General features: G+C 46.1%; 1 long non-coding RNA gene across 3 annotated transcripts; it reads left to right on the forward strand.

Moving 5' to 3' along the window:
* The first annotated feature begins 344 nt into the window (after positions 1-344).
* LOC148532260 (uncharacterized) lies at positions 345-99,115 on the forward strand. Of its 3 annotated transcripts, none has more exons than XR_015877754.1 (4): positions 345-745; positions 54,711-54,761; positions 64,084-64,736; positions 96,400-99,115. It is a non-coding gene; the product is annotated as an uncharacterized LOC148532260 (long non-coding RNA). The 3 variants fall into 3 exon arrangements; XR_015877755.1 differs by lacking the exon at positions 345-745 and adding an exon at positions 43,261-43,298; XR_015877756.1 differs by lacking the exon at positions 345-745 and adding an exon at positions 49,628-49,708.
* Positions 99,116-144,179: the final 45,064 nt, after the last annotated feature.

Consider the following 144,179-nt stretch of genomic DNA (forward strand, 5'->3'; position numbering starts at 1 on the left):
ACTCCTTACATTTGAAGTCTACAATTATACTACTGTATATTCTTAAACGAGTGTTCTTGTTTGCATATACCTAATTCCCAGAGGTTAGTTCTGTATTAATCTGTCTTCTCCAGCCCCGCCTACTTCTACGTTCACGTTGCAAGCATCTACGTTGCATTCTTCTGTCTAGCCCGCCTCCCCCCTCCCCTAACTCGTCTGTCAATCAATTACTTGTGTTTAAGGGGAACCCAAAGAAATAGCTGTCACTCATCGTGCCGGCCAATCACAGCGTAGAGAGGGCGTGTACGCTCGCTGCTTTTCAAAGCATCCTACAAGGATTAAGTTCACTTCTGCCAGTAACAAAATGTAGAAGAAGGATCTTTGAGGTCTGCAAGGGAGATCCATTGTTCCAGCCAAAGTATATACAATTACTAAGGAAAAGGTGATTGCTGCGGACATCTCTGTACAAAGCGATATTTATCCCTCTTTCCTGGATTCTTACATCGATCTGGACCCCAACATTCTACAGGCAGCTCTGGAGCTGCGGCCGCCCGATCCATCAACAGCAGTATTCCTGGAGTCATTTACTAATGACCGCTGGATTTGTTGCATATTTTAAAACATCTTGCCAGCAGCAGCTGATCCTATCTATGGAGGAAGAAGCGGACGGACTCAGCTAATTTGGGATTTACAAGTTACTCTATTGGAAGTGGTCAGAAGAACTCTGGAATTTACAACGTTACTATTGAAAGCCTTGAGCTATCCGGTAAATTTACTGACCCTGCAGATCACATTTCTACCCTGGGAGTTTATGCTGTTTACATTTCACCGATATATTTAGTTCACTAGTTTAGGTTTAACAAATCACCCTTTGTTCCCAATGCTGGGTAAGTCCTACTTGTATCCATGACATGTTGTGTTCTAGGGGAGGGCTATTGTAAATGACACTATAGGAATGTGGGAGCTGTTTGGGGGTTATACATTGTGCCGCTGCACAGATTGTTCATTAGAACTGTGAGTTTGTTCTTAAATTCTGTGTTATCCTGTATTCAGTTTTTATTTCATGACACTAAAATTCGCCACAAGGGGGTATTTGCAATGTGCATGCTGTATACAGTCCATTTAATAATATGTACAAAGAATTATCGTATATTTTTTGTGTATGTTATTGCTATAATATTTTGTAAAAAAAATATTTGTTAACATGAAAACAGTCTTTTCCAAATATCAAAAATGTGTTTTTAAGCTTGACCCGTGTTTATTTTTTGAGATACAAAACTAATGTATCCAAAGATAATATGCATAGGGGTTCATGCATAGTTACTATAATATAAATTTTTTGTATGTGTCGGTACATGCATTTCAAAAACTGTGTGCACATTGCACATTTGGGGATCTGTCTACCAGTGTTGTGTACACAGAATATAATACTGCTGGAAAACCTGCAAGTAAGTAAACATTTACAGTTGCAAAAAGCGATCACTACAATTTGTACAGTATATCTAAAAATAACATAATATACAATTCTTGATTAGTTATTTCAGGTAAATTTAGTGTAAAAAAAAGTTGAATCCAATTATTTGTAGTAAAATGTAAATTATACAAATAACAAACATTTCAACTACTTTCATTACATTTCAACAACTATATATATATATATATATATATAAATAAATATAAATACAAATGAATGAAATTATATATAGACTAAATGATTTTGTACAGGACAGTAATACAGAAATAGTAAAGTAGTCCATGCCTATTAGGCCTCACTTGATAAAGTGGTGGAGTAACTTTCCTAAGCGAAGATGCATTTCCAGTATTATATTGTACTGTAGAGCCCTATTACTAAGCTTAATGAAACATATTGGATATGTGTAATACAAAATAATTGTGTGGCTTCATTGAATATTTTTAATGGACATAAGGTCTGCAGCAGTGCTTATCTCGTACTTATTTGGGTATAGGCTATATCTTTCATATATTTTTTATTATATTAAAAAATTACAAACATAACATTTTAAATAAAAAGATAAAAGATAAAAATTCTGTTAACCAGCATTTGTTTAATCTGCATAGTGTACATGTTTTATGCTTGTAACATTTTTATAAAAAATTTAGCATACTATTGATTATACTATTGATTATTCCCTAGGCAACTGATTCCAAAGAAGGAAATTGGCATTGCTGTCAAAGTAATATCCTCATTAAGGGGCCTATGCTCAGTTCCCTTAAAGAGGATATTACTTATTGCATTGTCTGCCAGCTAAGGGTCACTATTGTGCTTGCCTGGCCTGACCTGGCATTGCTTGGCCACATATTTTTTATTTTGTAGCACAGGGCAGGATTAAGGATTGCGGGGGCCCCAGGGCAACTAATTTGTGGGGGCCCCTACCAATAAAATTACATTATGCTACACAGTCCCCCCATTATGCTCATTATGCCACACTGCCTAATATAAACATTATGCAACACAGTGCATCCAGTATGTCACACAGTGCCCACAGTTTGCCACACAATGCCCCCAGTATTAATATTATGCCAAACAATAACCCCCAGGATACCACATAATGCCCCCAGTATTAATATTATAACCCACAGTTCCCCCAGTATGTCACACAATTCCCCCAGTATTAATATTATCCCGCACAGTGCCCCATTATTAAATATTATGCCTCACAGTGCCCCCACCAGCATAAATATTATGTCCCCCAGTGTCACCAGTATTAGGCCCCACAAATGTTCAAATATATCATGGGTTTTAACAAGGTGCAGGAAGGAGACTTTCTTCAAAAGAAGCGAAGTACTAGAGCACGAGGGCATGCACTGAGACTGGAGGGAGGTAAGTTCAAAGAAAATTTGAGGAAAAATTATTTCACGGAAAGGGTAGTGGATAACGGGAATAGCCTCCCATCAGAAGTGGTAGAGCAATTTAAACATGCTTGAGATAGGCATGAGACTATCCATACAAAGAATTGAGGATGACATAGAGTTGAGGTTGCCAAAGGGTAAAAAAAATCGGCCAAGTGGTTCTTATCAGTTTCTATGTTTCAAATTATATGTCCCCAGTATTAATATTATGCCCACAGTGCCTTCACTAGTATTAATATTATGACCCAGTATTAAATAACATGCCCCTGAATGCCCAAACAATGACCCCAGTATTAATATTATGCCCCCCCAAGTGTCCCCAGTATTTATTTTATGCACCACAGTGCCCCTACTATGCCACATAATACTGAAGTATTAATATTATGGCCCCAAGTACCCCCAGTATTAATATTATGCCCTCAGTATAAATATTATGCCCACAGCGCCTTCTCTACTATTAAAATTATGCCTCAGTATTAAAAACGTGAAGCCAAAATTAAAGGACTTAAGAGCCGCTCTGTATGAACTTGCATTCAGGAGCAGCACCTGGTCTCAGCAATCGTCAGACCGACCCTGTGTGGGGGCCACCTGTGTGTGGGGGCACCAGGATGACCTCCCCTGTCGCCCAGCCGTTAATCCGGCCCTATTGTAGTTAATGTATTACTGGAATCCAGGCTTGCAGTCCACCAGCCTGGATTCCAGTAGCAGATTCCCTGCTAAATAAAAGATAGAAGAAAATAAATACATTTGTAAACATAATTTTTTTTTATTTGTTAACAATGGAAAAATGCTTTATTTTACCCCTAGCTATGCAGTATACATATATTCAATTGATGTTGGCTTGCTGGTCAGTTTGCTAACCTTCAAAAAAGCCGCACATTACCCTTTTAGTACAAAATGTTAAAACAATACACTGATCAAAGTAATGCTGCATACACACGGGACGATTTTCCTCAACGATAACGATATCGTTCAACAATAAATCGTTCATATCGTCCATTTTTATGCAGTGAACGATCGACCAACGATGCGGGTTCCCCCATGAATGATAACAATATCTATGGTCAACCGTACATGCAGGCCAACTTGGACAATTTTGACAAGCTTTGCCTGTAAAGACATGACTTCAATGAAATATCTATCATAGATATCTATCAGTGTGTACACCCAAACATCGGCAAGCATTTTAAACAAGTATAACAAACAAAACTGACAATACAGATTTGAGGGCCTCAAGTAAATGTTTGGATGGCCGCATCAGGCCCTTACTGTCTGCTATCCTCACTGGGGTAGACCCTCGCTATTAAAATTGAGCGTTGCAAATATGACCTTGTTAAAAGTTACAGTGATCTAAGGTTGGGATTTTGTTATTTAATCCGATGAATTTGGGGAGAGTCACAGCTGTTTATTGTAAAATCCTTCAACAAAAATTGCCGTGTATGTTAATGGTACTGGAGTAAGGGTATGTGATTTAATAATAACAATGTAAACTCACAAATTAAATTAACTTAAGTAACATAAGTACAGGAAAGCCTGTAATGTGGGCAGGGGCGCCGAGAGGGAAGGGGAGCGGGTACTAATTACCCTGGCCCAGGCTTGCTGGAGGGGCCCGGAACCGGTGCCGCCCTCCCTCTTCACACTGATCGCGCCCCCTCCTCTGGCTTTGCGCCGGGCTGAAGGGCTCACAGCGCCCCCCTCCCAACGCAAGGCAAAAATATTTTTTTTTATCCTGTTACGGCTCACTACTCTCCTGAGTGTGGAAGCTCAAAACTTGAGCACTGCCTAGGGCTAATGAGAGGTTAAGTCGGACACTGCACTCTGTTACTTCTTATATAGTTATTGCTTCTAATTAAGATGTTCTGTAAGGGATGCAGTCAGGAAACCGACTGACGTGATCCCGACAGCTGGTTTCCCGACTGCTTTATCCCGGCGTGGGTTAAATGACAGGCGTCTATATCTAGACGCCTGTCATTTCCCTGATGCCGGGCGCCGCGAGCGGGCAGCCGCGCGGGGGGGGTTAGGTTTAGTGCACCCGGGGGGGACTTCGTGTTAGGCACCCCCCCGGGAGGGTTAGGGTTAGGCTAGGGGGAGGGAAGGTTAGGGTTAGGCACCCCCGGGGGGAGGTTAGGGTTAGGCACCCCTCTGCGGGACTTAGGTTTAGGCAGCGGGGAAGGGGGGGTTAGAGTTAGGCACTTACAGGGGGGATTAGGGTTAGGCACTTGGGGGGGAGGTTAGGGTTAGGCACCCCTCTGGGGGACTTAGGTTTAGGCAGCGGGGAAGGGGGGGGTTAGAGTTAGGCACTTACAGGAGGGATTAGGGTTAGGCACTTGGGGGGGAGGTTAGGGTTAGGCACCCCTAAGGAGGGTTAGGGGGTTAGGTTAGTTATTACCTGAGGACGATCGGGATTTCCAGCGCTGTCAGGCTGCTGTTGCCGGGATCTGTTCATCTGTTGGCCATGCGGCCGGCGGTATTTCATACCGATTCCTTCTGTAACTATGGCCTGTATTCAATTAGTCTCGCGTACGCGATAACGTTTCACATGCCGGACTTTTCGCCTACATCGCATATTTTAGCTGCAGAAATTTGTCGTGCGCGTACCCGCGATTTGCCATATTCAATTCCAAAAGACGCAAAAACGGAGACACGCGAAGTCAGAACAGGCGAAAAGTTGTGTCAGAATCAGGGAAATCAGCCTAAACCCCCCCCATGCAGAAACATCGGGGATCAATGTAGTAGTGCCCAATTTGCCCTAATTAAACTCTTTTGGGGTACGTAAGTTGGTACAATTACCTCTAATTAGTGTCTTTGCACAAGTAGTGAAGAATAGCATTAAGCTGTTTTTTTTGTGAAAATAAGTAGTCCAGTCAAATTTGTGGTACTTGAAATGGGTGCTAGCATATTTAAAAGTCACTAAAGTGAAGTTATAAGAAATTTAAAAAACGCACCTTCAGCAAACACCTGCAATCCAAAAAACACCTTACCCATACTTGCAGACCCTCCAAAAGTCTATTTCGCTAGTTTTTAGGTTTGTACCCCCACTTTGCACTTTTTCGCCCCCATTTTCAAAGTGCATTTTTGGGGTGTTCCTCACTTTTTTAATTATTTTTTTTGACGCAGTTATCCTTTGGGGGGCTGTCTCAAGGGTGCTGAGTGGTTTCCCCACCTTTGCACCCCAAAATAGCGATTTTGCACTTTTTTTCTCCAACTATTCAGAGGCGAATCTTTTTTGCCTATTACATTGCATTGCGTTTTCACGTACGCGAAAAGTGTTTGCAATTGAATACAGAGATAAGTTTCCACCTGGCAAAAAGTCACAATCGGCGATACTTTTTCGCGGTACTCAGCTTTTCGCTTCTAATTGAATACGGGCCTATGTGTGAGACTACATGGTGATCTGAATTGTATTTATTTTTTTCTGTCTTACTAATATGTGTTCTCTAATGGTAAAGAGGAGCGGAATATTCTGTTAAAACATTGGTTCTTACCATTGTAGTTTCCTAAAAATAAGTATAACTGAAACGTAAGTATCCGTCTTTTTACACATTATAATCTTTATTGGATGATTTTAAGATATTAATTGACATATGAAGATGGCATCAATTCCAGCTGTCAGATTCTAAAAATGTAGTATTTTTGGATCTTGATGAATTTAGCTCCCCATCCTATTGTATGGGGACAGCATGCCAGATTGGCACTGAAAGGTAAACAGGAGATATTAATGATAACTCCTCCATAACCTTCGTAATGAATGGCCTCATTACAAAAGTAAGTAAAAGGATCCCTAAGTGTTTTTAACTAAATATTAATTTGTGTCATTTATCTGATATTAGTTGTGATACTTGATGACCACTGAAAAATGTTTATGCTAAAATTATTTGTCTGCCTTATGACATCATAAGCAAATAATTTCACAACTGCATCTGTTTATACAGTCATGCACTGAGTAGTGAGACTATGGCATCAGTTGCAGTATTAGCTCATTATTCTGGAATTCCAAATGACATATTTGTATACAGTACTATTTAGTAGGAAATTGCAGAGCAGTTTTAGTTAAAGAAAATGGTTCTGTATACCTCCTTGTAAGTACTAACTTACCATCATTTTTCCACTATTAAGGCAAAAAACAGACATTTCACACCTTTTAAGGGGATCTAGTCGGCATCCCGGCTTGCTGGATGTTGACGGCCTTAATACCGGTGCCGAAATCCCAACAGGATGGGATCCCGGCACCAATATCCTGGCAGTCGGCATCCCAAAGATAAGTATCGGGATGCAGAGGGAGGGTAGCTTTAGCTAGCGCGGTTAGGGTGAGGCACTAGGGGGAGGGTTAGGGTGCGGGGAGGGGGAGGTTAGGTTTAGCCACTAGGGGGGGAGGCTAGGTTTAGGCACCGGGGAGGGGGTGTTAGATTTAGGGTGCGGGGATGGGGAGGTTAGGTTTATGCACTAGGGAGGGAGGGTTAGGTTTAGGCACAGGAGATGGGGTGTTAGGTTTAGGGTGCGGGGAGGGGTTAGGTTTAGGCACTAGGGGGGAGGGTTAGGCACCAGGAAGGGTGGGTTAGGGTAGGGGTTAGAAAACTACTCACCATGGAGACCAATGGGTGTAGGGATTCTGGCTGTCGGGATGCCGCTGTCGGTATTCAGAGTAGCGGCATCCCGACAGCTGGGATATCATACCCAACCCCATTTAAGAACCTTCAGTACTTTGCTTCTGACCACTAACAACCTTCTAAATGGTCCTGCTAGTTGCATTTTTTTTGTGGTCCAGGATGGTTTCCTCATATTTTCATATCGTATACCTCTCCCAGGTCACTTTTTGTAGAAAAGTATCCCAACCTCGGCAATTCTAATTGAATCTTGCATTTCTTGGTTGTGAGCATTCACGCAATGTATGCAAGTTTTATGATGTGAATTCGCTTTTGCAAACTTGCTCCTAAGTAACTTTACCCCCAGGTCAGAGAAGCCTGCAAGTGTCATGTCTCGGAAGGGTGACATGAGGTCATTAGAAAGTAATGTCTTCTCAACCTTTTTTTTTTTTTTTTTTTAAACATATTTTATTGTAAGACTGCAATGAACAATACAACATATTGGTCAAAAAGTAACAAGACATCAATAGGTATACAGCAGTAAGTTATAACATGATCCATGAAGAACGCAGAATTGCAGGACCTAAAATGGGGTCTACCTGAGGACAAGGTTTCTTCATTATACCAGGCTGTAAGTTGGACTGCAGCACGAAGCATATCTTTGACCTGAGGCGTTAATGTGTGAATATACGGAAGCCAAATGTCAAAGAATTTCTCTGCACCTTTATTTTTATTAAGGGATAGGTCTAGCCAATCCATACTAAATAGATACGATAGGCTGTAGGAGATTGAGTGTTAAAGTGTCAGCAGAAATCCATTGGGATACGATTGTTTTCTTTGCAGCTGCTGCAATCTTTGCTAATAGTAGATGGGCACCGCCAGGGGGACAGGATGACCCGGATGATGGTATAATATCCCACATGGCCTACTCAGGTGCTAATTCAAAACTAATTCCCAACGTGGTGGATATATATGTGTGTACTAGGGACCAGAACCTCTGCACAATGCCACATACAATGCATTAAATCCGCATCAGGTTGTCTACACTTAAAACAATTTGAGTCTGTAGAAGCGCCTGTAATAAATCTTAGTTTGGGGGTGAAATAGACGCGATGCAGTCATTTATATAGCATTTCCGCGCAGGATGCCGAGATTGATTGCTTGTTAAGTCTAACAAAAGATTTGAAAATGGTGGAAAAGGGTATGTTAGGGAGTGTAGAATGCCATTTGGCAATTTCAGCTGTCTCCACCTCCAAATTTATTTCCCGGCGTATATAAGTATATAATATGGAAGTTGAAAATGACATAGAAGGGCAGCGAGACAACACATCATCCAAACCACTTTTCCCAGATGCAATGGGAATTCTAGGGAGTAAGGCAGAGATATAGCTGCGTACTTGGAGGTAGACGAATAATGGGACTTGAAGACAAGGGAATCTTTCCTGTAGTTGGTTGTGGGAATAAATAGTCATGGTGGATAGATCTAATAATTGATATATGTAACGGAGTCCCTGAGCACTCCAGGTGCTAAAAATCTGTGTTAAAAAACCAGCAGCAAACCCCGGGTTATGACCAATGGGAAGGAATAAGGAGACGTTAGGAGGGACCTTCATTTGAGCTCTGGCACGTCGCCATGCCATGCACATAGTATGAAGTAGTAGATTTTGTATTACATGAGTTGGGAAAGACGAGGGATGTGTGTGTAATAGACTAACTAATGGGACATCAACGTTAAAAGATTGCTCTACCAGAGTGTCAGCAAATCCATTTTTTCCTTTGATTTAATCAATTGCGTAGCGATAATTTGACGCTATGGCATAGGATCTTAGGCAAGGGAGATTGATTCCTCCTAAAGTGGGTGGTTGGCTAAGTTTGAATAATGAAATCCTGGGTTTTTTGTCCGCCCAAATTAATTTGCTGATCTCTCTGTTAATCAATTTTAGGTCAGATTCCAAAGGAAACAGAGGAAGCATCTGAAAGAAATATAACAAGGATATAATTTTGATTAACTGACATCTACCGAGATATGACAGTGGGAGGTGTTTCCTTTTTTTAAAATCTAAAAGTGTGCGTTGTATTAGAGCAGGGAAATTGACTGAGTATAGGGTTGAGGGATGTGCCGGAATGTTAAGACCAAAATATTTCAAAGTTGTCCTAGCCCATTTAAAGGGAAAAGAGTCCTTCCAATCTTTAGTGGCATTTGAGTGTAAGGCCAAGGCCTCCGTTTTGTTGTAATGTATCAGAAAGCCGGAGATTACATGGAAATCCTTCAACATATGAAGAAGTTTAGGTATGGCAGAATGTGGGTTCTTAAAATACAACAATAAGTCGTCTGCGTATGCGGAGACTTTCAAGGTGTTATTTCCGATGGTTACTCCCTGCCAGTGTTGACATAACAAAAAGGTGCGAATAAGAGGGTCTATAGCCAAATTAAATAATAAAGGGGACAGGGGGCAGCCCTGGCGAGTGCCCCTATGTAGGCTAAGGGATGGAGTATTCAGACCATTTATTGTTAGGAACGCTATAGGGGTGTGGTATAATATCTTGAATAACGCAATGAACTCAGCACCAAAATTTTGTAACTGAAAAAAACGCAAAAGGTGAGACCACAACACCCGATCAAAAGCATTGTCAGCATCACAGCTGACAAGGAGCGTCTGATTATTTCTCATTTGATGAGTTTTGATTAGCACTGCAATCAAGTGTCGTACATTGATCACTGAGTGTCTTCCTGTCATTAATCCAGTTTGTGCAGTGTGTATAAGGTGTGGCAATACTAATTGTAGGCGCTGAGCAATAATACCAGTGAAGATTTTAAAGTCCTGGTTGAGTAGGGATATTGGCCTATATGATTGGGTCAATGTAGGCTCTTTCTCAGATTTCAAGAGAAGGATGATTCGGGCCTGATTAAAATCTGGTAGTGTTGTGTCCCCCTTCGATATCAAGTTAAATAAAGAATCTAAGTGAGGAGTCACAGGGGGGTTTAGCATTTTGTAATATTTGGCACTAAGGCCATCCGGGCCAGGTGTCTTTCCACTGGCTAAAGATTTAATAGCTAGGGAACCTCCAATTCCGAGACAGGGGTTGTTAGGGAATTACGGGCTTCCTCAGAGAGGGATGGTAAAGCAGGGTTGTCATCTTGTGCTGAGTATAAGTCTGTGTACTATTGTAAGAATGAGGCTGCAATATCTTCAGTTTTATGCAGTGGTCCTAGGGGGCTTTTAAGTGAAATAATGGGATGGGATGTTTTCTGACTTTGTACTATATTAGCCAGAAGCTTGCCTGCTTTATTCCCACAGCAAAAGTAACGAAAGTCAAGATGATATTGGGCTCTCTCAGTGCACAATGTGTCGTACAGGTTCTTGTTATTCAGGTAGCACTGTCATGTCTCCACAGTGTTAGACTGCAGCATAGTGGCATATGATTGTGATAAAGCTTTACTCAATTCTGTGAAACGTGAATTAAGTTTACGGCGTTTATGAGAAACATCCCAAAATATGCCCTCTCACCACCGGTTTAGATGCGGCCCAGAACAAGGATATATTATCAATATGAGAAGCATTATCATTACTATAATTGAGGAATTGTTGTTCTAAGTATTTTTTGAAATCTGGAGAAGTAAATAAGTGTGATGGGAATCTCCAATTAAAGGAAGATATTTTGGGGGTAAATAATTGTAATGAAAACCATGTAGGCGCATGGTCGGAAATAACTATGTTTTCGATATGTGAAGTCTGAATCCTAGAGATTAAGGAGCTTGAGACCAGCCAGAAGTCTAATCGAGCTGAGGAATAATGGGGGATGTGAGTAAAATGTATAATCACGTGCTAAGGGGTGGAGATGCCTCCACGGATCGACTATGGTGAGGGAATCAATTAGAAGCTGTAGTGTTGGAGATGTTGCATCGATACTCACCGTATGCTCCTGTTCTGTCTAGACTAGGAGAAAGAGTGGCGTTGAAGTCCCCTCCTAAAATAAGGGCGCCCTCCGCCCAACTCTGAAGTCGGGCGTAGAGGTCCGAGCAGAATGCATTGTTGTGACCTGTGAGAGCATACAAAGTAACAAGCGTAATTAGTTCACCTTCTAGAGTCAATTTAAGAAATAAGAATCTGCCCTCGGTGTCTAGAATGGAGTCTATAATTGTGTATCTGAAAGATTTATGGAATATTACTAACACACCTCTTTTCTTGGATGTGAAGGATGCAGCTGTATAATCCTTTATCCAAGAATCTCTAAGAGTATTGGGGTCACCCTGTTTCCAATGAGTTTCCTGTAGTACTGCTATATCAGGTTTAAATTTTTTAAGTTGTTGTAAGATTTTACAGCGTTTAATTGGGGTGTTTAAGCCCTCTACGTTCCATGTTAAGAATTTTATATCTTTGTGTATCTTAGTGGAGTCAGTTATAGAATGAGACATACTGTATTATGCTATGCCTGTCCTGTGAAATAAAGGGGTGACCCAAGCTAGAGAAACCAGTCCCAGTGCGCAGAGAGCGTCTGCAGTAAATCAATGAAAGTACTACCGTAGATATATGCATAACACAGAAACATGACCTGCAGTAATATATGGAGAACAACAAACATTGGCCCTCATTCAGAGCCGTACGCTCTGAGCAGAGCGCACGCTCTGAATGAGGGCCAGGCTCCATTTTCATGGAGCGTCCTCCTGGACGCTCGTATAGCTGTGGGTCACCACCCACAGGCTATACGAGCGTGCATTGTGATGGTCGCGATGGTCGAGACCATCGCGACCATCGAATTTGCGAGCCGGAGCCTGCGGGTGAGGTTTTCAACCGCAAGCTCCGGAGTGATTTTGGCTCTATCAGAGCCAAAATCACTCCCGCTGACATCACTAGTGATGTCAGTGGGCCGGCTTCTGACGGGAGGCGTTCCCGTGGGAACGCCCCCGTCAGGGAGGCACGCCCCCGGCACGCCCACCAAAGGGGGCGTGCTGTCAATCAACATTGACAGCACGCCCCCTTTGATCGGACACAACGAGCGAAGGACTTTCCTTCGCTCGTCGCGTCTGGCGCATGCGCACGACGGAGCTCCCTCCGTCGTGCGCATGCTCAGTCCATAACATCGACCCACTTGCGAGCGGACAGCCGCTCGCGAGTGGGTCTGAATCAGGCCCATAGTGCAGACTTACAATTTTTAAACATTTTAAGAACCAAAAAATAAGGCCCGTCAGGCCTATTTAAACCCTTTGAGATATAAAAGTATCGAAAAATGGAGAAGGGAAGTAGAAAATCAAAAAAGGGATGGGGAAGAGGAGGAGGGGTGGATGGGGAGAAGGGAATGAGAAGAGTAATAAACCAGGGGTTATCCTGAAATTTCTGCCGTTGGTGTCCAACAATTATCAAGAAAAATAACAAACTTGAGAACAAACAAAGTATATACTTCTAGTAGCAGACTCTCCATGTTTATGCTATAATATGGATATGAGCAACAGGATATAGCTTCTTAATCAGCGTCGTCAGTGTGAGGGATAGTATTGTCAGCTAAAGAGTCTAGGAAGACCTTTGCAGATGTTGGAGAATCAAAAAAGTGCTGTTCGCCGTTATACAGGACCTTCAGTTTTGCAGGATACATTAATGCAAATCTAAGACCCAGGTCAAATAATGCTTTGCAGTTGGTGGAAAACTCTCTTCTTCTCATTACTACTTGATGTGATAAATCTTGGAACAACAACAATTTGTGCCCCTGTTATACAAGGCCTTCAGCATTTTCATTATGACCGGTCGAGTTCATCTCTGATCAGAGGCGCGGTCAGGGCCTATACGGTGAACTCGTTCTATGATGAGAGTGCTGGAGGGGGTTGAGCAGTTCAGTTCAGAGGGTAACTACCTAGAAACTAAGTCCATGAGATCTTTTTGTTTTACAGATTCCGGCAGGCCTATTAGCCGTAGATTGTTGCGGCGGTTTCTATTCTCTAAGTCTTCTAGTTTCTCTTGCATAGCAGAGATCGCTGATTCCTGTGTGCCGATTACATTTTGTGCCTCTGCTAGCTCGTCTTCAACATTGGAGATTCGTTGTTCTGCCTCTGTGAAGCATTGGCCGTGTTCTCTAAGTTGCGAGACTGCAGATTCTATAGCTTCTTTGAGGCCAGCCAATTTTTTGTCTAGCAGGGGGGAGAGGAGTTCGGATATTTCCTGAGCTTTAGCAACCGAAGCAGTGCTAAATTGAGTCGAGTTAGAAACTCCGTCCAGGATGTTATCAGTGGGAGAGCTAGGGGATGAAGCTGAGATTGTAGTTTTGTCTTTCCCTTTAGCCGATTGACCTTTGCTCACACGTTGCGGTCTGGCCACAAACTTTTCCATGGTATAGTGATGTGATGTGTTTTTGGGTCAGGAGCCACTAGAGGGAGCTCCAGGTATCTCTATTATAAGTGATGTAGAATCTGTGAATCAGAGCCTGTATTGTGGAATGTGATTGCAGTCCTTAAACCCTGGGAATGGGCAAGGTGAGCCCTGAGTGTGGAGAAGTAGCTTTACCACGTTACAAGGTGGGCAATAAGGAGAGGAGACCGTGGAGGGAGGCAAGCGCAGGGTATATCATCCTATCCAGGCCTCAAGATGGCGGCCACGGGGTGTGTAGAGTAAGAAGGGAGCTGTGCAGCGGGGAGTCAACCCCGAGGTGATGGCCGGATGTCCCGCTGGCTTCTTAGGTCTGGTGAGTACTTAGACTGGCGCTGATGAAAGTGGGGAGAGGTAGGGATGTGCCCGACCGCGATCTAAGATGGCATGCGCCGGCAGCGCCGCTAATTCTTAGCGGCTGTACTTCGGTGCTAGGGCAGTGCGGGGGCCGGGGCGTGTGCCTCTCTTACCAGCTGTATCCCGGGGGCTTCAGAGTGGACTCGGGATGTCCAGCAAGCCCCTTCGGCAGCGAAATGGTGTGGCTTGGTGTAGCCATTGCGGGAGCCCTGTAAAAGCGCGGCCAGGTCGTTTGGTCCGCCCACTAGAAGTCCGTCTTCTCAACTTTTTGAAGTTTACCTACAACTTGTACTGCCTGACGTTTATGGTGCTGCACTAATTTTCTGATGTGATCTGATGCTGCTATGCAGAAGTAATACGCTACCCTTTGTATGTACTTATCTACTTTCTACTGGAGACTTGAAGGCGTATATCAAGGTAGGAGGTACAATGGTGCGGTGCCGAACTTTGTGTCATTGCTGCCCTACTCCCATGGCACAATGCCTCAAAATGTGACATCACTCAGCAAACGAAGACTACGCATTACACAGCGAACCGCATAATCACGACTCTTCCCCGCCCTCTTCACTGTAGAAGTGAGCGTGTTCTTTCAGGAGAGTAGGCAAATATTCCCTTGTGTGACCAAGAAGACTTAGACCCCCATTTATTAACAAGTTTTATCACCAAAACGAGTAAATTTCGCTGTGTATGATAAATGGTGCTCCAGCCAATCAGCTCCCAACTGTAATTTTTCTAACAGTTGACAGTTGGGAGCTGATTGGCTGGAGCACCATTTATCATACACAGTGACATTTATCACTAGTTTTGGTGATGAAACTTGTTTATAAATGAGGCCCTTCACCACTTGCCTGGCGTTGTCGCATCAGATGCAACCACACCAAGCTAGGCTTTCCCTGACATGGTCGCATCTGATGCGACCGTGTCAGGCCTGCTGACTGCTGCTGCAAGAAAATCTTCCAGCAGCTGCCGGGCTGTGGCCACACAGCCGGTCCCTCGGTTTCCATGGCAACCTTCCCGCTACCTCCTCCTGCCGGCAGGACTACTGAGGGGGTTGTAAACCTTCACTATTTTAATTAGTGTTAGTCAAATGATTCTATGACAATCTGTAAATATACTGTGATAGTCAATTTTGTTTAAAGGTATAAAAATGCAATTTATTGGTGCATATAAGTGATGCATACTTGCTAACTCTCCCTGATTGTCAGGGAGACTCCCTGAAATAGTAGCAATCTCCCTGTCTCCCTGAAGAGTCCAGCAATCTCCCTGATTGCACCTTACTCTCATTATGTATATGTTATTATGTATTCAAATTGGGATAATTAGTATCATTTCTGGTTATAAGGCCCAATGATCCCTACGTCTACATGCATTTTCTGAAAAGTATCAGTGTGTTTCATCAACAAGTAGCTCTTACTAACTGCTTTGGGGCTCATTTACATTTGGATTTAAATCAATTTTATGACACGCCTCTCAGCCGCGTTCATAGGTGCTGCTTTCACAATCTCCCTGAAATGCATTTTCAAAAGTAGGAGAGTATGAAGTGATGTCAACAAAGACAGCATACAATTGAATACTCAGCTTTTAAATGTGAAGATCTTTAAATAAGAGATGTTTGTGGATCCCCGGGGGTTTACTTTAGCTAAAACCACCCTCAAAGGTTTTGGTTTTGGCAAAATCGCCCACAAGTGTTTTGATTTTGGATCTGGATTTCTTAAAAATTTATAAAATAGCTAAAATCATGTAATTTGGGTCTATTTCTGTTCTTACAGTATTTTTAACCTCAATAATATTAATTTCCAATCAATTCCGACCACCTCACAGCTCACAATATTGTTTTCATAATATTGGCCGAATGCTGCAGCAAGCTGGCTGGCTAAACTAAGCAACAGAGCAGCAGCAGAAACATATGGCAGTTTTAAAAAAATATATAGCACATCTAGGAAACATTGTGGCACTGCGGTGGCAGACAGGATGGCAGTTTAATATAAACTTTATGATGCTATAGAATGTTTAGAAAACACACTACTGTATGCAAATATTTTCAAAATTCCTTTATACAAACACTGGTAATTGTTTTCATGCACCAGAAGGAACAGACCTCCTTTTCGAGAATTGTTTTGGGGTACAGATGATGAGGGGGAGGGGGAATCCCACCGCACACACTGTCACTTACACTGGTAGGAGAACTCACTATGCAATATTTCTCTCTAATTGATATGTTGTCACACAAACGCTGGCAATTGTTTTCACGCACTAGGAGGAACAGGTCTCCTTTGCGAGAACTGTTTTGGGTTGCAGATGATGGGCTGATACAGGTTGAGTCTCCCATATCCAAAATGCTTGGGACCAGGGGTATTTTGGATAACGGAATATTCCGTATTTTGGAATAATTGCATATCATAATGAAATATCTTGGGAATGGGACCCCAATATACACACAGAATGCATATATGTGTTATATGCACCTTATACACATAGCCTGCAGCTCATTTTATACAATATTTTCAATAATTTTGTGGCTCAAGCAAAGTTTGTGTACATACATGAAATAAATTTGTTTCATTTACACCCTATACACACAGCCTGAAGGTAATTTTATACCATATTTTTAATAATTTGTGCCTTAGACAAAGTTTGTGTACATTGAACCATCAAAAATCAAAGGTTTTATTATCTCAGTCATGCCAAAATTATTCCGTAATTCGGAATATTCTGTATTTCGGAATATTTGGATATGGAAGACTCAACCTGTACCACCATACACAGAAAAGTAAAATACGCTGCATCACTCATCTCAACACACACTTGTTGAAAGACACAATATTTATAAATTGAATTAGAAAGGACTGCAGGTTTTTTTTAGACAACAGGAATAAAAAAAATTGTTTTGCGATTTTTTTTATAACAGGAAAAAAAGACTCAGAGCAAAGAGGTCCTTTTGTGGTTCTGCAGCCTCAGCCTCAGACACAGTAGAGTATTTTTTGGACAGATAAACAATATACTGCAGTGATAGATATCATTAAGAAAAAGAAATGTGCAGGTTCACTTTAACAAACAAAAAACAATAAACGGCACCACACACAGTAGCCTGTTTGTTTGTACTGCAGTGTGTGAGAGTGCAGTCTGTGTGCGTGGCAGATACACATACACTGACAATGATGCCCTCAGTAACCCTTCTCAGGCACCTACTCAATCTACCTACTACTACAGTATTTGTCCTAGCCCTACACAGCCTCCTACTCAAGTCCTAATAGCGCCCTTATTGCACCCTGATGGCGTGCTAATGGCATTTTTTATAACACAGTGCTTCAGCCTACAGTCCAACACCCTCTCCCTCCAATCTCCTGTGTGAAATGACGCCCAGTCACGAAGTAAAGACTTTTATATGCAATCCAAAACACGCAAGATCCGACTCCGGGAAGATGACGTTTTGCTTAATTTTGGAATCCGAACTTGGCGGGAAGACCTGGACTCGTTGGGAACCACTATGTTCGGGAGTGTTCGGTTTTCCCTCATCTCTACAATACCATTGTTCCCGGGCTGGGTCTTGGATCTGTTTGGTTAAACTCTCTGGAGAAGACTGGGTCTGATGAAGTTCCTGCGCATGAAGGAACACATACACAGGAGGATCCTACGAGTGGAACTTGAGGGACGAGTGGTATTCTGGTTAGGACGTGGAGGTACTGAACTAAAGGTATAATGGAGGGCGGCTGGTATTCCGGCTAGGACCGGAGAGTAACTGGACTCCAGGTGTAATGGAGGACAGCTGGATACTGTTGAATTGTAAATAAACCTTTAGTACATTCCTGCCCATAAACCTCTAAGATTCACCTGCCTAGAACCTCTACGACAAAACCTGCCTATACCTTCTAAAACCACAAGTTGTCGCTAATTAGCGCTGTGTTTAATTATACCATTAATAAAACTCTTAAGACAGTTGAATAGCGGTCCAACGTGCTAAAGATTATTATTCAGGTAAAAGTACAGATGTTACCACGCTATGATCTAACAATGAGCGCAAAATAAATTGTACAAACATTAATTCATAAGGTACAGTCTATACATAAGCGTGCGCTCTGGGACCAGTTACCGGCATCAATAATGAGATCTCCGTCGAACAGCATAACAGGAACACTGCAGACCGGCATCTTGTTTCAGAGCACTCACATATATACCCGTACTGGGATAAGCAATACAATAGAATACGTTGGCAGGTTATCAACATTTCAAGAAGTTATTCTCTCTAACATTCATATTTCATAGCCGCATGTTCTGATCTTCTCACCGATGCCACCGGAACGCTGTTGAAACAGAGTAGATCAGTATGGCACCAAACACAGTCCAATTGTCATTTACTAAGCCATAGTTACAGAAAACATTCATTTCTTTATATACTGACATTGCGTTTAAATCAAGTAATAATTATCCTTTTTGCGTTACGGGACCATTGCTTTTAAATGTATGTATGCGGGGAGAAACACCACTGAATTGCGTTGTGCGTCTGAGGGTCGGTGGGGCACTCAGCGAGCAGCACTAAGCTGGAAGGGCATCTGTGTGTGTGACCATGCCAGTATGATTTTGGGAAGGATCACTAAAAAGCTGACTGTGTTCTGTTTAACATTGTGTGTATGAGTTGCAGGGAATTTTGCTACTTTTCAAATATAAGTCTGTGTGTGATATTATACACGTAAGTCCATGCATGATGGGCCACATGTACACACATACATATATATATATATATATATATATATACACAAACACAAGCACACATGTATTTTTCTGATGTTTTTAAACTGCAATTGCAAAATGTGTTTATACAGTGAATTTAGTTTTCATACAGGGTGGAGGCTCCAGCAGTGCAGCCGGAGCCTCACTCTTTATCCTGCTTGTTTTGGTTGTGGGGATGGACTCAATTGTGTAGCTCCATAGCTAGGCTACATTACAATTGCCACAGCTCATATATTCTTACGTAAAAATGCTCATAGCACCACGGTATATTGTGTCGTGTTATGGTATAGGGATTTTCTCCAGGATGGGCTTTGTATAGGATTCCAAATGCTAATAAGTTAGTGTTTATGTGCTAAACACTGCCTGCCTGTGTTTGAGGAAGGCTGACTATGGCCCTGATTCAGAGCCGGACGCTCTGACCAGAGCGCTCTCTCTGAATCAGGGCCCACCTCCATAATTATGGAGCGTCCTCCTGGACGCTCGTATAGCTGTGGGTCACCACCCACAGCATATACGAGCGTGCAGGTTGATGGTCGCGATGGTCTTGACCATCGCGACCATCGCCACTGCGAGCCGAAGCCTGCGGTTGAGTTTCTCAACTGCAAGGCCCGGAGTGATTTTGGCGCTATCAGAGCCAAAATCACTCCCACTGACATCACTAGTGATGTCAGTGGGGCCGGCCTCTGACGGTAGGCGTTCCCTTGGGAACGCCCCCGTCTGGGAGGCACGCCCCCGGCACGCCCACCAAAGGGGGCGTGCTGTCAATCAACATCGACAGCACGCCCCCTTTGATCAGACACAACGAGCGAAGGAAAGTCCTTCGCTCGTCGCATCTCGCGCATGCGCACGACGGAGCTCCCTCCGTCGTGCGCATGCGCAGTGCACACCATCGACCCACTTGCGAGCGGACAGCCGCTCGCGAGTGGGTCTGAATCAGGCCCTATGTACCTTTTTTTCAAAACAGTGTTGTGAGATTTTATTTCTAAGTTGGAGTCTTATCGCCCTTTACAAGATAGCATTGCGCAGATTCCAATTGCAAACAGATTCTGTCTTCGCCAATTATCCGGTTTCGACAGTCCACCCTTTGATAGCCAATCAAGCGCCAAACAACCTATTCTGAATCTGTTTAGCCATGCATGAAAATATACCATTCAATGTTATTATGGTATGACACAGTGTGGTCATTTGAACCATTCAGATAATGCGTCTCCGGGAGGGACATAAAACTGCCCTTATACGCACACCGCGGATCCTTAAGGGATCATGGGAAAGATGTGGAGATGCACCTATCCTATAAGGAGAGTCTTGAAGGGGAATTGAGACTGCATTACCTAAGATGACTTAAAACAACATAAACGTTATATCCATGCACGACCACTCAAACTCAGGCTACATTGTTATACACTACATCATAACTCAGGATTGTAATACAGTTCTTCCTTAGTATTGTTATTCATATTTTCACAACAATTTACTGTACTGAAATTGGACCGGCACTCCCCTGGTTTGGTATAGCACTCCTCCTCTCGATTTCACTCCATTACACCAGCATCAGCTCCCGCTTCCTCCATCTATCCTCCGTCACAAGAACCAGGAATCTCCAGATAAACCAATCATGATGGAAATTCTGAAAGAAGAGTACACACATGAACACAGCAGAACGGTTCTTTTGCTGTGACACTGATCTACAATTTTCTTTTAGCTCAGGTTTCTCACTGTCACCTTTTAATTTTCCCAAAACAGGTTCGCAATTGCCAGATCCTCATTATCTTCTTCAACTCTGCCCTGCTTCTCCACCGGTTGATTAACCTTTCTGCAGTGAGTGGCATGGACCCAGGTATCTCTCTCGGGCACCTTCAAGGATGTGGCACTCGTCAACAGCACCTGGTACGGCCCCTCCCATCAATCTATTAGGCAACCTGAGCGTAAAAAATTTCGGATCATAACATATTCTCCAGGTTTTACATCATGACAGTTTATCTCTGGCATATCGGGTGACAACAATTTCAATTTCTGCTGTTGTTGCTGCAACTGTTTGCTCATTGTTATAAGATACTTAACAGTGACCTCGCTGTTACTCTTCAGGTCTTCCTGTGGGCTTATAATTAAATGAGGTTGTCTACCAAACAGTATTTCAAATTCGGACAGATTAAGTGGAGGCCTAGGAGTGGTCCTTATGCTATGTAGGACCAAAGGTAGTGCTTCTGGCCATGCTAGTCCACTCAGCCATGATCTTACTTAATTTGTTTTTAATAGTGCCGTTCACTCTCTCCACCTTGGCACTGGCTTGGGGTCGATATGGGGTGTGGAGTTTGCTATCAATACCCATCAATTACACATTATCTGGAAGACGTCCCCGGTGAAATGGGTACCCCTATCACTTTCAATCATTCTAGGGATACCATACCTGCATACAAATTCCTTTTAGCAGTGAATACAGCAGTATTAGTGGCCGCTGGGTATGCCTCTACCCAATTAGAAAATACATCGGTACAAACTAACACATACTTGAGATTCCTGCAGGGTGGTAATTGGATGAAATCAATTTGTATTACCTGGAAAGGACCGTCAGTCGGGGGAATGTGGGATGTTTCGGTAGGGATCGTTTTCCCAATGTTCTTCCTCAAACAGGTCAGACAGGATATTGCTCTCTTTTCTGCTTGTGAAGAAAAGCCCGGTGCGCACCAATATGCCTTCACTAACTTACACATACCTTGTTTTCCCAAGTGTGTCAGTCCTGCCTCTGCCAGGCTTGGGTAATACACGTTAGGTGCCACCGGCTTACCTTGTCCGTCCCTCCAGAGTCCAGAGGGCTCTTGCCCACATCCCTTAGACTTCCAGGTTGCTTTCTCTTGGGTAGAACACAAATTTTGCATCTCAATTTCTGCATGTCAACTGTTTGGAAAACCATTACTTGTTCTATGGGTACATTTGTTTTTAAACCTGCTGCCCACTTGGCAGCTTCATCCGCCCTGTTGTTGCCCAATGATACCGGATCTTCCTCATATGTGTGGGCTTTACACTTTATTACTGCTACCATTTTGGGCAACTGAATTGCTTTTAATAATACTTTTATGTGTCTGGAATGTGCGACTGGTGTGCCTGCTGCTGTCATAAAATTTCTCAGACGCCATAGAGCTCCGAAATCGTGAACCACCCCGAACGCATACCTAGAGTCAGTGTAAATGTTGGCAGATTTGCCTGCTGCCAATTCACACGCTCTTCTCAGTGCTACTAACTCCGCCACTTGGGCTGAGTAAGGAGGACCAAGAGGTTCAGCTTCTATGATGTCTGTGTCATCTACAACAGCATAACCTGTACATAACTCACCTGTGTCCGTTTGTCTATGGCAACTCCCATCCATGTAAAATGTCACATCTGCATTCTCTAAAGGTATGTCACGTATTTCAGGTCTAGCGGTAAAGGTCTGGTTACGATAATCCATAAAATCATGCGTATCAATACCTTTGCAAAACTCACTTTCTACCAGAGACTCATCCTCCACCCTTTGTGCATTCTTATGCACATACGGTAAGTACGTTGCTGGATTTAACGTATTACACCGCTTTATAGTGATGTTTGAGGGTGCTATTAGAGCTAGTTCCCATTTGGTGAATCTAGCTGAGGATACGTGTCTGGTTTGGGCAGAGTTCAACAGGGCAGACACAGCATGTGGGGTATAGACAATCTTATCATGGCCCAATACCACATCCTCACTTTTGCTGACCAATAGAGCCGTTGCTGCTACACTTCTCAAACAGGTTGGGAGTGATCTCGCCACAGTGTCCAATTGTGCACTGTAATATGCTACGGGCCTACTGGCATCCCCATGTTTTTGTGTAAGGACACCTGCAGCACAACCATCAGCTTCCGTACAATACAAATCAAAAGGTTTTTCATAATCAGGTATTCCCAATGCAGGAGCTCTTGTCAGACTATCCTTAAGATTAAGGAAAGCCTGTTCTGATTCCTCTGTGTGTATGACACGATCGGGCTTTGAGGAAGAGACTAATTCCTGTAAAGGTAAGCCCAAAATAGAAAAACCTGGGATCCACATTCTACAATATCCACACATTCCCAAGAAGGTACGGATTTGCTGTTGGTTACGTGGCAGTGTCATGTTTTGTATAGCCTGGATTCTATCTGTAGTGAGATGTCGCAGCCCCTGGGTTAGGCAGTGTCCCAAGTATTTAACTCTGGATTGGCACGGCTGTAGTTTGTCCTTAGCAACCTTGTGTCCTGTTTGTGAGAGATGAAGCAACAAAAGTTTAGTATCATTCAAACATGACATAAACGAGTCAGAACATAGCAATAAATTGTCTACATATTGAATTAGAACAGCTCCATTGGCGGGTTGAAAAGACTGTAAACAAACGTGTAATGCCTGGGAAAAGATACTGGGGCTGTCTGTGAAACCCTGGGGTAATCGTGTCCATGTGTATTATACACCCCTGTATGTGAATGCAAATAGGTACTGACAGTCAGGATGAAGAGGTACAGAGAAGAAAGCAGAACAAAGGTCAATGACAGTGAAATGGGTTGCATTTGGTGGAATTTGCATAAGGATGACAGCTGGATTCGGCACTACGGGAAATTGGCTCTCTACCACCTTATTAACCCCTCTAAAATCTTGTACCAGCCTATAACCCCTCCCACCAGCCTTCTTCACTGGAAAAATGGGACTGTTGGCTACACTTGCTGTACGGACTAAAATTCCCTGCTGCAATAACCGCTCAATTATGGGATACACCCCTAACTCTACCTCCTGTTTTAGTGGGTATTGGGGAATTTTTGGGACTTGCCTTCCGCTTTTTAAATTTACCATTACAGGGCTTACGTTTGCCATTAATCCAGTGTCCTGTCCATCTTTAGTCCAAAGGGAATCTGGAATTAGGGACAACATTTCATCTACCTGTGATGGAGTTTCATTTAAAACTGTAGAGTGATACATTATCCTTTGAGGAGTGTCTAACATATCCCGCACCTCGTATTCCATTCTCTCTGGGATATCTAAAAATACACCATCAGGGGTGCAATATATAACACATCCCATCTTACATAACAAGTCTCTGCCCAGTAGGTTAGTAGGAGCCGCAGCAGCCAGGAGAAAAGAATACCTGGTATGCAACGGCCCAATAGTAACCTCTGTGGACTTTGTTAAAGGATAATGTTCCACTTTACCTGTTACACCCATGGTTGGTACTGTCTCGTTGGTCACCTGCAAATTAACGGGAGATTTTAGCACCGACCTGGTCGCCCCTGTGTCTACAAGAAAAGGATATTCAGTACCAGCTACATCAACCATCATGACCGGTTCTTCCCTAGTACTTCCCGTTAACCTGACCATCTGTAGACTACAGGTATGACCTGACCCCTAGCGTTGGCTACCATTCTCCAATAATGCATTTACGGCTACACTTGGAGCTGGTGCCTGCTGAACATTTGCTGGCATCTGTGCATATCCCTTATGGGGTTATCTAGGTCTTCCCTGATGTGGGATCCCTACTCCTTTTACTGTACAGTTTCTACTTAAGTGTCCTGTTTGTTTACAGTTAAAACAGGTTCGTGTTTCGGGTGAAGACATGTGGTGTTGTGAGGTTTGCGCAGAGGGTAAAGGTGGTGGATATGGGTAAGGATAGGGAGGGTAAGGGTATTGTGGGGGATAAGAAGTTGGTGGATAGCTTGGGACCTGTGGTTGCATCGGGTTAGTGGGATAGAGTTGTGTTTGTTGTTGAGTGGGGTTAGTGAGAGCACATACTTGTTAAGCGAGTGTGTGTGCAAGTGCAAGTGTGTCTGTTGGCTGTGATGTTACCGTCATTCCCTCCAGAGCTTGTATACTGACAGCCATTAGTTTCTCGCTCTGGGCTTCTCTCTTTTTGGAGATGTTCTTATCATGTTCAATGGCGGTTTCTATGAGGGTATCTATTGTAAGTCCCCGCCAGCCAGGCTGTGAGGTCTGAACCCGAGTTTTTAAAGTCTCTTTCAGACCGTCCACAAGTACCGTAACTATCATCCCCCTGTGGTGAGTGCTCTCTTTAATATCCTCTATCCCAGTGTACTGGGTGATACCCTGCAGAGCCTGATCGCAGTAATCTTCTGCAGTCTCACTCTCTTTTTGTTTAATGGTGAAAATTTTGTTCCAGTTAACTACTACTGGAAAATATATACCCAATTGAGTTACAATGCGGGAAATGTTACCTTGGTTTACTTGATCTGTTAAGGGGACGTCACCATCCAATACACAATCCGTGATAAATTTTGTCACGTCGGTATTGCGTGGCAGACAGGCCCTTAACACCACACGCCAATCTTTATTAGTGGGTTCATGTGAACTACCCAAATTTCTCAAAAATCTTTGACATTTGGCTAATTCCTTTTTGGGATCGGGGAAATCATTTATGATGGAATTTAGTTCTGCTCTTGTCCAAGGACAATGCATTACTACTTCCCTCGTGGGCACTATACCGTTTGCGTCTGCATCCATTCGGAACAGTTATTGTCCGAATGGGATGCAGACCGGTAGCGCTGCTACCTTTGACCTGGTTACCTGGCTGGGGGTTTAATCTGCTGCTGCTACGTATGGTATTAACAACTTCCTCTACAGAGTGTGTTAACACTTCCCTTGCTGTTACCGATGGAGATGGCGGCACCACCCGTGATTGTGGTGATGCAGCATCTATCATTTGCACAGCATGGGAAATGGCAGACATTACAATAGGCTCATCATCCATATCATAAACATTTTCTTTATAATTGCTTAAGAGAGGGTACAAGTTGCTTGTTACATTTTTATGGGTTTTTTTTTCATTGACTGCACCTACACCCCAATCCGCATAGGGCGGCGGTGGTGCGCGTGAACCATCTGTACTACCTTCTGCGATGCTACCTTGCAGTGCGTGCGCACTATCAAGCGATGCATCCGTGGCGCTATTTAGCGTCACCGGCGCATTGCCTGAGACTGTGCCCGCGACGCCTGTTTGCGTCGCGGGTACATTCTTCAGCCACATTTCCCCCTCGTGCTGCCACAGTTTTAAACATTCAAAATATTTAACCTTATTCTCTCGGGAGCGCATCAAACTGATGTGATCCCGGACATTGTCTAACACATTTTTATCAAAACTACCAATTCTGGGAAACGGTCTAACACTCTTCCTCGTCATATTAAACCATAAATACCTTATTGCATAAGTACCGTACTTAGTATGCATAATACGACGGGCCGATCCAATCGGAGCCTCCATTAGCAGCACATCATTGCCTAACATCGCTACTGTTTGCGTGGCTCCCATTCTGAGACAACTCCTACGCTTTTCAATAAAGATTTATGCCAGTGAAAGACAATCAAGACACTTTCACTTACCTGTGGACGATTTAAGTCGGCGGCGCCCACACACCTGGATAAGATTTAGTAAGGCAACTTCCACACCTGGATAAGATTTGAAAAAGGCAACTTCCACACCCGGATAAGATTTAGTAAGGCAACTTCCAAACCTATGAGAGTTTATATGTCGGCTACTCTCAAGCACCTCTATACAACAAAGACAACATGTACACCTGCTACTGTGTATAGAACGGTAAAGCTGCTTACCGAGCGGCTAGGCTAACCCTTGCACCTAGCCCTTAAGGATCATACGATAACTTTAACTTTGTTCAACAAGTATTCACTGTTACACACTTTTTTTCCTGCGCAGAAAAATACATGTTTAACCCAGATATTGGTAATAGAAAAAAATGTAAACCTCAATGGCTTTGTTCAAACACGTGGCAGCACAACCGGAAGTACGTATACGCTGTTGTGCAATCAGTCGCATACACAATAATGCGACTACCACACAACCGTATAATGACTTTTTAACTGCGTACGCAAAAATGCGTCTCAGCCGCGTACTCAATACTGCGGCACCCCTCTAAAAGTAAGGTTCCATCAACAGAGGAAAAAAACTTTTTACCTCTCTTGTCCCTGGATTCTGATCAGCGCTTCCTCTACACAATAACCGGCAGTACGCTCTCAGCAACACTGTGGTAATGAAAGACTAATGCGCCTCTCAAAAGGCGCCTCCACCCTTTTGCTGAGAGAGAACTGACCGAGTGTTACCGTGTATCAGATAACGTGATAAACCTACAAGCCCCCAACTGTTAAACTGTAAATAAACCTTTAGTACATTCCTGCCTATAAACCTCTAAGGTTCTCCTGCCTAGAACCTCTAAGACAAAACCTGCCTATACCTTCTAAAACCACAAGATGTCGCTAATTAGCGCTGTGTTTAATTATACCATTAATAAAACTCTAAGACAGTTGAATAGTGGTCCAACGCGCTAAAGATTATTATTCAGGTAAAAGTACAGATGTTACCACGCTATGATCTAAAAATGAGCACAAAATAAATTGTACAAACATTAGGTCATAAGGTACAGTCTATACATACGCGTGCGCTCTGGGACCATTTACCGGCATCAATAATGAGACCTCCGTCGAACAGCATAACAGGAACACTGCAGACCGGCATCTTGTTTCAGAGCACTCACATATATACCCGTACTGGGATAAGCAATACAATAGAATACGTTGGCAGGTTATCATTGGTTCCTCTTCTTGCTTCTTCCGTTACGGTACAATTCATAGGTCAGTGCAAAGACACAACCCAGCCTCCAACAACTTGATTGTGTCCACTTTCCCGCTGCATAATAAATCTAGTCTAAACTATGGCATACAACATTTCAAGAAGTTATTCTCTCTAACATTCATATTTCATAGCCGCATGTTCTGATCTTCTCACCGATGCCACCGGAACGCTGTTGAAACAGAGTAGATCAGTATGGCACCAAACACAGTCCAATTGTCATTTACTAAGCCATAGTTACAGAAAACATTCATTTCTTTATATACTGACATTGCGTTTAAATCAAGTAATAATTATCCTTTTTGCGTTACGGGACCATTGCTTTTAAATGTATGTATGCGGGGAGAAACAGCACTGAATTGCGTTGTGCGTCTGAGGGTCGGTGGGGCACTCAGCGAGCAGCACTAAGCTGGAAGGGCATCTATGTGTGTGTGTGGCCATGCCAGTAGGATTTTGGGAAGGATCACTAAAAAGCTGACTGTGTTCTATTTAACATTGTGTGTATGAGTTGCAGGGAATTTTGCTACTTTTCAAATATAAGTCTGTGTGTGATATTATACATGTAAGTCCATGCATGATGGGCCACATGTACACACATATATATATATATATATATATATATATATATATATATATATATACATACAGTCAGGTCCATAAATATTGGGATATTGACCGAATTTTCAGATTTTGGCCTCTATTCACCACCACAATGGTTTTGAAATGAAACAAACAAGATGTGCTTTAACTGCAGACTTTCAGATTTAATTTGAGGGTAATTACATCCAAATCGGGTGAACGGTGTAGGAATTACAACAGTTTCTATATGTGCCTCCCACTTTTTAAGGGACCAAAAGTAATGGGACTATCAACTCAAAAGCTATTTCTTGGACAGGTGTGAGCTATTCCCTCGTTATTTCATTATCAATTAAGCAGGTAAAAGGTCTGGAGTTGATTCTAGGTGTGACATTTGCATTTGGAATCAGTTGCTGTCGACTCTCAATATGAGATCCAAAGAGCTGTCACTATCAGTGAAGCAAGCCATCATTAGGCTGAAAAATCAAAACAAACCCATCAGAGAGATAGCAAAAACATTAGGTGTGGCCAAATCAACTGTTTGGAACATTCTTAAAAAGAACGCACTGGAGAGCTCAGCAACACCAAAAAACACGGAAGACCACGGAAAACAACTGTGGTGGATGACAAAAGAATTATTTCCTTGGTGAAGAAAAACCCCTTCACAACAGTTGGCCAAATCAAGAACACTCTCCAGGAGGTAGATGTATATGTGTCAAAGTCAACAATCAAAAGAAGACTTCACAAGAGTGAATATAGAGGGTTCACCACAAGATGCAAACCATTGGTGAGCCACAAAAACAGGAAGACCAGATTAGAGTTTGCCAAACAACATCTAAAAAAGCCATTACAGTTCTGGAACAACATCCTATGGACAGATGAGACAAAGATCAACTTGTACCAGAGTGATGGGAAGAGAAGAGAAGGAAAGGAACTGCTCATGATCCAAAACATACCACCTTATCATTGAAGCATGGTGGTGGTAGTGTCATGGCGTGGGCATTTTTATGGTTGCCAATGGAACTGGTTCCCTTGTATTTATTGATGATGTGACTGCTGACAAAAGCAGCAGAATGAATTCTGAAGTGTTTCGAGCAATATTATATGCTCATATTCAGTCAAATACTTCAGAACTCATTGGACGGCGCTTCACAGTGCAGAATGACAATGACCCGAAGCATACTGCAAAAGCAAAGAGTTTTTTAAGGCTAAAAAGTGGAATGTTATGCAATGGCGAAGTCAATCCCCTGACCTGAATCCGATTGAACATGCATTTCACTTGATGAAGACAAAACTGAAGGGAAAATGCCCCAAGAACACATTTGCAGTAGAGGCCTGGCAGAGCATCACCAGGGATGAAACCCAGCGTCTGGTGATGTCTATGCGTTCCAGACTTCAGGCTGTAATTGCCTGCAAAGGATTTGCAACAAAGTATTAAAAAGTGAAAGTTAGATTTAGGATTGTTTAGTTTGTCCCATTAATTTTGGCCCCTTAAAAAGGTTGAAGCACATATAGAAACCGTTGTAATTTCTACACCGTTCACCTGATTTGGATGTAATTACCCTCAAATTAAATCTGAAAGTCTGCAGTTAAATCACATCTTGTTTGTTTCATTTCAAAGCCATTGTGGTGGTGAATAGAGGCCAAAATATGAAGATTCTGTCAATGTCCCAATATTTATGGACCTGACTGACTATATATATATATATACACACACACACACACACACACAAGCACACATGTATTTTTCTGATGTTTTTAAACTGCAATTGCAAAATGTGTTTATACAGTGAATTTAGTTCTCATACAGGGTGGAGGCTCCAGCAGTGCAGTCGGAGCCTCACTCTTTATTCTGCTTGTTTTGGTTGTGGGGATGGACTCAATTGTGTAGCTCCATAGCTAGGCTACATTACAATTGCCACAGCTCATATATTCTTATGTAAAAATGCTCATAGCACCACGGTATATTGTGTCGTGTTATGGTATAGGGATTTTCTCCAGGATGGGCTTTGTATAGGATTCCAAATGCTAATAAGTTAGTGTTTATGTGCTAAACACTGCCTGCCTATGTTTGAGGAAGGCTGACTATGTACCTTTTTTTCAAAACAGTGTTGTGAGATTTTATTTCTAAGATGGAGTCTTGTCGCCCTTTACAAGATAGCATTGCGCAGATTCCAATTGCAAACAGATTCTGTCTTCGCCAATTATCCGGTTTTGACAATACATACAGCAATATAGTACTTGAAAAGTCAGCTGGAACGCTATATGGAGCACAGTAAGGGAGCGGGTGCAGGAGAGAGGATTCTGACAGAGCCAGCCGGAGAGGAGGGACCTGCTGCCGCACTATGTGAGTGCTGAAGACGCCGCAGGTGAGCGCCCGCAAAGGTAAGTAACGGGGTCTGGTTCTGGGGTCTCTGCGGGGACGTGTGACAGTACACCCTTTTTGATGAGTGGCCTCTGGACACTTTTTGAGTTTTAGAGGAAACTTCGTATGAAACACTTTGATTAGACGAGGAGCATGGACATCAGAGAAATTAATCCAGATCCTCTCCTCCGGACCGTACCCTTTCCAATCAATGAGGTATTGGAGACGATTAAAACGATAACAGGAATCTAGGATTCTTTCAACTTCAAACTCTTCACCTCGTTGAGTTTGAATACCAGAAGTTTTGGGAAGGACTTTCTGAAATCTGTTTAGAATCAGCGGCTTTAGAAAGGAGATGTGGAAGGAATTAGGAATACAAAGGAATTGTGTCAGTCTCAACTTGTAGGCAACTGGATTTAGGACTCTGATTATCGGAAATGGACTGATGTAACGTGGAGCCAGTTTCATTGAGGGAACTCGGGAGTGGAGAGCCAAACCATATCTCCAGGTTGAAAACTTGGAACTGCCCGTCTTTTGCGATCAGCGAACCTCTTGTATCGGGCCGAGGCTTTGGTCATAGCGGAATGAACCTTTCTCCAAATGTCAGAGAACTGTTGGAGAGATATCTTGGCAGCGGACACATCAAAAACTGGGAGTAGAGGAAACTCTGGAACTCGGGGATGTTGACCAAATACCATGAAAAAAGGAGTTCATTTAGTAGAGGTATGATAATGATTGTTATGAGCGAATTCAGCCCATGGGAGAAGCTCAATTCAGTCATCTTGAGAGGAAGAGATGAAGGTGCGAAGAAACTGTTCCAGGTACTGGTTGACCCTTTCGGTTTGCCCGTTGGTTTGGGGATGGTATGTGGTGAAGTACTTTAGTTTCACCCGTAGGGCGGAGCAGAGTGATCTCCAAAACTTTGCCATGAACTGCACCCCTCTGTCAGAGATGATTTCTTGGGGTTGGCCATGTAATCTGAAAATCTCCCGTATGAAGGATTGAGCAAGTAAAGGTGCAGACGGTAGTCGAGTAAGGGGTACAAAATGGGCCATTTTAGAGAACCTGTCCATGATAACCAAAAACAGATATTGCCATGCAATGGAGGGAGGTCAGTGATGAAATCCATTGATAAGTGCGTCCAAGGCTGCAACTGAATGGCAAGTGGTTGGAGTTGTCCAGGCGGAGCCCGTCTGGGCACTTTGTGCTGAGCACACATGACACATGAAGACACATCTGCTTTCATTGAAGGCCACCATAAGATCGCTGGATGAACTCAAGTGTTTTGTCCATTCCTAAATGTCCAGAGAAATAGGAAGCATGTGCCCACTGTAGTAATTTCTTGCAGAGATTAGGACTAACAAAAGTTTTTCCAACAGGAGGCATCGTGGACAAATTGGTAGTAGCGAAAGTATTTGGGTTCATAATCGGATGAGACTGTTCTGTGGATGGATAAGAACCACTCTCCATGGAACGAGAAAGAACGTTGGATTTGCAATTTTGTGATCCAGGACAATGGGAGAGTTTAAAGTTGAATCTAGAAAAGAACATTGCCCATCTAGCTTGTCGAGGGTTCAAACAATTTGCCGACTTTAGATACAACAAATTCTTGTGGTCTGTGTAAACGGTGATTGGATATTGAGCCCCCTCTAAGAGATATCGCCATTCTTCAAGCGCCAGTTTTATGGCGAGCAATTCCTGGTCTCCAATTGAAAAGTTTCTCTCTGCTGGCAGGAATTTATGAGAGTAAAACCCGCATGGATGAAGTTTCTCATCTTCGAATCGTTGGGAGAGAATAGCTCCAATACCTTCAGAGGATGCATCCACTTCCAGGGTGAATGGTCGTGTTAAATCCGGCTGCTTCAGGACAGGGGCAGAAATGAACGCCTGTTTAAGAATTTGAAAGGCAGAGGTAACCTCTACGGACCATTGAGTTGGATCTGCTCCCTTGCGGGTGAGGGCTGTGATAGGTGCTACCAATGTGGAAAATCCCTTCACGAACTTGCGGTAATAGTTGTCGAAACCTAAGAACCGTTGTATAAATTTTAGAGAAGAAGGAGGTGGCCAGTCAAGAATGGCTTGTAACTTTGAGGGATCCATTTGAAGGCATGTTCCTGAGATTATGTACCCTAGGAATGGTACGTTAGAAACTTCAAACAGACATTTCTCCAGTTTACAAAACAGCTGATTGGAGCGCAGCCTCAGAAGGACTTCTTTTACCTGAACTCGATGACTCTCCATATCCCAAGAAAAATCAAAATGTCATCCAAGTAAACGACCACACAGTTGTAAAGGAGGTCTCGAAAAATTACATTTACGAAGAATTGGAACACGGCCGGGGCATTGCAAAGACCAAAGGGCATGACAAGGTATTCGTAATGCCCATCCCTAGTGTTGAAGGCTGTTTTCCATTCATCTCCAGCACGTATACGAATCAGATTATAAGCTCCTCTTAAATCAAGCTTGGTAAAGATGGAGGCTCCCTTGACTCTGTCAAAAAGTTTGATTATAAGAGGAAGTGGGTAACGATTATTAACTTATGTCATTAAGTCCTCGATAATCTATACATGGCCGAAGACCAGCATATTTTTTTTATGAAGAAAAATCCAGCTCCAGCTGGAGACGTAGAAGGTCAAATGAAGCCTTTGCTTAATTGTTCCTTGATGTACTTAGACATGGTTTGGGTTTCGGGTAAGGATAATGGGTATGTTTGACCTCTGTGGGGGGTTTGCCCTGGAATCAGGTCTATGGGACAATCCCAATCTCGATGTGGAGGCAGTGTTTCTGCGTTCTGTTTGCTGAAAACATTTTGGAAGTCCAAATAGGGTTTGGGCAGACCCTCAGGAATTTGTAGAGCAGAAGATCGAACGGGAACTACTCACTGAAGGCAGTTTTCAAAACAGAAAGAACTCCAGGAGGTTATCTGTATAGTTGACAAATCAATTTGTGGGGAATGTTTTTGTAGCCAGGATAGGCCAAGAACTAGAGAATGAGAAGCTTTGGGAATCACTGTGAAGGACAATTCCTCGGAATGGAACACCCCCTATGGTGAGTTTAAGTGGCATAGTACGATGGGTGATGGTTCCACTTGTAATGTGACTACCATCGATGGCAGTTAAGGTGATGACACGAGGCAAAGCTTCAATAGAAATTCGATGTTTATGGACAAAGGCCCTGATTCAGAGCCGGACGCTCTGACCAGAGCGCTCGCTCTGAATCAGGGCCCACCTCCATTAAAATGGAGCGTCCTCCTGGACACTCGTATAGCTGTGGGTCACCACCCACAGCATATACGAGCGTGCAAAAAGATGGTCGTGATGGCAGTGGGGAACATCGACCCACTTGCGAGCGTACTGCCGCTCGCGAGTGGGTCTGAATGACCCCCGAAGTTCGAAGTCACAAAATTTCCCGCAGCTCCGAAATCCAAAAGAGCTAGTACAGCTCTGGAACCTTGGGAAAGCTTCAACTGAGCCTGGATGGTGAAATCCGACTTCCTAGGTGAATCAATGGCAACTCCTAACTTAACCTTTCATAAATTAAGAGGAGGCATTTCCCGGACAAATGAGACAGGATCTAATTAAATGTTGGGATGATCCACAATACATACAAAGATTCTCCTTCCGAAAATTCTGCAAAATGTGGAAACGATCTCAGGATAGTTAGAGAGTAAAGGATCCGATTTCTCCCAGAGGGGCGAGGCCCCATCGAGTGCTTGACCAGAGAGCAGAGAGATGATGTAGGCTACTCGGGTTCTGGCCATCGGGAAGTTGGCAGGTTGAAGCTTGAAATTAATCTCGCATTGATTTAGAAAACCTCTGCATAATCTGGGGTTGCCATCGAACTTGAAGGCAACCCCAGAAGATGAGCAGAAGGTGGTGTTGGAGGAGCAGATGACACACCTGAAGAAGAAGCTGCTTGAGCACTAACTGGAGCAGGGTGTAACAGCATGGCCTGAATGCTGTCCAAACGAGACGACATATCCTGAATAAATTGAATCAATTGTATCTGAGAGGTCTCTTGTCTTTCCAGACGAGATAGCACATCTTGAGAGGAATCCACTCCAGATCCCTGACCACTGGCCGAGTCCATCGGACCAGTGCAAACTGTCACAGGCGAAGGGGATTGATTCAGACCCGCTCGCGAGCGCTGAGTGCTCGCAAGTGAGTCGATGTTGCCCAAGTGCGCATGCGCACGGCGGAGGCGGCTCCGTCGTGCGCATGCGCGAGACCCGAATAACGACGGCCAAGCCGTGGTTATGGGTCTCGCACCAAAGGGGGCGTGCTGTTGATGGTGATTGACAGCACGCCCCCTTTGGTGGGCGTGCCGGGGCGTGGCTGCCCAGACGGAGGCGTTCCCATGGGAACGCCTACCATCTGGGGCCGGCCCCACTGACATATCTAGTGATGTCAGTGGGAGTGCTTTTGGCTCTGGTAGAGCCAAAAGCACTCCAGGGCTTGCGGCAGACGAGACCCTACCACAAGGGTCTCTTCGCAAGCCCGATGGTCGCGATCGTCTTGACCATCGCGACCATCATTTTGGCCGCTCGCTATAGCTGTGGGTGGTCACCCACAGCTATGAGAGCGGCCAGGAGGCCGCTCCAAAAAGTAAGAGGGACGGCCTTGATTCAGAGTGTTCCCGGGCTGGGTCTTGGATCTGTTTGGTTAGACTCGGGTGCTCTCTGGAGAAGACTGGGTCTGATGAAGTTCCTGCGCATGAAGGAACAAATACACAGGAGGATCCTACGAGTGGAACTTGAGAGACGACTGGTACTCCGGTTAGGACCGGGAGGTACTGAACTCCAGGTATAATGGAGGACGGCTGGTATTCCAGCTAGGACCGAAGGGTAACTTGACTCCAGGTATAATGGAGGACGGCTGGTATTCTGGCTTGGACCGGAGAGTAACTGGACTCCAGGTATAATGGAGGACGGCTGGAACTCGGTTTGCGCCGGAGCGTAACTAGACTCCAGGTACAATGGAGGACGGCTGGTATTCCGGCTAGGACCGGAGAGTAACTGGACTCCAGGTATAATGGAGGACGGCTGGATACACACAGCAATGTAGTACTTGAAAAGTCAGCTGGAACGCTATATGGAGCACAGTAAGGGAGCTCACTAGACTAGCTAAGAGTTCTATTGCACTGGCAACTAGTTACTGCAGCAGAAATCCATTTATTGAGGTTGCTGTATGCTGATTGGCGGATGCGGAGTCACATGGGCAAATCCAACATGTCCGCGCCCATGGACCGGAGTGCTGCAGTCCAACCCCACAGACGCCGGAGCAGACTGCGGGTGCAGGAGAGAGGATTCCGACTGAGCCAGCCGGAGAGGAGGGAGCTGCTGCCGCACTATGTGAGTGCCGTAGACGCCGTGGGTATGCCCCCGCAAAGGCAAGTAACGGGGTCTGGTTCTGGTTTCTAGGGCTTGCGGCAATGGTCTTGTCGCAAGAGCAATGGTCGCGATGGTCTTGACCATTGCGACCATCTTCCTGGCCGCTCGCTATAGCTGTGGGTGGTCACCCACAGCTATACAAGCAGCCTGGAGGCCGCTCTAAAAATCAAGGAGGACGGCCCTGATTCAGAGCGAGCGCTCTGTCAGAGCGTCCGGCTCTGATTCAGGGCCACTGTCACTTCTCCGGTGGGAGGTATCCGGCAACAATAGTGGATGTTGCTAGTGATAACCGCTCAAGCTGGACATAGGTACATGTGAGGGAGGCAATATCTCCAATGGGAGGATCAGGGGCCGCGACTACCTTGCATATGTGAAGAGTCCTGTAGATCGCGTCTGCATCCCCGCCTCGACCTCAGTGCTGAGTGAGCGTCCAATTAAGCTGTGTGGTATAAGTCTCTCCAGATCTCCTGGGGTAATGGCAGGTGACTGCAGATAACAAATATGGGTCCAGTGTCCCAGCTCTGACTAGTTATCGCACCGCTATTTCAAATAAAGTTTGTGTACATTGAACCATCAAAAAGCAAAGGTCCCACTATCTCAGTCATGCTAAAAATATTCCGTATTTCTGAATATTTGGATTTGGGAGACTCAACCTGTAGTAGCAATCTCTCTGATTCCCTGTAGAGTCTAGCAATCGCCTTGATTGCACCTTACCCCCATTATGAAGCTTTTATATACTTGGGGGAGGGGATCAGAGATATATACATTTACATGGTATAATCAGTGCCATTTCCCTGCATTGGTTATAGGGGACAGAGGCCCTGATTCAGAGCCGGACGCTGTTTCAGAGTGCTCGCTCTGAATCAGGGCGTTTTTTTTTTCATGACCACCCACAGCTTTTGCGAGCGGCCAGGTGATGGTCGCCACAAGGGTCTCGTTCCCGCAAGCCCCAGTGAGCTTCCTGCTCAAAATAGAGCAGGAAGCTCACCACTGGCATCACTGGTGATGTCAGTGGTGCCTTCCACAAACGGCAGGCGTTCCCTCGGGAACACCTCCATTTGTGTAGCCACCTCCCCTGCCCGCCTCCAAAACGGAGTAAGCTGTCAATCACAATGGACAGCCACCCCGTTTTGGTGGGAGACCCGTAGCGACGGAGCGCCCGTCGCTGGCCGGGTCTCGCGCATGTGCACGCCGGAGGCGGCGCAGGGAGCAAACATCAACCCGCTTGCGAGCGCATAGCGCTTGCAAGCGGGTCTGTATCAGCCCCAGTGATCCCTATGGCTACATGCATTTTCATATAAGGTTTATCTTGGACACCTATATGGAACCACTTGTAAAATACAATGCATGAGTAAGCCCTGAAAAGTATCAGTGTGTTTTCATCAACAAATAGATCTTACTAAAGCTGCATACACATGGGACGATTTTCCTGAACGATAATAATATTGTTTAACCATAAATCGTTCATATCGTTCATTTTTATGCAGTGAACAATCAACCAACAACCAACGATGCGCGTTCCCGCATGAACGATAACAATATCTATGGTCTTTCATGCATGCAGGCCAACTTGGACGATTTTGTAAAGATTTGCCTGTATAAAGATAGCTTCACTGAAATATCTATCATAGATATCTATCAGTGTGTACAACCAAAATCGTTTGACCTGCACTACAGAAAGTTGGAGGGAAATCTATCAACGATATCTATGCTGCACGGGACAATTTTCCTGAACGACATGAACGATACCGATATCGTTAAACGATATATCGTTCATATTGTTAATTTTTAGGCAGTGAATGATCAACCAACAACCAACGATGCGCGTTCCCTAATGGACGATAAAGATATCTATGATCATCCATGCATGCAGGTCAACTTGGATGATATCATCAATTTTCCCTGTTCAGAGATGTGGCAGGATGACTCACTGGGCGCAATTCAATTGTTTTCGCGGCCCGCATCTCCCGTCTAAAGTGACAGGAGTTCGCGGGCCGCCATGCAATTGTTCCAGATTTTCGTGCTGATCGCACCCAAAGTGGTCGGGTTTAGGCGCATAAAGCAGCTAAACCCGACCGAAGTGCTGGGCGCGATCGCGAAAACTGATGTTTGGGCGCCCAAACATGTCACTTTTCGCACATTTCTTCTCTCAGCCCCCCGGGGCTGCGAGCTGAAATGTAGCGCTGTCAGCTGATCGTGCCCGACAGGAGCAAGAATTGAATAGCTCCGTCGGGCGCGATGGGGGCAGGAATCAATTGAATTCCGCCCACTGAAAGATATCTTTGAACGATATCTATGAACAATATCTTTGAAAGATATCTTTCAAGTCGTTGGTGGTACAGATCATACCGTGTGTATGCACCTTAACTGCTTTGGGGCTCGTTTACAATTTGAATGCACGCCTCTCATATGTAGCAGGACACGTCCACTTTACCGCAGCGCTCATAGGTGTTACTTTCACAATCTCCCTGAAATTATTTTTCAAAAATAGGCAACTATGCTCCTATGTCTGCAGCTGTGTGTGTTTGAATGCAGCTGCTTGCAATGACAAGCCCGTGACAATGCCATAGCACGCCCACTGAACTGACCAATTTACGTGCCTGCACTACTAACCGCTTCCTAGTCACGGCCCAGGAATACCCATCACTTTTCTGCAACAATTCTGATATTGCCTGTTCTGATCGCTATAGCATCTTGTGTAACGCATTCATGTTAGATATCAAGTTGGAGACAACTGGATACATTGTTATACAACTACGATACCTGCATAGATAACGTAGCAAAGCTATATAGGTGCAAATCAAATCTCTGTTTAAATCTTCTGCTAAACAATCTGATTGTTAACATCTGCACCTTTAAGATTAAATATAGTATAATATTAACCCCTGCCAATGGGGGATAGGAGAGCGCAGATGTGAATAATTTGCAGCTAGTGAACTACTAGAATCATATAAGCTCATAATAATAATATACCAGTGCAATTGGACATCTTGTATCCACAATATCGATCTCATTTAATTTTAAGGATAATGGATACAAATGAGATGGTTACAACTAGGGATACATGATATTAAGTCACTGGATGATCTTATTGGACATAAAACTGCACCATATATTTTCATGGTAGCTTATTATAAGATATGTCTAATAACTGAGCACAGGATTATGATCTAGTAATAGCTGCAGCAGGAGATATACAATGCACTAATAACAATACTTATCTACAAGCAGGGAGTAATAAGTAATATTAGCCTACAATGGTATGTTAGCAATACTGAGTGCATCATATCCATATGGTATCCAGTATGTAGCAGTAGATTGTTTAATCCCTTCTCTGCATTTGCCGTATTTTAGAATAAAACAGTGAAGGCAACATTATTGGTTCTCCACTAATAGAGATATAGCATACACTGATATTATATATGTCCATTGTCTACAGACGCCCATAACAGACGTTAAACTACACTCAATTTGATGTAGTTAGTCCGCATAATTAAATATTAATTAAACATTTCAAGGTGGCACTATTATTTTAATGGTTTTATATATAGATAAAAAAATAATAAAAATATACTGAGAATTTATTTCGCTGTATCCAATCCAAGGATTGATTAAAAGTTAAGTTTTAAATTTATTCCATGGGTCATTATTGTTGTTATATCTGGTGATTAGGTGAAAATAACAACATTTTATGTATTTGTGCCCCATGATAGGTATACTTTTTTCTCTTTTTTCTTTTGTGGATATTTACTTTATTCCTGGGTGCACCCCCCTTTTTGTGAGATACGCAACAATTGCTAATTCTTTATAAGGGATAGGACAATATCACAATATTATGATGGAGTATTAGGAGTCTGTGCGGATCTTGTTTACTCCTCGTTGTAACGCATACAGTGTAGGGGTTTTCAGAAATTTTTGCACATGCGCAATTGCAAAAATCGCTCAATTACATGAACAACGGCATTGCGTGTGGATTGTGTGCTACTAAGAACCAGTCCTATTGACTGTTATGAGCCATTTAAGACATGTGGGTTATGTAGTGTGGGCCTGATTCAGAGCCGAACGCTCTGACCAGAGCGCTCGCTCTGAATCAGGGCCCTCCTCCATGAAAATGGAGCGGCCTCCTGGCCGCTCGCATAGCTGTGGGTGACCACCCACAGCATATGCGAGCGTCCATGATGATGGTCGCGATGGTCTTGACCATCGCGACCATCGGGCTTGCTACGGAGACCCTGCGGTAGGGTCTCGCTGCCGCAAGCCCTGGAGTGATTTTGGCTCTATCAGAGCCAAAATCACTCCCACTGACATCACTAGTGATGTCAGTGGGGCCGGCTTCAGACGGTAGGCGTTCCCATGGGAACGCCTCCGTCTGGCATGCACGCCCACCAAAGGGGGCGTGCTGTCAATCAACATCGACAGCATGCCCCCTTTGGTGCGAGACCCGGAGCGATGGAGAGCCCGTCGCTCGCCGGGTCTCGCGCATGCGCACGACGGAGCTCTCTCCGTTGTGCGCATGCGCAGTGGGGGAACATCGACCCGCTTGCGAGCGTTCTGCGCTCGCGAGCGGGTCTGAATGACCCCCTAAGTACCAAGATGAAAAAATAACCTTACACTTAGTACTAAAGGTGCATACACACACAACGATTTTTTCAACGATTATCGTTAAAGATATCGTTTATCGTTCAATCATTGAAAAAAATCGTTCACTTTCTAAGTGAAACGATGAACGATTATCGATCATGTGCGTTCACGTTTGTAGTTTGTAGTTCAGTCAGACTGTCCAACTCAACGATTTTCATTAAGGGAATATGCAAAAACCGTTTGTAGTTCAAAAAAATTGTTCATTACATTTAGTAAATGAACGATTTTAGTAAACGATTTTTGTTAAGTTTTCCCTTGAAAAAATTAACGAAAATCGTTTGCTAAAATCGTTCATTTACAAAATTATGTGTGTATGCAGCTTTAGACATACTTGACAAAATCATGCTGTTTCCTAGGAATCCCAGTGTTCTATTAAGCAGTATTTAGCTTTGCAGACTTGGACATTTAAATCCATGGCCAAACATTCCAAATGTAGCAAACAGTGCCTTGTGAGATATACCTTAAAAATGTAGAATGGGGCAAATATCATATACACTGTAGGCCAAGTCTGTAGCTGTTACTTTCTGATTTGTAAATGATTCTCCCTGTAGAACTGCTGCAGTATACTGTAATTCTATGCACTATAGCAGTGATTCTCAAACTCGGTCCTCAGGACCCTACACAGTTCACTTTTTCCAAGTCATGCAGCAGATGCACAGGTGTATTCATTACTTACTGACACATTGTAAAAGATCCACAGGTGGAGCTAATTGTTTCACTTAGCACAGGTTCTCAAACTCGGTCCTCAGGACCCCAAACAGTGCATATTTTCCAGGTCTCACAGAATCACAAGATAAATAACACAGGTCTGCGATGAAAAAGCTATTTTAACGAATTTATGTGATACTTATAGATTTTTTGCTTCTGAACACGAAAATGATTCCCCATTTTGCGTATCACATCACGTTTTTCTGCAAAACGTGTATTTATGAATGTCATTTTTTTCATATTCTTCAAAGTAATAAATGTATTCTGCCTACATTAATTACAAAACATTGTCTTAAATTAATTCAGTCAGTAGTATAGAACGTGGCAATTCAGTTCTCGTCATAAAACTTCCCCCTGTCCAGTGCCAGATTAAGGTCCACATGTTCCTGGAGCTGAAATTTACAAAGGGCCTAAACCCCATACTGTCTAAAGGAACATTGCACACACAACAACAACTACAAGGTGAGCTGGTGAAGGTGGAATCAAATACAACAGATGCAACATAGTTTTGCCCTGTGCCAGCTCATTTTAACCCCTGCCTACCACCACATACACACACACAGTACACACTACACACACACAGTACACATTACACACACACAGTACACATTACACACATACAGTACAAGTGATTTCCACATTTTTAGGCAATGTCAAGGATCCAAACTACAAAGAAATTGTCAGGGAAATGCTTAATAGTTACAGAAACCTTGGCTGTAATATGAGTTTAAACTAACGGTACATTATTTGAATTCCCATATTGAGCATTTCCCGAATAATCTCGGAGACTACACTGAAGAACAGGGTGAACGGTTCCACCAAGATGTTAAAGATGTAGAAAGAAGATACCAGGGTAGTTGGGACGTCAGCATGATGGCTGACTACTGCTGGATGATACACAGAGACGACACAGAAAAAGCTTATAAGCGAAAAGCGACAAAACGAAGTTTGAAGACAAAAAAAACAAGATATTAACGATTTTTTAATAATAATGATGGTTTTGTTTCTATTATTGTTTGATTTTATTGTTATTTTATTATGTAATTAAGACAAAAACACAGTGATATCATCTACACTTCTTTGTATTTCACAATAAATATGTCAAAAACAAGTAAACTTCTTGTTTTTTCTTAAAAATGTATGTAACTCCCTTATAGGTAAATGTGATGTGGTCATTTTTTAATATACTATTTCTTTATGTACACAGGAGTATAATTAAGAATATAAAAGTATTATAAAAAAGCTTTCAATACCTTAAGGTGCCCATACATCTGCGATGGATCGCCGCGATGCAGGGCTGCGATCAGAAATTTCCGATCACCATCGATGTTCTGCGATCCATCGCCGGATCGCAGACATTTCACATGTTAAATGTCTGCTATTTGACAATTGTGATCATTTTTTGATTGCGATCGTTGAATCCTCGAAATCCGACATGTTGGATTTCTGCGATCCTGCGATGCCGGGTTGCAGCATCATGGAATCGCGGCAATCCATCTCCGATGTATTGGGCCCATTACATTTCGCAATCCTGTGTAATTAGCTCCACCTGTGGATCTTTCAAAATGTGTCCGCGAGTAATGACTTCACCTGTAAACCTGCTGGATGACTTGGAAAATGTGAACCGTGTGGGGTCCTGAGGACGGAGTTTGAGAACCATTGCACTATAGCGCAGGTTCTCAAACTCGGTCCTCAGGACCCCAAATAGTGCATGTTTTCCAGGTCTCCCCACAGAATCACAAGTGAAATAATTATCTCCACCTGTCAATGTCAAAGTAATGAATACACCTGTGCACCTGCTGGGTGACCTGGAAAATGTGACCTGTGTAGGGTCCTGAAGACCGAGTTTGAGAACCACTGCACTATAGTATATAGTCAGTTTCACTTAATTCACAGGTTCTCAAACTCGGTCCTCAGGAACCCAAACAGTGCATGTTTTGCAGGTCTCCTCACATAATTACTAGTGAAATAGTCAGCTGCACCCGTAGATCTTTTAAAATGTGTCAGTGAGTAATGAATACACCTGTGCACCTGCTGGGTGACCTGCAAAAAGTGAACTGTGTGGGGTCCTGAGGACCGAGTTTGAGAACCACTGACTTAATTGTTTGTCACATAAGGCTCATGGTAAGTGGGAAAAGGGGAAAATGTAGTGTATATTGATTTAAAAACAAATGCATGAAACTATATCTATATGTGTCTTATAACATTAATGCAGAGACATATCTCTGTTTGAAAGTTAGGCCAAACAACTGGATTGTAGTATACTTTCCGGCTGGCTCATGACCCTGTACATAGGTCTGATATTAACCAAAAGAAAAATCAAATTGAGGGAATTTAGCCAGCGAGTTTAACATAACCCTCCAAACTGCTGGATTTATTATGCAGAGGTCTGGAGAATTAAAACTAAAATGGACTGTGATGCATGGTGATTTTAAACCCCTAATTTACATGCTGCTTAAGCCATTCTACATGTGGTTTATGGAAAACTGTCGCCACCTAGGGTTAAGTGGTTTGAATCCCTCCTGCTGCCTCAGCTGATGGATTCCAGAGTAGAAATAAAAAAGGGTGTGCCCCAGTGGCGTCAGTTTATCCTAGACGCCCAAAGGAAAATATATAGGGGTCTATTTACTAAGCAGTGTTAGGCATACATGCCTACTCTCCCGGGAATCGCGGGAGGCTCCCGATTTTTCGGGTAACCCCCCTCGATCCCGGAAGAGTAGGCATATCTCCCGCATCCCGCCCACTTCCTAGTGAAGTGGGCAGGATGGGGAGATTTTACCTGAAATTATCGGGTCCGTCGGGAAGGGGCGGGGCTAAATTAGGCAAATCGCGTCATTTAGCCCCACCCCCTCCTCACGGACCCGCGAATCACGGGGGTTTTCTGTAAAGGGGCGGGGCCATGCCGTCTATCGTCTGGCCCCGCCCCCCGAAGAGGAGAGCAGCAGGTCCCCTCCTGCTGCTCCCAGAAAGCTGCCCAGCAAAGTAGATAAGTATGGTGTTAGGAGACAGAGTAGAAAGTGATAAGGTGCCAGCCAATCAGCTCCCAACTGCCATCTCACAGGCTGTGTTTGAAAAATGACAGTTGGGAGCTGATTGGCTGGCACCTTATTACTTTCTTATCACTTTTCACTCTGTCTCCTAACACTGCTTAGTAAATAGACCCCATAATTTGGTGCTCCCCGTCACAGCCGCCGACACTGTAGCATTCTGCATGCAGATACAGCCTCAGTCACACACAGAATATAGGCATGCCGCAGATCATTTTAATCAGCAGAAGCTGCTGTACTCCCTATTTGCATCGCTGTGCGAATAAGACGAATGTGAAGGTAAAAATTTGCATGAAAAGTTGCTCGTTGCTACCGAGCCACTCTGCGCTCACGCATTATGTGTCACACGGAGGATAGATGTATGTGGACACATCTGAATGCATTAGTCAGAGATACGATTGTGACCTGTATGGTGCAATTGGCATGGGGCTCAGATTCCTCCTCCTGGGGAGCCCTCCTGATACCCCTGATGGAGGGGAAACCCACCTATTGTGGAGTTTAAATCAAGATACTGTTAAACTGCCTATGTGGCGGGACTACAAATCACAAAATGCCCAGTCTGCTGCCGACTGCATCATATGCCGGGAAGTTGCTCTACCAAAGATCTACCCCCAGACTCAATCGCTGGTGCAAGATAGTGTAAATATAGTGTAATAATGTCTTTATGATAGATTAAATACACCTCCAGTGCAATGGAAATAAGAAAATACAATTCATTTTATATACTGTAGATATAGCGATAAAAAAAAATGTTCTTTAAATATATCACTTTATTTAGAACCTACCCCACCCCCATGGGGCTTGCTCTTACTATAATGTTTTTCAGTAACAGTAGCCACTGCTCAGCCTCTCCCAACTCCCGTCCGCTTCCCTTATTCCCTCACGGCTCCACAGTCGGGCAGACTCAGGGAGAGTCGCTGTCACATGTTATATGACGTCTGCGACCAGTGCAGTCCAGGGCAGGCCACGGAGGAGGAGCGCTGCTGATGCTGATCGGGGCTCAGTCAGCGCGGCGGCTCCTCTGTCCACAGCATTGCAGGTACAGCACGGAAAGGTTGACAATGGAGGAGTTGCTCCCTTCAGGGCTGGCGCCCGGCGGCAACTGACTTCATTGTCTCTGGCTGTTCCGCCACTGGTGTGCCCCCTTTATAATATATTATATGAACTACCCTCCAACATGACCCGTTCCATCAGGTACAAAATGCTCTGCTCCTGGACTTCCAATGTAATTTATGACTGCAGTCACCTGTGTTGAACTAGGTAATTGATAAGACAGGTGTTTCAGCACAGGTGTCCGCAATCATAAATTAAGAGGGAAGTCCAGGAGCAGAGCATTTTGTACCTAATGGAACGGGACATGTTGGAGGGTCTACTTTATAACAAATAAAATGTGCCCCTTTATTATTGCAATGCACAAACTCTGGTGCCCTGTTTATTGTAATAAATAAAATCTGGTGGGCCCTTACACCATTACTGTTGTAATATATAATATTTGGTGCAGGGTTGCCTACCTTTAATATTCTCTTCCCGGGAGAAGCCCGGGTAAGAGAAGCAGCAGGGGGCCGACGGGGATGGGGCTTGACGATTCGCGTCATTAAGCCCCGCCCCCTCGCGGTAAAATTGCCGCGATTGGGCACAATTTACATAGGGGGTGGGGCCAAATGCTGTGATTCATGCAGAATCACAGCTTAAGCCCCGCCCCCTTTACGGAGACCAGCGATTGCCGCGGGTATTCTCCTAATTCTGCCCACTTCACTAGGAAGTGGGCAGAATGCGGGAGAAATGCCTACCCTTCCGGGGGTGCGGGGGGTTACCCGAAAAATCGGGAGCCTCCCGCGAAAACCGGGAGGGTAGGCATGTATGATTTGGTGTCTTTGTCTTATTTTAACCAATTCATCTTTTCCATACATGCCAATTCTCCCTGATTGTCAGAGAGACTGCCTGAATTAGTAGCAATCTCCCTGGCTCCCTGAAGAGTCTATCAATCTCCCCGATTGCACCTTATTCCCATTATGTAGAGATTTATATATTCAAATCGGTCATTAGGTTCATTTCCCTGCATTGGTTATAAGGCCCAATGATCCCTATGGCTACATGCAATTCTGAAAAGTAACAGTGTGTTTTTATCAACATATAGAACTTACTAACTGCTTTGGGGATCATTTACATTTGGATGAAAATTAATTGTATGGCACGTCTCTTAGATGTAGTAGTACACATCCACTTTACCGCTGCGCTCATAGGTGTTTCTTTCACAATCTCCCTGAAATGCTATTTCAAAAATAGGCAAGTGTGGTCTTTTCTCACCTCTGTGCTGTGGCTATTTTGGCTTTTTACGCACTGGTCACATTCCAATATCAATATAAGTAATGTTTTTATGCAGTACCGACGCAAATTATTTTTTTTTTCAGAAGACTGAATTTCCAGAAAAGTGTTAGTTTGCTTATTCCTACCGATATAGCAAATAAAATCTACCAAACATTTTATCAAATCACCAGACAATAACCATTTGAAAGAGTGGACACCGCTAATTCAAATGAGGGCTCCGCTGAGTTTATTGAAGCCAGGATGGGGGATATCGTCCCACATCCCTGTACTTCATAATGATATATGTAGTGTACGGGGTTATTGCCTGGTGACCACATTTATCACCAGATAATAACTAATAACTACTCTTTGAAACAAGAGTTTCTTGGTGCCCTGATGGGGGAGATAGGGCACTTGACTCCTCCTCAGCACATTTGATGGGACGGCCTTAGAACTGAAGGAGTTAAAAATAAAATCTTTATGTGTGATAATATTATTTCTGCCGTTATGATACTAATATGTTTTGTTGACTTCATATTTACTTTAGTGTACTGTGTAGGGGGGGGTGCTGTGTGCCCCTAAACCAAGAGCAAATCCAGGGGGGAGGGGTGATCAGTCAGACGTTCCCTGTACAGGTAGAGGAGACTGATGCTCAGCGGCAGCAGCCTCCCTGGCCCTACTGTAGCCCAGCACACAGCAGCATGGGGAGAGAGGATGCTGACAGGTAAGGGGGGGTCGTGGCGTCTTACAAAGGCAGCGAAGGGTATGTATCATTTTCAAGGGTTTTTTGTATGGTGTTAAATGTAGAACACCTAGGTTATTCATCATCATGGAGAACTGAATACTTTCTAAGGCAGTGATGGACATCTGGCAGCTTAGAGTCTCATGTGGCCCTCCTTGCTTTCATCTGCATCCCCATCTATTTCCTTCTGAATTACCTTTTCTCAGCTTTATGTTTCATCACATTCAAATTACAGATTTGTTTGTTATAATTTGTAATGTTTTATTGTCTTACATTACTATGCTTGCTGATATATTATTAGAGTGGTAATAACTAAAAATATCTTGCATGAATCCACACTGCGAATGCCCAGAAGTGTGTGGTCACACATACGTGCCCATGCAGATTTCTGTGTATTCTGTCATTTGCACATGGACTTGTCGAATGGGGCAGGAGATGGCGTTGTAGGCCAAATATGAATATATGCACATGAAGTCCTGTGCCACAACTCTTGGGTGGATAATGTGGATGCTGACTGTACACTTGGGCACCAAACACCCCATAAAAGTTTTATGGGGAAATTTTCTGCGAAATAGGCAAAGGAGCTAAGGGGCATGGACATCAAAGGCTTTTACCCAGCACCTCTCTTCAGGGCCGAAGCCCTTCCAAACCACCAAATGCTGAATGGATCCTCTGGAAAATGATGGAATCCAGGATTTTTTTCACCTCGTACTCTTTCTGGTTGTCTACTGGAATGGCAGAAGGAGGACTACTGGATGTCGAGTATCGGTTAAGAACCACGGGTTTAAGGAGGGAAGCATGGAACACGTTAGGTATTCTGAGTGTGGCTGGAAGCTTCAGTCGGAATGCCACTGGGTTAATTGCCTAAAGAATCTAATAAGGTTCAAGGTGGTAACCTTTAGCCACAGATGCCAAGTTGAGATCCAACTCTATCACCAGGCCTCAACAAGCGAGTCTTTCTTCTATTCTTATTGGAAAATAACTTGTACCGTATAGAAGCTTTGCCCAGGTTCTTCCTCACCTCACTCCAGATCTTGATAAAATGTTTTGACTGTATTACAGTGCAGTTCGGGTAAGACAGGATGGTATCCATTTTTTTTTAAATGGACAATTCCCTGAGGCTTCGCGGAAGAGGTTATCATGGGCAAACTCAGCCCATGATAACTAGGAATTTTGACTTTATTGATCACTGTAACGAAGGAAGTCGGATTCAGAATGGGTTTGCTTTCGCAGGTAATCCTTGAGATTTTTGTTTCCAGGCCAGTACATGATAACTAAGTTAAATCGATCAAAGAACAATGACCACCTGGCCTGACGATAATTCAGACAGTGAGCTGTTTAGAGATATAGCAAATTCTAATGATGTGTGAAGCCCTTCAGAGGAAATTTATCTCCTTCCCATCAAGTGACTTCCTGCAAAGCAAGTTTAATTGTCAGCAACTCCTTATTCCCCACTGCATAATAATTCTCAGGGGCTGAAAACTTTTGGGAAAAGAAGCCACAGAAGTACCACTTCCCAGCTTTGTTTTTTTTGTGAGGGAACACCTCCGACTCCAACAGAGGAGGCATCCACTTCTAAAAAGAAGTGCTGTTCAGGATCTGGTTGTCCCAGAATGGGCACTGATGTGAGGAACTGTTTTAAATGGGAGAACGCCTTCTCAGCATCAGGAGTCCGATCATTAGTATTTTGTGACTTCCTAGTGAGTGTTGTGATAGGAGCCACTACAGAAGAATAATTATTGATAAACTGCCTGTAGAAATGACAGAATCCCAGGACTTGCTGATTTGCTTTCAATCCAGAGGGACGAGGCCAGTTGGCAATGGCAGAGAGTTTTCAAGGTCCATTTGAAGAATGTAACCAGAGATAATATACCCCAAGAATGCATTTTCCTCCTGCTCAAAAATACATTTCTCCAGCTTAGCTGATTTGCCCAAAGATGGGTCAGGACTTTGTTCACATGATTGCAGTGAGATCTTATTTAATTTGAAAAACTCAGATTGTTAGCCATGATATAACACAACATATTTATATAGAAGGTCCCAGAAAATGCTTTTCCTATATTTGTGGAACACAGCTGGTGTATTACTCAACCCGAACAGCATGACCAAGTATTAGTGATGCCCATCTTTGGTGTTAAAGGCCATTATCCATTCATTCCCAGATCTGATTATAATTAAATTGTAGGCCCCGTGAAGGTCTAATTTAGAAAAAACTGTAGCCCTCATGATACGATCTAAATGATTGGAGATCAGTTGTAGGGGGTATCGATCTTTGGTCATGGCATTTAGGTCTCGGTAGTCTATACAGGGTCTAAGACTCCCATCCTTCTTCTTAACAGAAAAGAGCAGGAACGCAGCAGCTCCAGGAGACCAGTGCTGCTGGACCCAGTAATTGAGCTCCGGGCCTGGCACATTCCAAACTCTGCTGAAACTTAGTGGTATTGTATACTACATTCTGCCTGCAAATCAGCTAAAAGCTTTTCCTGTGAACCTGTCAGAGCTTCATATTGTTGATAATCATTTTTCTTTTTTCTGCTGGTATGAATCTAGTGAATACAGTAAATGACTTGATAAAACTTAAGGTGCCCACACACATAGCGACATTTTACATGATTTGGCCGATTTCGACGAATCGTGACGACGAATCGGGGAAAAAAAGTACAAATCGTGAATTTATACTCACGAGCACGATGCCGATGCGCGTCCCCGCTCGTCGTATATCGCATCTTCTGATCTGCCGTGCTGTAGGGCAGATTAGCCAACCATGAACCCGATCGACGCCGATCGTGAGGGTTTTTTTCCTCACGATGAATCGTACGATTCATCACACAATGCAGAATTTGACTGGCAGAAGCCTGGACACGCCCCATCGCCATCTTGTGCAGCATCGTGTATGGAGCAAGTCAGTCACACTTTGGGAGCCTGCACACTGGATATTTGTTTTGTTGGATATTTGGTGAGTATTTGTACAGTTTGCAACCACACTGACCACCAATATGTGCTCCCCACTGCCCACCAATGTATGCCCCCAGGCAATAAATGCATGACCCAGCCACCGCCCGCCGTATTGAGGCGGGCGGTGGCTGGGTCATGCATTAAGCTCCCCCACTGCCCACCAATGTGTGCCCCCAGGCAATAAATGCATGACCCAGCCACCGCCCGCCGTATTGAGGCGGGCGGTGGCTGATTCATGCATTAAGCTCCCCCACTGCCCACCAATGTGTGTAATACCTCAAATAAATAAATAAACACGTTTTTTCCAAAAAAACACCATACATTACATTTAAAAACACACATTATTTCAAGCTGGGGGTCTTCTACCTTTCGGTCTCCAGCTGTTGTGGAACTACAGATCCCAGGATGACCTGCCACCCACCTTTGAAACTATTTTTAGGGCATTCTACCACAACGACAGGCCCAAAGGTGGAAAACCCATACTGTCAAAGAAATATTACCAAGCAATAAACACATAACATTCCTGTAAAAGAAAACATGCTTAGAATACCATAACAAACTTTTAAAAACCTGTAAAAAAGAAAATATTAAAACATTAAAAATGTGAACTATTACATTTTACAAAACTATATACACAAATATTTAAATGTCCTTTTTTTTCTTATTCATAGATAATGTCCATGGATTCTGAACGTGAATTCGTTACAGGATTCATTGAAATCCTGCACTCGAAAGACTGTCTGTGGAAGATCAGTTCTCGGAAGTACCACAATAAGTCGCAGAAGTTGGCCGCACTCGAGGAACTGTTGGTGTATACAAAAAAATACATATCTGATGCAGACCTGAAAACTGTACGGCAAAAGATACAAAATCTCAGGACAGTATACATCAAAGAAAAAAAGAAGGTGGATGACTCCAAAAAATCAGGAGCGGCTACAGATGAAATATATACTCCTGCGCTGTGGTACTACCAAATGATGTCATTCATCAGTGAACAAGAGCCTCAAAGGGAATCAATCATCTTGATGTCTGAGCGTGAGGGAGATGAGGAGGTTGCAGAAGTCTTGGTAAGTAGTGACACAGTTTAAACCAAAATCCTTAAAGTTTTTGTTGTTAAATCCCAAATGTCTAATTTAGTCAGTAGTTCACAGATAGTCCTCTTGCCATGGTACAGCACCTGGTCCATTGAAATAGGTCATGTACTCCTCCCTCACTTCTTTGGCACGTGCGGTGGATGTTGTTGTAGTTGTTGGTGCAGACACAGATGTCAAATGTTCAATGTCCTCCAGGGGTCCTACATCTTCTGGTCTAGCTGGGACTGGTCCTCGTTGAGTAGATTTTCTTCGCAGAAAGTTGTACAGCACACAGCACGCCATCACGACCCAGTCTATCTTCTCCACATGTAGATTGATGGTGGTATGGAAAATGCGGAAGCGGTTGCTCATTATTCCAAACGCATTTTCCACAATGCGCCGTGCCCGGGATAGACGGTAGTTGTATATCCTTTTCTCTCTGGTCAGGCCCCTGTGTGCAAATGGCTTCATCACATGTTCATGTAATGCAAAAGCCTCGTCTGCAACGAAAACGTAATTTAGGCCGTGCTTTGTCTGGTCCAGTGAGGGCAGGTTGAGGGTTTTGTTGGTGAGTCTCTGGTAGAAAGCCGTCTTTTTGAAGGATCCACCATCTGAAGCACGCCCATTCTTGCCGACATCCACAAACAGAAATTCGTAGTTGGCATTCACCACTGCCATGAGAACGATGCTGAAGAATCCTTTGTAGTTGTAGTAATATGATCCGGTGTTGGCAGGTGGGTTGATGCGGATGTGTTTCCCATCGATGGCTCCTCCGCAGTTAGGGAAATTCCAACGTTGTTCAAAATCTTCCGCGATGCTAGTCCACTCCTCCACGGTGTTAGGAAACTGTAAAAATAGGAAAAAAGATGTTAAAACATGACTATAATATTTTTTATATCTTTTTTCCCTATATAGACTCCCACCCAAGACCCTGATTTAACATCCACACCGGACCTCAGTCTGCTCGGTGGCGACAGTGATCCGGAGAATAGCACACAAGTGGAAACTCCACTTCCACCTGGACCCTCATCTTCGCAACAACCCCAAAAAAAGAAAAAAAAAGGCAGAAAGGAGAATTTTACAGAACGAGAGGACCATTTTTTACAAAACGCAGAATGGCTGCTGCAGAAACCCCCAGATGCAATTGATGATTTCACAGCTCAGGTGAACAGCACATTGAGAAATCTGGATGCAGATATCCCAAAAAAATTTTTACGGTTAAACTACGACCTCTTGAGTCGCTGTATGAGCAAAAATATCTCAAATTCGACATACATTGCAGATCCAATGCTATTTTCCCCTGCCCCAAATAGTTATGTCCGCCCCCCCCCTGCCCAGTTAGATATTACTCCCCCACCAAGCACCCCAAGCACCAGCACCACCTTGTATAATGCTCTGCTGGATGCAGCAGATGAGTCGCCCCAATATACAGAGATGTAAATTTGTTCTATATTGTAATATCACCAAATTTTATGAATTCCAATCGGTGCTGCTGCATGGGATAGGGTGGTGATGACGCCATTTGAACAAGGTCACTACGCACATGGCACAAGTACACATAGCTGGAAGCCGGGGCCACAATGTGTACTTGTGCCATGTGTGTATTGGCCTGTTCAAACTGGCGTCTGACCCACCCTATCACATACAGCCGGCTACCTATTGGGATTCATTAAATTTGGTGATATTTAATTTGGTTGTTTTTTTGTCTTGATTTTAATGTCACCAAATTTTATGAATTCCAATCGGTGCTTGCTGCACGGGATAAGGTGGTGATGACGCCATTTGAACAAGGTCACTACGCACATGGCACAAGTACACATAGCTGGAAGCCGGGGCCACAATGTGTACTTGTGCCATGTGTGTATTGGCCTGTTCAAACTGGCGTCTGACCCACCCTATCACATACAGCCGGCTACCTATTGGGATTCATTAAATTTGGTGATATTTAATTTGGTTGTTTTTTTGTCTTGATTTAATGTCACCAAATTTTATGAATTCCAATCGGTGCTTGCTGCATGGGATAGGGTGGTGATGACGCCATTTGAACAAGGTCACTACGCACATGGCACAAGTACACATAGCTGGAAGCCGGGGCCACAATGTGTACTTGTGCCATGTGTGTATTGGCCTGTTCAAACTGGCGTCTGACCCACCCTATCACATACAGCCGGCTACCTATTGGGATTCATAAAATTTGGTGATAATGTTCTTTTGTAAAGTTGTAATAAAAAAGTATTTTGCACACAGTTTAGTGCACACTTTCAGTTGCCTGCAGGTCAGTGCACATTGTATTAAAAGAAGGCAATTTCTTGCTTTATATGTTGAGTAAAAAATAAATATAAAAATTTTTCTCTGCACAAGAAACCAATGTGTGGTGTTTTTTTTTTAACTTACCTTGCAATACTGGTACTGTAGCACTTTTATGATGGCTTTGCAGGTCTCTGGAATGATGACGCCCAAAGACTGAGGTGAGATGAGTGTCCCAAACTTTAGGTCTTCCAGTGACCTTCCTGTAGCCAGGTATCTCAGGGTAGCCACCAGTCTGTCTTCAGCAGGGATTGCCCTCCGCCACCTTGTGTCCTGTCTCTTGATGTGGGGGGTCACCAGATGCAGCAATTCTTGGAAGCTGGCGTCATCCATGCGCAGGTAGTTCCGATAGTCCTCCGGGTTGTTCTCCTTGATCTCTATCAGCAGGGACATGTGAGAGCGGGTATCCCTTTGTAGCAGCCACTCCTTGGTCCAGCATGCTCTCGTCCTTCTTCGCTGGGCCCTCTTCCTAATCTCCCGGACCCCGGCTTCAGCGACCAACACTTTATACTGATAGGGACGCATCAGAACAGAATTCAGGAACAGGATAGAATGCAGGTAGGTAGCACACACTTGCAGGTAGAATAAACTTTGTATAAGGCAAGCCAAATACAAAGAGCACAGTAGCAATGTACAGGATTCAGCAGGAATACACCTAGCCTCATCTAGTAGCAGAGCAGAATGTATACAGAGTTTAAAGGGTTCCTGCTGTTTATACTCCCTAGATAGCCCCTCCCATTGTTATGGCTATTTAAATTTCCCACCAATAGTCAAGAGCCTGTTTTATTTATTTTTTAAACTCACGATTTGTTATGTCCAATCTCACGATGCGTACGATCCGATAGATCGTGAGATCGTAAGACAGATTGGGTGTCTTTTTTTCCCAAATCGTGATCACGACGGCAAGGGAGCTCCCGTGAAAGTTCATGAGGAAATTGGCCATAAAATCGTATCGTGAGCACATCGGTATATGTGTGGGCACCTTTACTTTTGAATGCATTATGGAATGTGCCAATTTTGTTGTTGTTTTTCCAGACATTTTCTAACCCGTGAGGTTTTTCCCTAGAAATGTTAATAATTGTAATTGTTCTACTTTCATTTGTAGATGAACACCTAAAGGAACAGGCACATATTGGACCTCTTGTTAGTAACACAGGTGAGATTGCTGTCTAATAAATTTTTCTTGTTTTATATTGTTAATAAAAGACACTCACTGACATTTGATGACAGCATGCTGTCCATTACTTCCTATAATTTCCTACATGTATAAAACAATGTTTCATATAGAAAAGGAGAACAAGTCCTGTGAGAAGGGTTATCAAAACATTAGACATGTCTGCATTTGAATACAATTCCACTCAAACTCCCTCCCTCCACAAGTGACTCTTCTGTGGCGGTCCCTATCTGAGACAACACCCTTACCACTTCTGGGCATCCACTGCACACCATGTAACAGCATGGAGGGCAGAATATTGTCAGTGTTGGCAGGTACCAAAATCACATCTCCAGTCTCAGCATTCTGTGTCTCCAACTCAGCTGTGGTTTTGTACTGGTAACAATGGGAGTTTGTGGGAATAGGGGTCTTACCAGCTAAATTGGAAAGTTGGGAAAGAGGGCTTGTTGTCCAAATGTGGGCAAAAAACTCCTAACATGTAACACTAGTCATCTTAGCACATTCAGCACCTACAGGTTCTCTAGGCACAAAGGGTCCAAAGGATGGATTGAATTATCCTACGTTTATTGCAAGTGGAGGCATCAATAATGTGTCAGAACTCACTACATCAATAAATTCGATATGTCCAGGTAAAGTTGGACTTTTCACACAATCAAAAGTCTCTCACGAGAACAATGGACCTACTGCTTGTCAGACATTTCTTCAACCTCAGATTAACTGGGACACTGAACATGTTAGGCAACTCAAGCTGGGTGCACACCTATACAATCATCGGACCGTTCATCCAATATCGAGAGAATGGCCGTTGGATCGCATAGGTGTGTACGCCCGATGCTGGAGCGTTAGCCAATAAACGACTTTTAACTCTCCTGCAATGGTCGGGATTGGGAGATCGCATCTTATGTACGGTTTAATATTTGTCGGTTCGACCTCCCGATCCCATATAGCCCGTACACACCGTGCTATGTCTGCACAGCATGTACGCGGCTCACAGGCTGCTGACAGGGGGTCACGTGTGGTGACAGACTGCACGGCTGATCGGGACAGTATTACCCGATCAGCCTGCAATCGAAAAAGCGTGTTCCCAGCTTAACATAGACCTGCACTATATCACACGCTCCCCCTGCACCTGTGGTATATTTAGTCTGGGCTGTGGGCCTGATTCAGACCCGCTCGCAAAGCGCACAGCGCTCGCAAGTGCATGCGGCACCTCCAGCGTGCGTATGCGCAAGACCCGTCCAGTGACGGCAGCTCCGTCGCTACGGGTCTCGCTACAAGACGGGGTGGCTGTCGATGTTGATTGACAGCTCGCCCTGTTTTGTAGGCGGGGAGGGGGGGTGGCTGTACAAACGCAGGCATTCCCTTAGGAAAGCCTGGCATTTGTGGGCGGCCCTACTGACATCACTCGTGATGTCAGTAGTGGACTTCCTGCTCTATTAGAGCAGGGAGTCCACTCAGGCTTGCGAGAGCTGAGACCCTCTTCGAAAGCCCGATGGTCGCGATAATCGCGACGGGCTCCAGGCCGCTCGCAAAAGCTGTGGGTGGTCACCTACAGCTTATCGAGCGGCCTGGTAAAAAAAAAAATCCCCGCCCTGATTCAGAGCGAGCGCTTGCCAGCAGCGGGCGGCTCTGAATCAGGCCCCATGTCCATACTGGTTGAATGTAGCCCACCAGCACTGCAAGTAAAGTTCACTGAAAACTACTACTAGTTTACCCAAAAACTATTTATACAGAATATCAGCCATTAAAACAAAATGAAAAAAAACATACAGACCTATATTATTCTGAACAGAATAACACATTGTATGAACTAATATTAGTAGGAAATCCTATATTGACAACTGTGCATAGATAAAATAAGTTACATAGGGGCCCATTTATCAACGAGTTTTATCATATGCAACAAGTTTTAAAACTCATTGCATATGATAATGATGCTCCAGCCAATCAGCTCCCACCTGTCATCTGTTTGAAAAATGACTATTGGGAGGCGATTGGCTTGAGCACCATTTATCATATGCAACAAGTTTTAAAAGTCGTTGCTTATGATAAAATACGTTGATAAATGAGGCCCATAGAATCCACATTATCCGTTCCACAAGCTGGGCCATTTACCAAAATGTTTTAGACTTCTTGGTAATCGACCCAACTTGTGGAACCTGTTCATAGCCACAGCTTCTTACGGGGTATATTTACTAAAGATGGATTTTGATCAATTTAAAATAGAACAAAATGAATAAACATTGATGTTGTGTTTCTGTGGCTAAATCACACATTTACTAACAGACATTTCTACTTCAGGGTCCATAGGGGTCCACAGGGTGACCTTGGGGTATAGGTGATGCTGAGTCATCCGGGAACCTTACGCTGTAAATTTTTCTCCCAGGATGCACTTGGGTCTCCCTTGGATATCAGCCTATTGAATGCTAGGATTTCCACTGTGGCTATTGCGGCTCGACACTCTCTGTGGCTATGCTCATGCTCTTGGAGGGCAAATGTGGACTCCAAGAAGGGCTTAGAGTGTTTACCTTATAACGGTAAAGTTTTGTTTGGCCCTGATTTGGATAAAATTGTGGATATGTTGGCACCGGCAAAGTCGGCTTGTCTGCCTTCTGCCCCTGCTCCCTCTGGGTCTCAGACCTCGTCCTTTCGTACCTATCGAGCCCCAGGTAAGGTTCAAGCTCAGTCCTTCCCTAGGCACTCAGTCCCCAAGAAGACTGCCAAATCCAAGAAGCAAGCTTGGAGTGTGAGACTTCCGGCTGCCAAGCCTGACGACAAACCCTCACCTTGACTGGACGGGCCTCTCCTTGGGGGATCCCAGAGTGGGAATCCGACTTCTTCAGTTCGCCTAATACTGGTGTCAGACTACCACAGACACCTGGGTAAGAGAAGTGGTCTCTCACGGATATGCCCTCTCCTTCCGCAGAAGACCTCCCCATCAATTTTTCTGCACAGGCCTTCTGTTAAACAAGGACAAGGCCTTACAAATACAGAAGGCCATACAATCCTTGCTCCAGGCAGGGGTCATTGTACCGGTCCCATTGCCCCAAAGGGGAATGGGTTATTATTCCAATCTCTTTCTGGTTCAGAAACCAAACGGATCCTATCGGCCTAGCCTCAATCTCAAGTCCCTGAAAAAATTCATCAGGGTACCTCGGTTCAGGATGAAAACCATACACTCGATTATACAGGCTATGGAACCTGGGGATTTTATGATGTTGCTGTATATTCAGGATGCATACCTGCATATTCCGATTGTTTCGGCTCACCAGGTTTGCTGTACTGCAACAACATTTCCAGTTTCGGGCTCTGCCGTTTGGCCTCTCTACTGCACCTCGGGTGTTTACCAAATGATGGCGGTAATGGTGGCCCATCTGCGGCTGCAGGGGGTTCGCCTGTTACCATACCTGGATGACCTCTTACTGTTGTCAGGGTCTCCAGAGGTACTTCAACACCACCTGGTTGATCAATTGGAAGAAGTCCTCCCTGATCCCTTCTCAAAGGATGCTCCATCTGGGAGCTCTGTTGGATTCACAACAGCAGAAGATTTTTCTGCTGTGGAAAAGATCTCCACTTTGCAGATGCGAGTACGCAGATGCCTCCACAGTTGCCGAGTGTCCATTCACTCAGCGATGCAGTTGCTGGGCTCCATGGTGTCGGCTTTCAGCATGGTGGAATATGCCCAGTTTCATTCCCGGCCCTACAGAAATGAATCCTCTCCAGGTGGGACGGATTACCCCATCGAATAAAGGCACAAATGATGGTGCTCTCTCTGGAGGTGCGTCTGTCTCTTGTTTGGTGGCTGCAGACGGGCCTCTTTTGGATTCCGGACTGGGTCCTCCTGACAACGGACTCCAGTCTCCGGGGTTGGGGCACAGTGACAGGTCCACACTCCTTTCAGGGATGGTGGACAGCAGAGAAGTATGTCCTGCCAATCAACATATTGGAACTTCGGGCAGTCTTCAGGGCCCTGCAACAAGCCAGACTCATACTTCACAGAAAGCCCGTGCAAGTTCAGTCAGACAACGCCACGACAGTGGCATACATCAACCATCAAGGAGGAACTCGAAGTCAGACGGCAATGACAGAGGTATCACGCATTCTGACATGGGTCATCTTCCAGCCATATTGGTAGTGTTCATTCCAGGAGTTCTCAATTGGAAAGCGGACTTCCTCAGTCGTCACGACGTGCATCCTGGGGAATGGTCTCTTCACCAAGACATGTTTCAGCTGGGGCCTTTTGGACGTAGACCTCATGGACTCCTGACACAATCACAAACTGCCAGTGTACGGGTCCAGGACAAGAGACGCCAAGGCTCTCTTGGCAGAAGCTCTGTCAGTCAAGTGGACCTTCCAATTTGCATACCTGTTTCCTCCAATCTCCCATCTTCCACGAGTACTTCGGAAGTTCAAACAAGAAGGAGGCACTGTCCTGCTGGTGGCTCCAGCGTGGCCCAGACATCACTGGTACTCAGATCTTCAGAGTCTCTCCGTAGACACTCCAGTGCTGTTGCCTCAACATCCAGACCTGTTGTCTCAAGGTCTTTGCCTTTACCCGGACCTGGGTCGTCTGTCTTTGACGTTGTGGCTCTTGAGACATCCCTCCTAAGGTCCAAGGGTTTTTCTGGCTCTGTGGTTAACACCATGCACAGATCGCGTAAACCAGCCTCTGCTAGGATTTACCACAGGGTGTGGCACACTTATTTTCAATGGTGTCATCCTAAAGGATACGACCCCCAGGTGTTACGGATCTCCAGAGTTTTGGCTTTCCTGCAGGCGGGTTTGGATCTTGGTCTCCGCCTTGCCTCACTGAAGGTGCATGTCTCTGCTCTTTCAGCATGGTTCAAGCGACAGATTGCTTCTCTTACTGATATCCGCACTTTCCTACAAGGTGTCCTTTGCATTCAGCCTCCCTTTGTACCTCCTGTGGCGCCTTGGGATTTTGCTGTTGTCCTTAGGGCTCTCCAGTGCCCTTCATTTGAACCCCTGGACTCAGTAAATATCAAATGGCTTACAGCTAAGACTGTTACTTTTGGCTATTGCTTCCGCCAGAAGAGTGTCAGACTTGGGGTCTCTCTCTTGTCATTCCTCATTTCTTGTCTTTCACCAGGACAGGGCGGTGCTTCGGACTTGCCCTGGGTTCCTTCCTAAGGTGGTTTCTAGTTTCCACATAAATGAGGAAATTATTGTACCGGCCTTTATTTCTCCAGACTTTTCGGCGGGTGAGGCCTCATTGGATGTGGTACGTGCCCTCAGGATTTATGTGGACCATACCAGTTCCTTCGGAAGTCAGACTCCTTGTTTGTCCTCTATGGCTTTTACAAAAAGGGATGGCGGGCCAATAAACAAACTTTGGCTAGATGGCTTTGCATGGCTATCTCTGAGGCTTACATTCATGAGGGCCTTCCAGTGCCGCCCTCTGTTACTGCTCATTCTACTTGGTCTGTGGGTCCTTCTTGGGTAGCTCGCTGTGGCACCTTGGCTGTTCAGCTTTGTAAGGCGGCCACATGGTCTTCCATCCAGACCTTTCTGAGGTAGTATGCATTCGTTACCTTTGCCTCTCAGAATGCTTCCTTCGGGCAGTGGATTCTCCTCTCTGCACAGGAGCCTGTGGACCCCTATGGACACTGATGTAGAAAATTAGAGATATGGTAAGAACTTACTTTTGTTATCTCTCTTTCTACGAAGTCCATAGGGTCCACAGGGCACCCACCCTGACGCACCTGTGCTTCAGTTGGGCTTCACTCTGGTCACCGGTTTTCCATCTCCTTCTTTGTGAGAATGTGATTCTTGAGTGTTCCAGACTTTCTTCTCTCTCTTTTGTCCTCCTCCGGCCTTTGGCTTGCTTCGAAACTGAGGTACCTCTGGCCCGGGGGTGGGGTATAGAGGGAGACACAAGTGCATCCTGGAAGAAAAATTTACTGTGTAAGGTGCCCGTATGACTCAGCATCACCTATACCCCAAGATCACCCTGTGGACCCAATGGACTTCGTAGAAAGGGAGATAACAAAGGTAAGTTCTTACCATATCTCTAATTTTTTTTAAATAGTTTTTTCAGTGTTCGGAAATGTGTGATTTATCACCAGAAACACAACATCTATTGATCGATTTTCATAGAATTTTAAATCAATCAAAATCAATAAAAAAAAACCTAAATATACCCCTTAGTGCTTAGTCATGTCCAGCTCCTGACCAGTTTTCATTTCATTGCCAAGAAAGTAAACAAATTATTTGTTTTGATATGTTGATAATTTTTAAATCAATTCTTTGTTGGATCTCCTTTATTACTCTTGCAATATTTCAAGAGCGTGCATACAGCTCTGCCTTCTGTAAATAACCTAATAAGTAACAGTTTTGTTTAATGCAAAGATTGTAACCTTTTATGCTTTGACCCGAAGATACCGTGGGCCAGCTTTTGCAATACTACTGAAGCATAATGTTAAACAAAATTATCTGAAAAATGTTTTTAGTAACAGGCACACTTGTTAATATAATACAGTATGCAAATATAGCATCATGATTGAACCATCAAATGTGCATGTTTAGCCATGTTTTGTGTCCCAATCCACAGGTTTAGATGTAGGCGCACAATATTAAAAAAATTATAAAAAATAAGCCTGAATTAAACATATCATTTAAGTAAAACCCTATTGGAACATGTTTTACAGTGAGCTAAAGACACACTACCATTGATTTTATCTTTAACAACCAAGAGAGTCCATATCCATAAGAGCCACAATAAACACTTTTCTTCTGTCAATAAACCTTTCAAAGTAATGTTTATTACTGGAACCATACAGATTCCAGGAATATTTTTATGGTCAGGTTTCCCTGAATTCTTGTTTCTTATCTATTTTATAAGTATAGCTCCAATAACTTGTAGTAGCAGTAGCTCATTCTCCTACCCCTGACAAAGTGAAATACTCTCTTGCTATTTTTAAAAGCAATTTATAACGGTTACAAAAATACAAGTCAAAACAGTACAAGAAATAAAAATCTCCTCTCAAATGCAAAGTCTACTATTAACTTGACTAATAAGGCTACATACATACACACTGGTGTTTTCATTTTATTAATGGCTCCTGAAAGAAAGATCTTCCCATAAGAGTACTGAATTATAAAGTAATGCTGAGCACAGTTGCATGGTTTTAAGCACTTTTTGTTATTTTTTAACTACTTTAGCCATGGGTAAGAGAATGGATAATGAGGCTGTCAACAAAAACACAGTAATGCATTCTTGGGTTGCTTTAATAAAAAAAATTCTATATTAAAAAAAAATAGAAAAGTGTGGATATCTGCGCTAATATAAATATGTTTCCAAGAGGCTCAATGTGAATGAATCACCACTAACACAAAAATTGAATTTCTAAATATTTTTACTACTATTTTTAATTCAATTGACCGGTCAATATAAATAAACAATAAATAAAACAATCACATAAATTAAATCATTTTAAATTTAATAAGCATATTATACCAATATAGTATTATATTTATATATTAAAAAGGATCGCTGGAGGAGGTGGATCCAAAAAATGTTGTTGTATGGACAATTGTTGTCATCCAATATGAAAATGTAGGTTATTTCATATATATCCACACCTGCAATAGGTGATCGTTGATCTCACCAGGAATTAAATATACTATTGTTCAATCGTGACACGCTCCGTAGAGCTGCATGTCCTGGGAGACAATATCATAGGAAGTTAACTTACGAATTGTTTAGTCCACATCCAGGTAAGTATGAAACCGTGCAGTTGTAGGAGGAGGCTGATGCACCCAGAGAGACAGAGGTAAAGCGGCTCCCTTGCAATTAGGTGATGTTGATCCAGCCACGTCTCGATCCTAACCTCTACTCCAACTGCCAGCAAGTGTCCACCGGGATAGCGGGTCTCGTGTCTCGGATTGCAGATAATGTGGCAAGTGCTCAAATGGATATAAGTGTTCCAACGAACAAAGAGTACTTTCTTTGGACCCGTTGGAACACTTAAATCCATTTGAGCACTTTACCTCTGTCTCTCCGGGTGCATCAGCCTCCTCATACACCTGCACGGTTTCATACTTACCTGGATGTGGACTAAACAATTCGAAAGTTAACTTCCTATGATATTGTCTCCCAGGACATGCAGCTCTACGGAGCGTGTCACGATTGAACAATAGTTTATTTAATCCCTGGTGAGATCAACGATTACCAATTGCAGGTGTGGATATATACGAAATAACCTACGTTTTCATATTGGATGACAACAATTGTCCATACAACAAAATGTTTGGATCCACCTCCTCCAGCGATCCTTTTTAATATATAAATATATTGGTATAATATGCTTATAAATTTTCTAATAATTTAATTTCTGTGATTGTTTTATTTAGTGTTTATTTATATTGACTAATCAATTGAATTAAAAATAGTAGGAAAAATATTTATAAATTAAAATTTTTGTGTTAGTGGTGATTCATTCACATTGAGCCTCTTGGAGACATATTTATGTTAGCGCAGATATCCACACTCTTCTATATTTTTAGATACACCTGGTATCCAGGTATATACACGTGCTTCCACAAGCACATCAAGTTCTTCTGCTGCTCATTTATATGATCATTGTGATGACCTTTATTTTCTTTGCATTTGGATAAACATTTTATATATAATTATATCTAATTATCGCTGGATTTTGTTCTCTTGTATAATAAAAAGAAAAAAAAAATTATTATATTTGTAATGAGAAAAAAATGCCTTATTTGAATAATAAAACATTTTTTCTTATTTCTCATATCTGTTATCACCATCATGGGATTGAAATAGTGTAGGACAGTGTTTCCAAAACCCGATTTTCGCGGCCCACTCACTGTCCAGGTATTAAGAATATCCATGTATGAGACAGTTTTATTAACCCCCCCTGTACTGAAGCAGGAATAGCCCTAATGCCTGGACTGTGAGTGGGCCAAGAGACCGGGTTTGGGAAACACTGGTATAGGAGGACAACCAGTGGTACAGGTAACACCACTGTCCTTCTTAATCATGTGGTAATAAGCACCAGAACTGGCCATCGCTGGCTGTGGGGATTGATAAATAGACCATTTCTACAGGAATTATTGCTAACTGCTTTTGATAAATAGACCCTTTAATAATAGGTAATAAGAAGTAACATACTGTGCAGTAACAGTTCTGAATTGTTGCTATTGGTTTTAAATATATTTCTGTTTCTGCACAGGAAGGTTAGTGTGATTGTCTGAGCTAACAATTGTTTTATTTAAAACTTTACATAACATCATAAAATAACTCTGGGATTTGTGTTCATAGGATGGTCACACAGTTTTTCTGGAAGTTGAAGATGTCCTTTCACGCATGGAGCCTTTGAAATGGTTGGAGGGGGGACTTGCCCCCAGCAAGAGTCAGAGAAAATTATCTATCCTCCGCCTTCTCTTCTTGTGCCCCAATCTCGTTACCGTCTGTTCCGGGACAGCGAGAGACAACTTGTCGAGCAGTCTGTGGTTACACTTCAGGCCAGTGGTTTCTATTGGGGACCACTTCCTACAGTTCAGGCCCACTGCATGCTGCAGAGAGAGACAGCCGGCACCTTCCTTGTGCGTGACAGCTCTCAAGGCAACCACCTGTTTAGTGTCAGCATCAAGATGGAATCTGGCCCGATCAGTGTTCGGGTTCTATTTATCAAAGGAAGGTTTTGGTTGAGAGAACTCTACTCAGATTGCCCGGTGAAACTTCTGGAGCAAGTGATGGATAGGAGCAGACATAATCCTCTGTGTTGCCAAAATGGTATTAAATTAGTACTGTCAAAGCCATTGCGTAGGACACGTGTTCTCAGTTTGCAGCAGCTCTGCCGTAGATGCATTGTGAATCAATATGGGAGGGAAGGACTGCCTAGTCTCTCTATCCAACCTGCACTCCGTAGGTTTATTGAGGAGTTCCCCTTCAAGATATGACAATCCAAATAGGTGAGGCAGACATTTCAAAGAAAAATGTTGGTCCGTCTTCTATAAAACCATTTTTAAACAACCCTTTTAAGCCTAAAATACATCTTGGTGACTCAGATGCGCCGAGAGCACTAGCATTCTGTCCTTTTCTTTAAATGATTCATCTTATTCACATAGCAGGTGCAGCGAAACACCACTCACAGTGTACTAGAGACACTGGACTGCGACTTTAACTGCACAGGGATTTAAACACATACAAAGTCGTAGATGAAGCACAAGGGAACTTGGCATGAGAAAAAGCAGCAGCCGATGCATCACAGCACTTCATGCACAGATGCAGACTCAGTCGCACACAGATGTACAAATGACCATATTGATCAGTGTAATCTAGCGAAATCCTTCTCTCGCTCCCAGTTGTTTTATTTATGCGACTAAGAAGCACATTTTAAGCGAGAAAGAAGCTCCACGGGCCTGACGCACTGTGAGGGCTAATTGGCGCGACTGAAACCGTAGTGTATGACAACACATCCATATAGGAAGGAGCGACTAGTAACATGCATAACTATATATATTGGGATTCATGGGGTAGTTATTTTTTTTCAGACTAATTGGCTTCATCCTAATTGAAAAAAATGGAACAATCTCAGGGGCTGTAATGGCTGACAGACACTTGATACCAAAGCTAGCATACATTTCAAACAACTTGCAATATATTGAGATACCTTTTTGCTATATAGTTGTGTATGTTCTAAGATATCCTTTCATATACAGTTAATGATAATACATTTTGTGGTTGTGGCACAACATGCTGTATGGAACCTATTAATATCATTACCGAGCGCGCTCTCGCTTCTCCACAATGCCGCCCATGTTCCCTGACAGACAGCTGACTAGCACAATGCCGTCCATGTTCAGTGACAGACAGCTGACTAGCACAATGCCGCCCATGTTCAGTGACAGACAGCTGACTAGCACAATGCCGCCCATGTTCAGTGACAGACAGCTGACTAGCACAATGCCGCCCATGTTCAGTGACAGACAGCTGACTAGCACAATGCCGCCCATGTTCCTTGACAGACAGCTGACTAGCACAATGCCGCCCATGTTCCTTGACAGACAGCTGACTAGCACAATGCCGCCCATGTTCAGTGACAGACAGCTGACTAGCACAATGCCGCCCATGTTCCTTGACAGACAGCTGACTAGCACAATGCCGCCCATGTTCCTTGACAGACAGCTGACTAGCACAATGCCGCCCATGTTCAGTGACAGACAGCTGACTAGCACAATGCCGCCCATGTTCAGTGACAGACAGCTGCCGCCCATGTTCAGTGACAGACAGCTGACTAGCACAATGCCGCCCATGTTCAGTGACAGACAGCTGACTAGCACAATGCCGCCCATGTTCAGTGACAGACAGCTGCCGCCCATGTTCAGTGACAGACAGCTGACTAGCACAATGCCGCCCATGTTCCCTGACAGACAGCTGACTAGCACAATGCCGCCCATGTTCAGTGACAGACAGCTGACTAGCACAATGCCGCCCATGTTCAGTGACAGACAGCTGCCGCCCATGTTCAGTGACAGACAGCTGACTAGCACAATGCCACCCATGTTCCCTGACAGACAGCTGACTAGCACAATGCCGCCCATGTTCAGTGACAGACAGCTGACTAGCACAATGCCGCCCATGTTCAGTGACAGACAGCTGCCGCCCATGTTCAGTGACAGACAGCTGACTAGCACAATGCCGCCCATGTTCCCTGACAGACAGCTGACTAGCACAATGCCGCCCATGTTCAGTGACAGACAGCTGACTAGCACAATGCCGCCCATGTTCAGTGACAGACAGCTGACAAGCACAATGCCGCCCATGTTCCCTGACAGACAGCTGACTAGCACAATCCCGCCCATGTTCAGTGACAGACAGCTGACTAGCACAATGCCGCCCATGTTCCCTGACAGACAGCTGACTAGCACAATGCCGCCCATGTTCCCTGACAGACAGCTGACTAGCACAATTCTGCCCATTTTCAGTGACAGACAGCTGACTAGCACAATGCCGCCCATGTTCAGTGACAGACAGCTGACTAGCACAATGCCGCCCATGTTCAGTGACAGACAGCTGACTAGCACAATGCCGCCCATGTTCAGTGACAGACAGCTGACTAGCACAATGCCGCCCATGTTCAGTGACAGACAGCTGACTAGCACAATGCCGCCCATGTTCCCTGACAGACAGCTGACTAGCACAATTCCGCCCATGTTCAGTGACAGACAGCTGACTAGCACAATGCCGCCCATGTTCAGTGACAGACAGCCGACTAGCACAATGCTGCCCCTGTTCCCTGACAGACAGCTGACTAGCACAATGCCGCCCATGTTCAGTGACAGACAGCTGCCGCCCATGTTCCCTGACAGACAGCTGACTAGCACAATGCCGCCCATGTTCAGTGACAGACAGCTGACTAGCACAATGCCGCCCATGTTCCCTGACAGACAGCTGACTAGCACAATGCGCCAATGTTCAGTGACAAACAGCTGACTAGCACAATGCCGCCCATGTTCAGTGACAGACAGCCGACTAGCACAATGCTGCCCCTGTTCCCTGACAGACAGCTGACTAGCACAATGCCGCCCATGTTCAGTGACAGACAGCTGCCGCCCATGTTCCCTGACAGACAGCTGACTAGCACAATGCCGCCCATGTTCAGTGACAGACAGCTGACTAGCACAATGCCGCCCATGTTCCCTGACAGACAGCTGACTAGCACAATGCGCCCATGTTCAGTGACAAACAGCTGACTAGCACAATGCCGCCCATGTTCAGTGACAGACAGCTGCCGCCCATGTTCAGTGACAGACAGCTGACTAGCACAATGCCGCCCATGTTCAGTGACAGACAGCTGTCGCCCATGTTCAGTGACAGACAGCTGACTAGCACAATGCCGCCCATGTTCAGTGACAGACAGCTGACTAGCACAATGCCGCCCATGTTCAGTGACAGACAGCTGACTAGCACAATGCCGCCCATGTTCCCTGACAGACAGCTGACTAGCACAATGCCGCCCATGTTCCCTGACAGACAGCTGACTAGCACAATGCCGCCCATGTTCAGTGACAGACAGCTGACTAGCACAATGCCACCCATGTTCAGTGACAGACAGCTGACTAGCACAATGCCGCCCATGTTCCCTGACAGACAGCTGACTAGCACAATGCCGCCCATGTTCAGTGACAGACAGCTGACTAGCACAATGCCGCCCATGTTCCCTGACAGACAGCTGACTAGCACAATGCCGCCCATGTTCAGTGACAGACAGCTGACTAGCACAATGCCGCCCATGTTCAGTGACAGACAGCTGACTAGCACAAAAATCCTGCCCATGTTCCGTGACAGACAGCTGACTAGCACAATGCCGCCCATGTTCCCTGACAGACAGCTGACTAGCACAATGCCGCCCATGTTCCGTGACAGACAGCTGACTAGCACAATGCCGCCCATGTTCCCTGACAGACAGCTGACTAGCACAATGCCGCCCATGTTCAGTGACAGACAGCTGACTAGCACAATGCCACCCATGTTCAGTGACAGACAGCTGACTAGCACAATGCCGCCCATGTTCCCTGACAGACAGCTGACTAGCACAATGCCGCCCATGTTCAGTGACAGACAGCTGACTAGCACAATGCCGCCCATGTTCAGTGACAGACAGCTGACTAGCACAATGCCGCCCATGTTCAGTGACAGACAGCTGACTAGCACAATGCCGCCCATGTTCAGTGACAGACAGCTGACTAGCACAAAAATCCTGCCCATGTTCCGTGACAGACAGCTGACTAGCACAATGCCGCCCATGTTCAGTGACAGACAGCTGACTAGCACAATGCCGCCCATGTTCCGTGACAGACAGCTGACTAGCACAATGCCGCCCATGTTCCCTGACAGACAGCTGACTAGCACAATGCCGCCCATGTTCAGTGACAGACAGCTGACTAGCACAATGCCGCCCATGTTCAGTGACAGACAGCTGCCGCCCATGTTCAGTGACAGACAGCTGACTAGCACAATGCCGCCCATGTTCAGTGACAGACAGCTGACTAGCACAATGCCGCCCATGTTCCTTGACAGACAGCTGACTAGCACAATGCCGCCCATGTTCAGTGACAGACAGCTGACTAGCACAATGCTGCCCATGTTCAGTGACAGACAGCTGCCGCCCATGTTCAGTGACAGACAGCTGACTAGCACAATGCCGCCCATGTTCAGTGACAGACAGCTGACTAGCACAATGCCGCCCATGTTCAGTGACAGACAGCTGCCGCCCATGTTCAGTGACAGACAGCTGACTAGCACAATGCCGCCCATGTTCCCTGACAGACAGCTGACTAGCACAATGCCGCCCATGTTCAGTGACAGACAGCTGACTAGCACAATGCCGCCCATGTTCAGTGACAGACAGCTGCCGCCCATGTTCAGTGACAGACAACTGACTAGCACAATGCCGCCCATGTTCCCTGACAGACAGCTGACTAGCACAATGCCGCCCATGTTCAGTGACAGACAGCTGACTAGCACAATGCCGCCCATGTTCAGTGACAGACAGCTGCCGCCCATGTTCAGTGACAGACAGCTGACTAGCACAATGCCGCCCATGTTCCCTGACAGACAGCTGACTAGCACAATGCCGCCCATGTTCAGTGACAGACAGCTGACTAGCACAATGCCGCCCATGTTCAGTGACAGACAGCTGACAAGCACAATGCCGCCCATGTTCCCTGACAGACAGCTGACTAGCACAATCCCGCCCATGTTCAGTGACAGACAGCTGACTAGCATAATGCCGCCCATGTTCCCTGACAGACAGCTGACTAGCACAATGCCGCCCATGTTCCCTGACAGACAGCTGACTAGCACAATTCCGCCCATTTTCAGTGACAGACAGCTGACTAGCACAATGCCGCCCATGTTCAGTGACAGACAGCTGACTAGCACAATGCCGCCCATGTTCAGTGACAGACAGCTGACTAGCACAATGCCGCCCATGTTCAGTGACAGACAGCTGACTAGCACAATGCCGCCCATGTTCAGTGACAGACAGCTGACTAGCACAATGCCGCCCATGTTCCCTGACAGACAGCTGACTAGCACAATTCCGCCCATGTTCAGTGACAGACAGCTGACTAGCACAATGCCGCCCATGTTCAGTGACAGACAGCCGACTAGCACAATGCTGCCCCTGTTCCCTGACAGACAGCTGACTAGCACAATGCCGCCCATGTTCAGTGACAGACAGCTGCCGCCCATGTTCCCTGACAGACAGCTGACTAGCACAATGCCGCCCATGTTCAGTGACAGACAGCTGACTAGCACAATGCCGCCCATGTTCCCTGACAGACAGCTGACTAGCACAATGCGCCAATGTTCAGTGACAAACAGCTGACTAGCACAATGCCGCCCATGTTCAGTGACAGACAGCCGACTAGCACAATGCTGCCCCTGTTCCCTGACAGACAGCTGACTAGCACAATGCCGCCCATGTTCAGTGACAGACAGCTGCCGCCCATGTTCCCTGACAGACAGCTGACTAGCACAATGCCGCCCATGTTCAGTGACAGACAGCTGACTAGCACAATGCCGCCCATGTTCCCTGACAGACAGCTGACTAGCACAATGCGCCCATGTTCAGTGACAAACAGCTGACTAGCACAATGCCGCCCATGTTCAGTGACAGACAGCTGCCGCCCATGTTCAGTGACAGACAGCTGACTAGCACAATGCCGCCCATGTTCAGTGACAGACAGCTGCCGCCCATGTTCAGTGACAGACAGCTGACTAGCACAATGCCGCCCATGTTCAGTGACAGACAGCTGACTAGCACAATGCCGCCCATGTTCAGTGACAGACAGCTGACTAGCACAATGCCGCCCATGTTCCCTGACAGACAGCTGACTAGCACAATGCCGCCCATGTTCCCTGACAGACAGCTGACTAGCACAATGCCGCCCATGTTCAGTGACAGACAGCTGACTAGCACAATGCCACCCATGTTCAGTGACAGACAGCTGACTAGCACAATGCCGCCCATGTTCCCTGACAGACAGCTGACTAGCACAATGCCGCCCATGTTCAGTGACAGACAGCTGACTAGCACAATGCCGCCCATGTTCAGTGACAGACAGCTGACTAGCACAATGCCGCCCATGTTCAGTGACAGACAGCTGACTAGCACAATGCCGCCCATGTTCAGTGACAGACAGCTGACTAGCACAAAAATCCTGCCCATGTTCCGTGACAGACAGCTGACTAGCACAATGCCGCCCATGTTCAGTGACAGACAGCTGACTAGCACAATGCCGCCCATGTTCCGTGACAGACAGCTGACTAGCACAATGCCGCCCATGTTCCCTGACAGACAGCTGACTAGCACAATGCCGCCCATGTTCAGTGACAGACAGCTGACTAGCACAATGCCGCCCATGTTCAGTGACAGACAGCTGCCGCCCATGTTCAGTGACAGACAGCTGACTAGCACAATGCCGCCCATGTTCAGTGACAGACAGCTGACTAGCACAATGCCGCCCATGTTCCTTGACAGACAGCTGACTAGCACAATGCCGCCCATGTTCAGTGACAGACAGCTGACTAGCACAATGCTGCCCATGTTCAGTGACAGACAGCTGCCGCCCATGTTCAGTGACAGACAGCTGACTAGCACAATGCCGCCCATGTTCAGTGACAGACAGCTGACTAGCACAATGCCGCCCATGTTCAGTGACAGACAGCTGCCGCCCATGTTCAGTGACAGACAGCTGACTAGCACAATGCCGCCCATGTTCCCTGACAGACAGCTGACTAGCACAATGCCGCCCATGTTCAGTGACAGACAGCTGACTAGCACAATGCCGCCCATGTTCAGTGACAGACAGCTGCCGCCCATGTTCAGTGACAGACAACTGACTAGCACAATGCCGCCCATGTTCCCTGACAGACAGCTGACTAGCACAATGCCGCCCATGTTCAGTGACAGACAGCTGACTAGCACAATGCCGCCCATGTTCAGTGACAGACAGCTGCCGCCCATGTTCAGTGACAGACAGCTGACTAGCACAATGCCGCCCATGTTCCCTGACAGACAGCTGACTAGCACAATGCCGCCCATGTTCAGTGACAGACAGCTGACTAGCACAATGCCGCCCATGTTCAGTGACAGACAGCTGACAAGCACAATGCCGCCCATGTTCCCTGACAGACAGCTGACTAGCACAATCCCGCCCATGTTCAGTGACAGACAGCTGACTAGCATAATGCCGCCCATGTTCCCTGACAGACAGCTGACTAGCACAATGCCGCCCATGTTCCCTGACAGACAGCTGACTAGCACAATTCCGCCCATTTTCAGTGACAGACAGCTGACTAGCACAATGCCGCCCATGTTCAGTGACAGACAGCTGACTAGCACAATGCCGCCCATGTTCAGTGACAGACAGCTGACTAGCACAATGCCGCCCATGTTCAGTGACAGACAGCTGACTAGCACAATGCCGCCCATGTTCAGTGACAGACAGCTGACTAGCACAATGCCGCCCATGTTCCCTGACAGACAGCTGACTAGCACAATTCCGCCCATGTTCAGTGACAGACAGCTGACTAGCACAATGCCGCCCATGTTCAGTGACAGACAGCCGACTAGCACAATGCTGCCCCTGTTCCCTGACAGACAGCTGACTAGCACAATGCCGCCCATGTTCAGTGACAGACAGCTGCCGCCCATGTTCCCTGACAGACAGCTGACTAGCACAATGCCGCCCATGTTCAGTGACAGACAGCTGACTAGCACAATGCCGCCCATGTTCCCTGACAGACAGCTGACTAGCACAATGCGCCAATGTTCAGTGACAAACAGCTGACTAGCACAATGCCGCCCATGTTCAGTGACAGACAGCCGACTAGCACAATGCTGCCCCTGTTCCCTGACAGACAGCTGACTAGCACAATGCCGCCCATGTTCAGTGACAGACAGCTGCCGCCCATGTTCCCTGACAGACAGCTGACTAGCACAATGCCGCCCATGTTCAGTGACAGACAGCTGACTAGCACAATGCCGCCCATGTTCCCTGACAGACAGCTGACTAGCACAATGCGCCCATGTTCAGTGACAAACAGCTGACTAGCACAATGCCGCCCATGTTCAGTGACAGACAGCTGCCGCCCATGTTCAGTGACAGACAGCTGACTAGCACAATGCCGCCCATGTTCAGTGACAGACAGCTGCCGCCCATGTTCAGTGACAGACAGCTGACTAGCACAATGCCGCCCATGTTCAGTGACAGACAGCTGACTAGCACAATGCCGCCCATGTTCAGTGACAGACAGCTGACTAGCACAATGCCGCCCATGTTCCCTGACAGACAGCTGACTAGCACAATGCCGCCCATGTTCCCTGACAGACAGCTGACTAGCACAATGCCGCCCATGTTCAGTGACAGACAGCTGACTAGCACAATGCCACCCATGTTCAGTGACAGGCAGCTGACTAGCACAATGCCGCCCATGTTCCCTGACAGACAGCTGACTAGCACAATGCCGCCCATGTTCAGTGACAGACAGCTGACTAGCACAATGCCGCCCATGTTCCCTGACAGACAGCTGACTAGCACAATGCCGCCCATGTTCAGTGACAGACAGCTGACTAGCACAATGCCGCCCATGTTCAGTGACAGACAGCTGACTAGCACAAAAATCCTGCCCATGTTCCGTGACAGACAGCTGACTAGCACAATGCCGCCCATGTTCAGTGACAGACAGCTGACTAGCACAAAAATCCTGCCCATGTTCAGTGACAGACAGCTGACTAGCACAATGCCGCCCATGTTCAGTGACAGACAGCTGACTGGCACAATGCCGCCCATGTTCCGTGACAGACAGCTGACTAGCACAATGCCGCCCATGTTCCCTGACAGACAGCTGACTAGCACAATGCCGCCCATGTTCAGTGACAGACAGCTGACTAGCACAATGCCGCCCATGTTCAGTGACAGACAGCTGCCGCCCATGTTCAGTGACAGACAGCTGACTAGCACAATGCCGCCCATGTTCAGTGACAGACAGCTGACTAGCACAATGCCGCCCATGTTCAGTGACAGACAGCTGCCGCCCATGTTCAGTGACAGACAGCTGACTAGCACAATGCCGCCCATGTTCAGTGACAGACAGCTGCCGCCCATGTTCAGTGACAGACAGCTGACTAGCACAATGCCGCCCATGTTCAGTGACAGACAGCTGACTAGCACAATGCCGCCCATGTTCAGTGACAGACAGCTGACTAGCACAATGCCGCACATGTTCCCTGACAGACAGCTGACTAGCACAATGCCGCCCATGTTCAGTGACAGACAGCTGACTAGCACAATGCCGCCCATGTTCCCTGACAGACAGCTGACTAGTACAATGCTGCCCATGTTCAGTGACAGCTGACTAGCACAATGCCGCCCATGTTCAGTGACAGACAGCTGACTAGCACAATGCCGCCCATGTTCAGTGACAGACAGCTGACTAGCACAATGCCGCCCATGTTCAGTGACAGACAGCCGACTAGCAAAATGCTGCCCCTGTTCAGTGACAGACAGCCGACTAGCACAATGCTGCCCCTGTTCCCTGACAGACAGCTGACTAGCACAATGCCGCCCATGTTCAGTGACAGACAGCTGCCGCCCATGTTCCCTGACAGACAGCTGACTAGCACAATGCCGCCCATGTTCAGTGACAGACAGCTGACTAGCACAATGCCGCCCATGTTCAGTGACAGACAGCTGACTAGCACAATGCCGCCCATGTTCCCTGACAGACAGCTGACTAGCACAATGCTGCCCATGTTCAGTGACAGACAGCTTACTAGCACAATGCCGCCCATGTTCAGTGACAGACATCTGACTAGCACAATGCCGCCCATGTTCCCTGACAGACAGCTGACTAGCACAATGCCGCCCATGTTCAGTGACAGACAGCTGACTAGCACAATGCCGCCCATGTTCAGTGACAGACAGCTGCCGCCCATGTTCAGTGACAGACAGCTGACTAGCACAATGCCGCCCATGTTCAGTGACAGACAGCTGCCGCCCATGTTCAGTGACAGACAGCTGACTAGCACAATGCCGCCCATGTTCAGTGACAGACAGCTGACTAGCACAATGCCGCCCATGTTCAGTGACAGACAGCTGCCGCCCATGTTCCCTGACAGACAGCTGACTAGCACAATGCCGCCCATGTTCAGTGACAGACAGCTGACTAGCACAATGCCGCCCATGTTCCGTGACAGACAGCTGACTAGCACAATGCCGCCCATGTTCAGGGACAGACAGCTGACTAGCACAATGCCGCCCATGTTCCCTGACAGACAGCTGACTAGCACAATGCCGCCCATGTTCCGTGACAGACAGCTGACTAGCACAATGCCGCCCATGTTCCCTGACAGACAGCTGACTAGCACAATGCCGCCCATGTTCAGTGACAGACAGCTGACTAGCACAATGCCGCCCATGTTCAGTGACAGACAGCTGACTAGCACAATGCCGCCCATGTTCAGTGACAGACAGCTGACTAGCACAATGCCGCCCATGTTCCCTGACAGACAGCTGACTAGCACAATGCCGCCCATGTTCAGTGACAGACAGCTGCCGCCCATGTTCCCTGACAGACAGCTGACTAGCACAATGCCGCCCATGTTCAGTGACAGACAGCTGACTAGCACAATGCCGCCCATGTTCAGTGACAGACAGCTGACTAGCACAATGCCGCCCATGTTCCCTGACAGACAGCTGACTAGCACAATGCTGCCCATGTTCAGTGACAGACAGCTTACTAGCACAATGCCGCCCATGTTCAGTGACAGACAGCTGACTAGCACAATGCCGCCCATGTTCCCTGACAGACAGCTGACTAGCACAATGCCGCCCATGTTCAGTGACAGACAGCTGACTAGCACAATGCCGCCCATGTTCAGTGACAGACAGCTGCCGCCCATGTTCAGTGACAGACAGCTGACTAGCACAATGCCGCCCATGTTCAGTGACAGACAGCTGCCGCCCATGTTCAGTGACAGACAGCTGACTAGCACAATGCCGCCCATGTTCAGTGACAGACAGCTGCCGCCCATGTTCAGTGACAGACAGCTGACTAGCACAATGCCGCCCATGTTCAGTGACAGACAGCTGACTAGCACAATGCCGCCCATGTTCCGTGACAGACAGCTGACTAGCACAATGCCGCCCATGTTCAGGGACAGACAGCTGGCTAGCACAATGCCGCCCATGTTCCCTGACAGACAGCTGACTAGCACAATGCCGCCCATGTTCCGTGACAGACAGCTGACTAGCACAATGCCGCCCATGTTCCCTGACAGACAGCTGACTAGCACAATGCCGCCCATGTTCAGTGACAGACAGCTGACTAGCACAATGCCGCCCATGTTCAGTGACAGACAGCTGACTAGCACAATGCCGCCCATGTTCCCTGACAGACAGCTGACTAGCACAATGCCGCCCATGTTCAGTGACAGACAGCTGACTAGCACAATGCCGCCCATGTTCAGTGACAGACAGCTGACTAGCACAATGCCGCCCATGTTCCCTGACAGACAGCTGACTAGCACAATGCCGCCCATGTTCAGTGACAGACAGCTGACTAGCACAATGCCGCCCATGTTCAGTGACAGACAGCTGACTAGCACAATGCCGCCCATGTTCCCTGACAGACAGCTGACTAGCACAATGCCGCCCATGTTCAGTGACAGACAGCTGACTAGCACAATGCCGCCCATGTTCAGTGACAGACAGCTGACTAGCACAATGCCGCCCATGTTCCCTGACAGACAGCTGACTAGCACAATGCCGCCCATGTTCAGTGACAGACAGCTGACTAGCACAATGCCGCCCATGTTCAGTGACAGACAGCTGACTAGCACAATGCCGCCCATGTTCCCTGACAAACAGCTGACTAGCACAATGCCGCCCATGTTCAGTGACAGACAGCTGACTAGCACAATGCCGCCCATGTTCAGTGACAGACAGCTGACTAGCAGAATGCCGCCCATGTTCCCTGACAGACAGCTGACTAGCACAATGCCGCCCATGTTCAGTGACAGACAGCTGACTAGCACAATGCCGCCCATGTTCAGTGACAGACAGCTGCCACCCATGTTCAGTGACAGACAGCTGACTAGCACAATGCCGCCCATGTTCAGTGACAGACAGCTGACTAGCACAATGCCGCCCATGTTCAGTGACAGACAGCTGCCGCCCATGTTCAGTGACAGACAGCTGACTAGCACAATGCCGCCCATGTTCAGTGACAGACAGCTGCCGCCCATGTTCAGTGACAGACAGCTGACTAGCACAATGCCGCCCATGTTCAGTGACAGACAGCTGACTAGCACAATGCCGCCCATGTTCAGTGACAGACAGCTGACTAGCACAATGCCGCACATGTTCCCTGACAGACAGCTGACTAGCACAATGCCGCCCATGTTCAGTGACAGACAGCTGACTAGCACAATGCCGCCCATGTTCCCTGACAGACAGCTGACTAGTACAATGCTGCCCATGTTCAGTGACAGCTGACTAGCACAATGCCGCCCATGTTCAGTGACAGACAGCTGACTAGCACAATGCCGCCCATGTTCAGTGACAGACAGCTGACTAGCACAATGCCGCCCATGTTCAGTGACAGACAGCCGACTAGCACAATGCTGCCCCTGTTCAGTGACAGACAGCCGACTAGCACAATGCTGCCCCTGTTCCCTGACAGACAGCTGACTAGCACAATGCCGCCCATGTTCAGTGACAGACAGCTGCCGCCCATGTTCCCTGACAGACAGCTGACTAGCACAATGCCGCCCATGTTCAGTGACAGACAGCTGACTAGCACAATGCCGCCCATGTTCAGTGACAGACAGCTGACTAGCACAATGCCGCCCATGTTCCCTGACAGACAGCTGACTAGCACAATGCTGCCCATGTTCAGTGACAGACAGCTTACTAGCACAATGCCGCCCATGTTCAGTGACAGACAGCTGACTAGCACAATGCCGCCCATGTTCCCTGACAGACAGCTGACTAGCACAATGCCGCCCATGTTCAGTGACAGACAGCTGACTAGCACAATGCCGCCCATGTTCAGTGAGAGACAGCTTCCGCCCATGTTCAGTGACAGACAGCTGACTAGCACAATGCCGCCCATGTTCAGTGACAGACAGCTTCCGCCCATGTTCAGTGACAGACAGCTGACTAGCACAATGCCGCCCATGTTCAGTGACAGACAGCTGCCGCCCATGTTCAGTGACAGACAGCTGCCGCCCATGTTCAGTGACAGACAGCTGACTAGCACAATGCCGCCCATGTTCAGTGACAGACAGCTGCCGCCCATGTTCCCTGACAGACAGCTGACTAGCACAATGCCGCCCATGTTCCGTGACAGACAGCTGACTAGCACAATGCCGCCCATGTTCCGTGACAGACAGCTGACTAGCACAATGCCGCCCATGTTCAGGGACAGACAGCTGACTAGCACAATGCCGCCCATGTTCCCTGACAGACAGCTGACTAGCACAATGCCGCCCATGTTCCGTGACAGACAGCTGACTAGCACAATGCCGCCCATGTTCCCTGACAGACAGCTGACTAGCACAATGCCGCCCATGTTCAGTGACAGACAGCTGACTAGCACAATGCCGCCCATGTTCAGTGACAGACAGCTGACTAGCACAATGCCGCCCATGTTCAGTGACAGACAGCTGACTAGCACAATGCCGCCCATGTTCCCTGACAGACAGCTGACTAGCACAATGCCGCCCATGTTCAGTGACAGACAGCTGCCGCCCATGTTCCCTGACAGACAGCTGACTAGCACAATGCCGCCCATGTTCAGTGACAGACAGCTGACTAGCACAATGCCGCCCATGTTCCCTGACAGACAGCTGACTAGCACAATGCCGCCCATGTTCAGTGACAGACAGCTGACTAGCACAATGCCGCCCATGTTCAGTGACAGACAGCTGACTAGCACAATGCCGCCCATGTTCCCTGACAGACAGCTGACTAGCACAATGCCGCCCATGTTCAGTGACAGACAGCTGACTAGCACAATGCCGCCCATGTTCAGTGACAGACAGCTGACTAGCACAATGCCGCCCATGTTCCCTGACAGACAGCTGACTAGCACAATGCCGCCCATGTTCAGTGACAGACAGCTGACTAGCACAATGCCGCCCATGTTCAGTGACAGACAGCTGACTAGCACAATGCCGCCCATGTTCCCTGACAAACAGCTGACTAGCACAATGCCGCCCATGTTCAGTGACAGACAGCTGACTAGCACAATGCCGCCCATGTTCAGTGACAGACAGCTGACTAGCAGAATGCCGCCCATGTTCCCTGACAGACAGCTGACTAGCACAATGCCGCCCATGTTCAGTGACAGACAGCTGACTAGCACAATGCCGCCCATGTTCAGTGACAGACAGCTGCCACCCATGTTCAGTGACAGACAGCTGACTAGCACAATGCCGCCCATGTTCAGTGACAGACAGCTGACTAGCACAATGCCGCCCATGTTCCCTGACAGACAGCTGACTAGCACAATGCCGCCCATGTTCAGTGACAGACAGCTGACTAGCACAATGCCGCCCATGTTCAGTGACAGACAGCTGACTAGCACAATGCCGCCCATGTTCAGTGACAGACAGCTGACTAGCACAATGCCGCCCATGTTCCCTGACAGACAGCTGACTAGCACAATGCCGCCCATGTTCAGTGACAGACAGCTGCCGCCCATGTTCCCTGACAGACAGCTGACTAGCACAATGCCGCCCATGTTCAGTGACAGACAGCTGACTAGCACAATGCCGCCCATGTTCCCTGACAGACAGCTGACTAGCACAATGCCGCCCATGTTCAGTGACAGACAGCTGACTAGCACAATGCCGCCCATGTTCAGTGACAGACAGCTGACTAGCACAATGCCGCCCATGTTCCCTGACAGACAGCTGACTAGCACAATGCCGCCCATGTTCAGTGACAGACAGCTGACTAGCACAATGCCGCCCATGTTCAGTGACAGACAGCTGACTAGCACAATGCCGCCCATGTTCCCTGACAGACAGCTGACTAGCACAATGCCGCCCATGTTCAGTGACAGACAGCTGACTAGCACAATGCCGCCCATGTTCAGTGACAGACAGCTGACTAGCACAATGCCGCCCATGTTCCCTGACAAACAGCTGACTAGCACAATGCCGCCCATGTTCAGTGACAGACAGCTGACTAGCACAATGCCGCCCATGTTCAGTGACAGACAGCTGACTAGCAGAATGCCGCCCATGTTCCCTGACAGACAGCTGACTAGCACAATGCCGCCCATGTTCAGTGACAGACAGCTGACTAGCACAATGCCGCCCATGTTCAGTGACAGACAGCTGCCACCCATGTTCAGTGACAGACAGCTGACTAGCACAATGCCGCCCATGTTCAGTGACAGACAGCTGACTAGCACAATGCCGCCCATGTTCAGTGACAGACAGCTGCCGCCCATGTTCAGTGACAGACAGCTGACTAGCACAATGCCGCCCATGTTCAGTGACAGACAGCTGCCGCCCATGTTCAGTGACAGACAGCTGACTAGCACAATGCCGCCCATGTTCAGTGACAGACAGCTGACTAGCACAATGCCGCCCATGTTCAGTGACAGACAGCTGACTAGCACAATGCCGCACATGTTCCCTGACAGACAGCTGACTAGCACAATGCCGCCCATGTTCAGTGACAGACAGCTGACTAGCACAATGCCGCCCATGTTCCCTGACAGACAGCTGACTAGTACAATGCTGCCCATGTTCAGTGACAGCTGACTAGCACAATGCCGCCCATGTTCAGTGACAGACAGCTGACTAGCACAATGCCGCCCATGTTCAGTGACAGACAGCTGACTAGCACAATGCCGCCCATGTTCAGTGACAGACAGCCGACTAGCACAATGCTGCCCCTGTTCAGTGACAGACAGCCGACTAGCACAATGCTGCCCCTGTTCCCTGACAGACAGCTGACTAGCACAATGCCGCCCATGTTCAGTGACAGACAGCTGCCGCCCATGTTCCCTGACAGACAGCTGACTAGCACAATGCCGCCCATGTTCAGTGACAGACAGCTGACTAGCACAATGCCGCCCATGTTCAGTGACAGACAGCTGACTAGCACAATGCCGCCCATGTTCCCTGACAGACAGCTGACTAGCACAATGCTGCCCATGTTCAGTGACAGACAGCTTACTAGCACAATGCCGCCCATGTTCAGTGACAGACAGCTGACTAGCACAATGCCGCCCATGTTCCCTGACAGACAGCTGACTAGCACAATGCCGCCCATGTTCAGTGACAGACAGCTGACTAGCACAATGCCGCCCATGTTCAGTGAGAGACAGCTTCCGCCCATGTTCAGTGACAGACAGCTGACTAGCACAATGCCGCCCATGTTCAGTGACAGACAGCTTCCGCCCATGTTCAGTGACAGACAGCTGACTAGCACAATGCCGCCCATGTTCAGTGACAGACAGCTGCCGCCCATGTTCAGTGACAGACAGCTGCCGCCCATGTTCAGTGACAGACAGCTGACTAGCACAATGCCGCCCATGTTCAGTGACAGACAGCTGCCGCCCATGTTCCCTGACAGACAGCTGACTAGCACAATGCCGCCCATGTTCCGTGACAGACAGCTGACTAGCACAATGCCGCCCATGTTCCGTGACAGACAGCTGACTAGCACAATGCCGCCCATGTTCAGGGACAGACAGCTGACTAGCACAATGCCGCCCATGTTCCCTGACAGACAGCTGACTAGCACAATGCCGCCCATGTTCCGTGACAGACAGCTGACTAGCACAATGCCGCCCATGTTCCCTGACAGACAGCTGACTAGCACAATGCCGCCCATGTTCAGTGACAGACAGCTGACTAGCACAATGCCGCCCATGTTCAGTGACAGACAGCTGACTAGCACAATGCCGCCCATGTTCAGTGACAGACAGCTGACTAGCACAATGCCGCCCATGTTCCCTGACAGACAGCTGACTAGCACAATGCCGCCCATGTTCAGTGACAGACAGCTGCCGCCCATGTTCCCTGACAGACAGCTGACTAGCACAATGCCGCCCATGTTCAGTGACAGACAGCTGACTAGCACAATGCCGCCCATGTTCAGTGACAGACAGCTGACTAGCACAATGCCGCCCATGTTCCCTGACAGACAGCTGACTAGCACAATGCTGCCCATGTTCAGTGACAGACAGCTTACTAGCACAATGCCGCCCATGTTCAGTGACAGACAGCTGACTAGCACAATGCCGCCCATGTTCCCTGACAGACAGCTGACTAGCACAATGCCGCCCATGTTCAGTGACAGACAGCTGACTAGCACAATGCCGCCCATGTTCAGTGACAGACAGCTGCCGCCCATGTTCAGTGACAGACAGCTGACTAGCACAATGCCGCCCATGTTCAGTGACAGACAGCTGCCGCCCATGTTCAGTGACAGACAGCTGACTAGCACAATGCCGCCCATGTTCAGTGACAGACAGCTGCCGCCCATGTTCAGTGACAGACAGCTGACTAGCACAATGCCGCCCATGTTCAGTGACAGACAGCTGCCGCCCATGTTCCCTGACAGACAGCTGACTAGCACAATGCCGCCCATGTTCCGTGACAGACAGCTGACTAGCACAATTCCGCCCATGTTCAGGGACAGACAGCTGACTAACACAATGCCGCCCATGTTCCCTGACAGACAGCTGACTAGCACAATGCCGCCCATGTTCCGTGACAGACAGCTGACTAGCACAATGCCGCCCATGTTCCCTGACAGACAGCTGACTAGCACAATGCCGCCCATGTTCAGTGACAGACAGCTGACTAGCACAATGCCGCCCATGTTCAGTGACAGACAGCTGACTAGCACAATGCCGCCCATGTTCCCTGACAGACAGCTGACTAGCACAATGCCACCCATGTTCAGTGACAGACAGCTGACTAGCACAATGCCGCCCATGTTCAGTGACAGACAGCTGACTAGCACAATGCCGCCCATGTTCCCTGACAGACAGCTGACTAGCACAATGCCGCCCATGTTCAGTGACAGACAGCTGACTAGCACAATGCCGCCCATGTTCAGTGACAGACAGCTGCCGCCCATGTTCAGTGACAGACAGCTGACTAGCACAATGCCGCCCATGTTCAGTGACAGACAGCTGCCGCCCATGTTCAGTGACAGACAGCTGACTAGCACAATGCCGCCCATGTTCAGTGACAGACAGCTGACTAGCACAATGCCGCCCATGTTCCGTGACAGACAGCTGACTAGCACAATGCCGCCCATGTTCCGTGACAGACAGCTGACTAACACAATGCCGCCCATGTTCCCTGACAGACAGCTGACTAGCACAATGCCGCCCATGTTCAGTGACAGACAGCTGACTAGCACAATGCCGCCCATGTTCAGTGACAGACAGCTGACTAGCACAATGCCGCCCATGTTTCCTGACAGACAGCTGACTAGCACAATGCCGCCCATGTTCAGTGACAGACAGCTGACTAGCACAATGCCGCCCATGTTCCGTGACAGACAGCTGACTAGCACAATGCCGCCCATGTTCAGTGACAGACAGCTGACTAGCACAATGCCGCCCATGTTCCCTGACAGACAGCTGACTAGCACAATGCCGCCCATGTTCAGTGACAAACAGCTGACTAGCACAATGCCGCCCATGTTCCCTGACAGACAGCTGACTAGCACAATGCCGCCCATGTTCAGTGACAGACAGCTGACTAGCACAATGCCGCCCATGTTCAGTGACAGACAGCTGACTAGCACAATGCCGCCCATGTTCAGGGACAGACAGCTGACTAGCACAATGCCGCCCATGTTCCCTGACAGACAGCTGACTAGCACAATGCCGCCCATGTTCCGTGACAGACAGCTGACTAGCACAATGCCGCCCATGTTCCCTGACAGACAGCTGACTAGCACAATGCCGCCCATGTTCAGTGACAGACAGCTGACTAGCACAATGCCGCCCATGTTCAGTGACAGACAGCTGACTAGCACAATGCCGCCCATGTTCCCTGACAGACAGCTGACTAGCACAATGCCGCCCATGTTCAGTGACAGACAGCTGACTAGCACAATGCCGCCCATGTTCAGTGACAGACAGCTGACTAGCACAATGCCGCCCATGTTCAGTGACAGACAGCTGACTAGCACAATGCCGCCCATGTTCCCTGACAGACAGCTGACTAGCACAATGCCGCCCATGTTCAGTGACAGACAGCTGACTAGCACAATGCCGCCCATGTTCAGTGACAGACAGCTGCCGCCCATGTTCAGTGACAGACAGCTGACTAGCACAATGCCGCCCATGTTCAGTGACAGACAGCTGACTAGCACAATGCCGCCCATGTTCAGTGACAGACAGCTGCCGCCCATGTTCAGTGACAGACAGCTGACTAGCACAATGCCGCCCATGTTCAGTGACAGACAGCTGCCGCCCATGTTCAGTGACAGACAGCTGACTAGCACAATGCCGCCCATGTTCAGTGACAGACAGCTGACTAGCACAATGCCGCCCATGTTCAGTGACAGACAGCTGACTAGCACAATGCCGCCCATGTTCCCTGACAGACAGCTGACTAGCACAATGCCGCCCATGTTCCCTGACAGACAGCTGACTAGCACAATGCCGCCCATGTTCCCTGACAGACAGCTGACTAGCACAATGCCGCCCATGTTCCCTGACAGACAGCTGACTAGCACAATGCCGCCCATGTTCAGTGACAGACAGCTGACTAGCACAATGCCGCCCATGTTCCCTGACAGACAGCTGACTAGCACAATGCCGCCCATGTTCAGTGACAGACAGCTGACTAGCACAATGCCGCCCATGTTCAGTGACAGACAGCTGACTAGCACAATGCCGCCCATGTTCCCTGACAGACAGCTGACTAGCACAATGCCGCCCATGTTCAGTGACAGACAGCTGACTAGCACAATGCCGCCCATGTTCAGTGACAGACAGCTGACTAGCACAATGCCGCCCATGTTCCCTGACAGACAGCTGACTAGCACAATGCCGCCCATGTTCCCTGACAGACAGCTGACTAGCACAATGCCGCCCATGTTCAGTGACAGACAGCTGACTAGCACAATGCCGCCCATGTTCAGTGACAGACAGCTGACTAGCACAATGCCGCCCATGTTCCCTGACAGACAGCTGACTAGCACAATGCCGCCCATGTTCAGTGACAGACAGCTGACTAGCACAATGCCGCCCATATTCCCTGACAGACAGCTGACTAGCACAATGCCGCCCATGTTCAGTGACAGACAGCTGACTAGCACAATGCCGCCCATGTTCAGTGACAGACAGCTGCCGCCCATGTTCAGTGACAGACAGCTGCCGCCCATGTTCTGTGACAGACAGCTGACTAGCACAATGCCGCCCATGTTCAGTGACAGACAGCTGACTAGCACAATGCCGCCCATGTTCCCTGACAGACAGCTGACTAGCACAATGCCGCCCATGTTCCCTGACAGACAGCTGACTAGCACAATGCCGCCCATGTTCAGTGACAGACAGCTGACTAGCACAATGCCGCCCATGTTCCCTGACAGACAGCTGACTAGCACAATGCCGCCCATGTTCAGTGACAGACAGCTGCCGCCCATGTTCAGTGACAGACAGCTGCCGCCCATGTTCTGTGACAGACAGCTGACTAGCACAATGCCGCCCATGTTCAGTGACAGACAGCTGACTAGCACAATGCCGCCCATGTTCCCTGACAGACAGCTGACTAGCACAATGCCGCCCATGTTCCCTGACAGACAGCTGACTAGCACAATGCCGCCCATGTTCAGTGACAGACAGCTGACTAGCACAATGCCGCCCATGTTCAGTGACAGACAGCTGACTAGCACAATGCCGCCCATGTTCAGTGACAGACAGCTGACTAGCAGAAAATATTGAGTTGTGGTATTTCCTCCATATTGGCCTTGACATGTCCATAATTTGTTGAATATCTTTCCCTACTAAGGGGTCTATTTACTAAGCCTTGGATGGAGATAAAGTGAGTGGTGTTAAAGTACCAATCAATCAGCTCCTAACTCATTTTTCAAACACAGCCTGTGACATGGCAGTTAGGAGCTGATGCGCTGGCACTTTATCTCCGTTCACTTTATCTCCATCCAGGGCTTAGTAAATAGACCTCTAAGTGATTGTGCATTTTCTATACTGTACCTCCTCCTCAAACTACAAATATTTATGCTCCACCATACAATACTGCTCACTCCGCACGTCAACCTAGAACGCAGAGAAAGTAAATAAGAATGCTTTTCTCTGCACTTGATGTTTCAATACGGGCTAGACCAGTAAACTATACTGTGATTACTGTGGTGGAAGATAACCCACCACAACTCCTATTACTACTGTAGATGCAAAAGGGTTATAAAAATAAACACTATGGCCCGTATTTAATTTGGAGCAAAAAGCCGGAATCGGCGAAAAAGTTTCACCGATGACGTAATTTCGCCAGGCGGAAAAGTATCGCGGTATTCAGTTTGAAAGACCTTCCGCCTAGGCGGAAAGTCAATGCAATGTAATAGGCGGAAAAGTTTCGCCTATGAATAGCAGGCTGAAAAAAGTGCAAAATTGGGTCAAAAAAATGTTAAAAATCTTAAGAACACCCCAAAAAATCACTTTCAATCTGGGGGCGAAAAAAATGTCAGAGCATCTTTTGAGGGGTGCCAGGCTGATTTCCCCAAATCTGACATGACTTTCTGCTTTGCCGGGTTCCGTTTTCGTGTACTTTCAAATTGAATATGGGGATACGTGGGCACGCATGATACTTTTCCGCCTGCAAAACAGGCGAAGTAGGCGAAAAGTCCGGGAGGCGGAAAAGTATTGCGGATCCGCTCAAATTGAATACGGCTCTTAGTTTCATTCCAAATCGAGTCATGTCTAAGCAGCCCAACAAACTTCCCCTCTATTCTCTGCACTGCAGTCCCCTCTTTTCGTGCATTGTGGGAGGAAGTGCTTAGTGATTGGTCTGTATGATAATTGTGTGCCTACTTTAATCATCTTGTGCATCATTGCCACTTTATTGTCTCTGATACTTACATTATCCAATACACTTTATTGTCTCTGATACTTACATTATCCAATACACCTTACTGTCTCTGATACTTACATTATCCAATACACCTTACTGTCTCTGTAACTTACATTATCCAATACACTTTACTGTCTCTGTAACTTACATTATCCAATACACCTTACTGTCTCTGATACATACATTATCCAATACACTTTACTGTCTCTGATACTAACATTATCCAATACACCTTACTGTCTCTGATACATACATTATCCAATACACCTTACTGTCTCTGATACTTACATTATCCAATACACCTTACTGTCTCTGATACTTACATTATCCAATACACTTTACTGTCTGTGATACTTACATTATCCAATACACTTTACTGTCTCTGTAACTTACATTATCCAATACACTTTACTGTCTCGGATACTAACATTATCCAATACACCTTACTGTCTCTGATACTTACATTATCCAATACACTTTACTGTCTCTGATACTTACATTATCCAATACACCTTACTGTCTCTGATACTTACATTATCCAATACACCTTACTGTCTCTGATACATACATTATCCAATACACTTTACTGTCTGTGATACTTACATTATCCAATACACCTTACTGTCTCTGATACTTACATTATCCAATACACTTTACTGTCTGTGATACTTACATTATCCAACACACTTTACTGTCTCTGATACTTACATTATCCAATACACCTTACTGTCTCTGATACATACATTATCCAACACTTTACTGTCTCTGTAACTTATATTATCCAATACACTTTACTGTCTCTGATACTTACATTATCCAATACACCTTACTGTCTCTGATACTTACATTATCCAATACACTTTACTGTCTCTGATACTTACATTATCCAATACACCTTACTGTCTCTAATACTTACATTATCCAACACTTTACTGTCTCTGATACTTACATTATCCAATACACCTTACTGTCTCTGATACTTACATTATCCAATACACCTTACTGTCTCTGATACTTACATTATCCAATATACCTTACTGTCTCTGATACTTACATTATCCAATACACCTTACTGTCTCTGATACTTACATTATCCAATACACCTTACTGTCTCTGATACTTACATTATCCAATATACCTTACTGTCTCTGATACTTACATTATCCAATATACCTTACTGTCTCTGATACTTACATTATCCAATATACCTTACTGTCTCTGATACTTACATTATCCAATACAGCTTTAGCCAAATCCCAGGGTTGACGGATTAGAGAGGTTAAACCTGCAGCAGTGTTTCCCTTTGCCTGCCAAGGCAATGCTGAGTCAGGCATCACATTTGTATTATCCTAGTCAATGTGGAAACTCACTTATAACTTAAGATAATCGTTTTCCCAGCAAAATGGGCAAACAATGAAAAGGAAATGATCATGACCAACACTACTCCAAACTAATATAACGTATAAGACTGCTGGTGACGATGCTGCTATGCTTACCATTAGCCATACTTACCTACATTCCTGGGCAGCTTTCCGGGAGCAGCAGGAGGGGACCTGCTGCTCTCCTCTTCGGGGGGTGGGGCCAGACGATAGACGGCATTAGGCCCCGCCCCCTTTACAGAAAACCCCCGTGATTCGCGGGTCCGTGAGGAGGGGGCGGGGCTAAATGACGCGATTTGCCTAATTTAGCCGCGCCCCTTCCCGACGGACCCGATAATTTCAGGTAAAATCTCCACATCCTGCCCACTTCACTAGGAAGTGGGCGGGATGCGGGAGATATGCCTACTCTTCCGGGATCGCGGGGGGTTACCCGAAAAATCCGGAGCCTCCCGCGATTCCCGGGAGAGTAGGCATGTATGCCATTAGCATGTATATCCTGCATGGACTCTCACTCTGTGACCACTTACTTTGTATTATTATTCCTAACTATTTTATACTTTATTATAAATAAGGACAAGAAGAAATGTCAATTACTCAAAAATAGTTTTTAAGTATAATAGCAGTTTTCCATTGCCATAAACAAAAAGATAACAAATCAGAACATTGTGCAAGGTCGTAAAATGGGATATTAGCGTAGGAAAACCTTGCTTGTTTTTACTTGTGTCCATTGTACGGTAATCAAAAACAAGTAACGTTTTACCTACTTTAGTATCCATAAATACATGCAGCCGCACATTTTGCAATGTTCAGATGGAATCTAATTGAATAGGTCTTGGTGTATTACATTAGTATATTATTAAACCTTAGAAATTTCTGTTGACAAGTTTGCTGCATGAAACAAAGCATATTTCTACTTCAGGGTCCATAGGGTATCCACAGGATACCTTGGGGTATAGGTGATGACGTCAGGCATCGGGCACCATAGAGTTAAGTTTTCACCCTCACAGGATGCACTAGGGTCCCCCTCCTATACCCCGCCCCCGAGCCAAGGCATCTCAGTTTAGTTTGGTGCCCGGCCGGAGTCGGTTGCACCTGTTAGAGGGGGGCCATGAAGAGCCCCTGAAGTTTTCTTCTATGCAGCTGTGGCTGCACATCTGGAAGTACAGCATGGACAATCAGTCCTGACGTCCATGCTGTCTTCCCTACACCCCCGCCGGTACCGATCCGGGGATGCTGGTAGGCATCTGGGGTCACAGCTAGCGGTGACCCCAGATGTTTAGGACCATGGCCGGATTTAAGGGGGTCAGCAGGTAAGCAGCGGGGTCCCGCGGTGGGTCCTCGCTGATACATGGTCCAGAGTCCCCAGGCAGGGGGCTCCCTGGGGACTGGCTGCAGCGTGGAGCCAGGTACTAACCTGCGCTTCCATTACCCCCCTGGGACAGCAGGACCGCGGCAGAGCGGTAGCGCTGCGGCGTCCCAGGGGTTAAATGCATGCCAGGGGAGCGCGCCTTCACTGTCTCACAGCCGGCGCCTCCCCCGCTGCACACAGCCCTCTCTGCACACACCGACTGGCCCTGTGGCAGCGCCCCTCCCCCAGGCCAGCCTCCTCTTTGCTCCTCGGTGGCCATCTTTCCCAACGCATGGTGAACGCTGCTGGAAGCCTATGATCGGAGGCATTGTGGTCTGGGTCCCCCCGCATACCTCTCCTCCGCTGTGGTCAGGTCTGTGTATGCAGCGCTGTGTCCTACCAGACTCTGTGTCTGTGTAGTTGATTTATCAGCACTGTAAATGCAGGAATTGATTTTCTTTGCATTGTATGTGACTGTGCTAGCGCTGCTGCCTGTACTTTTACTTTCTAACTGTCAGCCTTATCACTGTCCCTGCTCTTTCTGCTAAAGCCCTTGCGGTGCAGAGCTGCAGGATGGTCTCTCGCTATACTAAAAGTATTGGTGAGAGGGGTCACATACTTTCCACCATTATGTCTGAGTGACTTTCCTCTCCAGCTTCAGTGTACTATGTGTAAAGTACCTATAGCGGAGGGGGAGGGTAGCGTGGAGGGCCTATGCCGGCAGTGTTTTTTATTGGCGCGGCCAATTACGGTCACAGCACCGGTACAGGAGCCGCCCTGGGCTTGTTTTGCTCAGGCGCTTACAACCTTGGTGGGCCAGTTAGCTCCGCAGCCCACGTTCTCGCAGATGGGATTGTCCCAGCAATCAGTGGTGTCGTCACCCATGCAGGGTTTCTCGAGGCAATTGGTGGTACCCCGCAGTCTCCCTATTTCCCCTCTCCCGATCTCTCAGGAGCCGGCGTGGGTTAATTCCCTGACTAGTTCTGTACAACACTTGTCGGAGGTGTTACAAGGGGAGTCTGTGTTGCGGCCGGTGGCATCTCTGTCTGCTCCTTATGAGGATGACGAAGTGACGTCTGATGATGGGGAGATTCTGGATCTTTCCGACCAGGAACCTCTCTGTAGTAAGGAGGCGGAAGCTAGGTCCAGGGTATATATTCCTGGACTTATTCGGGCAGTCCGCACAGCTTTGGTGATTGAGGACGAAGTTCCTCCGGCGTCTAAATCCAAATATGCCTTTTTTTAAGGATGTTAAGGGTGACGCCACAGTCTTTCCTCTTTCGGGTCAGTTGGCGGACCATTTAGAGGAGGCATGGAAACAGCCTGGCAAACGATACCAGCCGCAGAGGCGTTTGGCGGTGGCTTATCCGTTCGCGGATAATTATTTTTCTAAGTGGGAATCCCCTCCACAGGTGGATTCTCATGTGACATGCCTCGTCTGTAGTGCCACTTTACCCATGCCCTCCATGTCCTCCCTTAAGGATGCTACGGACCGCAAGGTGGAGATCTGCCTGAAGTCCTTTTATTCCCTTGAGGGGGGGGCAGCGCGGCCAGCTATGGCCATTTGCTGGGTTGCCAGAGCTATGGAGCGCTGGGCGGATACGTTGGAGGCGTCCTTCGAATCCGACTGTTCGGCTGAACAGACAGAGTTGATCGGAAATCTCCGGGATTCGGCCACTTATATCAACGAAGCGGCCTTGGATATTAGTATCCTGGCGTCTCGAATTTCTTCGGCAGCTGTAGCTGCTCGTCGCACCTTGTGGTTGCGATCTTGGAAGGCGGACGCTGATTCCAAAAAGGGTTTGGAAGCGTTGTCTTTTAACGGAGAAGTTCTCTTTGGTCCGGACCTGGACAAAATTGTAGCCACGCTGGCGGCAGCCAAATCGGCATGTCTCCCGTCTGCTGCAGTTCCTTCCGTTCAGGTACGTCGTCCTTTCGGCCTTATAGGGCCCAGGGTAGGCCTTAAGCACAGTCCTTTCCCCGATAGGCTGGCCCCAAAAAATCGGCCAAGCCCCGGAAGCAGGCCTGGAGTACCAGACGTCCGGCCCCTAAGCCAGATGACAAGCCTGCGGCCTGACGGTCCGGGCCTCCCTTTGGGGGATCCCAAGGTGGGAGGCCGCCTGCTGCAGTTTGCCCGGTGTTGGTCGGTCACCACGACAGACACTTGGGTTCACGAGGTGGTCTCACACGGGTATGCCCTCTCCTTCCGGCACAGACCCCCGTCTCGACTCTTCACCACGGGTCTACCATCAGACCGGAACAAAGCCGCGGAGCTGTGGAAGGTCTTGCACACTATGCTCCAGGCTGGAGTTAAAGTGCCTGTTCCATTCTCCCAGAAGGGCCAGGGTTTCTATTCCAATCTCTATTCTTGGTGCAGAAACCCAATGGGTCGTTTCGTCCGATACGCAACCTCAAAGCTCTCAACAGGTCTTTGGATGGAGACCCTACGGTCCATCATTCTGGCGCTGGAACCTGGGGACTACATGGTGTCATTGGACATACAGGACGCTTACCTGCATGTTCCTATTCTTTCGCGCCATCAGCAGTTCCTCAGGTTTGCAATCCGCAGCGGCCACTTTCAGTTCCGGGCGTTACCTTTTGGCCTGGCGACAGCACCACGTGTTTTCACCAAGGTGATGGCGGTCATGGCGGCATCCATGCGGCTGCAGGGAGTCCGCATGTTGCCGTACTTGGACGACCTTCTCTTAGTGGCAGGATCTCCGGAGCTCCTTCTACGCCACTTGGACCTGACCATTGCGGTACTGCAACGGAACGGCTGGTTAATAAACTGGCAGAAGTCCACCCTGATCCCGTCTCAGCGGATTCTGCACCTCGGAGCCTTATTGGACTCCGGACAGGAAAGGATCTTTGTGACGGGGGAAAGGATCTCTGCCTTGCAGTTGAGGGTGCGCAGTTGTCTACAGAGCCGCCGGGTGTCTCTGCACTCGGCGATGAGGTTGCTGGGCTCCGTGGTGTCGGTATTCGACATGGTGGAATATGCCCAGTTTCATTCCAGACCTCTGCAGCACCTGATCCTGTCCAAATGGAATGGACTGCCTCAGAGTCTAAAGTCCCAGACGATGGTGCTCACTCCGGAGGTTCGCCTGTCCCTAGCCTGGTGGTTGCAGACGACCCATCTCAACAAGGGTCGTCCGTTCTGGGTGGCGAATTGGGTCCTGTTAACAACAGACGCCAGTCTTCGGGGCTGGGGTGCAGTCTCGGGTCCACACTTGTTCCAGGGCAGGTGGACTCAGGCAGAAACAGAGCTTCCAATAAACATCTTGGAACTCCGAGCGGTTTTCAATGCTCTCCAGCAGGCACATTGGGTTCTCCAAGGTCACCCTGTGCAGGTCCAGTCGGACAACGCTACCACGGTGGCCTACATAAATCGGCAAGGAGGAACCCGAAGTCGGGCGGCTCTCGTGGAGGTGTCCAGGATCCTGGTATGGGCGGAGCGCAATCTTCCGGCCATATCAGCGGTCTTCATCCCGGGAGTGCTAAACTGGGAAGCAGACTTTCTCAGTCTCCAGGACGTTCATCCGGGGGAATGGTCCCTGCACCCGGATGTTTTTCAACTGCTGGTGGACAGGTGGGGTCTTCCAGAGATCGACCTCATGGCGTCCCGGCACAACAACAAGTTGCCGGTGTACGGGTCTCGCACAAGAGACGAAGAGGCGTCTCTGGTGGATGCTCTGTCCGTCCGGTGGACATTCCAGTTCGCTTATCTGTTTCCTCCGTTTGCCCTTCTTCCGCGGGTAATCCGGAAATTCAAACAGGAAGGAGGGACGCTCCTGTTGATAGCTCCCGCATGGCCCAGACGGCACTGGTTCTCAGACCTTCATGGTCTGTCCGTGGACAGTCCTCTGCGGTTGCCGCTATGACCGGACCTTCTGTCACAGGGTCCTTATCTTCACCCGGACCTGACTCGGCTGTCTTTGACGGCGTGGCTGTTGAGACGGCCATGTTGAGGTCCAGGGGATTTTCCAGCTCTGTAGTGCGAACCATGCTAAGAGCTCGGAAACCATCTTCCGCGAGAATATACCATCGCGGGTGTGGCATACGTTCTTCCAGTGGTGTCGACCGAGAGGTTATGCACCGCAGGAGTTTCGTCTGTCTAGAGTACTAGCCTTCCTACAAGCGGGACTAGACCATGGGCTTCACCTTGCTTCTTTGAAGGTGCAGGTTTCTGCCCTGTCTGTCTGGTTTCATCGTAGGATTGCTACAATCCCTGATGTGCGCACCTTTATGCAAGGCGTTCTGCGAATTCAGCCGCTGTTTGTTCCACCTGTGGCGCCTTGGGACTTGGCTGTGGTCCTGAGGGCTCTCCAAGGACCGCCGTTTGAACCACTGGGCTCAGTGGATCTTAAATGGCTAACAGCTAAGACTGTTTTCCTTCTGGCCATAGCTTCGGCCAGACGGGTTTCTGATTTAGGGGCTCTCTCTTGTAGACCCCCTTTCTTGATTTTTCATGGGAACAGGGCAGTGCTACACACTCGTCCTGAATTTCTTCCCAAAGTTGTTTCCCAGTTTCATGTTAACGAGGAAATAGTTGTACCGGCTTTTAACTCACCTGGCCTTTCAGTGGGTGAGGCCACTTTGGATGTTGTGAGGGCCTTAAGGACTTATGTTGACTGCACTTCTTCGTTTAGGAAGTCGGACGCCTTGTTTGTCCTCTATGGCTTCCGTAAAAGGGTTGGCCTGCTTCAAAGCAACTTTGGCAGCCTGGATCCGTATGTCAAATTCAGAAGCTTATCTTCATGAAGGCCTGCCGGTTCCTCCTTCTGTGAAGGCTCATTCCACTAGGTCTGTGGGTCCTTCGTGGGCAGCTCAACGTGGTGCCTCTGCAGTCCAGATCTGCAAGGCGGCCACGTGGTCCTCTGTCCATACCTTTGTGAGGTATTATGCGTTTGACACCTTTGCCTCTCAGGATGCTTCCTTCGGGCGGCGGATTCTCCTTTCAGCACAGGAGCGTCCCCACCCTTAAAGGATACTGCTTTGGGACATCCCCAAGGTATCTTGTGGATACCCTATGGACCCTGAGGTATAGGAGGGGGACCCTAGTGCATCCTGGGAGGCTGAAAACTTAACTCTATGGTGCCCGATGCCTGACGTCATCACCTATACCCCAAGGTATCCTGTGGAACCCTATGGACTTCGTAGAAATAGAGATAACAAGGGTAAGTTCTTTCCATATCTCATATTTTTTGTTTACAGAATGGTAACCAAAGTTTTAATGAATAATGAAGTAGGAATCACTGAGTTCTATGGAAAATGAGCTTTATATAAATGAGCTTAATATAACATGTTTTTGGTGGACAAATGACAGGCCATGGGTTTATCACATAGGGTTTGCCCAGTTTATTGCCTGGACAATAAACAAGAGGAGATGATGGATCATGAACCTCACAGCAGGTACTACTGTGTTTAGTGTACAGCCTGTTTGAAATGTCAGTGTCCTCTTAGGATCTATAGAGATTGAGGCAAGCCATATTTAAGAGCCCTATGGTCGGCATGAGTAAATTCGCAGGGGACTAGCCACGATAAGAAGGCTTGTTTAACATGATTGCAGCAACAATTACAGAGTACACATCTGTAATGTACAGACTGATAGAACATGAGTGGGACAAAGAGTCTGATTTACAAGACACAATTCAACTCTCTGTGATGTTCCTTCAGATATGTCGCAAAGGCACTCTGAGGGGATGTACTACCTTCATTCATTTTTCCTTGCATATGCTAAAGTAAATGGGAAGGTTTGTGTAACCGCCAGGTTGAAAAATCGTGATTGCAGTATTACACTTGGCAGGTTTGATTGATGCACTTTCATGTGCTGTTTGTCCTTTAGCAAATTGCACAGTTTTCTAAAGCGACAAAAATCAGGTAAGGGTAAACAGTGTTCAGTATGTACAGTACTATCATAGGTAAAATAAACAGTTATACAGATAGAAATGCTGAGATAAATATGCAACAGAAACAAAATAAAACTTTGTACAGTACACCCAAAAGCTACCAAAATATTGCATGGTCTAGCTGGGTGCATGCACTGGAACTCTGCAAGACAAGTCCAGTCTAATGGTGCGTACACACGGTACAATAAAAATGCACAATATGAACGCTAACGATATCGACCATATCGTTATCGTTCAGATCGTTCATTTTTTGGTGCCAAACGACCAGCGATGCGCGGGCACGTATGGAACATAATGATATCGCCCATCGCTCTTGCATGCAGGCCAACCTGGTCGATATCGACCAGGCTACATGGGGCCCCGGTCGCTGGCTCGTTGGTGGGTTGGTGGTGTGCTGGATGAACGATAACTATTATCCAGGACACCGGGAAGGTGCAGGACGATCAGTCAGCGATATCGTTATCGCTGACTGATCGTACCGTGTGTATGCACCATTAGCCCCTCTTCTTCACTCTTACTCCAGCTAAACAGTTTCCTCCTCGCTTTTGTGTGTTAGAGGTACCTCATAAGTACAGTAGCAGTAAGTGATCCCAAGCCTGTTCTCACACTGTGCCTTATAGCAGGCTGGTTTATAGAGTACCCAGTTTCTGTAGAGATCAGTAATACTTGAACTTTATTGTTTGTTAAAAATCTAGTGACCCTGTTATAATTACGATGTCGATTAGAAGGAAAATTAAATACCTGGTAATACAGAGCCTAATGGAGGTATAACCACACCAAAACATTTAAATACTGTATGTTCAGTGATCTTTCTGAAATGTGTTAAAGTATTTATTTTTGTTTCAGAGATCTGAAGAAAGAGAGTGTTACAGTCATTGAAATAATTAATTAGACGGGATGAAACACCTAAATACTTATGATACAAATCTGAAGAATTTTCCCACCAGAGAGATAAAGTGGACACAAAAGCAATCTTGACCATGAAATTTAAAAACCAGATGTATGCTGTACACATGTGTTATGATATCCAAAAATTGCACATTATTGCTTGTTCAATTTCAACTTCTGGAAATATATCATGCATGCTACTAAAAACTCTGTTCCATAGCTCTGTGCATCCCCAAATTATTAATTACTATTGTTTATTTCTATGTCACCACAAAATTCTGCAGTACTGTACAGTGGGGGAGTAGAACACATTACAAAGAAATAGAGGATGATTAGGCTATATACAGGACATGCAAGAATTAGAAATGCAAGAAAAGCAAGAAGTTAGGCATAACCAGGGATGTGGAGTACGTATGCCAAACCGTCAACTCCAACTCCTCTATTTTATTACTGTCCGACTCCTTCATAAATGCCAAATGTATATTTTATATGCATTTTATCTAGACTACAATTTGAACTTTAAGGACTTTAGGGTAATTCAATCTGTACAACACATGCCTTCATTAATAATCAAATAGTAGTTTATAACATGAGATAGTAGGAGAACACATGTAAAATATGAGCAGGATGGGTTAAATATATTACAGTGTGACGGCTATATGTGGTAACTTAATTATTGCAGTGTAGTGAATGACAGCAGCATTGGGTAATTATTGCAGTCTAGTCTTAGGTGACACCAGGATTAATTGTAATGCCATAATATATTATTTTGCCATACACAGGAATAATTGAATGCCTCCAATAAATGTAGTGACCACTTCTGCCAATAAGTAATTGCTTACTTACTTTTTAGTTACTGTAGACAGAGTATGACAGTAGATAATTATTTAAATCCAATACATTATTTCACTGTCCAGTATGCTCCAGTAACTAATGCACAGTGCTGCTAATCGTCACTCCTGCTCAAAGTTGTTTTAAGAGATGGGGTCCTTTGTGCAGTGTGCCCCTCCCCATACCTTCTCTGGGGCGCCCTGGGGTGGTTGTATTTCTGCGGCTGCCCCCTTCCCTATTCTAGCTCATAGTGGCACAGCTATTTTACTGACTATGTATGGTGAAAGATGGGACATGTGCAGAAGAAAGTGCTGTGCAGAGCTATCTTTCTGAATGCATAGCCGGAAAAATGGCCTTTGCTATGTGGTGTGCGCCACCATCTTCCCAATACATAAACGGAAAAATTACCTCGCTGCTGTGAGCTAGAATAGGGGAGGGGTTGTGAGCTAGAATAGGGGGTGGGGAGCCTCACAGACATCAGCAAATCTCTGAGTGCACCCTGCTGTACTCCTCACCCATCCCAGGCCTGTACCACCATCATTTGTATCATCAGGGACGGGATGTACTAACGGGAAGAATGTGGTAAAACCCCAAAAATGCAGTTCGGGGTTTTTACTGCATTTTCCATATGTAGACAGTGTTCGTCCCTGTGGGTAACCCGGAAGTCCCTCTATGCTAGGACATCGCAAAGGACAACTCTCATCAAGAAAGCTGTCCATCTCTATTTTCATCACATTTCTAGGTACATATATGTACCCGATGAGAGGCGGGATGTACCGTATTGCAGATACCATGCTTAGTATATCCCGCCCATTATGTGTTACTTACACTCAAACAGATCAGTCTGGACATTGGAAACTTTAACTTCACTTTGCAGCCACTGTTTTTCTGTTTTGAACAAAACTATTTTTTTCAGAACAAAGAACAAACTCTGCTGTGCTGATCTTTGGTGTTTTTTGTCATCCTGCTGTTTAGTGAATACTACTTCACCCAAATTGTCTCCGACTCTACAACTCGGCACCAAACACAATGTGTAAGGTATAACAAATGGTGTTCAGAATATGCGAGAGGCGTTATAAAAGGACGCACAAGTGGACGGGGTGGGAGCAGACAAAAACACAGGACAGAGGGCACTGCTTATGAGAACTTAAAATATAATTATGGAGAATATATCTGTATATCGGCCATAGATGCTAATTCTGCTAGGACGTTCAAAATGTCTGCAGTAAATGCCGTCCTCCCTGTTGTATGGGTTAACATGCAATATGAATTTTGAAACTTCAAACATTTTGAAGACCATGCTGAACTATTCACTGCCAGAAGATATAATAAAATAAACTTGCACACAAGTTATATATTGCTATAACAGAAATGTATTATGTTTATAATACTGATTAAGCTATTTTGTGAAATAATAATTGTTGCTAAGAACAAAAAAAGTCAGTCTATTAGAATAGGATGTTATTCTTTAGAAAACATGTTGTGTATGTTGAACAAATGTATTGCTTAACACATGTTCAATTAAAGGTAAGTACATTCTGTAGCAGTTGTACTGAACCTTTTTTTAGCCAGAACCCTAAATTTCAGTGGGCACTTGTTCTGAGACCCCAAAAGAGACGGATCCAAATGTGTAGGCTGCATTTAGCCAATATGGGCTCATTACCCACTGGCTTTGCATTAACTGCTATTGACACCACATGTGAAACTTAATTTAGCATGTGGTGTGGAATATTAAGTAAAAGAACACTCCATTGACCTCATTGCATTTGCATGTGGTAAATGCAAGAAAACTCTGCTTCGGAAAAATGTAGCTATAGTCTATATCAGTGTTGGCTAACCTTGACACTCCAGCTGTTATGGAACTACATAACCCAGCATGCACTGCTACAGTTTTGCTATTAGGGCATGCTAAAACTGTGGCAGGGCATGCTGGGATATATAGTTCCACAACAGCTGGAGTGTCAAGGTTAGCCAACACTGGTCTATATGCTCCCCACTGCAAGTGAAAATGTTAGTGAGTATAGGGCATTGGAACTCTACTCCTATACCCTGCCAATGCGGTTTTTTGAATGGTGCAGGGAGGATATATCTTATACCCATAACCATAATTTGACAAAGTTTTATAATATTTATTCTTCTTTTGAATGTTATATTCCTTATTATGTTTTGAAGCGGTGCCAAAATAATACAATACTGCAGTGGTTCCCAAACTGGGTGCCGTAGGGCAATTGCAGGGATGCCACAGGTTGGTGGTCCAGAACCAAATCAGATATGTATGGTCATTGTGATAGGCAAAACCAGTGATAGTGGCTGCCATCATAAAATGTGTGGATAAACAGAAGCACAACCCTGTACACTTCCAATATATCTGAACCTAAGGATGACAGATAAACACAATTTACTTCATTAATTTTTTTCTCCGAATAAGAAACTTTTGGCCTATGGGTGCCATGACAAAATGCTGGCACTCTAGGGTGCCGTGATTCAAGAAAGTTTGGAAACCACTGCAATAGTGCAATTAAGTACACTTCAATTAAATGATAGGAAATATTTAACATATTAAATTGTTGGAACATTAATGTATCAGCGATCACAGTACATAGGAATAGATTAAAAGCCAAGGAACCTTTGAACTTTGCCTATAACTGCCCCGGTTAGTTGCAGCTATGTCCGCTGTAACTTGTTCCCATCTGTTTAACGTATAGAAAACTCTAAATTTACTATTGAGTGCAACGGGACCCTGATAACTACATTTCATGTATTATTTCTGAGCTGGAAAACCTGCTAACAACTAAACCTCTGCTGCTCAGAGCCTATACATTTCATATGAATTCTGCTAACAAAAATATAGATATTTACCTAAATGGTAAAGGCAATAGTTAGATTTTTTTTTATCCAATAACCTGCTCAAAAACATTATTGTATGTCAACTTGAAATTACTCTAAAGTTGGAACAGAAAAAATGTAAAGGTTGACACTGTAATAAATCAGTTAATTCGGTATACAATCGGGAAGCCGGCTGCCGGAATCCCGCCGTGGGATAAATGACCGGCGTCTCTAGACGCCGCTCATTTCACGGACGCCGGGAGACAGGCGCCCGGCATCCCGATCAAAGGGATGCCAGGCGCCGCGAACGGACAGCTGCGGAGGGGGAAGGGTTAGGTTTAGGGCACCCGTGGGGGGACTTAGGGTTAGGTACCCACCCGGGAGGGTTAGGGTTAGTCTAGGGGGAGGGAGGGTTAGGCTAGGGGAAGGGAGGGTTAGGGTTAGGCACCCCCGGGGGGGACTTAGGGTTAGGCACCCTCCGGGGTTTAGGCAGCGGGGAAGGGGGGGTTAAGGTTAGGCACTTAGAGGGGGGATTAGGGTTAGGCGCAGGGGGGGAGGTTAGGGTTAGGCACCCCTAAGGAGGGTTAGGGGGGTTAGGTTAGATTAGTTGATACTTACCTTACCATGATCGGGATTTCCAGCGCTGACGGGCTTCCGCTGCCGGGCTCTGCTGTTTTGTTGGGCTGCCGCGATTCAAACTCCCGGCCGTGCGGCAGCCGGGATATCATACCGATTCCGTTAATTCACCTGTGTCCAACACCGAGTTTGTTTTGAAAAGTCAGTGGATCACTTACAAATCAGCAAAATACAAATGCATAGTCAATATTTTTGTAGAGAGAAGCTAACAGATGGCACTCTTGGAAGGAACCATATTCCCTTACAGAAGCAATATTTTCAGAGCTTATATATATATAATTTGTTTTAATATATATATGTATAGGCTGGACAGATATTGAAGTGAAAAACAAATATTTGATGCTAACACATTTTATAGTGTAGCATATATTTTCATTAGTCATTACAGAAGCATATAAATTAATTACAAGTATTACAGTAAAAAGTAGAGAATTTATAGTGTTCAGTTTGTATATACTTTCACTTAGAAGTTTAACCTGTTACATGTTTCTGTTCTTTAGTCCTGAAGTAAGACTCTTCACATTGAAGGATGCAATGCTGTTATATCGATCAAATTAATTATACTGTGTATGTTTAGACTTTTGTATAGCACCACCTAATTTAACTATTTTATAGCTGGCTAAATAATTTTCAAAGGAAGTATATATTGCTTTGATGTCTAGTTCACTACAGTGTGGTGTGCAATGTGTAAGCAGCTTTTTCAGCCCTTTGGTGAATAATACCAGTTGATTACTTTGTTGTTGTGTACTGTGCTATTGGAAGTGACTGTCACATATTGCACGGTCTTTACTTTTAATCTCTTCATTAATAGAGATGAGAGAACTTTCCCTGGTTTACTGAATTATTTTTAATACTTGGCTAAGAGCTTGTCAGACTGTTTCAGATGACTTTTAACTTTTAACTCCTTGCTTTAAGCAGAAACTAAAAAATTAAAAACAACCACCAGTACCTTTAACTAATGTTGTTTGTTTTTAAATGAAATCCCACTTACTGAGGATCCTTTTGTGTTCTGATTGATCTGAGACCCAGGAAGACCAGAGTCAGATCAATTCAGATCGAAGCTACAGCAAACTTCCTGTACAAAAAATATAAGCTATTACTGTGTCTGTATTTGCATTGTTATGTATAAACAACAGTTCCAGTTATTTATTAAATGATTGGGCTTTTTAAACTATTACAATTTGATAAGCTGTTTTTTTAAATAAAATAAAACATTTCTAATAACTTGTCTTATGTTTTTAATCAACTTTCTTGAGACCAGTGTCTCATTTCCTCAGCGTTACTGCTTTTTTCTGTTTTCATCAACAAGTAGACCTTACTAACTGCTTTAGGACTCATTTCCTCCTTTTCCCTTAATGTCACTTAGGATAATTCCCTGAATCATCTAAAAGCACACAACCGGCAGTAGCGTAACAGGGGAGGTCGAGCAGGGCACGTCTTACCGGTGGGGTGGGGGGACACTGCCGGCCGCAGTCCAGGACAGTGATTTCAAGTCAGTGTAGTGCGGACCACACGGAGTGCGGTCCTCACAACACAGTAACAAACACATCGCACTCGTACTACCCAGCAGCGGTGTGTTTGTTTTAGCAGCCAATGAGAGTCAGACAGACTCTCTTTAGCTGCTACATCCACGGCCGGAGCAGGACTGGAGCTCACTTATGAATAGTGCTGAGCGGGAGGACGGAGGAGCGGCGGGGATTCAGGGAAGTGTTGTGTTTTATTTTTCTGTGTCTGTTCTATATATGTAAGGGGCACTGCATACAGGGACCACTACTGGGGGCACTGCATAGGGAGGACCACTACTGGGGGCACTGCATATGGGGGCCACTACTGGGGGCACTGCATAGGACCACTACTGGGGGGGCACTGGATAGGGGGAATCACTACTGGGGCACTGTATAAGGGGTACTGCATAGTGGGGACTACTACTGTGGACATTGTATAAGGGGCACTGCATAGGGGGGACCACTACTGGGGCACTACTGAGGGCTCTGTATAAGGGACACTACTGGGGGCACTGCATAGTGGGACCATTACTGGGGACACTGTTTAGGCGGACTACTGGGGGCACTGTATAACTGGCACTACTGAGGGCACTGTATAAGGGGACCACTACTGGGGCACTGCATACGGGGACCACTACTGGGGCACTGCATAGGGGGGACCACTACTGGGGGCCCTGTATAAGGGGCACTACTGAAGGCACTGTATAAGGATCACTACTGGGGGAACTGTATAGGGGGATCACTACTGGGGCACTGTATAAAGGGCACTACTGGGGGCACTGCATAGTGGGGACTACTGGGGCATTGTATAAGGGGTACTGCATAGGGGGGACTACTACTGAGGGCACTGCATAGGGGGGACCACTATTGGGGGCACTACTGTGGGCCCTGTATAATGGGCACTACTGGGGACACTGCATGGGGGACCACTACTGGGAGCACTGTATTATTGGCACTACTGGGGGCACTGCATAGGGGGACCACTACTGGGGGCTCTGTATAAGGGGCACTGCATAGGTGGCTCCACTACTGGGGGCACTGTATAAGGGTACTGCATAGGGGGACTACTGGGGGCACTGCATAAGGGGGACCACTACTGAGGGCGCTGTAAAATGAGAACTTCATAAGGGCGAACACTACTGGGGGCACTGTATAAGGAGCACTGCATAGGGGGGACTACTACTGGGGGCACTGTATAAGGAGCACTGCATAGGGGGGACTACTACTGGGGGCACTGTATAAGGAGCACTACATAGGGGGGACTACTACTGGGGGCACTGTATAAGGGGTGCTGCATAGGGGGACTACTGGGGACACTGCATAAGGGGGACTACTACTGAGTGCACTGTATAAGGGGAACTTCATAAGGGCGAACACTACTGGGGGCACTGTATAAGCATCACTGCATAGGGGGGACCACTACTGGGGGCACTGTATAAGGGGCACTGCATAGTGGGGGCACTGCACAGGGGGGGCACTACTGGGGGCCCTGTGTAAAGGGCACTTCATAGGGGGGCTCACTACTGGGGGCACTGCATAGGGGGGCCACTACTGGGGGCACTGTATAAGGGGCACTACTGTGAGTACTGTTTAAGGGGCACTACTACAGTGGGCATTGCAACAGGGGCACTACTACTGGGGGCATTATGGTGCATATGGAATCGAAAGGAAGGTCCCAAAGTGACGAGAAATGGTGGTGTGTCATATTGACATGCCCCTATTTTTCAGTGGTCATGGCCCTTGTGACATGTGACCACACCCACTTTTTTGGCAAACACACACTTGGGGGGGGGCTCTGTTTTTTAACTTGCCCTGGGCTCCAAATACCCTGGTTACGCCACTGCCAACCAATGTTGCCAATGGAATGTTTAGTAGAAGCACTAACAAACTTGTATCCAGTCATGGTCTTTTCATTTCAAAATCCCTCAGGGTCCTTCCATTAGAGACTCCTGACTTAGTGCATCACGCCCATAGTGTCAGATAGCTATCATCAATAATGCGGTCAAGCCGGGTTTGACTGCAGTTCTCATATGCAGCAAGCTTCAGAAAGCAAAGTTTTCTGCAGCTTGGACACAGTGGGCAACGCTTCAGTTGGCGTTGCCCAATAGAAGCTTATGGGCTTCTTTCGTGAAATGTGCTCTTGAGAGGGCTCCAAACAGATCCCTGTCATCACCCTCCACGGCGCGCACGTCATATGATGCATGCGCAGAGGGACTTCTGTGTCATAAGCCCGGAAATCCTTCTATCGCAAGCTCTTATCAGGAGAGCTGTCCTTTGAGATTTTACTCTTCATGCAAACTGGTGTTATTAATCCTGGCATGCATGCGATGAGTTGCGGAATGCTGCTTGGTGCATCCCACCTTCATCTTCTGAAACTACTATAAGGAACTCTATCAGTTACACTCCAAAACCTGAAACAGATGTGGTGGAGCAGGCGTTCTACTTTCTCCATAACTGACTGTTTTCTCTTCCTTTAAAGGCCACATTATCCACTCATTCTCTCCACCTATGGGGTATATTCAATTGGGCGCGAGGTTTAGCGAGGCTAATACCTCACGCCCCTCGCGGCCAATTTCAGAGTCCCGCAGGTATGCGTGCTCCCGATACCCACGGGATTCAATAAAAATAAACTGGACGCGGGCTTTTCATGACTGAAAACCACGCGCCGCGTAAATTAAAAAAAAAAGAAAGAAAAGACACTTACCTGCCCGGGTCTCCGCGGCTCCCGGTGGTATCCCCTCTCTTCTTACTTTAGAGGGGGCTGGTGGTGGGATGTAGTTCTCCCAGCGCCCATTCCGGGGGGCCACACTAGCACTGCGGGGGCACACTGACACCGGGACACACACACACACTCATGCACACACACACTAATACACACATACACCACACACACTAACATACTCTCCGCTCCTGCAGAAGAGCCGGCTCCCGACGCAGGATGAAGAAGATGATGCAGAAGACAGCACTGCTGGAGGTAAGTAATTAAGGACTAATTAAGCAAATTGGATACTTCCAATTGCTTAATTAATCCTCAGGGAGGTGCTGCGGGGGTGTCAGAGCAAGTGTCGGTGATTTAACCTAAAATCAACGATTTTAGGAAAAATCACGCTTGCTCAGGAGGTGCGTGGAAAAACCTCCCGGCGGGTGTTTAATAAAAAACCACGCACCTAATAGAATAGCAAAAAACCCGCACCTGCAAGAAAAATCTCGCAGGTGCAGGTTTTTTGCTTTTCTCGCAGCCTATTGAATATGCCCCTATGTGTTGCTATAATTTATTTTCCCACATAACCAGTTTCCAAATTCCTTGACAACTTTGCTGCCTGGCTCACTTATTGGTTTGGAAAACTGGGACGAACATTTCTGAAGGGGGTGGAGTCTGTGGAGGGGACGGAATCTGATGGCATATATATTGGGGAGAATTCAGTTCAGCGCGATGTTGAATAGCGACGGGAGGGAGCTCCCGAAGCTATTCAATACACCACGCTGTTTGGGCGGGCTAAAGATTTCTTCTCGCACCCCCCTGGGGATGCGAGGAGAAATCCAACCAAAGTGCCAGGCGCGCAGCTGTTTTTCTGCATAACGCGACGCTAACAGCCGTGCACCCGGCACTTTGGTCAGAGAATGACGGTTACCGTGCCTTAACACCCCTGTTACGGCGCGATAACCGTCATTCTCCGACCACACAGCGCACTTAATTGAATAGCTCCGGGAGCTCGCTCCTGGCGCTATTCAATTCGCGTTGAATTGAATTCCCCCCATTGATGGATCTGATGGTTTATAAGGGGCATGTGGAAGAGTGTGATGGCATATAAAGGCATATGAAGGAGTCTTGTGGTATATAAGGAGCATCTGGATGGTTTAATGGCATATAAGAATGTATTAAAAAGGGGGAGACACCAAGATGAGACTTTGCCCCGAGTGACAGAAGCATAGCTGCACCCCTGGGTTTAGAGCTCCTGATTGCAAAATAATACTAAGGAAGATTATGGCACTCAAAGGTAAGCAAAGAAAGAGCACATGAGGGCAGAGGCCCCCAGATTGTAAGATTTTATAATCTATATGGGAGGGGTTATTGAACAAAGGTGACACAGAATGGCGAGTCAGGTGTGTGAGGAGAATAAATTGATCACTAACAAAGCCAGAGATAGTGTAAGGCCTGTACAGATGTGTCCTGCTACATCTTTGCTCCATACGCCATGTAGCGCGCCCTGCTAGTTGCGCTGTGCTGTGTTGTATTGAGTCGCATTGTAACGTACTGAAGCGCTGGAAAAGCCAGAGAGTATAATACAACTTACTGTCCACCAGATGCCGCTTTTCCTAAACTGCACTGCACTTGTATAAAAAAAGACAATTACATTTCTGTAGTACCGCCCACTGATTGGCTGACTGAACCTGTCATTTGGTACGCTATAGTTGTCATAAATCGAGAGCTGTAATTGAGTGTGTAATAAAGGATTAAGGACCTCATTCAGAGCCGCTCGCTATTTGCGGTCGTTCGTTCAAACAAAAGGGGTGGCTATTCAAATGAACCGTTCGCTCTTTGCGGTCTGTTCACGCCTCTATGTCTAAACGAGCGAGCAAAACTTGCGGTAGAAATTTAGAAAAATACGCCCCCTTGCCACTCGCACCATACGTCATGTCCGCTATTTATTTGATTAATCGAGTACATCGAACAGCGTATGAACTGCTCGCTATTCTTGTGGTTGGTTTTTCCTACCAGTATATTGCAAGCAGTTCTGACTATAAAACAACCAGGTGACGTGGTCGATGAAGCTGCTGTATTAATTATGAACACCCTTAAAACGCCCGTTTTGACCCTTAAGCACGCCTGCGTTCTGAATTCCACTCCCCGTTTTCAAGCACCTTCCCCTGTTACCACCCACATACGCCTTATCCTGTCACTCAAAATAGCAGGCATTCGCTATTTAGCGAACTAACGATTTTCGGCTGCACTGACTGGTTCGCGCATGCGTATTACAAACCGTACGCATGCGCAGATGTGCGAACATCGCTCGGAACGAACGATCGGTTCATCACTCTGAATCAGGCCCTAAATCATTCGGTATGTGAGTCCTGAGAACACTTTTGAAACACAATTTATAAATGTGTTCTGCCATCATAATTACAGTATATTATGCTAGATACACGTATCAGCAAGATAACACCTCATTTTAGAAAAGTCAGTGCCAGTCAGTGTGACATTGTTCTGAGGTGATGTGTGGCACTCACACAGTGATAACATGACTTAGAAATGGACAGTTGGGTTTGAAGGACACTGTATAAAACTATCACTGAACTACAAGTCTCAGCCCAGAAAGAGGTATCTTTAAGTTACAAACTGACTGTGCATTTTATGCGACATACTTGCAGAAATGTCGGCACTGCTGTGCCACTAGGAGCTTGTACAGCATATTGCTAATCGGTACACAGCAGTAAGTGCCAGTCACCAGGGGCGCCGAGAGGGGGGGGAGCGGGTACAGATTACCCGGGCCCGGGCATCCTGAGGGGCCCGGCAGGGGTCCGGTGCCGCTCCCCCTCCCTCACAGCAGCCCAGGACACAGCGTGTGCTGAGCTGCAGTGGAGACTGCTCGTGGCTGCTGAGCAGCAGCCACGAGCAGTCTCCTAAGCCTGTGGGGGGAGCGATCACACTGACCGCCACCCCCCCTGGGTTTGCGCTGGGCTGAGGGGGCTTAGCGCCCCCTCACCCCAGCGCGCAGCGCCGCTTCACGGCGCAGCATATCTTTTTTTTTACGGGAAGGGGGCGTGGTCACGCCTCCCGCGATTAGGCCACGCCCCCTATTACCCGGGCCCGCCACAGCTCTCAGCGGGCCTGCCAGTCACTGCGGCACTGTAGAAAGTAGTGTGTGGCGCTCACACATTGGAGGAATGTCTTAGCATTTAGTAGTGGGATCTGAGCAGTGGTGTATAAAACCATCTCTGAACTACAAGTCTCAGCCCAGAAAGAGCTGTCTCTGGATTACAATCTGACTGCATTTTATGCCGCACACTTGCAGCAATGTCAGCACTGCTGTGCCACTAGGAGCTTGTACAACATGTCTCTAATCGGTACACATCAGTAAGTGCCTTCACTGTGGCACTGTAGAAAGAGGTGTGCGATGCTCACACAGTGATGGCATGTCTTAGAATTTAGTAGTGGGGTCTGAGCAGTGGTGTATTTAAAACCATCACTAAACTACAAGTCTCAGCCCAGAAAGAGGTGTCTCTGGATTACAAACTGACTGTGCATTTTATACAGTTAGCAGGATCATACAGAAGGCTGTTTGTGGGCATTAGGAAGGAACTGTAGGTTTTTAAATGGTGTCAAATGGCTGATTTGTGCTTTTTTTAAAAAATGCAAAAAAAATTATAAAAAGCAAACTTTTATCGTTCAATCTCAAACGAATTAAACAAAATATACAAAAATAAAGTAGGAAAAAAGGTGATTTTAGGGTACTTTGAGTGCACCTTGAAAAGTATAAAAAGAATGATAAAACACAATTATTTTCAATTAAAAAAATATTGTAATTAAATTTGGGGTACCTAAACTAACGAAAAAGTTGTTTTTTGGATAATTTGAGGAATTTATTTTTTTTACCCCAGAAAATTACATGTAATTAATGGACTAATTAAACTAATTGGAAACTTCTAATTGGCTAATTAGTTATTAGGGAGGTGTCCAAGGGGTTCAGCACAGTGTCCCGACATAAATTTAAAGCCTCAGGGAGGCGTGAATGGAAAAATGTGAATTCAGCGTGACTGGTTCAGTGCAAGTTGCTAATTGGATTGCAAAATGAATTCGCTATGCAATTTTCACCTAATTGGAGTGATCCCTGTAAGCGCTTCCATGCATCCACTGCAGCTGGCATGGGAAAGTGGACATTCAGCAGCATTGGCCAAATGCTATGGTAAGTAGGGACGTGACCGTGATGGGTCCCCCACTAATGGTCACTCATCTCTGATTGGTAACTGGCCACACCCCATAATGGGTCCCTGTGAGGTTGGCGGGTATTACCACCTATGTGGGCACTAAGCATGATCACATGCAAGGGGTGCATGCAGCTCTTATGGGGCCCAGATCTTAGGGGGGGTCCATCTTCCTTGTCAAAGTTACATGTGTTATATACAGTCAGGTGCATAAATATTGGGACATTGACAGAATTTTCATATTTTGGCCTCTATTTACCACCACAATGGCTTTGAAATGAAAAAAACAAGATGTGCTTTAACTGCAGACTTTCAGATTTAATTTGAGGGTAATTACATCCAAATCAGGTGAACGGTGTAGGAATTACAACGGTTTCTATATGTGCCTCCCACTTTTTAAGGGGCCAAAAGTAATGGGACTATCAACTCAAAAGCTATTTCATGGACAGGTGTGGCCTATTCCCTCATTATTTCATTATCAATTAAGCAGGTAAAAGGTCTGGAGTTGATTACCAGTCTCATTAACATCAACCATAAAGTTTATAACAGTCCAGAGGCAAGCCAGCAAGCACAGTTCCTGTATCTCACCATGTAGCAGGGGGGTTCCATACAAAAGATTGACATTGATTTGGTCGACACCAGAAGATTGACATGGAGGAAGTGCGACATGACAAAAGGTATTCAATACAGAAGGTCAACAGGCACAAAAGGTCCGACGGGTTCAAAATGTCAACATGGAAATGGTCAATGCCTTTTTTTTTAGGGTGAGGGTTAGGCTGTGGAAGGGATGGTTAGGTTTAGGCACTTACTAATTAGGTTTAGACACCAAGGGGGATAGTTAGGTTTAGGGGTTTAGGCACAAAGGGAAAGGTTAGATTTAGAAAAACAGAAAAAAATGTGTTGACTATTTCTGACCATTTCCATGATCCATTTCCAGGGATCATGAGTTGCCTACTGACAAATATCAGCCACCCCCTCAGTGGCCAGCTGCAAATCCTCTCCGGGAAAGAAGGCAAGTATGTGTATACATGTACAGTATGTATGTGTGTGTGTGTATGCAGTGGCATTACCAGGGAATGCGGGCCACACTGGGTGACACCCCCTCGGATTACCCTTTTGTGCACATGCTTAAGGCAAAGTCTGCAGACTGCCACTCCGGGTGTCACCACACATAATTTAATCCTTACCGTCCTGTGAGCTACGAGTAAAATTCTGTGTTAAATGCATCCTCTGGGGCCAGGGGCTGGCTGGCAACTTTTAGCCTGGGGGGTAAGTGCAGAGCACTGGCCCATAGGTGACGGCCCATCCTTAAATGGTTTCCACATACAACAAATATTTATAAAACAAAATGAGACATGGTATTGCTTAACCCAAAGATTATACGAACCAGTCAACAGTTTGGACACACCTTCTCATTCAATGGTTTTTGTTTAGTTAAATTATTTTCAACATAGTAGATTAATACTGAAGACATCAAAACTATGAAAGAACACATATGGAATTATGTTGTCAACAAAAAAGTGTTAAACAAATCAAAATATATTTTATATGTTAGATTCCTCAAAGTAGCCCCCTTTTGCTTGGATGACAGCTTTGCACACTCTTGGCATTCTCTCAATCAGCTTCATGAGGTAGTCTCCTGGAATGGCTTTCCAACAATCTTGAAGGAGTTCCCAGGTGCTGAGCACTTGTTGGCTGCTTTTCCTTCACTCTGCAGTCCAACTCATCCCAAACCAGCTCAATTGGGTTTATGTCGGGTGATTGTGGAGGCCAGGTCATCTGACGCAGCACTCCATCACTTTCCTTCTTGGTCAAGTAGCCCTTACATAGCCTGGAGGTGTGTTTGCGGTCATTGTCTTGTTGAAAAACAAATGATGATCCTAGTAAGCGCAAACCAGATGGGATGGCATGGCGCTGCAAAATGCTGTGGTAGCCATGCTGGTTAAGTGTGCCTTGAATTTAGCATAAATCACCAACAGTGTCACCAGCAAAGCACCCCCACACCATCACACCTCCTCCTCCATGCTTTACAGTTGGAACCACACATACAGAAACCGTCCGCTCACCTTCTCTGCGTCTCACAGAGACACGGCGGTTGGAACCAAAAATCTCAAATTTGTACTCATCAGACCAAAGTACAGATTTCCACTGGTCTAATGTCCATTCCTTGTGTTTCTTAGCCCAAACAATTCTCTTGTTGTTCATCCTCAGTAGTGCCTTCTTCGCAGCAATACAACCATGAATGCCTGATTCACGCAGTCTCCTCTGAACAGTTGATTTTGAGATTTATCTGCTACTTGAACCCTGTGAAGACTTTATGTGCCCTCTAATCTGAGGTGCTGTTAAGTAGTGGTTTCTGAGGCTGGCAACTCTAATGAACTTATCCTCTGCAGCAGAGGTAACTCTTGGTCTTCCTTTCCTGGGGCGGTCCTCATGAGAGCCCGTTTCATCATAGCGTTTGATGGTTTGTGCAACTGCACTTGAGGATACATTCAAAGTTCTTGAAATTTTTCGTATCGACTGACCTTCATGTCTTAAAGTAATGATGGACTGTCGTTTCTCTTTACTGAGTTGAGTGGTTGGTGCCATAATATGGATTACAACAGTAGTCAAATAGTGGTATCCACTGTGTACTAACCCTACCCCTGCACAACACAACTGATGGTCTCAAACACTTTAAGGCGGCAAGTAATTCCACAGATTGACTCTTGACAAGGCACACCTGTTAATTCAAAACTATTCCAGTAGACTACCTCATGAATCTGATTGAGAAAATGCCAAGAGTGTGTAAAGCTGTCATCAACGCAAAAGGGAGCTACTTTGAGGAATCTAAAATATAAAACATTTTGATTTAACACTTTTTTGTTTACAACATAATTCCATGTGTTCTTTCATAGCTTTGATGTCTTCAGTATTAATCTACTATGTTGAAAATAATTTAAACAAACAAAAATGAGAAGGTGTGTCCAAACTTTTGACTGGTAATATATATATATATATATATATATATATATATATATATATATATATGGTATACAATCGGGAAGCCGGCTGCCTTAATACCGGGAGGGTTAGGGTTAGGCTAGGGGGAGGGAGGGTTAGGCACCCCCGGGGGGGGGACTTAGGGTTAGGCCCCCCCAGGGGACTTAGGTTTAGGCAGCGGGGAAGGGGGGGTTAGGGTTAGGCACTTAGAGGGGGGATTAGGGTTAGGCACTTAGGTGGGAGGTTAGGGTTAGGCACCCCTATGGAGGGTTAGGGGGTTAGGTTAGGTTAGAGAATACTTACCTATCCACGATCGGGATTTCCAGCGCTGTCGGGGTTCCGCTGCCGGGAACTCTGCTATTGTCGGCCAGGCGCTGCCGGGTATCGAACCGCCGGCCATGCAGTTCATACCGATATATATATATATATATATATATATATATATATATATATAACCTTGATGCATCCCACCCCAAGGGGAATATTAAGGGTCATCATACCACCTATTTGAATACCATGCAACAGTGCTTTGATGTCAGTGAAAAATGTAGATACAGCTCCCTCCCCCACACACATACAGCAAACAACTCGCACACATCCCCCCTCTCACAGATCTCCCCACTCTCTCAGATCCCCTACCTCACAGACCCCCACCCAGCTGTCCCCATTCACTCAGATCACCCCTTCAAGTTCACACACATAGAGTGCAGCACCTATCAGATACCCCCCACTAACACAGATCACCTTCCCTCACTATCGTAAGGCCCCCATACACCTACACGATTTAGGGCCGATTGCACGATTTTCGATGAGTCATAAGATGGATCTTGTGAAAATCATGTATTATTTTAGTAAGATAGGATCCGATGCAAACTCCCGCAGCTCCTATAATCGGATCTTATGATCAGATGTGCAGCACATCTTGTCCATTGTATCGTGTGCAGATCGTGCCTTTTATTTTGTTCATGCGATCCATCGTGTGTAAATTCAAGTCATTTCAATGACTGTTTCCCTAATGAGCCTGTGAGACACAGGATCGATCTTACGACAGATCGTGTGCTAAGAAAAACAACAAACATGCTGCAGGCACTGCCAGGGAGCTTCGGGGAGTCGTAGGGAAATCGTATGATGAATCTGATCTTATGCTGATCGTGTATGTGTATGGGCCACTATAGATCACTGTTCTCACTATCATAGCTCTTACCCAGCTGTGGGGGTGATCACCTGCTGAGCCTTCATCACATTGAGAAATCAGTGCCTTCATACTGGGGGCTTGGTGTGGGCATGGCCGCAGCCGCGAGTGCCGCTCTGCCCATACCATGCCCCCTGTCTGGAAACCTTGATCTCCGATTGTGTTTAGGCTCAGCAGGTGAACCCCCCCCTCCCCCCTCCTCCTGCTTGGCGTGCTCAGGCTGTCAGCTGTGACTCACTGAGCAGTGAGCACAGCCACAGATAGCAGTCTTCAGTTGTCATACGGCCACCAATGCATGGCAGTATCACAGTCTTTTTTTTGTGCAGGAGGCGGCCCAGGACACTAGGTGACAGTGGGGCCCGTGGGGCACATGGCACTCTGCCCCCGGCCCAGCCCACCCCTGTCTGGGGCTTAATGCAAGGTTTAACTCATAGTTTTCAGACACTTAGGTCTGATTCAGATTTGGGAATAGAGTAAGATAGAGCAAGTAACTGTGGGCCCAATTCCGGCGTGCGCTCACTCTGCCATAGCTCTCTAAGACATAGAGGGCATCCTTACACCAGACAGTGCGATCGCGGAATTTACATACCCATCCCCTTTTGGCAGCGAGAGAACGCAACTTAGCATCCGGGTCTAAATCGACCCCTGTGTACCTGGGCAAACCATGTTGCAATGCAAAGGATGCAAATATTGTACACATGTTCTTTTTAGGGGTGTGCACCGGCCACTTTTTGTGTTTTGGTTTTGGATCTGGATCTTTCTTCGTGTTTTGGATCTGGATTGGTTTTGCCAAAACCACCCTTCTGTGTTTTGGGTTCTGGGTTTTGTGTTTTGGATCTGTATTATTTTTTTTAAAAAGCATAAAAACAGCTAAAATCACAGAATTTGTGGGTTTTTCTGCACCTATGCTATTATTAACCTCAATAACCTTAATTTCCACTCATTTCCAGTCTATCCTGAAAACCTCACACCTCACAATAGTGTTTTTATGTCCAAAAGGTTGCACTGAGGTAGCAGGATGACTATGCTAAGCGACACGAGTGGACGGGACAAACACGTGGCCCATCTAGGAGTGACACTGCAGTGGAAAACAGGATGGCAGTTTGAAATACTAGGCCCCAAACAGTACATAATGCAAAGAAAAAAAAGAGGTGCAAGATGGAATTGTCCTTGGGCCCTCCCACCCACCCTTATGTTGTATAAACAGGACATGCACACTTTAACAAACCAATCAGCGCCAGGGTATGCCACACGACTGTGGCTGAAATGATTGGTTCGTTTGGGCCCCCACAAAACAAGCTGGCAATTAATCTGTCCCTGCACAAACTGGCTCTACGGAGGCAAGATGTCGTCCTCATTCTCCTCATCCACCGATTCCTCACCCTCTTCAGTGTTGTGTACATCCTCATCCTCACAAAGTATTAATTCGTCCCCGCTGGAATCCACCACCACAGGTCCCTCTATACGTTCTGGAAGCTGGTCTCCCTGGAAGAGTTGATAATTCATTTTTATGAACATCATCTGCTCCACATTTTGTGGAAGCAACCTCCTATGCCTTTCACTGACAAGGTTCCCGGCTGCACTAAACACTCTTTCGGAGTACACACTGGAGGGGGGGCAACTCAGGTAAAATAGAGCCAGTTTGTACAGGGGCCTCCAAATTGCCTCTTTTTCCTACCAGTACAGGTACGGACTGTCTGACATGCCTACTTGGATGCTGTCACCGATGTAATCCTCCACCATTCTGTCAATGGTGACAGTATCATATGCAGTGACAGTAGACATGTCAGAAATTGTTGTCAGGTCCTTCAGTCCGGACCAGATGTCCAAACTTGGTCCTGCCTGCCCTGCATCACCGCCAGAGGGTTGCTTAGGATACCTAAGTTTTTTCCTGGCAGCCCCAGTTGCGGGAGAAAATGAAGGAGCTGTTGACGTGTCACGTTCCGCTCCAGCTGACAGTGTTTTCACCAGCAGGTCTTTGCGCCTCTGCAGGCTTGTGTCGGCCGGAAAGAGAGACACCACATAGGCTTTAAACCTAGGATCAAGCATGGTGGCCAAAATGTAGTGGTCTGATTTCAACAGATTGACCACCCTGGAATCCTGGCAAAGCGAATGAGGGCTTCATCCACAAGTCCCACATGCCGAGCGGAATCGCTCCATCTTAGCTCTTCCTTCATTTTCTCCAGCTGCTTCTGCAAAAGCCTGATGAGGGGAATGACCTGACTCAAGCTGGCAATGTCTGAACTGACTTCACGTGTGGCAAGTTCGAAGGGCTGGATAACCTTGCACAACACGGAAATCATTCTCCACTGTACTTGAGTCAGGTGCATACCCCCTCCTTTGCCTATGTCATAGGTGGATGTATAGGCTTGAATGGCCTTTTGCTGCTCCTCCATCCTCTGAAGCATATAGAGGGTTGAGTTCCACCGCGTCACAACCTCTTGCTTCAGGTGATGGCGGGGCAGGTTCAAGAGTGTTTGCTGGCGCTCCAGTCTTCGGCACGCAGTCGCTGAATGGCAAAAGTGGCCAGAAATTTTTCGGGCCACCCAAAGCTTCTCCAGCACGCCCTTGTCGCTTTTCAGAAAATTCTGCACCACCAAATTTATTGTGTGAGCAAAACATGGGAAGTGCTGGAATTTGCCCAGATGTAATGCCCGCACAATATTGGTGGCATTGTCAGATATCCCAAATCCCCAGGAGAGTCTAAGTGGGGTAAGCCACTGGGCGATTATTTCCCTCAGTTTCTCTAAGAGGTTGTCGGCGGTGTGCCTCTTACTGAAACCGGTGATACACAGCATAGCCTGCCTTGGAATGAGCTGGCGTTTCAGAGAGGCTGCTACTGGTGACGCTGCTGTTGTTGCTGCATAAGGTGATACATCTACCCAGTTGGCTGTCACAGTCATTTAGTCCTTAGTCTGCCCTGTTCCACTTGTCCACATGTCCATGGTTAAGTGGACATTGGATACAACAGCATTTTTCAGGACACTGAGGACACTTTTTCTGACGTTTCTGTACAGTCTCGGTATCGCCTGCCTAGTGAAGTGGAATCTAGATGGGATTTGGAACCGGGGACACACTACCTCCATCAATTGTCTAAATCCCACTGCACTAATGGCGGATACCGGATGCACGTCTAACACCAACATAGCAGTCAAGGCCTCAGTTATACGTTTTGCTTCAGGATGACTGCTGTCGTACTTCATCCTCCTCACTAAGGACTGTTGGAGGGTCAATTGTTTATCTCTGGGATGATGAATGACTCCCAGCAGCAGCAACAGCAGCAGCGGCATCAGTAGGCGTAGCAATGCAGGATCCTCCGGAGGAATCCCGGATAGGAGAGTCAGTCATGCCAGTGACATGGCCTGCAGGACTACTTCCGATCCTGACTAAGGAGGAAATTGAGGAGGAGGGAGTTGACGGTGTGGTTTGCAGGTGCTTGGATACAACAGGACGAAGGGATTTAGGTGTCCCTGGACTGCTTACGGTCTTAGCCAAAGTTTCTGAACTTGACAGTAACTATTTATGAACGTGCTGCAGGTGACGTATAAGGGAGGATGTTCCTAGGTGGATAACGTCGCTACCCCTACTTATTTCACCTTTACATATGGTACATATGGCAAGACAGTTGTTGTCCGGATTTGGATAGAAAAATTGCCAGACCAAAGAGGTGGAATGTTTGGTCTTCTGCCCAGGCATGACCATGATGGGCTTTTTCATCTCACGGACAACAACTGTCTCCCCCGGAGCCTGATTTAAACAAACCACATCACCATCAGAATCCTCCTAGCCAACTTCCTCCTCAGCTCCAGCTACACCAGTATCCTCATCCTGTTGTACTTCAACAGTGACATCTTCAATTTGCATATCAGTAAGTGGACTGTGGGTGCTCCTTTCAGCACTTGCAGAGGGCGTGCAAATGGTGGAAAGAGCCACCTCTTCCCGTCCAGTGCTGGGAAGGTCAGGCATCGCAACCGCCACCACACTTGGACTCTCCTTGGGGACTTGTGATATCTTCTTAGAACGCACAGTTCTTCGCTGTGCTTTTGCCAGCTTAACTCGTTTGATTTTTTTAGCGGGATGAGGGCTTCCATCATCATGTGAAGCTGAACCACTAGTCATGAACATAGGGAAGGACCTTAGCCGTTCCTTGCCACTCCGAGTTGTAAATGGCATATTGGCAAGTTTACGTTTCTCCTCAGATGATTTAAATGTTTTTTTTAAGGCAATTTTCCTGAACTTTGTCATTTGGGATTGTATATGCCCTCTACTATGACATTGGGCATCGGCCTTGGCAGACGACGTTGATGGCATGTTATCGTCTATGTCATGACTAGTGGCAGCAGCTTCAGCACTAGGAGGAAGTGGTTCTTGATCTTTCCCTATTTTATTTTTATTGGAGAAAGTTTGGTCCTCCATTTATGTTATATTGATATATACGTGCGGCTAAGGCGCACACAAACACAGAAAATAATTTTTTGGGTTACTTTGTGGGTTACACCACCCTTTAAGAAATGAGCCAGCCGGCTCTTTACTTATGGGACACAGGCGCACGCTTGGCGCTGCTCCTTTGTTGATGCACGTGCAGCTACAGTGCACACAATTCACAAACACAGAGAAAAAAAAATATTTTTTGGAGTGCACTTTGGGAGTTACAGCACCCTTTAATGGACGAGCCAACCGGCACTTTACTTATGACACAGGCGCACGCTTGGCGCTACTTTGTTGTTGCACGTGCGGCTATTGCGCCCACAATTCACAAACACAAAAAATAATTTTTTATTTTGTTTGGAGTGCACTTTGGGGGTTACACCACCCTTTAACAGACGAGCCAGCTGGCCCTTTACTTATGACACAGGCGCACGCTTGGCGCTACTTTGTTGATAACCATGCGGCCACAGTGCACACAATTCACAAACACAGAAAATAATTATTTATATTGTTTGGAGTGCACTTTGGGGGTTACACCACCCTTTAACAGATGAGCCAGCTGGCCCTTTACTTATGACACAGGCACACGCTTGGCGCTACTTTGTTGATAACCATGCGGCCACAGTGCACACAATTCACAAACACAGAAAATAATTATTTATATTGTTTGGAGTGCACTTTGGGGGTTACAGCACCCTTTAATGGAAAAGCCAGCCGGCCCTTTACTTATGGGATACAGGCGCACGATTTGCACTGCTCCTTTGTTGATGCACGTGCAGCCACAGTGCACACAATTCACAAACACAGAAAATAATTTTTTATTTTCTTTGGAGTGCACTTTGGGGGTTACAGCACCCTTTAACGGTCAAGCCAGCCGGCCCTTTACGTATGACACAGGCGCACGCTTGGCGCTACTTTGTTGATAACCGTGCGGCCACAGTGCACACAATTCACAAACACAGAAAATAATTTTTTATATTGTTTGGAGTGCAGTTTGGGGGTTACAGCACCCTTTAACAGTCAAGCCAGCCGGCCCTTTACGTATGACACAGGCGCACGCTTGGCGCTATTTTGTTGATAACCGTGCGGCCACAGTGCACACAATTCACAAACACAGAAAATAATTTTTTATTTTGTTTGGAGTGCACTTTGGGGGTTACAGCACCCTTTAACGGTCAAGCTAGTCGGCCCTTTACTTATGACACAGGCGCGCGCTTGGCGCTACTTTGTTGATGCACGTGCGGCTACTGCGCACAAAATTCACAAACAGAAAAAAAAATATTATTTGGAGTGCACTTTGGGGGTTACAGCACCCTTTAACGGACGAGCCAGCCGGCCCTTTACTTATGACACAGGCGCACGCTTGGCGCTACTTTCTTTTTTTTTGCACTTGGGGGAGCACCCCTGATGGACGGAGCACCCCCTGGACAACACTACAGCACCCCTTTAGGACTGGGACACTGCACAGGACTTTGGAGTGGACACAGCCCCTATGGACAACTGACTGCACAACACAGCCCAGCCAGCCCCTATGGACTTTGGAGGAGTGGACACAGCCCCTATGGACAACAGCAGCACAGCACAACACAGCCAGCCCCTATGGACTTTGGAGGAGTGGACACAGCCCCTATGGACAACAGCAGCACAGCACAACACAGCCAGCCCCTATGGACTTTGGAGGAGTGGACACAGCCCATATGGACAACAGCAGCACAGCACAACCAGCCCCTATGGACTTTGGAGGAGTGGACACAGCCCCTATGGACAACAGCAGCACAGCACAGCCAGCCCCTATGGACTTTGGAGGAGTGGACACAGCCCCTATGGACAACAGCAGCACAGCACAGCATAACACTACACTGCACTGCACTACACTACACTGCACAGCCCAGCCAGTCCTAACTCCCACCTTCCCTCTTCACTGTCCACAGCCGAATGAGAAAATGGCGCCGACGCGGGTACCTTATATAGGATCAAAAACCCGCGAGACCCGGAAGGCGGGATGATGACGTTTTGCCTCAATTTCAGATCCGAGTCAGGCGGGAAAAGTCGAGTCTGACTCGGATCGGCCTCGGATCGGGGGGGCTCGGTGGGGGTTCGGATTTCAGAAATCCGAACCCGCTCACCCCTAGTTTTTTTGCATGTGGAGTAAATACTGGCTGCTTTTGCATTTAGGGCCTGATTCAGAGCTAGATGCGATCGCTCACACGATGTGTATGCAAATTGCGTAGGGAGTGCTATCACACATCAATGCATTAACACGCCCAGTATTTCTTAGAGAGCGATCACATAGTGTATGCAGACACCCGCCAGCCTGTTTTAAGATGTCCACTTGCGCATGTCATGTCCAGGAAGTGTATGCAACCATCAGTACATCGGATGCTATCGCAGCGCTTGAGGTTGACTATACCCTGTCGCAAGCACTGCGAGCACGTCAGTGTAAAAACAAGCCAGGTGACGTGTACTATGATGCTGTCTTTTAATTATGCACACGTCTAAAACGCTGTTGAGTTGCTCAGGCACGCCTGCGTTTGCACCTCCACTCCCCCATTTTTAATGGCCAGCCCCTGTTACCACCTACAAACGGCTTCCCCTGTCACTTACTCTGCTGGGCTGTCTATGCGCAGCGAGCGAATGCATTGTGAATTTTCGCTACGGTATGTACATGCGCACTGCAATGCACACAGGGCCAGTTCTAGACATTGTGGAGCTCAGGGTGAAAGTTCCCAGTTGCGCCCCCCTCCCAAAAAAACAACAACTTTTTTTAGATGGTATTCCTCTGCACGTGCTGAAAGCGCGGGCGCTTCCGGAAAGGGGACGTGTCCTTGTGGAACACCCCCAATTCATCACACTGTGGGGCGTGCCCAGCACTCACGAAGGTGCTGGGCTTCCCCCAAGCTCTCCCCTCGTGGCGAATAATTGCCATGTGCAGTAATGCACCTAACACAGTATGGGGTCTATGTACTAAGCAGTGATAAGAGACAGAGGCCCTGATTCAGAGCCGGACGCTCTGACAGAGCGCTCGCTCTGAATCAGGGCCGTCCCTCTGAATTTTAGAGCGGCCTCCTGGCCGCTCGCATAGCTGTGGGTGACCACCCACAGCTATAGCGAGTGGCCAAAAAGATGGTCGCGATGGTCTTGACCATCGCGACCATCGGGCTTGCGACGAGACCCTTGTGGTAGGGTCTCGTCTGCCGCAAGCCCTGGAGTGCTTTAGGCTCTATCAGAGCCAAAAGCACTCCCACTGACATCACTTGTGATGTCAGTGGGGCCGGCCCCAGACGGTAGGCGTTCCCATGGGAACGCCTCCGTCTGGGCAGCCACGCCCCTGGCACGCCCACCAAAGGGGGCGTGCTGTCACTGACCATCGACAGCACGCCCCCTTTGTAACGAGACCCATAGCGACGGCTTGTCCATCGCTATCCAGGTCTCGCGCATGTGCACAACGGAGCCGGGTCCGTCATGCGCATGCGCACTGGCCCAACATCGACCCGCTTGCGAGCGCACAGCGCTCGCGAGTGGGTCTGAATCAGGCCCAGAGTGAAAAGTGATAAGTAAGTGATAAGGTGCCAGCCAATCAGCTCCCAACTGCCATCACATAGGCTCTGTTTGAAAAATGACAGTTGGGAGCTGATTGGCTGGCACCTTTTCACACACTTATCACTTTTCACTCTCAGGGGTATTCAATATGGGAGCAAAAAGTCTGTGCTGGACTTTTCGCTCCACATCGGAGATTTTCCTAGGATAAAGTATCGGGCGCGTGCCCTTTTTATCCCCGTATTCAATATAAAACTTACGAAAACGGGAACCTGCGAAGTGGGATCTGTGAAAAAAAATTAAATTTATCTGGAATAAATTGTAGGACCCCCCCTAAAACTGTAAAAACATGTGGGATCACTATGGGTACCCCCATTTTAGCCTGCAAATTAAAGTCGGGGATTTAAATAGCCGCAGCAGGTGTTTTTTTCCCGACATTGAAGAAGTGTTGCAGAAGAGCACTTAGGTTATTTGTTTCATTTTTTTAAGTGGTCCCATCAAATTTGGTACTAGCATATTTTTATGTCCCTAAAGTAAGTTTTAAAAAATTCTGCAACTATGCACCTGCCGCTAATAATCTATTCTAGAGAACACCTGCCGCATACTTGCAGAATAACCCTGAACCTATTTCCCTATTGTTAAACACTTTTTCCTTTTTTTTTTTTTTTTTTTTCACCCCAATTTTTAAATTCATTTTTTGGGGTGTCCCTATTTTTTTTCAAAAAACTTTTTTCGACACAGTTATTTTTAAAATGTCATTCCCAGGGGTGCAGGCTATTTTTTTTAAGCATGCACCCCTAAACCCCAATTCTGCACTTTTTTTCGCCACCTATTCAGTGGTGAAAAGTTGTCCCCGTTTTGTTTCAAAGACTTTTCGAACCTGCGAAAAGTCTTTGAAATTGAATACGGTGTAAAACCAAAATTTGCGAAAATGACGTCATCGGTGCGAAAACATCGCGAAAACAGAGTTTTTGCTCCATATTGAATACCCCTATGTGTCTCTTATCACTGCTAGACCCCTATGTCTTACCCAGTAATGCCCTTTATAACACATTATGCCACATGTAGTAATGCCCTTTATAACACATTATGCCACATGCAGTAATGCCCTTTATAACACATTATGCCACACACAGTAATGGCCTTTATAACACATTATGCCACACACAGTAATGGCCTGTATAACACATTATGCCACATGCAGTAATGCCCTGTATAACACATTATGCCACAGGCAGTAATGACCTTTATAACACATTATGGCACACGCAGTAATGCCCTGTATAACACATTATGCCACACGCAGTAATGCCCTGTATAACACATTATGCCACATGCAGTAATAATCTGTATAACACATTATGCCACAAGCAGTAATGTCCTGTATAACACATTATGCCCCACAGTAATTCCCTTTATAATACATTATCCCCAATTTGAAATACGCCACACAGAAGTCCCTTATTCATGTTATGACACACAGTGGTGCCCCTTTTACACAATGCCCAAATTAGTGCCCCTTATACACAAGGCCCACAGTAGAAGTGCCCCTAATACAATGCCCACAGTAGTAGTGCCCCTTTCACAATGACCCCAGTAGTGGTGCCCCATGCAGTGCCCTCATTAGTAGTGCCAGCAGTGGTAATGCCCAGAGTGTTAATGCCCCCATTGGTAATGTCCCCTATAGTAGTGCCCCCTCTATAGATGTGCCTCCCATAGTAATTCCCCCTGTTGTAATGCCCCCAGTAGTAATGTTCCCCCATAGCCATGCCCCCAGTAGTAATGCCCCCCTATAGCAATGCCCCCAGTAGTAATGCCCCTTATAGCCATGCCCCCCTATAGCCATGCCCCTTATAGCCATGCCCCCAGTAGTAATGCCCCTTATAGCCATGCCCCCTGCAGCCATGCCCCTTATAGCCATGCCCCAGTAGTAATGCCCCTTATAGCCATGCCCCCGTAGTAATGCCCCATATAGCCATGCCCCCTGTAGTAATGCCCCCCATAGCCATGCCCCCAGTAGTAATGCCTGTAGTAGTAATGCCTCTTATAGCCATGCCCCCAGTAGTAATGCCCCTTATAGCCATGCCCCCAGTAGTAATGCCCCTTATAGCCATGCCCCCAGTAGTAATGCCCCTTATAGCCATGCCCCCAGTGGTAATGCCCGTACTAGTAATGCCCCCCTATAGCCATGCCCCCAGTAGCAATGCCCCCCTATAGCCATGCCCCCTGTAGCCATGCCCCCAGTGCTGGTGCTTCTGAAAAAAAAAAACAATTAAAATCCAAAACACAATACTTACCTTAAGCCCCGCTCCTGCGTCCGCTGCTGTCCAGTCCGACCGCGGCTCCACCTTGTATCTATGGGAGAGACGTCATTACATCATGACGTCCCTCCCATAGTGCTCTCTGCCTGAAGCCGGAGATCAGGAGTGAGCTCTGGCTTTCGGCTGCCGCTGCAGGGAGGGAGCCGGGTGCCTGCTGATAACAAATATCAGCGGGCGCCCGGCAAATGCAGCTTCCCTGCGATGGCGGCTAGCGGGGGGGAAAGCGGCGCTGGTTTTTTTTTCAGAGATTTTTTTTTACCGCTCTCCTGGGGACTCAGTGGCGCCCTCTAGGGGCCGGCGCTCCGGGCTACGGCAATGTTAGCCCGCTCCTAGAACCGCCACTGGATGCATACTATCGGCAGCAGTGAGAGTATGCATCTCAGCGAGTGGGTCTGAATGAGCTCCTTAGCTCACAAATGCTGGACAGCTTTATTTTTACACTGCAATTTAGATTTCATTTTGGACACACTCCTCCCAAATCTAAATTTCTCTGCACATTTTAAATCTGCCCCACCTGCAGTGTAGCATGGTTTTACCAAGATGCAGTTACTTGCTCTTTCTTACTTTTTTACCAAATCTTAATCAGGCCCTTAATGGGTAATCTATGGGTTAACACGTGTTAGCTGTGGGTTTACCGCACTGGTAATATGCTTAATTATTGAAAAGCTCCGGGTATTAAGTCTGGAGCTATATCCGAGCGGTAAACACTGCAGCTAATTGAATCTGTTCCTATAAATTAAAGTGGCTGAAGGTAGGAGCTAGCTATGCCCACCATGGAACTAGCCATATCCCATGGCACAGGCCACGCACCCTGTGCTGACCAAATCCACACAGCACTGGTGACATCGCTTCAGCTCTGGTCACACCCCCTGTAGTGGTACACAATAGGCCATTCATAAATTTTAACTCCTGGCCCATGTGGACCTTAACCCAGGGTTGCCTACCTTTAACATTCTCTTCCCGGGAGAAGCCCGGGTAAGAGATGCAGCAGGGGGCAGACGGGGGCGGGGCTTGATGATTTGCGTCATTAAGCCCCGCCCATCGCAGGAAAATTGTCGCGATTGGCCACAATTTACATAGGGGGCGGGGCCAAATGCTGTGATTCATGCAGAATCACAGCTTAAGCCCCGCCCCCTTCATGGAGACCCGCGATTGCCGCGGGTATTCTCCTAATTCTGCCCACTTCACTAGGAAGTGGGCAGAATGCGGGAGAAATGCCTACCCTTCCGGGGGAGCGGGGGGTTACCCGAAAAATCGGGAGCCTCCCGCGAAAACCGGGAGGGTAGGCATGTATGCCTTAACCTGACAATGTCTGAAGGGAAGAGGAGACGTACAGAGGATCAGCCAGATGACAGAGAAGGTAAGGGGGGACTGGAGAAAACCTGGTGTAGGTGGGAGAGAAGGGACCAGAGAGACTCAGGGGGATATGGCTGGAGAGACTAAGGGATGTGGAGTGGTGCTGAGACACAGGGAGGGCATGAGACTGGGGAGACATAGTGGGGAGCATACTTACCTACTCTTACATGCTCGGAACAGGGATCGCCCCCACCTGTAACCTCCTGTCTGCCCACAACCGCTGCCCACGCCTGTATAACAGTGCAGCCGAAGCAGCCTCATGTCGACCTTATGCACATGGACATGATAAATGTTGAACTGATGGGTGACTTTGAATACCCATAATAACTTGCAGTATAGGTTTCGTATAACAGACATTATACCGTCTTTATATAAATTTTCCATCTTGTCATTTAAATAGGCTTATACAGATTTAGGGCTTGAGTCAGACAGATCTTTGTGCACAGATGCAAATGGTGAGTTTTTGTTCAGATGTGAATTTACACATTTTTGCTTATATCCATCCTATTTTGAGTTGGATGGAACTTGGGCGGATGGATATGTATTTACGTGCAATTGGGCATTTCAGGGCAGGAACTGGGAGGCAATAATGCGATCCCATGACACTTGTGGGAGTGTTGTGGGCGTGTATCTATAGCTCTGTCATGCATGCTGGGATGGGAAGCCTGTTTCTGATGGATCTCTTGCACCTAGCATGGGGCTGGTGCAAGTGCTGATACTAATTATGACGGTTGTGGCAGCTGGCATAAAATCAATGGGCAGCACGACTTTCCGCTCGCAGGTGCATGAACCCCCGATTTAGTTAGCCCTATGAAAAATTTGCATTAGCATAAGGCATACATGCCTACCCTCCCGGTTTTCGCGGGAGGCTCCCGATTTTTCGGGTAACCCCCCGCACCCCCGGAAGGGTAGGCATTTCTCCCGCATTCTGCCCACTTCCTAGTGAAGTGGGCAGAATTAGGAGAATACCCGCGGCAATCGCGGGTCTCCGTGAAGGGGGCGGGGCTTAAGCTGTGATTCTGCATGAATCACAGCATTTGGCCCCGCCCCCTATGTAAATTGTGCCCAATCGCGGCAATTTTACAGCGAGGGGGCGGGGCTTAATGACACGAATCGTCAAGCCCCGCCCCCGTCAGCCCCCTGCTGCATCTCTTACCCGGGCTTCTCCCGGGAAGAGAATGTTAAAGGTAGGCAACCCTGGCATAAGGTAGTAAATAACGCTTCTTCGGCTGCCACCTGTGTATCTTGTTGCTGATCGCAGCACACCCACAACATGCCCACGTCTGGCTAGCCACTTCCCTGCTACCCACTGATATTGCCTCTCAACTGCCAAATTCATTCTGCATCTCCAGGTGGTAACTATCAGGACAAATGGGCAGTGCGACTCGGATGCATGCGCAGACTGAAAACATGCAGCATTGACACTGCGTCCGCCTCTGAATCAGGCCCTTTGTGTTCATCTGCTGAAACGAGCAGATATAAATTATTGCTGCAGAGGTCATAACCTTTTTTATAATCTTTTATAATATATGGTATAATCATAATATAAACAAGTTGTTAATGAAGTGTGACTGCTATCTAGCACTGCCTTAAATCATGTCCTATTGGCATAATTCATGTTCAGTGCCTGATTTAATGAATGTAGCACAGAAGCATGCTTACCACTTGTGAAACTGCAGGGGGACAATTCTAAGAACTAATCATCTTATCTTTCCTAGAAAACTTTTTTTTACAACATAACCGAAGCACTTCGACAACACCTCAATACTGAGAAAGGATGAGCAGGACAAAAAATATACTGAGTAAAAACACCTAATAGTGAGACTGAGATGTAGAGCAGGTTATCTGAAATAGGAAGTTGAGCATATAGATGTCAGTGTAACAGTAAACAAAGAGGAGTACTTCAGATATACCATTAGCAATGATGCAGTGAGCGAGTGTGCACAAGAGTTAGCAAGCCTGATTAAATGTATGGTAATAATAATATTTTAAAAACTAATTGCAATACATTTTACTTACCTAGTTTATCAAATAAAAATGATCACTGAAGTGCCACAGAAATTCTTGAAAAAGGGTAAAAAGTAAAATTTTTGTCTATTTGTTATTACCCAGTCTTCTGTTATTAGTGTTTTGTTCCCAGTCAGTGGTGGTTGTTCACCTGGGGCTGCAGCAAGACCAAAACTAGCAGAGAGGAGCCAGATAAAACATAACCACTAACTGTACCTGTAAACGTTTTTGAATATTGGTGGGTGTCAGTGGGAATGTGAGCTCACCGGGGACCAGCGCCATGTATCACAGCCGCATCCGCCAGGACAGAGCAATCAGCACCTCCCAGGTGTATAAGCCCACCCCATTGGCTAGTTGACACAAGAGTCTGGAGGGTAGGCAGATACAACAGAGAGTTACTGATTGCTCTATACTGGCGGAAGCAGCTGTAATACATGGCGTTAATCCCTGGTGAGCTTACATTCCCGCAGTCATCCGTCAATATTAAACACATTTACAGGTACAGTTAGTGGTTATGTTTTATCCGGCTCCCCTCTACTAGCCCTGGGGCTGCCACACACAGAGGGGCCCCCACACAGGGTCAGGGTGACCCTGCCGAGAACAGGTGTCCGCCGGCTGCCGGCCAGACCAGTGCGGTCCGGTCCAGAGTTGTGTAGTGCATTCACTACACACAGTAAAACAGACATACCGCCGCCGGAATTGCATAAGGGGCATTACTACAGGGGGCATTGCATAAGGGGCACTACTGCTAGGGGCATTAAGGTGCATATGGAATGGAAAGTAATGTTCCCAGAATGTTGAGAAACGGTGGCGTGTCTTGTTGACACGTTCCCATCAGCAGTGGCCACGCCCCTTGGGGCATGTGGCCACGTTCATTTTTGTTGGCGGTTGGGGACGGGGGCATTTTTCATCTTGCCCTGGGCCCTAAAGACCATAGTTACGCCACTGCACTGCATGTGCTAGAGATGTAAAATGTGCAGGTAGATTTATACTTGAGAGGGGAGTGTCCAAACTCAGATCTAAATTACAGTGTAAGAATAAAGCGCTCCATTTATGGACTACATGTAAATGCAGTCAGTATTTACCCTGTATACAACAATAATACATTTATCTGCACCCCTTGTACAACATAGTTTGTCCAAGTTACTTTTTTCTCTTTGCTCCCAATTTAGAATCAGTCCCAATATAAGTAAATATTAATAAATAAATATAAAGTATAATGTTACAAAATCATTCCTGAGACAGCACCATCATTTTATGGCATTTTAATGCAGATTGCCTCCATCTTAGCTAAACAAAAACTAAATGCATAAAGTCATTGAAAAATAACAATAAAATAAATAAATAACATACATAGGATTGAGTGATGCTTTACTAATGGTGTTTGTACATAGCAGGGTTATTATACAACTGTTCCTATCATTAGTTTTCTTTTCCTCTCAATACAGTTACAAAGTTGAGGTCTCTTGAACTTCCTGTATTCTAATTTGTAGAAGCTTCTATCTCACAGCGAGAAAGTCAGCTTTAATAGTGAGCATGCCCGAGATTATGATGATGTGAGTACCTAGGGCCTGATTCAGAGCCGAACGCTATTTTTGCGGACCGTCGTTCTGAAAAAGGGGCTGGCTATTTAAATTAAGCGCTCGCTTTTTGCGGTCTGTTGACGCCTCTATGTCTGAAAGAGCGAACGAAACATGCGCTCGCTATTTTGTAAAGACGCCCCCTGGCCGCTCGCATCCTACGTCATCTCCGCTATTTATTAGATCAATCGAGTACATCGAAAGGCGTATGAACTGCTCGCTATTCTTGTGGTAGCATTTTCCTACCGCAATCATGCGAGCAGTTCAGGCTAAAAGACAACCAAGTGACGTGGTCGATGACGCTGCTTTGTTAATTATGCACACCCTTAAAACGCCCGTTTTGACCGTTTGGCACGCCTGCGTTCGGATCTCCACTCCCCGTTTTCAAGCACCTTCCCCTGTTACCACCCACAAACGCCTCATCCTGTCACTAAAATTAGCAGGCATTCGCTATTTTGCGAGCACACGATTTCCGACCACACTGACTGGTTGGCGCATGCGCATTATGACCCATACGCATGCGCAGATGTGCGAACATCGCTCGGAACGAACGAGCGGCCGCTTACGAGCGGCTCTGAATCAGGCCCCTAGTGCGATGGTGGGAAACATATAGAATGGCCAACGTTCACCTGCAGTCCCCAGCCGACTGCTCCTAATTTATTTTTTGCTTTGTTATAAAGCAGGAAAAAAGACTGAACAGAGCTGATTTCATAGCAGTGACGTGCTCTGTACAATGCAATGTGGGACGCGGTTAATATCTTGGTGAGCGGCATGCTGACTGCCGAAATTCCGGCACCAGAATCCCGATCACCGAGGGAACACTGGCATCGGAATCCTGAAATGACTGGGGATGCCGAAGTCGGAATCCCGGCAGCCAGCATCCCTACAGTAAGGAGACCGGGACAAGGTAAGTATTAGCTGCAGGGGGGGGGGGTAGGTTTAGTTGCCCCAGGGGGATATAGGATTAGGCTGCGGGAGGGGGGAGGTTAGGGTTAGGCTCCAGACAAGGGGGTTAGATTCAGCTACCTCAGGCACCACCGGGGGGAGGTTATGGTTAGGCACTAAGAGGGGAGGGTTAGGGTTAGGCACAAAAGGGGGAGGGTTAGGTTTAGGCACTTACAAGGGAGGGTTAGGGTTAGTGTGCAGTGTAGGGAGGTCTAGTATTAGGGTACAAAAAATTAGGGTTAGGGGGCAGTGCCGTCTCTAGGAGTGTTCGACCTGTGCGGTCGCACAGGGGTGCCGCCCATAGAGGGCACACCCCTCCCCAACATCTTGATTTCAGCAGGACAGTATTGACCCGCTGTTCCACCCATGGGCCGAAGTGGCCCACAGGTGGTTAAATTGGGAGGTTGAGGACCCCCACCGCTGCAGCTGTGCGGCGGTTCCGGACACCGGAGACTCTGAATGGATGCTGCACGCATGCGCGCGTCGTCCATTCAGTGCTGGGAGAGGGGCTGGGGGAAGCCCAGCTAGTGAAGCTCGCCCGAGCCTGACGTTATTTGGAGGCGGGCACGCCTCCTATTAATGGCACATAATAGGGGGCGTGGCCTATGGTAATTAGGCCACACCCCCATTTTGTGCTCTGACCCCTGGAGCCGGCCCTGTTAGAGGGTAAATAGGGGTAAATAGGACGGGGGAACTCTACTCACCATTCCCCTGTTGGGATTCCAACCATCGGGATGCCGCTGTCACTGTACTGACAGACGGCATCTCCTCATTGGTATTTTATACAAATTCCTGCAATGTGGCCATGCAGCATACCAGAGCAGGAAGAAATGCACTGTACTGCTATCACTACATGCAAATAGGGCCATATTCAATTAGAGGCGAAAAGTCCATTATCGTCGATAATTTATCGCCTATGACGTAATTTTCTCCAGTTTCACTTATCCCTATATTCAATTACATCCCTTTTTACTGTGTAAAAAAACGGGGATGAGTTTTCACCACTGAATAGGTGGCGAAAAAAGTGCAGAATTGGGGTTTTGGGGTGCAGACTTTAAAAAAGTAGCCTGCACCCCTTGGAATGTCCACCAAAGGTACTCTGTGTCAAATTTTAAAAAAATATCCCCTGGACACCCCAAAAAATTTACTTTCTTTTGGGGGGGCGATAAAAAAAAAAAAGGGGTACAAACTTCTAAACTAGTGAAATTGACTCCGGAGGGGTTCCCAAGTATGCGGCAGGTGTTTTCTAGAATGCGGGTGATTGCGGCAGGTGGATTCTTGAAGAATTTTTAAAAATCACTTTAGGGACTTCAAAATATGCTTGCACCCATTTTCATGTACCCCAAATTTGATGGGACTAGTTTTTTTTTTTTTTTTTTTAAACCTCACAAAGTCCTATTCTTCACCACTTCTTCAAAGCCGCACCTGGTTGTATTTGGGATTTTAATTTGTTATTTTAATTTGTTATTTTAATGGTAGAAGATAGTATAAATTAAACTGATAACGTATTGCTTGTGATTATACATTTAATTCAGACATAGGTCCTGATTTATAGTTGGACATTAGTCAACTGCAGCCACCAAAAATACTCTTTGTAGCACAGTTCATGTGGCATTTCCATTTAAGCCTAATTTACACTTGTGGCCACCTACACCAGAAAAGACAGATTGAGGTGTGTAACAAACAATAACTACAATCCATATACAAAAAACCTTACAGTTTCATATGTCCCATTAAGGCTGCTTAGACATGTTCTGAAAATTCACAAAACCTATTAATTTTCTGCGACTCAAACTTCAAAAAGCAATGAAATTACGATCATTAGGGCTGACGCCTTAATGGACGTGTTCCTTGCGCAATACGGATATGGTATGCCATTACACCCTGTGGTTAACTGCAAATTCAGCACTCACAGAATGAGATTGCTGTCACTCACAAAATGGTGGAGCTGCTAATTCATAGAATTGTGTGCTCATTGGATACACACATGCAGTCTATGCAACTGGGGTCAAAGCAGAGAATAGAGCTGTGCAGATGGGATAAAAGTGGTGTGGATGGGGGGAGGAGACACAGCAGCGTGGATAGATGAGACACAAAGGTGTGTAGAGGAGGGAAGGTTAAGCAGTACAGAGGGAGGGGGTAGCCAAAGTAATGTAGATGGGTGAAAAACAGTGGTGTGGATGTGGGGAAACAGAGTGGCACGGTTTGGGGGGACAACGACGTGGATGGAGAGAAGAGAGTGGCATGGACATGGGAAGACAGAACAGTGCAGATGGGTAAAGACAGATTGGTGCGGATAAGGGAATACAGACTAACACAAATAAGAGAACACACAACAGTAGGGATTGGGAAGACAGATTAGTGTGGATGGGTAGGAAGACAGAGTAGTGCGGGTGGGGGGAGGAGACAGAGTTGCACAGTTGGGGGGCACAGAGTGGTGCAGATGGAGGAAGAAAGAGTGCCACAGAGGAAAGGAAGACAGCGGCGTGGCTTAGGGGAAGGCAGTGGTGCAGAAGGAAACAGAGTGGCACGGATGCAGGGCGGTGCAGATGGAGAAAGACAGATTGGTGCGGATGAGAGAACATAGAATACCATAGTTCAGAGACCACATAGCAGTAGGATTTGGGAAAGAAAGATTGGTGTGGATGGGGAGGAAGACAGAGTGGTGCGGGTGGTGGGGGGAGACAAGAGTTGCATGCTTGGTGGACCAGAGTAGTGCAGATGAAGGAAGAGTGCCACAGATGAGAGAAAGACAGCAACGTGGCTGTGGAGAAGGCACGGATGCAGGGCGATGCAGCTGGGGAAAAACATTGGTGTGAATGAGGGAACACAGACTATCACAGTTGGGAAGCCACACAGCAGTAGGGATTGTGGAATATACAGCAGCATGGAGGCATATAGAGGAAGAAAGTGTACATGCATAGACAGTATGATATTTTAAAAAATAAAGGTAGCTGAACGTGTATTCTAAATGAGATAAATGTATGCAGAGAGAAGGATGTTGGGAGCCAGTGAGATTGTTTTGGTGATCAAATGGGAAGATTGTGGGCACAGAGTGGGATGTGGGAGCCACATAACTGCTTTGACCTCTGTTGCATAGACTGCATGTGTGTATTGCAATGAGCACACAATTCTGTGAATTAGCAGCTCCACCATTTTGTGAGTGACAGCAATCTCATTCTGTGAGAGTGCTGAATCTGCAGTTAACCACAGGGTGTGATGGCTTATCATATCTGTATTGAGCAAGGAACACATCCATTAAGGCGTCATGTGAAACCGTAAGGTTTTTTGTCTATGGCATTTCATAGCTTTTTAAAAATTTATTATCAGGGTTTGGATGAGCAAACCGGGCCACCTACAGGGGAGAAGGGCAACAAAATGGTACACTAACGCAGGTGGAATAGGGGACAGCACACAGGAGGTTGGTTTGGGAGGTGCAGAGTGCGAGACGGCTGTAGGCATGTGGGGTAGCGGTAGCAGTGGTGGTGCAGAGCAGTGGCAGCGGTGCAGTGCAAAGGGGGCATCTGTGGGCAACAGAGGGCCACCTAGAGGACAACCAGCTCTGGGCTTCCCAGTACTGGTTGTGCTAAATACAGGGGACAAATGACGTAGCGGTCCCCCGGTATTAAGCACAACTAGCACCAGGCTCTTCAGAACCTGTCCTGGTTGCCAAAATACAGGGGACAAATGACGTAGGGGTCCCCCGTATTTAGTGCAACCAGCACAGAGCTCTGAGCCGGTCCAGGTTCTGGAAATACAGGGGGAAAATATGCATAGGGCCTCCCTGTATTTCCCAGAACCAGCACCATACTCCTTCTAGCAGGGGGGGTGATGCCACAGCCAGGGGAGCCCTTTCACCGTGTCCCCCAGCCACAGCATTGCCCCTGACCGCTTGTCAGCACAGGCCGGGGATCCCTGGGGAGTTGGGGACCCCCCCAATAAAGGTGTCCCCTTCCTCAGGGCACCCGAGGCCCAGGATGATAGCCCGGGGCTATCCCCAGCACCCCTGGGCGGTGGGTGCTGGGTTGATTATGTGTGGTGCATTTGAAAATCTAAATACTGGCTTTTGCTGTGGAACTACAGTTCCCAGCAAGCCTCCCCCACATGCTGGTACTTGGAAAACCACAAGTACCAGCATGCGGGGCATTACGGGCGTGCTGGCAGCTGTAGTTCCACAACAAAAGCAATATTAAAGAAAACACACAACACACACCATAGAAAAGGATAATTTTATTAAAACATACATGCACACACACACACATATATTCACACATGCACACACTATCTCACATACTTACCTAGTATGCCTGAAGCCAATCTGTCCTCTTCTCCAGTAGGCACCTGTAATAAAAATTCCATACTCACCTCCTCCTATGCGTAGATCTGTCCTCTTCGTTCCAAAATAGGCAAATCCTGCGTCTTGGCAAAAAAAAAAACCTAATTACCCGATCCCATGGACATTAGTAGTACTACCCGAATGGCAGCTCCTTCAGCGCCATTTTCTAAATTCAAAGATGGCCACCGCGAGCCAATCACCACGAGCCAATCACCGCGAGCCACCCCACCCTCTTGGCTGGCTTAAATACTGCCAGCACGAGCTCCGTGCACTCAGTCGGCGGTGGGGAAGCAGCAGAGAAGAGCTGCCGAAGACAGAAGACGCCGCGGAAGCCCTGGTTGGGCGACGGCCAGGAAAAAGAGCTTAAAGGCTGTCGCCCTCCAGGTGAAGATGCATAAAAGTCCTGGGGGAGCGGCAGCCATGGAAAAGAGCTTAAGGCTGCCGCCCCCCAGGTGAAGGTCCCACTAAACGGGAAGACCCTGCCGGAGCCCTGGATGGGCGACGGCCAGGAAAAAGAGCTTAAAGGCCGTCGCCCTCCAGGTGAAGATGCCACAGAAGTCCAGGGGGAGCGGCAGCCATGGAAAAGAGCTTAAGGCTCCCGCCCCCAGATGAAGGTCCCGCTAAATAAAATATTTTGAAAAATGGTGTCTGTTTATTTTAATATTTCTTTTGCAGGGGTACTATAGGTACCAGCAGGCCCTTAGTGCCCCGCCTGCTGGTACTTGTGGTTCTCCAAGTGCCAGTATGCGGGGGATGCTTGCTGGGACCTGCAGTACTACTGCAAAAGACAATATTTTTAAATATACATATGTGCATATAAAGTGATATCGAAAGGTGAAGGTTTCTGTAAGAATTACACAGAAACAATTTTTTGTTTACTAATGCACTTTATTTTATTGTTTTTTATTGCTGTGGATTGAGACATACAAATATTCCCTTTTTGGAGTCCTTTTGGAATAGAATGGAATTCGTATTTAAGTCACGTTTTGGATGTGATTTGGAACTTTTGACACTAGATGGTGCTACTGTTTCACACTAACTGAAATTATATATATATATATATATATATTTACACACACACACACATTTTATATATATATATATATATATATACACATACACATACACACACACACACATACATACATATATATATATATATATATATATATTTATATATACATATACACAGCGGGTAAAATAAGTATTGAACACATCAATATTTTTCACAGAAAATATATTTGTAATGGAGCTATTGTAATTAAATTGTTACCATATATCAGCCAGAACCCATGCATTCCACACATGCAAAGAAATCAAACCACAGATGTCCATAAATTAAGTTATGTGTAATAATGTGAAATGACACAGGGAAAAAGTATTAAACACATTATGAATGCCGTTTAGTCGCTAATGAAAAATAATTGCTTTCCAGTCTAATCGTGTGGTTCCAAAGCACAAAAAGGTTATTTTATGTAAAATAAAGTAACATGATTGAAGTTTAACAATTACAGTAAAAAGCAAGAAATATACAATAAGCACAGCCGATACATACACATGCGCACTGGTCCCAGTATACAGTCATTCAGTCCTGAAGTCTGCGATCGCAAAGAAGATGTATGTGTACTTCAGCCAGTACACAAGCCTATATATGGTACAGGTTACAGAGATAACAAAGAAGACAAGTTGGCAGGTTTTCATTGGTTCTTGATTCCAGTCAATCTGGTACGATACAGGTCATTGGTCAGTTCATACGGTGTCATCAGGGGTATGGGTCAGATCTCCAACAGCCTCTATTGTGCGTTTTCCTGCCAAAGAACTAGCTCAAACTGGCTACAACACTTTATACAGAGAATAGCATTCTAACCAATAACTCCCTATAATCCATAACTAACGTATGCATGGTGCGATCTCTTTGCCGATAGCAAAGGATGTCTGCAAATAAATAGGGAATTAGTATGGTACCAAACATGACATGTCCACTGTATCCTGAACCTTAGATCTCTTTTAAATACATCTTATAATTATTAATAACTATAAATAACTCTGGTTATTAACCATATGTGTGGGAACCATTTATAAGTGCATGTGTGTGGGTGCGTATATATGTGTGCGTTACGTGTAATTGTATTAAAAGCGCACCAGCACGCAGTAGCGTGCCGGTCACATGCTATTAGACAAGGGACGATAATGTAGACAGATAATAATTGTAAATAAACGATCTCATCCAATTATCTGACTTTGACAGTCCACCCTTTGATAGCAAACAAAACACTATCATATTCTATTTTTATCATATTTTAGTCAGACATAATAAATTATTATCTAATGTTTTAGATGGTATAACCCAAATAGGTAATTGAACCGTCAATAATGCACCTCAGAAAAGGGTACAATAACCCTTATATGCTATCTGCGGATCTATAGGGGACCATTGGTAGGATGTTGGAATTCATCGGACCTATAAAGGATGTTTGGGGAAATTGAGACTACATTATCTATGATGTTTGATGTAACATTTACAATACATATAATTATATATGATTAAGCCTATTCACATTTTATTATCTGATGGTACTTTCAATTTCAAGCTTATACTGCAGTTCATCATCATATTAGCATATGTGTTATGTATGTTGATCGTACAGGTGGTAAAAGAGAAAAAATTCAGTTTGGAGAGAATCATAACAATGTGATTTTCACAGTTCGAAATAAAAAGTAATGAAAGGGTGGAGAAGTAACGGTCCTCTCCTGCTTCGCATATGTAGATTGGAAAAAAAAGCTTTTTTGAGTGTATGTAAGGATAAAAAAAAAATCTTTCATATGTGATTTGGAATCAAAAGCCTATAGTTGTTCCTATGAGGTTATATTCGCCAACTGGGCTGAGGGCGCGCTTCTGGAGTGTTGTCATCTTGGACATCTGTTTTGGATGATCTGTATCCAGTCCTTCCAATCTGTGTCCCGTCCTTCCAATCTGTGTCCTGTCCAAGTCATCTGCCAGGAATATTGTCTGTCTGCAGATAGGCCTCCTCAGCACCTACATAAGAAATTGGGAGATATCAGTACTTTTGAATGTCTCCATCTTTCCTGCCAAATCTGACAAGACTTGTCTTCCATCCGATCCATCTGCAGATATCCTGCTGTTGACTTGATTTACCTACATGGACAAAAAACAGATCTCCATGCGTTAGCGGTCCCTCCCCACCCATTGTGATAATTTCGAATTTTGTCTACTCCATACTGAAGTTTCCAAAAATCACATTTCATTAACATTGACGAGTGTTACAGACTCAACTTTACATTGTTTCCTCCACTAGGTGACATCCAAGATCCTACAAATGCCTTTGTTTTCTCATTTTCAATGAAAATCTCAAAAAAAAAAATATATCCCTTATCTGGGAAATTCTAAATTTCCAACCTTCAAATACCCATATAACAATAGAACACACCCCCTTTTCTCCTGACAATAATCTGTGCATTAATTGTTGAGGAAAATCAGAGAAATCTTCGGCTCTTTGATACACTTTGACCTGCATTCCGATGTTCCGAGAAAATAGAAAGAAACGTTAGTATACATAATACCAGCATGTCAATACGCAACTAATTCCTATCTATTCTCAACATACAAACTGTTAATAGATATACCCAATTCATTTAGTAATAACAGAAAATCATCCTGTGGAAACTGTTTAAATAGAAGACCATCTTAAAACACCCTTAAATTTATTTTTTTTCATTGAAAACCCTTAGTAATTCCAGGCATTACCACCTCTGCTGGGAAATGGATGTGTATTTCCCCTTCTACTACTCCTCCTCCTAGGACCTGTGAGTGTCCCTACTGGTCACTTGAGGTAAAACATCAAAATTACAACAGCTGTTTTTGAGAGAAAAAAAAACTACTTACATTCCCCTGAATTATTGTCACTGCAACAGTTTCAAAATAGTATGATCATATCCATATTTTATGATCTATGGCAGCCCCCCCTGTTCTGGTGAATGAAACCTCCACCATAGGGTTATCCATAATACCTACATCACAATTTAACTAGATATTACAGGGATTTACAAACACAATAATATCACGTTTGTGCCTGTTACTAACATTCAATAGGGATCTCTAAAAACTATTTCTTATGAACTGTTACCACTTACAACAGTTCCGATGGCATTTTACATACGTCACTTCATGAGACATACACAGTATTTTCAGCTATTAATAGATTTCCAAGATCCTCCAAAAAAAAAAAAACCTTGTACACCCATCTTCCAATTCCTATGAATTTGGTCAGGGGTTGCACTACTTACCTATTTCCACTAGGGGATTTTAGAATCCTTTATTCCGATATACATCTTTATACCATTATACTTTACTTGTATACACCTGGGATTTTAAAATAAGCAGGATTTTACACCACCTGTCTGTTTTTAACCTATATTATACCATATACAGTCTTTAGAACAATTGCATATACCATAAACATTGTTATAAGCATAAAAGTTAAATCCATTATCACCTGTATTCAATACCCTAAGGACATCTCCTTTTTTACTGCAGTAATGACAAATCCAGATTTCCTTATTTCTGCTTTTCATATGATATCTCTACTTCTAAGGAATATCCCATGTCCAACGTTTTGAGTACTACGCATATCACATTGTTCATCAATATCTATAATGTTACATATATCGCTGTCTAAAAATCGTATTTCCTGCAGTCATATATACTTACCACATGACCTGTTTACCTTTAGTACAGAATTCGCCAACTTGCAATTCAGTCTTTTTCAACCATTCTGCTTACCAGTATATATAGAACAATTATGACAGGACTTGTTGCAAACCTGCCATATGATCCAATTAATCATACCCTGCTTAGCAATACATCACCTGATTCTAAGCCTCACACCGATGTCACATATATCTGTTGCAGAACTGAATAAATGGGTTAAACACAAATACCTCCTTATGCGAGTTACTTAATCTATTTACGGAAATCCATATCTACCTGAGTTATGACTAGCATACAGGGTCAGACTGAGCCATAGGGGTACAGGAAACCTCCGGTGGTCCCCACTGTTCCATTCTGACACTGCTGTTGTATTACTTTTTCCTGTCTGTATCACTACAGACCCCAGACACTGGGTCATCATCGCTATTCTATATATGTATAGCGACCGAAGCTTCATGTGAGCTAAACATGCCAGCTTTCACAGGGCTAATACCGCCCTAACATTCCTTGGCAAGATACATCAAGTCCCTGATTATCTTAAATAATGTATTATGCATATTATGCAAACCTTCAAATCATACTCAGTTATAACTGCAATATTATATGTGGTTTACATGCTATCTAATACACAGATAATACAGTATAACACACCACATGTCATAACTTATGCAGAACTGAATTTCTTAACCTAAAATAAATGTATAAATTGCTGTATTGCAAGGATTTTTCAGAAGTACATACAAACTCTACACAGAAAGTACGTAAACTCTACAGAGATGAGCACATACAAACTACACACAGATGAGAACATACAAACTCCACACAGAAAACATGTGTTCTGAGATTGTGTGTAAACCCCCCCCTTTGTGCACAACCAGACATTGAGAACAGAAGGTAATAAATGCAAATCATAATTCACATTGGTGCTGAATTCTAGCTCCTGTATAAATCATGATTATTCATAACAAACATCATAAAATTTGCCAATTGTAATGTTTGTGACATTCTCAGAACACACCACCTTGGAACAATCCTGCAATTTATTGCAGTACAATAGGTAAAATAATTTTACCATCACTTAAATGAATATCCATTTCCATTAATTTGCTTCAAATATATGAAAAAAAATAAGATTTTATACAAAAAAAAAATATTATTCATATTTGGGTTTGCTGCGATTAATTATGAATTCTCCAATACTTTAAAACATGCACTGTAAATGTGCCAATGTGTGATATGTGACCTTAATGCATAAGTTTCACTGCAGATATGCTTCAGGGTAAAAATAAATGAAGTGATATACCGTGGTTGTATGTGTGTGAAGTGTACATGCGTGTGTGTATGGGGGGATATATGATATACTGTATGTATATTTTAAGAGAATGTTAATTCTTCACCTGCACTTCCGGCCCGACTAAAGGTCTAGAGATAAATTGTAGAGAGCAATCTATCAGAGAAAATAATTATTTGTATATATATATATATATATATATATATGTGCATGTGTGAGTTGTGTGTTTTGTGTTGTTATGTGTGGGGGATGGTGGAGCTTCATGGTAATGCAGCCATGATGTTGAAAAATCTATTGTACCAAGTGTGAGTGTGTTTATTGCAGATGTGATATAGGCAGCACAGAAAGGGTTAATACATGGTTCATACTTGCCAACCCTCTCTCATTGTCAGGGAGACTCCCTGAAATAGCAGCAATCTCCCTATCTCCCTGAAGAGTTTACCAATCTCCTTCAATTCACCTTACCCCCATTATGATACTGTTCTTGAATAACCAGGGGGCCACAATTTATTTAATAATAGAGCCTGCTGTTCAGTGTGACTTCAGTCCTGTAATAATACTCTTTTTGGAAAGAAAACTATTACATATCTTGTGCAAACATTAAAAAATGAACACAAGCAACTTTTTTGTCAGTGGTACTGGGATAATTCATTGCTGGATTGCCTTTCTATTGAGACATCACCTTATAACCAAGTTAACATTCCATCTATTGTCTAAACCTCCAAGTAGACCAAAGAAAAACCTGTTCTTATTAACATATCCTAATCTCAGTATTTACTGTAAACAAGGACACCTGATCTTCCCAAAATGCCCAATGACTAAAGCTGCATACACTTAACACATATAGTACATTCAAAATTGTTTCTATTAAGTATTATGTATGTAAAACATCCACTATGGTCAGAATCCTAACATTCCAAAATTATGAATAACCATCTAAATATCTAAAATGTTAACAATTGCCCCTTTATGGCCATGATAAATTATTTTGATTGACAACACATTTAAATTAGGATTTTGGTACTTACCGATAAGTCCCTTTCTCCGATCCACAGGGGACACTGGAGCCTCAGTACAACGGGTATAGGAGTGGGTTAACCGGGAGCTGGCACCTTTAAATAAAAAACTACTGGTAGCTAGCTCCTCCCCCACTATACCCCCCCCAGGTCAGTCTAAAAACAACTGTGCCTGAGGGGAGCTGGAAAGTAAGGAGAAGGAGACAGAAAAGCTACATTAATCACATATACATAAGAAACCAAACATATACATGAAAACAAGAACAGTTCAGTCAGACAACATTAAACGCAAACCAGCGTCTGAACCTGTAAACCAGTAACAATGCAAGTAGAACAGCGAAGAGTGGGTGTCCAGTGTCCCCTGTGGAATCGGAGAAATGGATTTATCAGTAAGTACCAAAATCCTAATTTCTCCTTCATCCACCAGGGGACACTGGAGCCTCAGTACAATGGGGACGTCCCAGAGCTTACATCCCGGGTGGGAGCGCTGAGAGCCCTGCAACACCGCACGGCCAAACTCCAAAGTGGAGGCCACAAAAGTATCAAAATATAGAATCTTAGGAAGGTATGCGTGCCTGACCAAGTGGCTGCTCTACAAAGCTGGTTTAAGGAAACCCCACGAGCAGCCGCCCATGCAGGACCTACCGAGCACGTAGAATATGCCGTAATAGGATCTGGTGGTTGTTTGGAAGCCACCAGGTACGCTTGCCTGATAGTGAAGTGAATCCATCTAGAAATGGTCTATTTGGAGGCCGGCCAACCTGGACGGGCCACATGAAACAGAATAAACAAAGCATCGAATTTACGGAGGGAGGCAGTCCTGTCAACGTAAATCCGGAGTGCTCTGACTACATCCAAGGATTTTGAATTTGAAGAGTCATCCTTAAACATCGGAACCACGATAGGCTGGTTTATATGAAAGGCCGTCACCACTTAGGGGAGAAAAGCCCTGTGAGTACGCAGCTCCGCCCTATCTTCATGGAAAATAAGGTAAAGAGAGCGGCAGGATAAAGCACTGAGTTCTGACACACTCCTTGCTGAAGCGACTGCCAACAGCAGAACCATCTTCCAGGTTAAGCACTTTATCTCCACTCTCTGTAATGGCTCAAAAGTATCAGACTGGAGGAAGGCCAACACCAAATCTAAATCCCATGGTGCAGTGGGAGGCACAAAAGGGGGTTGAATCCTGACAACTCCTTGGAGAAAAGTCTGTATATCAGGAAGCAAAGCCAATTTTCTCTGAAAGAAAATGGACAACGCGGATACCTGTACCTTTAACGAACCAAGACGAAGGCCTGCTGTGAGACCAGCCTGAAGAAAAAGAAGGAGACGTGATACTTTAAAGACTGACGGAGGAGAATTACGTCTCTCACACCAAGCAACATATGTCTTCCATATGTGGTAGTAATGTTGAGAAGTGACTTCTTTCCTAGCCCGAATCATTTTGGGAATCACACTAGATGGAATACCCTTTTTCCTGAGGATGGCCCTTTCAGTAGCCAGGCCGTCAAATGAAGCTGCCTTAAGTCGTGATAAACAAACGGGCCCTGAAGAAGGAGGTCGTCCTGAAAAGGCAGTGGCCACGGCTTGTCTATTAACAGATTCTATATATGGGAGTACCACGCTCGTCTGGGCCAATCTGGTTCTATCAAGAGCACCTTGATCCCTTCTCGCTTGATTATTTGAAGCAAGCGCGGAATGAGCGGAAACGGAGGGAATAGGTAGATGTAATGAAACTTCCACGGAGCCGTTAGTGCGTCCACTGCAGCTGCTCGTGGGTCCCTTGTTCTGGAGTAGTAAACTGGTAATTGGTGGTTCAACCTTGACGCCATAAGATTGGCTTGAGGACAGCCCCACCTCAGAGTTAGTTTCTGGAACACCTGAGTATTGAGCGACCATTCCCCTGGATGAACGTCCTGCCGACTGAGGTAGTCGGCCTCCCAGGTTTCTACTCCTGGGATGAAGATCGCAGAAATCGCTACTGTGAATTCCTCTGCCCAAAGCAGAATCCTGGTTACCTCCCTCATGGCAGCTCTGCTCTTAGTGCCACCCTGCCTGTTTATATATGCCACTGCAGTGGCATTGTCTGACTGGACTCTGATTGCCTGATCCTCCAGCAGCGGATGCGCCAGCTGGAGAGCATAAAATACCGCTCTCAACTCTAGGATATTATTAGGCAATTTGGCTTTCTGCTGCATCCAGTGTCCCTGAAAATGCTTTCCCAGAGTCACTGCTCCCCAGCCCCTCAGACTTGCGTCCGTGGTGAGGAGGATCCAATCCCACACCGCAAACCTTTTCCCCACCAGCAGGTGGGAAGGGTTCAACCACCAAATGAGAGATGTTCGAGTCTGAGGCACCAGGAGAACTCTCTGATGGAGAAAGAGGTGGGATCCTGACCAGTGGGAGAGGAGATCCAGTTGAAAAGGACGGGCGTGAAATCTTGCATACTGAATCGCCTCGAAGGCCGCTACCATCTTCCCAAGAAGGCGGATACAGAGATGTACAGACACTCAGCGATGTTGTAAGACCAGGTGCACCATATGCTGAATGGTGGCAGCCTTGTCTTGAGGCAGGAAAACTTTTTGTTACACTGTGTCCAGTATCATTCCCAGGAATAGTAAGCGCTGTGTAAGGATCAGGGAGGACTTTTTGAAATTTAGTATCCAACCGTGTTGCAGGAGGATGCTCTGAGTTAAGTGAATGTCCCTTAACAGCCAAGCTTCCGATGAGGCTTTTATCAAGAGATCGTCTAAGTATGGAACAATGACGACCCCCTGACCATGCAGCAGGGCCATCATTGCCGCCATAACTTTTGTGAATACTCTTGGAGCTGACGAAAGTCCGAAAGGTAGGGCCTGGAATTGAAAATGCGAGTCTATGATCGCAAAACGAAGGAAGGCCTGATGGGGGGGGCCAGATGGGGATGTGGAGAAAGCATCCTTTATGTCTAAGGACACCAGAAACTCGTTCCTGTCGAGACCCGCTATAACGGATTGGAGAGATTCCATCTTGAATTTGAAAACTCGAAGATGAGGGTTTAAATCCTTGAGATTGAGTATGGGTCTCATGGAGCCGTCCAGTTTGGGCACCACAAACAGGCTGGAATAAAACCCTTGACCTCTCTGATGGGTCGGAACATACACTATTACCTGAGACAATAACAGCTTTTGTATTGCCTCCTGAATTTCTCCTTGTTTTTTGCAACCAGAGGTAAACCGGTTTTGAAAAAACGAGAAGGAGGTTGGACCCTGAAGTCCAACTTCAAGCCGTGAATAATGATGTCCCTGATCCAGGCA

Source organism: Taudactylus pleione, unplaced genomic scaffold, assembly GCF_031769625.1.
Source record: "Taudactylus pleione unplaced genomic scaffold, aTauple2 ptg000080l, whole genome shotgun sequence".
Classification (NCBI taxonomy): Eukaryota; Metazoa; Chordata; class Amphibia; order Anura; family Myobatrachidae; genus Taudactylus; species Taudactylus pleione.